Source organism: Misgurnus anguillicaudatus, chromosome 24 (assembly GCF_027580225.2).
Source record: "Misgurnus anguillicaudatus chromosome 24, ASM2758022v2, whole genome shotgun sequence".
Lineage (NCBI taxonomy): Eukaryota > Metazoa > Chordata > Actinopteri > Cypriniformes > Cobitidae > Misgurnus > Misgurnus anguillicaudatus.
In genome coordinates, this window is record NC_073360.2 from 24,423,862 (window position 1) to 24,567,558 (window position 143,697).

The window sequence follows — 143,697 nt, forward strand, 5'->3', positions numbered from 1 at the left end:
AGCATTGATATGATTTGGGCCAATAGGCAATTAGCAAACGCATGACCTCCTCAAAACAGAGCATGCTTTAATTCAGAACTCCTAACAATAGCTCAGTCAAATCAAACCCAAGCTCCAATATACGCATCCCAAAAACACAAAGGGAAATACGACTATTTTGAAGCAACCGCAAACTTTAAAGCACAGTTTCAAGGGCGATTACTCATTTCCAATCTCATTTTTCTCAATGAGTGTGCATACTATAATCAAATGATTTATGAACCGAGATAACACACTCTTGTAGAGATATTCGGGCCACAACAGCTGTAGTAGTCGTCTGAGCAGCAGACCAGGCAGATGGTGCTTGGATTTAAGATTAGCTGAGTCATTTCTGCAACTAGAACTAAAACAAGAAACTTCACAGCCCTAATGGTGTGCAAAAACAGCATTTGGATTTCATCAGGCAGGGTTGGAGAATAAATGTGTTGCTTTATTTGCTACTGATGATGCAAACTTCAACAGAAGTCTGGACCACACTACTGAAACACATGAAGCACATCAGCGAGTCTGTGCGCATTGTCCTTTTACCTTAAAGTGACAGCCAGCTGAACTGGCTGTATGAAGGCCACAGAGCATATCTCATCCCAGGTTAGAGTCTCTGTATCAGGTCAGCGCAATTTGTTACGCCTTCACAAAGCAATTCGAATTATGAACTATGTGTCTTGGACTCAGTCAAGCATTTGAAGGTCAAGTTTTTTTTAATTCTGTACCAGCTGCCTCTGATATAGTGGGAGCAGATCAAATGTCACTGAATAAATGAAGCTAAGAAAAAGTATTTATGACTCCATCCTTTTTGACCCAACATTGTTTTTTTAGGGTGTAAGAGCTTGCTCGTATTACACGTTTCTGAAAGCAACTGAGGTTTTGGACAATGAATGAAAATGATAATGCAACCTTAACTTGCTATCTAAAGCTATTGGTTAATCATTTACCCCATCAGAATCATATATTTCCGCAAACACTGGTTCTAGCCAGACATGTTCAGCAGACTGTGGAGGGCACACAAGGTCAAATAGTAAACCGCAATGAGAGCTTAAATATTTAATACCCGAGACAAGATTCAGAAAAACACCGTTTATTTTTTGTACTTGTGGGCTTTACAGTGAGGTATTTGAGTGAACATTTTGAGGCTTATTTTCACTCTTTGCTTGGTTAAAGATAGCGGTGACCTAATTTCCTCTGTATCGCCTCATGAGCTTGCAAATGTGAACAAAGCTACTAATGTTCCTTGAAAAACCCCATTCTTGTATCAGCACACTCATCTGGCATGCTTTGATGCTTACAGTACTGGTATAAAAGAGGGATATTGACACAGCCTTAAGATCAAAGGACATGAATTGAATGTGTTGAATGGTTTACAAAACGACCAGCAGAGGGAGACATTTTATTAAAAGACTTGCATTTGGCCTAGGGCATTGCATAATTACAATAACACTGAATGATTCATTGGATGAATAGACTTAATTTATGCATACTGACATAATTGTGTCATATCGGATGTTAGCTGTAGAAAGCAGCAGCCACTTGGACCAGAAGCAAAGCTGAATATTTATATATAATTAAAAAATAATACAGTACGAATGAGAGGTCAAGAGTGTAAACGTTCTTGTGATGAGGATGCAGCCATTTTGTACCTCACAAAAGGATGCTTTGGATAAACTCTTGTATCTCTTTAATATCCAAAACAAATCTACCTTTAGCAACTACATTATTTTCTGAACATGCAAATCTGTGTGCATCTCCTTACTGCATATTTAAAATGGACAAACAATGAATACACTCCACTGCATAATTGCTGTGTGTTTTATACATCATTAACAGGGTGACTGATTCATTCTGACATGAACATGGACCCCTCCCACATGCTATGAACATATGCATGGACTCCTTACAGGGGCTAGAAAGAGACAAATGTTGGCTGGGGTACACAAGTAAAGGTTGGCATGGCAAACTGTCGTAGCCTACCCTTGTGTATGAGCACCGTCTGCTCACACATGCTTTTCAAGGGTCTGAATTGTGTCTCTCTGTCCTGCCATGTGACTGCCAAGTTCATATTTAGCAGTCGTCAAACAACAGACAGTGCATTGGTCCCTGTTGGGTCTTTTTCTTTGTTTCCCATAATGAACAAAGGCTCCTTTGGGAGATGTGCCAATCATAAACAGTGAGCTAATCCATCTTTCATCCTTCATCCAACATCCATAAAATACAATTTTAAATAATACAAAATAATAATAAAATATTCATCCAGTGTTCAAATGAGTTAATTTTCTCCTTCATGAAAGCTATATTTTAATTAGTCTTATGACGTTTATTCCTCCATATACAAACATTATAATTTGCATGATAGCCCTACATCGTTACACATCTAAATGTACGCACGTACAGTAGTTTAATGATCTCTGTTTTATAGGTCTATATTCTGGGATAGATAATACACCGTATCATTGTAAACATACGTGCTTGAAATCACATATAAACGGGTTGTAAAAGTAAGGAGGAGGAGCGTGTGGCAAATGTTGGTGGGCGTGGTTTGGATCACCTGTTTCAGGTGACGTTTCAATTTACCTGCAACTCTAAAAGAGTGAACCTTTAAAGTAAATTGGACCTGACGCGCTCTTTACAGCACAAATTGGGAAAGTCAGTCAGTAAAAAGTGTCAGTAAAGTCCGTGTGGCATTTCGCGAGTTGTATATTTACTCTGAGGATGAAGTCTGCACCTGTGTGATTCCTAAAACTTCGGGAGATCCGTGAAGTAGGAAGCTGGAGTGAAGTTAGACAAAAAAGTTGCACGTAAGTCATTAAACTTCCTTTTTAACCACATTGGTTTTAAGACAACAGATATAAGTTAGTTGAGAACATTATTTTATTAACGTTGAATAAAAATGTAAGTCGCTTATTTGGATAAAAGCGTTTGCCAAATATATGTCCAGTTAACACATTAATGTGAGACTAATTGAAAATGCACGCAAACATTCTTACTCAAAATCGTTTTAATAATTAAAGAACGTATTGTTGTACAAACGTAGGATACGTACGTCCACCTGATGTTAAGCACACGTGATTGATTGTGCGCAAGGGGTGTGTTTGTTTTGATTCTATAGCTACCTGTAATTGTTTTTGAAGACTTGAAATAGTTGTTGTCTGTGACAAGCATGCATGAAACACGGGCTGGGTGACAACACGAGGTTATTGGGTTACTCTGAGTCTTGCTTAATGTGATACTCCTCAGTGGCCATTGATTATTCCCGCAATAGGCTCGTGCGCGCAAAGTGTTTTGGGGGATTTATACATATTTCGGACGTACTGCACAGAAAATATGACGTCAGTCAGTCATACAAAAAGCTTTTCCTGTTTATTATACTGCCTATTCATTTAAGTCACTAGTAAGAAACATTGCAATGTACTTCATTCCTCTTTAGTTCTCTATTACAGACGTCTTTGACACCATACAGACTTTTCCTGCTTTATTCTTTGATAAATTGTTCATATCCCTACTGAAAAATCCAGCTAAAATCAGCATAAGATGGTGAGCTGGTTATAGCTGGTCTCCCAGCTTGGTTTTAGCTGGTGTAGCAAGCATGGTCTAGCTGTGTTTTGGTCACCTTTTAAGCTGGTCAGGATGGAAGACCAGCTGACCCAACAGCTTTGCCAGGCTGGAAGGACCAACTTAGACCAGCTACTGCCACCTTAAACCAGCTAAAACCAGCTACCAGCCTATGCTGGTCTTTGCTGGATTTTTCCGTAGGGATAGCTTACTTGGTACACTCTAAAAAAACAAACGGTGCTATATAGAACCAAAACTGTTGCTTTGGATCGTAATCATAGAAGAACCGTTTTTAGTGCCATATAGCACCGGTGAAGCACCAGTGAAGCACCTGTGTAGAACCATATAGGGGCCATATAGAACCACTATAGCACCAAATATGGTTCTACATAGCACTATATGGTTCTACACAAGTGCTTCACTGGTGCTTCACCGGTGCTATATGGCACTAAAAACGGTTCTTCTATGATTACGAGCAAAGAACCACTTTTGGTGCTATATAGCACAGTTTGTTTTTAGAGTGTAGAGTGTTGTAAGCAAAACAAAAGGTCAAAGGGTTCGATCCCAAGAACACACACAATGGCCGTTTCTCAATGTCAAGGATACTTCCTCGGCAGGACTAGTCATTACAAGTCACTTCCTTCAGAGGCTAGGCGAGGCTCCTCTTAAGCATTCGGAGAACACGTTAAATGGAACAGGCTTGCAAGTGCACGTCATTGCGTCAATGAAAGGTGTGCTTTCGGTGCTGCGCGCATAGGATTGTGGGTGATTTTCAGTGCGTGAAGGATACACATATGCATCCTTTCCTATACATGGGATATTTCTCGAACGAAGGACTCAGTCTTTGGCTGAAATTCCGAGGATCCTCGGCATTGGAACAGTCCTTCGACGGACGTCGATGACGTAGCATCCTCGAGGATCCTTCCTTGACATTGAGAAACGGCTAATGACAAAATGTGTAGCTTGCCACTTTAAATAAAATAATTTAATTTCCCACAATGCATTAGCATAACAATGCTGTTTACAGGGTACACATCTCTGAACTCTGTGGTTGTTTGCTCGTCTCACAATATTGTTGTGTTGACGTGAGAAATGTTATGCAATTTATATTTTAATGAAACATTTGCATGGCATTAAAGTGTACTCCTAATCATAAATTCCTGTTTATCCGAAGGTTTTTTGCGAATGTTTAATTCTTGAGCAATAGCAGTCTCTTTTTTGACATAGACATCATCATCTTATCTCAATCTGCAGGTGTCTTCCAATAATATAGCTTGTTAAAATGTATTCAATTATGTTTGTGCTAGCTTCCGTTCATTTTTCGAAATCTGAATTTTCAGTCACTTAAATGGTGCCAAACGAAGTGGCAAAGCTTTTACCAAACAGTTTTTAGACTTTCCCTCTTTTCTCCTCATTATAGACTTCTGCACATCCTTCTTTAGCCGGATTCCAGAGGTGATTTTATTTGAAGGGCACTGGTTAAAAATCAAGTGCACTGAAGTTAATGGCAAACGAGAGCTTTCTACTCTTTAAAAATGTCCTCTCCACAGGCCATTATGGTTGAAGGCAGGGTATAAATATACTCAACAAAACACACTTCTGTGCCAGAATGACACCACGCTGAGTTTAATGATGAATGGCGTCATGCTTCGGTAGTAATTGGCCATTCAGTCTAATGCTGCTCCTGGCTTTCATTGTTATTCTCTCTCTTCGCCGTTGTTACTGGCCAGTTTCGTTGCCGAAACTCCAGCTCTCCCCCTGGGCTGAGCTTTGTTTGAAAACCATGACTCAGATTTCACCAGCACTTGTAAAGACTGAATGAAAGTTTTGTTTTCCTGCGTGCACGGGTGACGAGAGCAAATAGGAACCAATATGAATTGCCTTTAGGTTTAGTTATTTTTAATTTTGTATAGTTTGTATCTTTTACATTTACGCATTTGGCAGCAGCTTTTATCCAAAGCAACTTGCAGTGCATTCAAGCTATAGATTTTTATCAGTATGTGATGTCTCTTTTATTTTAATTACAGTATGCATGCAACCTGGTCCCTAGCTGTCAATGGTGCAGTTCCCATTCACACCACCACATTTGTACCTAAAGAGTTCATAATTGTACCTCAGAAGGACAATATTAGTACTTCAAACATACACATTGGTACCAAATGCATACATATTGTACATATATACTGACCTTTTCAATGCCTACTCCCCTAGTTACAGCTTGCATCCGTTCCTCTTTCTTTTGAGAAAATGACCTTGCTTCAGGCCACAACAGGGATGTTTCAGACAGACATTGTAGCGTGTAAAACGTCTGTCCTTGAATGAATCCATCATATGGATGAGTCTCTGTTATTCTCCCCGAGCACAACACCTGTCAGGCATCTTTTAGCTGGGGAGTCATAGCCAAAAAACAATCAATTTTTGTCTCCAGCTACGAAGTGTTCATGTGGGGGAAACGGAATTCATCTTTTTAACAAGAGTGCTTGTTGGCGTGCTTGCCTGTGGCTATATGTTGCAATTTATGGCCGGCAAGCAAGTTCTACCTTTTGATATGATCACGAAACTACATCTTTTCTGTGAGATCGGTTTTGCTTTAAGCTTGGGAAGTCCGTGCAATTCCAAGAAGATGCTGTTTAGGAAATCTTACTGGCTTGCAAGTGCTGTGAATGGGATTAGAAGAAGCCTGAATTGGAATTGAAGGCTGATGCCATAATGACCTCACTGACATTCTAGTAGAGCGTTCAGCTTTATTAGGAGTGGGTGTGCGGTTGATTCAACTCGGGGTGAGGTTTAAGTTTAAATGACAATTGAAATAAAATGACTTGAAATGAAGTGGCTATTATGTTACTTCCAGAGGACCCGAGGTTGGTTTCCTTTACTTCTCGGATGCTGCTTTGCCCTTCACGTAGCACAGGGCCTGAGGAAAGAAGGGGGTCGGTTCATCTCCTGCTTTGTATGTAGTGGATAAGATCAGGTGTCCTGGCACTAGCATCTTCTATCCGGCTTCTAAGAAAGAACTGTTTGTTTGCGATTTCAGGCCTGTGGCACCAAAGAGACAATGAGTGCAGTCTCTGTAAGGATGGGGGAGACGGGTTTTGGGTTCAGGGAGAGCTAAGCACCGACGAGCGAGACCAGAAGAACGGTCCTTATCTCCTGACTTCGTGAGCATCCATCACCAGTAACGCAGATGTCGCTCAAACTGCCTCCGTGGGAAGGCACATACGGGAGTGGGCGGAACGCCGTCACCTTACCGGGAGACTGTGCATGCGCTTTAGATTAAAAATACATTTTCAAAGCTTGAGCCAACCAAGCGGAGCTATTTCAGTCTGTCGTAGTTTTGGTACTCCCACTGAGCAAATGGTGTTAAAATTGTGCCGTTTCTGTTCGTTAACACAAAACGGATTGGACTACTGTGTCATTTAATCCTTGTACTGTATGCATACAGTCCCTTTCACAGTCCAGTGATTTATAACTGAGAGTACATTTTCCTCAGAGGGTTTTTAGGCTGGTTCCAGGCAATTGTTATTTACATTTAGGCATTTAGAGGATGCTTTTACCCACACTGACTAACAACAGTGAGGAAAACATAAAAAGTGACTCTTTATGGAGGCAATAATGTGAGAGAGTTACAAAGTTTTGTACAATTTTAAACACAATATCTGGCGGAAAAGGAGAAGAGGAGATTTTTTTTAAAGGAATAGTCTTCTCATTTTCAATATTAAAATATGGTATTACCTTAACCAAGAACCGTTGACACATCCCTCCACCATCTGTGTGCGCGCACGCAAGCGCTGGAACGCGCTGCGACGCCTCGAGAGCATTTAGCTTAGCCCCATTCATTCAATGGTACCATTTAGAGATAAAGTTAGAAGTGACCAAACACATCAACGTTTTTCCTATTTAAGACGAGTAGTTATAAGAGCAAGTTTGGTGGTACAAAATAAAACGTAGCGCTTTTCTAAGCGGATTTAAAAGAGGAGCTACATTTTATGGCGTAATAGCACTTTTGGGAGTACTTCGACTCGGTGCAGTAACACCCTCCCTCTCCCATTATGAGAGTGAGAAGGGGAGCCGATTTTTCAGGCGAGTCGAAGTACTCCCAAAAGTGCTATTACGCCATAAAATATAGTTCCTCTTTTAAATCCGCTTAGAAAAGCGCTACGTTTTATTTTGTACCACCAAACTTACTCGTATAACTACTCGTCTTAAATAGGAAAAACGTTGATGTGTTTGGTCACTTCTAACTTTATCTCTAAATGGTACCATTGAATGAATGGGGCTAAGCTAAATGCTATCAAAGCGTCGCGGCGCGCTCCGGCGCTTGCGTGCGCGCACACAGATGATGGAGGGATGTATCAACAATTCTTAGTTAAGGTAATAACATTTTAATATTGAAAATGGGTAGACTATTCCTTTAATGGATCAATAAGCATTTAACATGTTCCTGTCAAGTTACCTGGAAAAGATAATGTATGGTTCGGAAGTTTGGAAGCAAGTAGGGTTAGCCCTATTAAAAAAACATGATGGTGAACATGAAGTGATCCTATTTTTTCAACCAAATAATAGGTTGTTATTGTTCGTGAACTAGGGGTGGGCAATTCTGATGCGTATCTCATCGGTAAAGTTGGTTTCATGATTAGTCATAAATCGCCATCACCTGCTTTCAAATGGAGCGCCATTTACTACACAAAGCTGTATTTCACAGAGAAGATTGCAAAATCACGTTCATAATCGTGGACAAATCGCCTCCGATCATGTATGTGATTTTGCCAAGCTTTTCTGTGAAATACATCTCTGTGTAGTAAATGCCGCTAAATCTGAAAGCAGGTGATCGCAATTTACTAATAATCATGAAACCGGCTTTACTGTTGAGACATCCATGAGAATTGCAGGCGATTTCTCGCCCACCCCTATCTCAAACCCTGTCACGTTTCAATTTAACAGTTAATGTTAGTGATATCCACTATATTCATTTGACATATTTCAGGTTTGGGGTTGATGAAAATGGCCTTACTGATTGGTGGTGCATAACGTTGCCTTTCCATAGCACATGACATTCGGACGCAAATGTTGGATTTCGCCCCCTAGTGGCAAATGTAGTGTAAGTTTGAAAATCATAAATCCGTTCCAACGCAAAGCCTTAATTTTACCAATATTCCCCATAGTGAGAAAAATAAATAAATGATTGCAAGTGAATGAAACTGTATACATCTATATGACAAAAGATCGCCAATATGTTGAAGAGAACAAATGTCGACAAGATTAAACATAATAACACATAAATATTTAGGGATGCGGCAATAAATGTTGATATAGCCTAATAATACCTGGTTGATAACGATTCTGAATTACACAACCGATATTATGCACAGCTATTTTATGCACTACGGCTTTTGATCAGTAAGTCCTTATCAATCTGAAATCACTGTTAGTTTAAGTCGTTTAAAACATGCATTTGAAAACGCAACACTTGCCACACATAATCATTATATGTATTCTTTATTATCATGAAAATACCTGAAAAGGTTTGAAGAACAGTGATATAACTATATGCTTAAGCCATTTCCTGGAGCTGCGTGTGTAATGGTTCTTCTTCTGTGGCATATATTGAGTTTCTGCCCAAGAGCGCCCTCTGGCTTTTGGATGTAGCTGCATTTCACAGTAATTCATTGAGAAGCATAGCAAGCATCATTGGCCAATTTATTGGTACACAGACTACACACCAAAGAAAATGTAAAATTGAGAATTGGATAATTAGTGCTCTTTAAAAGATTTAAGTGTTGCTGATAAAGTTAAACAAAAGATTTATAATTTGTACCTCACACACAGTGTTTTCATTGGAATACAGTTAAATACGACCCTTTCCTGTCAGCAGGTGGCATGTAGTTTAGTCGCCCAAGTTTGTTTTTTTTAACGCATCCAAAAGCTCGTATCGAATCCATAAATGTTGCCATTTGTCATGTACAGTGAATAAGCAGCATAAGACAAAAAACTGTGAAAAAATTGGAAATACTGTCTCACTTCATGGTTTGTTTTTTGGGCAAACTTAGTTTACTTTTGTAATGTTGATCTATGAATTTAATTGGTGTTTTTTTCTATAAAGCTTTTTAGTGACCATTTCACCGATGTGATTGATTAGAGTCATTAGACACGCTATTAAACTCATTTTTTTGTCCTCCACCTCGAATTAATCAATAAAGTGGGCAGCAGTTGGAGATTAGACATTTTTTGCTTGGCAGTGTGTGAGATGAGATGCAGCACATCGCCAGAGATTCACAGACCCAGTCTCTGTTTACAACTTCTGATGAAAACGGCAACCGTCTGAGCTTTTAAGGTGTTAACCTTTTTTGGCTGGTCTGAATAAATTGTCAATGGGTGCCACAAAGGGTAACGCCACCTTCGTTTCCCATGGGGTTTATTCCATGCCAGAAGGACGAGTTTGGTTTTGTTTCCTGTTAAGAAAGAGAAACCGTGTTCTCTTCATTTTCCTGGAGGGTGTTTTCTTCCTGTTCTGAGGTGGCATGTGATCTTGAAAGATGACTGGGACAGGCCTATAAAACCTGAATGAGGAGCCGAGAGCAATTTGAGCTTCAGTGATATATTAAATGCATCATTACATTTCATTTCGCTTCCACATGTGGACTCCCTGCATCACCTTATTCCTAAACGGAAGCCTTTTATTCCCTATCGCAGGGAGTAGTTTGCATGTTTATTCAGCTTAGGCTCATTTAAATGTGTGCCGTGTTATGTAAAGGTCTCAGATGCACCTGCCTCGCCTGTTTCTGGCCAAACCTCTGACACTGAATGGGATGACTAAGCATAAGACGGCTGTAATGCAATCTGTCATTTAAATCTTTGCATTTCTTGTGATGTTTTCTGATTCTGGTGTCTACACTCTCCTAAAGGATTATTAGGAACACCTGTTCAATTTCTCATTAATGCAATTATCTAATCAATCAATCACATGGCAGTTGCTTCAATGCATTTAGGGGTATGGTCCTGCTCAAGACAATCTCCTGAACTCCAAATTGAATGTCAGAATAAGAAAGAAAGGGGATTTAAGCAATTTGAGCGTGGCATGGTTGTTGGTGCCAGACGGGCCGGTCTGAGTATTTCACAATCTGCTCAGTTACTGGGATTTTCACGCACAATCATTTCTAGGGTTTACAAAGAATGGTGTGAAAAGGGAAAAACATCCAGTATGTGGCAGTCCTGTGGGCAAAAATGTCTTGTTGATGATAGAGGTCAGAGGAGAATGGGCCGACTGATTCAAGCTGATAGAAGAGCAACTTTGACTGAAATAAGCACTCGTTACAACCGAGGTATGCAGCAAAGCATTTGTGAAGCCTCAAAACGCACAACCTTGAGGCGGATGGGCTACAACAGCAGAAGACCCCACCCGGTACCACTCATCTCCACTACAAATAGGAAAAAGAGGCTACAATTTGCACAAGCTCACCAAAAATGGACAGTTGAAGACTGGAAAAATGTTGCCTGGTCTGATGAATCTCGATTTCTGTTGAGACATTCAGATGGTTTAGTCGGAATTTGGCGTAAACCGAATGATAACATGGATCCATCATGCCTTGTTACCACTGTGCAGGCTGGTGGTGGTGGTGTAATGGTGTGGGGGATGTTTTCTTGGCACACTTTAGGCCCCTTAGTTCCAATTGGGCATCGTTTAAACCTGAGCATTGTTTCTGACCATGACCATCCCTTTATGACCACCATGTACCCATCCTCTGATGGCTACTTCCAGCAGGATAATGCACCATGTCACAAAGCTCGAATAATTTCTAATTGGTTTCTTGAACATGTCAGTGAGTTCACTGTACTAAAATGGCCCCCACAGTCACCAGATCTCAACCCAATAGAGCATCTTTGGGATGTGGTGGAACGGGAGCTTTGTGCCCTGGATGTGCATCCCACAAATCTCCATCAACTGCAAGATGCTATCCTATCAATATGGGCCAACATTTCTAAAGGATGCTTTCAGCAACTTGTTTAATCAATGCCACGTAGAATTAAGGCAGTTCTGATGGCGAAAGGGGGTCAAACACAGTATTAGTATGGTGTTCCTAATAATCCTTTAGGTGAGTGTATATTAATTTCTCTATGAATTTCTCGAAGATCGTCTGTCAGTGTTACATGCGTGCAGAGTCTATGATTAAGTGACATGATTGATACCAATGTAGCAGTCACTTAATCGTAGACTCGACATGATCAAGAACTTGTTCCTCCATACAGAGCTGTTCAGTCATGTTAGTTTGTAAGCCATCCCAGAGAGCGAGTTCACCTTAGGTTTCCCTTGGGAATTTTCAGTGGATTTGTAGAATTTTTTTTGAGGTCTGTGGTTAACATTTATGGATTTGCTCCACAGAATGGATTGTATTATGTACCTTGTAATGCACTGCAAGTTGTATTTGATAAAAGCTGCTGCCAAATGCATAAAATATAAAATGTGAAAAATGTGTTTTGCTATATTACTACAAAAGTTTTGTCATTTGTAAAGTATGTACTGTAAACTCTCATTTTTGCACGGGTCTTTGCTTAATTTAGTGTATTAGAGCAGCATGAATTGTGAGATAGACTTATCATGGGTTGGATGTTGGCCAGTTGGATGCCAATTCGGAGCTGGAAGATAAAATCAGCAACCGAGCAACTGGCTAAAAATATGTGACCCTGCCTGTGGAATCCAGGCTAAAAAATATAATTTTATCAGAATTTGATGAAAGTTTGTTTCACATTGAGCTTGCATTGTTTTTAAATCTTTGACGTGGCAATATGAAAGATAGAAAGTTTTTTTCCACATAATTTAAGATGATATTGAAATCTGTGTCCCTTACCTTCTGCCATGTAGTATTGAGTAAACTATGATCATGTAACGTATCAATGTCTTGTTTTTTTCTAACTTAAGGCCAAAGCTGAAGCTCTGTTGGGTATCAGACTTACGAAAAACATCTCCATAAATGGAAGCTCTTGGTTTTGTGAAGAAACAGTACAGTATGATATGTACCGTAACTTTAGCTGCCCTTTTGTCAGGGCTGAGATGTATATATGCCCACTGGGCAGAAATTATGAGAAGGTGAAATCAGATTCTTAATGTCCTACTTGCACTCTTTGTGTGACGCCACACCTGTTGACATTGAGAGGTTGTCAACCCAAAACACCTGCCAGACGTGCCACAAAATCACCAGTGAGATGAGAAGTGGCCTGCAGCCTCCTGTAACTTTAAAAGGTTAGGAACAGTGAATGGATTGCTCCTTAGACATGATCAACACCTCTGCAGGTTAAGAAAAGCAATAACCCTGCCCTCGATTTTCAACCTGACTGCTTTGAGACTCAGTCCAGTAGTTTAATGGCCTTTGCGCGGGCGAAACCCTGAGAAATGACTGTCATTTTGGGAGCTTGAAGCCGATGTGTACCTGTGGTGGAAGCCGTTGAGGTAGATTGCAAGGTTGCAAGGAAATATGCCCGTCTAACAGTCGAGTTATGGTGGTTGGGTTAAAGGTTTGAAAGCAAGTGATCGTGCAAGGCAGGCCCATTGATGAATACGGATGTAGTCCATTCTGTTATTTCAGACTGAGACGGGCACTTTAAGCTTTTCTCAAGCTTTACGATAGTCGTTTTTTTTTTTCAAAAGGTCAAAAGTGAGGTTAGTCCTCAGCAAGCATCACTCTTGATTGACAGCCGCCATGGCCTGGCATGGCTGACCTTGCTCTGCCAGGCGGATTATAACTGAGTGAAATCTATTTGGCTTTTTTCTCTGCCAGGGTTGGGGTGGCAGCCTCGTAACTCCTACGGGTAACGGGCATAAAACTGATTTATGGTTTTTGATAGCTGAAGCTTTACCCCAGAGCACAGGAGCCTTTTCTCAATGTCTGACATTTTGAATCACTTTATCATGCCAAGAAACTTACAGCTTTTCTGACCAGATACTGCAGTAATGGGCTGCTTTAAACTGTGAATGATTTATTGATCTTCTTTTGAGTTAGAAGTATTAAAGGGGTAAACTGAATGACTTTGAACCTTACAGTGAATGAGCTTGTGTTACATGTCGTGTGATCTGCCTTTTTACAACCTAACTAAGAAGAAATAAAGGGACTTAAAGGGATAGTTCACCCAAAAATTAAAAATCTGTAATTTTCTCATCCTCATGTTGTTCTAAACCTGTATGAATTTCTTTTTTCTGATAAACACACTGCTTATTGTAACCATACTTGACTCCATAGTAGGAAAAACAAAAACGATGGAATTCAATGGGAACCATCGATTGTGTGCTTGCCATCATTTATCAAAATATCTTGAATCAACATTTATCACAATACTTTCATAATATTTGTTTTCCTACTATGGAAGTCAATGGGTACCATAAGCTGTGTGCTTACCATCATGTATCAAAATATCTTCTTGTGTGTTCATCAAAATAAAATTAAATTCATACAGGTTTAGAAAAACATTACATTTCTCTAGTTTATTTCTGATAACAAGGGAAATAAAATACAAGTAAATTACCTTTGTTCAATATCACATCTAACGCGTGTCAGCTACTACACTAAGCTAACGTTACTGTGTAAAATGAATGTATTAGCTACAGATCCTTAAATTCTTGCCTAACTGCCAAACCTCTCTGCACAGTTGTTATCCATGCTCGTTGCCTCCCCTCGTCTTGGCCAGGGCTGTCACGATTGTGAAATTTGACTGACGGTTAATTGTGTAATAAATTGTGGCGATTAATTGCCTGTTTTAGGGCTTTGACATTTAATCTCATGCTTTTTTGTTTGTTCGTGAAATAATTTTGACACATTGTTGTGATTATAAAATGTTAATCTTTTGCAAGGTTTACCTAGCAGTAAATATTAAGACACATAACACATAATCTTATGTCACGTTTATACAGGCACTGCAGCTCCCCCTTGTGTTTTTAGAGAGATGTGCAATCATTGCGGTGATCTGAAATAATCGTGATGAGACGATTATTTAATCATTGTGACAGCCCTAGTCTTGACAAACCAAATCACTTTATTATCGACAAAGGTATTTGTTTCAGAGATCTGGGTGTGTTTCCCAAAAACATTGTTAGCTAACTATGGTTGTTGTTGTTACCATTGAACTCTATTGGTAACGAAAGAACTTGAGACCATAGTTGCTTTTTGGAAGCGCACCCCAGTTTAACCACTAGCCAGACCGACGTTTCACTACGGTTTAGGCGTGTAACTGCGACAACGCAATCGAATCCGATTTTTTTTGTGAGCCAGAAAACTAAAATCCTTTTAGTTTCGTGTGTACAGCCAATCAGTATATTTAACGCTGATTATTGACCCAGGGGCAACCTTCCGATCTCTCTCTGATGAAGCCAATACAGAAATGACTTAAATGCAATTCATCGACTGGCCACTAGAGGCAGGCTCCAAAAGAGTCAATCCCCATAGAACCCCATGTTGAAATGCCCAACTTTACAGTAAAAATAATATATTTACAGCCTGGTATCTCTATAGCGAATTTTGCCCTTAATGACAACTGTGAGGGGGTGAATTTTTTTTGCAACTCATCCGTTTAAATGATATTAAGCCTTAAAGTTCAGCATAATTAAGGGCGTGGCCACTTGAGTGACGGGTGAACTGCCACTGCTGTCACTACCGTTGAGCAAGGCGGATGTGGTTTTAGCAACCAGCAACCTCAGCTTCACCCACGCCCGCCTCTTTACCCATTTTCGGTTATCCGCGAGCAGTGTTGGGGTAACGTGTTACAAGTAACGCGCATTACGTAATATTACTTTTATGAAGTAACGAGTAAAGTAATGCATTACTTTATAAAGTTACTTTTTAAAAAAAGTAATGCGAGTTACTTTTCAGAGCTTGACATTTTTGGCGATCATAGAAACACCTGCCATGCCCGAAAAAGATCAAGCCTCAGCCAAGTAAGAAAAAGTAACTTAAAAGTAACGTAAGCAGTACTTTCCATGAAAACTAAGTAACGCAATTAGTTACTTTTTTGGGGAGTAACTTGGTATTATAATGCATTACTTTTAAAAGTAACTTTTCCCAACACTGCCGCGAGTGATGCTTGGTGACATGATGCTAAGATGGCGACAACAAGCTCCGCCAATATTGGCTTTAAATAGCTCTTCACAGATCTATGGGTGACGTCACAGACACTACGTTCATATTTTTTACAGTCTGTTATTGATACGATATCGTCATCACCCCATGTCTTGTCCTGAGTCAGACACCGCTAAAACTTTTTTAAATCCACCGTAATTGATTTGTTTTATAGTTTAAAAACATAGTAAAAAAGATAAAGATACGAGCACCCAAACACCCCTCTCCTTTCTGGAAACAGGGTTGGATAACTTTAGGTTTTTGCTACCCATTTATGTTTTGGATCTTTTTTGATTCAGATATGCATGTTTCATAAGGAAGGCATTATAAATAAGAGTTTTGACACTGCATCATGCTGTGTTTGAGCTTAACGAACAAGCCTCGCTTTATGCTCTCATAAACAGGTGGTACTCGGTGATGCCAGGATGTTGGGAACGACGTCACTCAAAGCCAGTCACCATGGAAACACCAGAATTGCCCCTAGAGGAAGTGATGAAGATGGGGAAGAGAGGCAAACGTGTGTTGTTGATATGAACCCCCAAATCGGTCTGCACCCACAGTCCTGCTTCCGAGACAGAAACTCCCAACTACAAGATGATTTAAAAGACATCTTTAATGACTGGTCATCCATTGGAGACTTAAGCCAAGATGTTTCCTTTTACCATGATGGCTGTGCTAAGTGAGTATGAAGTATACATGGAAGCCAGTCTATGTCACGTAAATATATCCAAATCCTTTATGTGGTTCTCATCAGATTGGAGAGGAGATGGATGCTATGGTATGAGTTCATGAAAGAACATTCCTGCTTGGATGACTGGCTTCGATCAGCTGAAAAAATAGCAGCATCCCCTAACTCCAGTCATGTGCTTTATGATGTAGCAAAAGAGGAGTTACAGAAGTATGAGGTAATGTCTCATTTTTATATTTGCAATTACATTTAACGAAAAAAAAGCTAAGTTTTATCTTTAGTACATGTATGAAACAACATGAGAGTAAAAAATTACAGGATTTTCAATTTTCGGTGAATGATTTCTTTAAATCTGTTGCTGTATTGCATAAGATACGAGCCAGGCCATGGATGATTAGTCATGTATACAGGTGTCTGTTACTTGGTGGATGGTGGCCAGCATTTTGACTTGTCTACAATGAAAGTGTAATCAACAACACATAGACACACTTACACGAGTGCAGACAGCGCATTTACTCACACTGTCTGTAAGCCCGGGACCCGCGCCAGTGAAGATAAATGACACCAAATGGTCGTCAAACTCCTTGGCTCTCCTCCTAAGCCCAGTCCCACTCGGTTAACTGCAGGAACTCATTTGCGCCTCCTTCTGTCTCAGCTCCTCACATAGATTTCTTAAAATAACTCCATTTAAAGACCAGCAGGATGAATTTATTATCTGAAGTTTATTTTAACCTCTTTCTAGTTAAACTGATGAAAGCTTAAAGGCCATGTGTGTTTTGTTCCCATCCTAGAGCCTTCGAACTGAAGCCAGGATACGTCTGTCCCAGCTGGATGGCCTGAGCCAGAAGAGCCGAACTTTGGTTGGCCTGTTTAGGGGTGCTATGGGTGCACGATTGGTGGAGATGACCAAGGATTGTGGACAGCGCTGGGACCAGCTTAGCAACATAGTGGACACTGTCTGTCGGCGGTTGAAGGTAAAGTAATCCCTTTATGTCAAATGCCATAAAAATGAATGGCCGAACTTTAAAAGATGATTTAAGAATAAATGTATGAGACATTGTGAGGTGGTTTCCCAAATAGGGATTAGCTTATTCATTTATTAAAATCTACGCCGTAGGTTATCCGTAGCCTCTGCGTAGCCTGACGTGCACCTCGCCAAATTTTTTACAGCGCCAGTTCCATGCAGATCGCAAGCACTGTGATTGTTACACTGGAACCCCTCCCATCAGGTAGAAAACTGTCATAGGTAATTCCATTTGACGACAATGCAAAAGTATAAATGAAAACCAACATGCAACCTACGCTGTCGTGGTTACGCCGTAGGACCTACGCACAACTATAATGAGCCCTTAACATTTAAGTTAGTCTGGGACTAGGCTTAAGCCCTGCCTGGGAAACCGCTCCTGTGTGTTCGTGTTTCAAGAATACATTGTCCATCATTGGTTGAGACTAAAGCCTGGGATACACTGCAAATTTTGATAACAATGTCTTGTCCATGAATAACCATGTATACATGAACCGGTGAATCGGATAACGGTGACTTCATGCCCATGTTAATTCAGTCTATAGGCATGGACGAGTGTATAGACCCCTTCACGGTTCACGTCACAGGCTGTTCCCACTGCGCATTTCGGGGTCAGAAAAGTCATTACAGCTGATTGAGTTGCGTATTATTCGGTATCGTCAAATATGCCTACTTACGTCGTGGGCTGTGAAAATCGCACAAGGTCTTCCGTTAAGTTTTCGCGATTCATGCAGAATCTCAAAAACAAAAAAATACAACATCTGCGTCTGCAAGCAATTAACGTGCAGACTGGGACAATGCAAAGATCAAAGAGGCTTGTGTTTGTAGTGCTCACTTCATTTGAGGTAAGTCATCATTTTTCAGCACTGTTAGATTAAATTATAAAGCCTAATTTGGATGAACAGTTCGACCCCGTGCTGCGCGCGCACCCGATAATCATTCAATGTTTACAAACCTTGAAGGGGTCTATTCTGAACAACAATGGTGGTTTACAGGACTGCGTTTGTGCTGCTAAAGATACTGAGTGTATTAACACTTCCACTCGAACAAAGTTTATAAAATAATGGCTTTTTAGAGTCCAGGGTCACTTGTAGTAATCCACGTACCTCATTACCCTCTTGTGACACCATTGTATATATCAGTGGTTCCCAAACTTTTTCAGCGTGTGGCCCCCCTTGTGTACAGTGCATTCCTTTGCGGCCCCCCAAAGAAAATTTGTGACAAAAAACTGTTGTAAAACTCAACATTTTAATAAAAAAAAAACATTAAATTATACAAAAAAAGTACTGCTTTTGGTTAGTAGCCTTTTTTTTAGGTTTAATTACACAATTCATGATAAATTAATGTATTTCATAAAATGTCATAAAACTGGTGCCCCCCTGGCACCATCTTGTGGCCCCCAGTTTGAAAACCACTGGTATATTTCACTCTGTGCGCAGGCTTGTAGTGCTTCTTTACAAGGTAGCATCGCCATCTACTGGCCTTTTTTTGCCAATTTTCTTTGTACAGCATCGTCGTGTGTATGTGAAAGTTTTCATAAACACAAAGAAAAACATTTCAGTTTTTCACTACAGCGTTGTCGTTTTAATAAAGCCTAAAGCTAGAAGTATAATCCCGTTTTTTCGCATACGTGAGGGTCTGCATACATTTGGTCATCAGATTACTATGCGTGCATTGTACGTGCATCGCAGGATTTCTGTAACCGCTCATACTTTGTACGTAGGTTGCGCATGCACGTACATGTAAATGGAGCCCAGGAGATGCATTGCATATTGCAATAGTGCATTTAACCATGCACGTACGTTCACGTACACGTAAAAAAACACACTATACTAGGCCTTGTGTCAGGGTCATTCAGGTGAATCAAACCAAGCCATTTTGCAGATGATGCCACAGTGTTCGCCAAATCAATTTACAAATGGCTTGCTGGTAGGGATGCAAGATATGCGAATAACTTGCTTAAAATACGATACGTTATACAATAATGCTTTGTAAAATTAATCATATGTTTCACAATCTTTTTTGGAAAAGATAGCAACACTCTTGGTGTCTCTCTGCGGTCTAAATCGACCCAAAACCTGAAGTATCAAAATCATTCAATTAATGCACACCATTGCTAAATAAGCACATTATGATATGCACATTTGTGATATTTTCGATATATCTAGCTTCCCTACCTCTTGTTTTCTATTTAAATAAGAGAGGAGACAGCATTTAACCTTTAATATTACACACTTCAGCTTTAACGTCATCCTTCAAAACGTAATACTATAGTGCTAAAAACAACATATGAAACACACACAAAAGACTAAATTCACTACCGCAGTGCGCATAAGTCTCTCTTAAGTCTCATCCCTTTCCTCTCGGTTTTAATCCCATTAACTCTTTATCCAAACAGGCTTCTCCTCTTCCTGTGTTCAGCTTACATAATTCTGCCCCATCAGTCGCAGTGACCCCTGCACACCATTTGTCTATGCTTGTCTGCCCCTTTCTATGGGGTTCAATGTCATTAACAACACGATGTCAACTTCTGTTTTGCACTTTGACGTCCTTGTTGTAATTTTGATGTGGCTTGCGGTCACTCTCTGCCTGTACTAAAAACAGCATCAGGTTGTATACGGTCAGATAGATTCATGCTGTGTGTGTGTGTATTGTTGCAGCATTTTGTGCATCAGCGGGAGGATTTTGAGAGGCAGAGGGAAGAGATGGCTGTGTGGCTGACTGATATGGACCTCCGGTTAACTGAAGTAGAGCACTTCTCGGGCAAAGATACCTGCTCTAAGATGCACCAGCTTCAGGTACTTTTACTCTCAAGAAAACGTAGATCTACAGTATAAGAAATGTTATTGTTTTGAAGTGGCATAAATATGTTCCTAGAGGTGAATCACAGGCTATTGTCCTTGGGATAAGTGTATTGTAAATTAATAAAATGTCAGCACAATAAAAAATATGCAAGTTATGTTTCTTATTACTTCCCCTTACTTACTTTGAGTAAATCTCACAAACATATCCAAGGTCACATTTCACTACCAAATCAAATCATTCACGCAACCAAATTTTTGCATCAAGAGTTTATTTTCATGGCATTATTTAAACACACACGCTCGCGCGCGCGCACGCAGGCACACACACATTAATACACATCATGTACAATAGCGGCCAACTCTAAACACACCAATGCAACACAAAAATCAAGAGCGAAGTTGGTAGATATTCAAAGCTGGTCATCACTTCTGGGCACCATTTAATGTGCATATGTGTGTTTTTCCTTTAGGGATTTCAGGAAGCAGTTGGGGAGAGCGCAGGCCGACTAAATGATTTGCTTCAGCGCGGAGAAGAGCTGATCCAAAGAAGCGAGCCGGCCGATGCCCAGGCCATCGAGAACCAGCTTCAGGAACTTCTACTCCACTGTACCCGCGTCTTTCAGGGCCTGGGCCACCTACATACACGCCTGCTCAGCATGAGACTGGTACATATTCATGCACAATGAGATTTTCCATGTTTGGTCGAGGTGTGAAGAAAGTTTTAAGTGTAATACACTTTTTTTGAACTTTTGAAATAATTGGCTTTTAGAAATGAAGTCACGATTCGTTTTATTTGATACTTTTTCACCCAGAATGTTGTTCAACCAAGCGTATGACTGATTGTCTTTCTACAGTAGCTGTAAACCACTGCAGTGGAAGTTATTAGATCTGCAAACCAATTTTTATGGTCAATCTTTCATAGATCTTTATTATTACACACCATATGCACAATTGGCTTAGAAACCTTAGGAGCTCTCTCTCTCTCTCTGAAATCCCTTGGTATACTGCAAAACTGTACATTTTCTGTACCCTAAGATTCTGTTTTGTACCTTTACAGAAAATATAGTACAATGCTGTACATTACTGAACCATAAGGACCTATTGTGTGCCTTTTTTAAAGGTACTGTTAAACTTTTTTGCACTCCTAACATTAAACTGGTACAAAATTGGTCCTTAAAGGAGCATTTTACCCGTGGAAACATTCATCTTAATTAAAAGTGGATCATATTTATAGTCGAAATGTAACATAAATTTAGAATTTGGTGCCTGTTTGACCGAGAAAAGGAGTGTTTGTAGTCTCACCCCCTCTGCAAAGATAGAGGACTTCCTTCTTTCAATGATGCAAAATGATGATTTTTACATCATTGAAAGAAGGAAGTGCAACACTGAAATCCATATTTCTCCCGTCACAGGGGAAACAGAGGGAATGATGCATGACCATTCAAAAACATGACTGGGTTTCTAACTATACAAAGCTTAATGCAAATGGGAGAAGTGTCCCTTTAAAGGTGCACTATAGGTCCTTAGGGTATATTATAAAACGGGCAATTCTTCATTCTGATTGGTTGAAACGCGTTCTAAGCCGTAATAAAATACCCGTGGTTCAGACCGCATTACAGGAGTATCACTGCGCCAATGTTGCTGCGTACTGATTTATGAAAATAAACACCACACTCTTTAATCATATTTTTAATTTGTACACAATTGCACAATTATGGCGATATCCAGATAAATGTCAATAAATATTTTTGAGTCATCTAATCAATAAAGAGAAAACGCTCCCTGAGGAGTTTCTACCTCCAAATTCATATTTCCGCTATCCACGATCTTACCCAACTTAAACGCTGACGCATTCACTCAACACTAAAGACAGCGTGTTTTGATCAGGCTCTGAATCTGATCTCTTACAAAAGTTATTCACATAAATGGAATTATCTTTTAGCTAAAAAATCTGAGAGGTGATGAGAGAACAAATGAAGGTAGGATGAAACAACTTTTTTTTTTTTTTTGAAAGTGGATGGTCTGTTCTTTCATTTGATGTTTTATGTTTATTTAAAGAAGAACATTTTTCTGTAAGGCATTAAAACTTGGTGGCAACTTAAAAAAAACACTGACGGGGAAAGAGTTAAAGTTAAGCATGCTTCCACGCATATTTGATTATCACGTCAACAGTTGCACAATATAAATATTAATGTATTAATTAGATGAATGTTGCTGCGTCTGTGTTGGTTGGGAACTGCGCTCTGTTTCAGTCACATTTAATTCTGAGGAACTACTTTGTTTGGCGGAAGAGTAATATTTGTACTAATATAATTACAACTTATTTGTGTTTTATTTTATGAAATCCCGCTAACACTATGCATATGAAGTACCGTTTTATAAAAGCAATAAGCCCCGCAAAGCAGTGGGGTTACAGTGCATTTTATAACAGCTACTCCACTTCACGTCGTGCCTAACAACGCCCCTTAGCTGTTATAAAATGCACTGGTAACCCACTGCTTCTTGGGGCTTATTGCTTTAATATTATACCCCAACAAGTACAATTTCAATGTGTTGTATACCTATAAACGGTACAAAAATGAAATGATTTTTTCTGACAGTGTAGCTTCATATTTTTAGTTTGATAATTTAATTTGTGGCATCTCAAGTTCAGATTTGGGCACTAGGGCTGTTGCATTTTTTAGGAAATAATTATCCCAAGGGAAAGCTAGTCAAGCATCCGTCTTTAAACGTTCTGGCAGAAAAGTCACGAAAACACCCCCTGAATAGCCTGAATACTTGTTTTGTAGCCAAGCAGCCACTGTACAATACATGTACTGTCCATCTGAACAAGTCCCTTGTGTGAGCCTTTGTCTCTTTGGGTCTTAGGGGCTCATGTAAAGACATGCTGGAACTGTTGTGCACTTATGTTCATTATGCAGTTGTCAAATATGGAACGCTTACACCGGACATATCATAATGAACCGAGTCAATGCGTGTTTTCCATAGCTCAGAAACCCATGCAGTGCCTGTAATGTGCAGCAGTGCTTTGTTTCCTCTTGCAGATAACTCTTTTTAATTCAGTGGCTGTAAAAAGTGGATCTAGAGACAGAAATGAAATGAGAATGTGATTCAAGATTTTTTTCAGAGCTAACTTCAGTTTTTTTAGCCACTATTCTGTATACGGTCCCAGTGTTGGGGGTAACACATTACAAGTAACATGCATTACGTAATATTACTTTTCTAAAGTAACGAGTAAAGTAATGCATTACTTCTTAAATGTACACATTAATATTTGAGTTACTTTTTAAAAAAAGTAATGCAAATTACTTTTTTAGTTTAATTTGATTAAAAAAAATTATGTACTGAAATAAACTAAACAGTCACATTATGCACTCTATGCGTACACGCCTGTGTGGGAACAGTTTGAGTCAGAAACTGCGATGGCAGGCCAGAGCTCGACATTTTTGTGATGAAATATGCAATTTCTGAATGCAGAACTTTTCAGTCATAAAAACATCTGCAAGGCCTGAAAGAGATCAAGCCTCAGCCAAAAAGTAACACAAAAGTAACTGAAAAGTAACGTAAGCATTACTTTCTATGAAAAATAACTAAGTAACGCAATTAGTTACTTTTTTGGGAGTAACTTAATATTGTAATGCATTACTTTTAAAAGTAACTTTCCTCAACACTGTAGGTTCCAATGTTTGACAGTCTATACTGCCTATTGTTTATAATTTTGAAATTGTTTTGCTTAATGTTTGCTTGCCCTGCATGTCTATATTTAAGTAAATACCACTAGTTTAATACGTGACCATGTCAAAAAATCCACCTAAAGTCATTTTTTGTAATTTTCTACATAAAATCATCCTATATGTGTGAATAACATTCTGTGTAGAGATGTACCGATAAAGATGATTATTCAGACTGATATCTACCGATGCCAATAGAAATTCTGAAGATAAAATGTTTTTTATGTTACCAATGCCGATAGATTTTTTATGTTATTCAGTCATATAATGACCATTATTATAAAACTAGTGATGTTTCTTTACATTTTCTTTCTATACACGGAGCTCAATTTTATTGCATTTTCCTGTTCTCTTTTAATTGACAGAATATATCGGCCATGACTATCTGCTGTTTTAAACTATCTGCCGATACATGAAAGCGTGAAAAATGTTTTTATTGACCGATATCGATTATTGATGCATCTCCAATTCTGTGAAAATATAACACTGATATCTTGAATAATGACTCTGGTCCTGTAAATCAATGTGAAATCAATGAGTGAAAATTAAACTTTGATGCTCCTAATCTCATAATTTATTTATGAGACTTAGGCTGGATTTCATAGACAGGTTCCCAAATACTTTGTTGATATCAAGTTCAATATCAGTTTCTCTAATTCACCAGAAGTACAACAAACTGAGAAGGACAATGTAGTTATTTTAAGATCATTTATTCATGTGATCATTGTCACGTGTGGCTCCAGGTCTTTGAGGACGACTGGGCTCTGTGTGCCCCCGACTCCGGCTGTCCCTCTGAAAGTATGCTGGAGGATGAGTGTTTTGTTGATTCCTCCTCTGCACCTCAGTCTCAGTCCTGCCTCCTTCAGTCCAGTCACGATCATCTGGTTCTCGAGTGGGATCCTTCAGTGGACATTGGCGGTTCCCATGACGACACGGACTCCTCCTCCTTCAGTGCAGCTGCAGGTGGGGATCTGTGACGGCTGTAATACGAACTACTATTTAAAAAATTGTTTCCGGTACCTGCAAGCCCTAATTGTGCATGGTTTAATGCAATTTACAGCCATTTGATGTCATTGACAGGAGCTTTCCATTTATGCTTTAAAGAATACATTAGTATGCACAAGGAGTGTTCTGTTTATCAAATAGGGGCCTCTAGAGTTGTCTTTTATTCTCGCAGGTGTATCTTGCACTGAGGAACCAGCCAGATATCCGCTGAGGAGGAGGGTCTGCGTGACACCTGTGGGCTCGCAACCAGACAATGTAACTGTCAGCGTTAAGCACCGAGTGAGTCCGCCAGACGGCTTAAACTTCATTCAGTTCTTATTGACAATGAGATGAAGTCAGCGTGCAGACAGTATTTTCACAACAATGATTTCCATATATTTTCAGTCCAACAAAATGCAAAAGAGCTGCATGCTTGTGTTCACAATGAGCTCACTGAGTGTATGTGTGGTTGTGTCTGCACATGTTGTAGCAAGCAGAGTACGTCACATGTAAATAGGTTCTTGCAGGTTTTGGAAATTTGTTGGTTAGTTCGGTATTAGCCGCCTTGCTTTTCACATTTTCTAAAAATCTCCAGAAATCTGAGACAACAAAGTTATTCTTTATATTCTTTATATAAAATAAATAAATAAATATAAATGTATTTATTTATTTATTTATTTTAATAATAAAATAAATAATAAATAAATGGATAATAATAATAATAATAATAATAATAATAATAATAATAATAATAATAATAATAATAATAAATAACTTTTTACACTTTACAATGACGTTGTATTTGTTAACATTATGCATTAGCTTACAATGAACAGCATTTTTTAAAATCTTATGTTAATTTTAGCATTTACTTATTCATTTTTGTTAATATGTTAGTTAATGTATAAGTGCTGATAAATGATATCACTTATTGTTGGTTCATTTTAGCCTGTGTATTTACCTAACGTTAATCAATACAAACTTATTATAAAGTGTTAATTTATAATTTTCCACTTTTTAATATAATTTTTAAATTACAAATAAAGTAAAGCATCATTTTAAAGTGTGTAATTTTTAGAAGGATCTGTTGACAGAAATGCAAAATAATATACAAAACTATATGATTAGGGGTGTACAAAGACCTTGCATAATGAACCGTTATGTGTTTATTACCTTAGAATGAGACCTGTTTATCTACATACAAAGAGGGTCCCCTTTCATGGAAGGCGCCATTTTGTGCCGCCATTTTTCTACAGAAGACCTTAACGGACAATTTTTTTTACTAATTTGTCTCCGACGATGACATGTTTGTCCAGAGGCAGCTACCGTAGCTTCTCTATGTGTTTCAAAAGTGAGGGATGAGCAGTGGACTACGCCCTTGGTTGCAATTTGCAACCTCACCACTAGATGCCGCTAAAATTTACACACTGCACCTTTAAGTAACAGAGGATATAACACAGTCTAGAGTTCTCAACGGGTCGGGCCAGCCCGACAAACCCGACGGGACCCGCGAATTCGGGCCGGGTTCGGGTCAAAAATATAAGCATCTGAGTCGGGTCGGGTCGGACCTCGGGCTTAATCTTTTAAGTCGGGCCACGGGTTGGGTTCGGACAGATAATTCACGTTGATGTGTCGGGTTACATCGGGTCCGGGCTTTAAAAGCCACGGGCCGGGTCGGGTCGGGTTGTAATTTTCAGGCCCGTTGAGAACTCTAACACAGTCAATGTCACACATTTGCATTTGTCATTGTCACATTTAAAATAAATATTTTTTTCATTTCGCGTCAATCTTTCTGATTTGTTTACATTTAAACAAAACTCTAAAAACTATTTCCAGGTTTATGTTAGATTTGTAATCACAGATTTTAAATGCACTCACATGTTGGTGCCTCTTATATTTTAATATGCATAGTTTATTTCACATGCAGTGTATAGTAATCAGAGGCGAACACTGCGTACAGGTGCAGTGTGTAATTTTTAGAAGGATCTCTTGACAGAAATGCAAAATAATATACAAATCTAAATTATCAGGGGTGTATAAAGACCTTTTGTAATTAACCGTTATGTGTTTATTACCTTAGAATGAGACGTTTTATCTACATACACAGAGGGTCCCCTAACATGGAAGGCGGCATTTTTTTGCAGCCATGTTTCTACAGAAGCTCTTAACGGACAAACTTTTTTACTAAGTTGTCTCCAACGATGATGACATGTTTGTCCGGTGGCAGCTACCGTAGCTTCTCTATGCATTTAAAAAGCAAGACGTGAGCAGTGGACGTAGACCGTTGGTTGCAAGTCACAACCTCACCATTAGATGCCACTAAAATTTACACACTGCACCTTTAAGTATTTTGTACTTTCTACATAAAAGTAAATTTTTAAGTATTAGTATTTTATCAGTGTTTTTCTTTTGGAAAAATAAATTCCAAAGCATATTATCATAGTTTTTACTCCACTACATTTCATAATTTCAAGTTTTTGGTTTATATTTAATATTTAAGTATATTAAACATCTAGAAAAGTAAAGTACACATTTTTTAAGTAATTGGGTATTAAATTAATTTTAATATGCAATATAAAAGGAATACACAGTATTATTCTATGCTTTAGAATGTAGTGAACATTTTTAAGTAAAGTAAAAAAAAATCCCAAGACAAACACATAAACCTCCTTGAAAATAACAGCATACAGATTTAGTGTAACTCTGCTTTTCTTTCAGGGCACGGAGAAGAGCTTAGAGCATTCGGCTCCACCCCAGACCCCGGTGCCAGGTAAAGCCGTGGCTCCTGATTGGTCAGTTTGACTGATGCCATCCAGTGAAGGCAGTGTCTCTCTCACAGCTTAATCGCTCGATAATCATGGAAGAGCTGCTCTCAATTTGGCTTGTTTTCTAATATCCTTAAAAAACGATTTTGGATATTTTTCATAAAGGGTTCATGATGTATTCAAAACAACTTTCAGATATGCAGTCTGTATGATGATGTGGCAATGTATTATATAACAACTTTTTAAAAATGTTACACTTGGTGCTTATCCAGGGATTAGACATTTTATGGTCGATGTCTTTGTAATCCACAGTCAAATGTATTAGTAGTCTTTTCATAGTCTATTTTTGATTTGTTTATCCTAAAAGACTTTGCTCTAATACCCGTTCATGTTTTTGTATGCAGTCATCAGAGCTTCTAAGCCTCAGTATGCTGGATCATTTAAAACATCCACACCTGAAACTAGGTCTTCTGATCCAGTGACCTTTGACCCTGAGCGCATCAGTGCCTGGCTGGGCCAGGCGCATCAACTATGTACCAAAGCTGTTCAAACAGAGCATACACAACAGGTAAACTTTGCTTGCCGTGTTAATCTCTATATGCTTTTCTGTTCACATATATGCTTTTGGCTCACACTTGTATCCAAAGCGACTTACAGTGTGTGTATCAGTATGTGTGTTACTGTTCCCTAGGAATCAAACCCCTAATCTTTACACCCCTGACACATTGCTCTACCAAATGAGATTGAGACACTTTTAGGTGCATGGTGCTAGCAACACCAATCACAGCTTTGAATTCTAGAATGCATAATCGCTTTGGATAAAAATGATTGCCAAGTATATAAATGTAAATGTATGAATTTGGCAGTTTGTATGTTTTTGCTATACAGAAAGTCAGGGACTTTGTTCCTGGCCCCTATAGACGGTTTCAGCAGTAACAACATAAACAAACGGCTTTCGTGGAAAACACGTAACTTCTGGTGAACTCCGCTAAGAATAAATGACAAAAAGTTGGTTTATTTTTATAACAAGCTAAATAAACAACACGTAGATTACCTAGGACAGTGGTTTTCAAACTGGGGGCCGCGAGATGGTGCCAGGGGGGCCCCAGCTTTATGAAATTTTATGAAATACATTAATTTATCATGAATTCTGTGTAATTAAACCTAAAAAAAATAAGGCAACTAACCAAAAGCACTACTTTTTTGTATAATTTAATGTTTTTTTTATTAAAATGTTGAGTTTTAGAACAGTTTTTTTGTCACACATTTTCTTTGGGGGCCCTCGAAGAAATGCACCGTACACTAGGGGGCCGCACGCTGAAAAAGTTTGGGAACCACTGACCTAGGAAACCAAAACATTTGTTTTTTTTCGACGAGGTATTTGTTCCAGAGTTCATGTTCGCCACTAGTCAGACCATTTTAAACAAACAGAAACCAGAAGTAAAGTTCTGACCGGACGCATAATCATGTCACCGCACGTGTGTCAGATGAAACCGTCTATACAAATAGCAAAAGCATATGGAAATGCTTTGGACTTAAAAACGTGTGGAAATGCTACGCGCGTAGGTTCTTGTCACATGACCTGCGGTGCGCTTGCGGCATTGCACCATTTTTAACTTGATGCGGTGCAGATGCGCCTAGAAAAAAAGCACGTCACACCGTGTGCGCGTTGCTTACATTTGAAATAAAGAACCTGAGTGCGCAAAAGTGCGTTTACTTGTAAATAGACATTTTTGTTAACTTATGTTTAGGTTCAGCAATTTCACTTTAATAGCAATGAAAAGGTTATTAGTCAGTAATTAAAATGCCTTATTTTTACAAAAATGTCACTTTATTCATTTCATTATTCAGTCTTTCACTGCAAAACGTGCATGCAGTTTTTTGGCAAAAATCTCTACTTCTAAAAAATCCACTTCTTTGGACAAGACATAGTAAACAGTAGCAAAATCACCAAAGATGCAACTATAAACATTGATGAAAGTCAGATTGTAAAAATAAAAAAACTGAACCACACATTAGGGGGTGCTGTGATCCATGTCACTGCCACATATGGGTTGTATTCAGGTCCAAGTACTCACAAGGGACTCAAGTTTGAATGTGATCCACGGTTGTTTCGCGAGCCGTCATTCATCCAATTTATCTTGCGTGCACTTGGAGGACTTTTCTGAAAAATCAATGTGGCGTGTAGCGGATTCTGCCAACTACGCCACATTTCTGAATGGTTTGAGGCTGGGATTGAGCAGATTAGAAGGTATTTAACTCTTTCCCCACCAATGACGATTTGTCTCTTCAATTAAGAAAAATCGCTTCCCTGCCAATGACGATTTTTTACGGCATTCCATATTTCCGCTATTATAGGTGGCGCTCTTACCCAACTTATAAAACACTAAAGCATCCACAGATCCAAAAACGAGTAAAAACTCAATGTATGTTTTGATCATCGCTCTGAATCTGATCTCTATAGACGGTTTCAGCAGTAACAACATAAACAAGCGGCTGTCGTGGTCCGCACGAACTTCTTGTAAACTCCGCTGAAAATAAATAACAACAAAGTTCTTTAAACATAGTTAATTTATATAACAAGCAAAAAAACAACACATAGATTACCTAGGAAACTAAAACATTTGTTATTTTCGACGAGGCATTTGTTCAAGTTTAGCAACTAGTCAGACGATTAAAAAAACGAAACGGGAAGTAAAGTTCGGATCCAGACCTGTATCGCGTCATCGCGCGTGCGTCCGATAAAACCGTCTATATATTATGTTTATATATTTAAAGAAAAAAATTATCTGGAAGGCATTAAACTTTTGTGAAAATCATAAAAAATGCTGCCGCTGGATGGCAACTTTTTTTTTAAACACTGGCGAGGAAAAAATTAATGAACGTATAATAAGTGCCCAGGGTATTTGGTTAATATCATCATCTCATTTAGGACAAAAGGTGGCATTTAGCGTCTTTTGCGTGTGAGCTCCTCATATACTAAAGCAGCACACTCCGTAAAGCTACCCATGTAATACTTGTTTAAATCGTTATTTAAATGTGATTGCTTTCTATACCGTAGGCACGAAAACGCATACTATCCAAATGTTACAAAATGTATTGTTATTCTACACTGTAGATTGACAAATGCTCTCTTAATTCTTTAGCTTTGCTCTGGATTGCATAAGGATTGTGTAGGTCTTTAGTACTGCAGTATCACAAATGCAGAATGGATGCTCGGGGCAATAGCGCATGGAGAATTGTCGCCAAATCTCATTATGACTGGACAGAGTGTAGACACAGCAGTCTGTGAGCATTATAATAAACTTTCACCGACTCTCTCCCACCTCCATTTTAATGCACGGCACATTGACTTGGAGGGCTTGTTTCCCACCTTGATGTGCTGGTAAACACATCTATATTCATAAATCTGATTTATCAGTGTCTCTGTGTGTTAAAGCCCACTTGAAGAGCACCATGAAAGGAAATGTTTACGAAAAATATGTTGGGCTACTAATGAACCCATCTCGAATGAATCTGTACCATCTTATCTTAAAAAAAGCTAAGCACTTGCTTCAAAGGGGGGTCGAAGGGGTTTTCGGTTTTTGGGAAAGCGAATCTTGCAGGATGATCCACAGGCCGATTGCCTGCCGCACCTTTGGAAAACCTCGAATTTCCATTTCAAAGAGGCTCTAGTAATTTCTCTGTGCTCCCGGCTAATTGGCTGCTTTACAGGGATGGGAAATGAAGCCGCTGCACTAACAGGCTCTTTAATGGCTGCCGTAATTGTGAGAGCAAACATAGAGACCTAAGCTGCAAAAGGGTCCATATAAGAAAGGTAGACAAGGCAGCTTATCTGCAGGTCCCAATGAAGGATCTAAAGAAGAGGGCAAATGAGAGGAACAGAAGGGAAGATTGTAACGATAGTGCCACCCTATTAGTTAATGGAGCTTGTCTCTTTTGATTTACAATTATCCAAATCTGTCACATTTAGCGAGTACTGCCCTGTCCTCTTCTTGGCAATTGAATGTGTTTGTTGCTTCTTTGAATCTTCGCAGGCGTGCTCCAGTTTTCCGTCTGGAAAAAAGGAGGAGGGAGTGGAGTATCAGGAGGACTCGTTCCCCCAGAGGCACCCCCACCCAAACATGTGCTCTTACCCCCGCCCGTCTGTGACATCATGTGACATCCAGCATCACTCTTACAGACATCACGAAGACCCACAGGTATATCTCAGACACACATGCCCCCTTTACTGCCATTTTTCACAGCATCAGTTTCATAACCTACAGTACACGCAGTGCCACAGTGATTTTATTATGGCCGTTTATGATCATCTGGGGTCTATAAATGAGCGAATCAGGCTCCTTTCGTGATGTACTTTGCACCTCTCGACACACTCCACGCATAATTATGCTTGTAATGTGCTCCAATGCCAAAGACGTGGTAAACAATAGAGTCCCTGTAGGCCTCTGTTAATCTCCAGCCATTATCATCTTGTTTCTTTCTGTCACCAGAGGCTGCAGGAGAGACTATGTATCTCCGAGTCATTGGAGGACAACAGCTGCACAAAGTCGAATCGGTGAGAAAGTGTTTACTATCCAGACTGGGTTGAACTTGTAAATCGATAAGCTGTTTGCCTTTTACTGGTTATTAATTATGAGAAAAGCCAATAGTGAAAAGATTTTATTTACTTATTGGTTGCTTTTAGCTTTAGTGGATAATTGAAATGTTACACAATGCATAAACATGATGATGGTTACACTTTACACTAAAGTTTTATTTGTTACAATTAATGCATTAGCTAGCATGAACAATGTACATTACTTCTACAGCATTTGTTAATCTTCATGTTCATTTTAGCATTTACTACTACATCAAAAGTTGTAACTTTTAACGTTTGGTCATGTCAAAAAACTAACATGAATATAGATTAATAAATGTTGAAAAACTATAGGCCTATTTTTCATTGTTTGTTCGTGTTAGTTATAATACAACCTTATTGCAGTGTGTTTATTTTCTTCTAAATTTTAAACTCTCTTAAAAGTTTTGAATCAAATTACTCGAGTAGTTTCGACCAACTATGACCTGAGCAGAGACCAATCAGTAATGTAATAAGCAGGGGCGTAACAATACATAGATATGGATTGATGCATCAATCAAATGTCTAGCAATAAGATGCATCGATGCCATGCGTAAAATATTGATACGCGGTATAACATCCATAATATCTGTCTATGCATTTTCGTCAAGTGCACGTTTTCGTTTCGCTGGGAGCAGCAAAAAAACAAGACGAAATAAACTTTGTGTCTGCTATCGGACTCTTTCTAAATATCGATAAATTAATCGACATACCCCTGAATTGACTTAAAATCTTTCACAGATTTTTTTGTTTGGATATTGGTGTCTGGTTAAACAGATATCATATCATGGCTATACATTCGATTTACACACCTAGTAATATGGCTGCAAGATTTTTAAAGGTGCAGTGTGTAAATTTTAGCGGCATCTAGTGGTGAGGTCACGAATTGCAACTAATGGCTCAGTCCACTGCTCACCCCTCGCTTTTGAAACACACAGAGAAGCTATGGTAGCCGCCACCAGACAAACATGTCATCGTCGAAGACAACTTAGTAAAAAAATTTGTCCGTTAAGGGCTTCTGTAGAAAAATGGCGGCACAAAATAGTGACTTCCATTTAAGGGGACCCTCGGTGTATGTAGATAAAAAGGTCTCGTTCTAAGGTAATAAATACCGGTTCACAATGAAAGGTCTTTATACACCCCTGATAATATAGTTTTGTATATCATTTTGCATTTCTGTCATGAAAAATTACACACTGCACCTTTAAGGGAAAATGCAATATGCAATAACTTGCTCGTTTTTTTATTGTTGTGCATTCCAATTAATATCAATTCAACTGCAGTTGGTTTGTTTTGATTTAAACCTTCATAACTTAAAAAATACAGTTAAGTAGTACCATAACAAAATAATAACATGATAACATAATAATAAACATGTTTTGACAAAATGACAAAAAAAATTTGTTATATAAGGTTAAGGTCTGAACTTATTATATCCATTATTTTTAGAGGATTTAAAAATATATTTCCTATAGAATTATTTAAATTTTTTAGATTATTATTATAAAAAAATGATCATTACCGCAACATGATATTACATTAAATATATGCATTTACAAACTCGTGTTTCGGTAATGAGAACTAAAATGTTGTCTAGGTACTATGACAAACAAAATTTTAACTTTTATCTTGAGTGTCACAGTCAATTACATCCCTTCCAACAATTTTTTTTTAAATGTAAGTTTCTTGAGCTTAAACAATGATTGAAAATTGTTGCGGAGGATGAGAGAATTTTTCTTTGACAAATTTATATTTCTTCTTATTGTCTCTACATTTACCAATGATCACCAAATACCATGTTTCTTTACTGTAAATGTTTAACATGCACTGAAGCTTTTTATTTTTTAGATTTTTTTAATTATAAATTTTCCATGTCAAAGAACCCAAATCCAGTCATGGACACATTGCGGTAATGAAAATGTTCCCCTTAAATGTGGGAAAAAAACAAAATTGGTTTGTATGTCGTCACTTGAAATCATGTGCACAATAGTACATGAAGAGATGTTTGTAACCATATGCTTTTTATTTTGATACTCTTACTTTGCATTTACTTCTATAATCAAAATGTTTCATGACACCTCGTAAGTCTAATTTGGCGAGAATCACCCACTTGCATTTATTTACTAAAATTTGAAATGAGGAAAACATGGTCAAAATAACAAGAAAAGAGTGACTGTCACTCCCAAGGTTTGCTTTTGTTGAAATTCAACAGATACTGGTCCTGAAATGGTCAGAAATTATGTTAAAGTCAAATCTGGAGTGGTCTTTTTTTTCCATGGCTATATCTTGCAACCCTATCAGAATCCAAAAACATTACTGCAGAATGCAAAATCTGAAAATAATCTATTTGTATGTCAAACCAAATCTAAAGTGTTTTTTCATGTGTGCAGTGACCCGTGTGGACTGAAGAGCCCTGCTGACAGTTCATGGCCTAGTGGCCCCTGGCCATTGGGGCCCCTTAAGCTTTTTAAAGTGCGAAAGGCCTCAGCATCACTGTTTGTCATCCTGTTTGCCCTCCTCCTTGCTGTGGTGGTCTGGCCCCTCCTTTCACTCCATAGCAACCCATGCCATCGTTCCAATACTCTTACCCGGTCATTTCATCTGGCCCTACATTACAACGGCCCACCTCCTACCTGATGATGCAGACTGCAGTACTGTAACTGCAATGAGTTTGGTGCATGTGAGGCCAATGGGGTAGATTTATTTGGGGTACTATTAAGTCATCAAGCATTTCTATGAAAGCACATCTCACCCAGAGGTGTGGTGGAGTTTAGGAAAAGCTTTGGATGAACAGTGTTGCATAAGGAATTATACAGGGGTATCCTTATAGGCCTTAAAAAAGTTGAACTCGAGGTAATCACAGGCCAAGAGTTTAAACTATATGAAGAAGTGCACTTAAAGGGATATTCACCCAAAAATGAAAACTCTCATCATTTGGTCATCCTCATGTTGTTGCAAACCTGTATACATTTCTTTGTTTTGATGAACACGAAGGAAGAGGAATGTTTGTGATCAAACCGTTGATGGGCCCCATTGACTTCGATAGTATTATTTTTCCTACTGTGGTGGTGAATGGGACTCATCATTTGGTTACGGACATTCCTCAAAATATCTTCCTTCGTGTTCATCAGAAGGAAATTATTTGTGCGGGTTTGTAACAACATGAGAGTGAGAAAATTATCACAGTATTTTTATTTTTTGGTAAACTATCCCTTTAATTCCTTAAGTCTAAAAAGTGCCTTGTCAAATATGTTTACTTGAATTTTCTATATTCTTGATAAATATGTTTGTGCATGTTTCAGACTGCCTGAAATATTTGCACAGTTTGAATGTTAATGGTTGTTGACTATTTATAGATTTATTATGGAAGCAAATAAAATCATTTAAAGTGCAGATGACTTGTAAATAAAAAAAATGCTTTTGTATTTGTGTGTTAAAGAAAAAAAGTCTACACCTGCAGTTCAAAACTGCCGTTCAAAAATATTTTTATAATAAAATAACTAAAACTATTGTACATTTCATAACAGTCACAGATTACAATGATTTCATAACGAACGAATGTATTGAACATTGTAATCGCTGATCTATTTTAAAGAAGGCATTCGGCACTTTGGAAATGACTTCAGTTTAATAAATGACAGTTTTGCACTGTAAAGTAATATTTTATGACTTCTAAAATAAAAGCGATGAGTTGAAAACAAGTGGCCTGCTGTGTATGGTGACTCTGGAATGCATGTGGAGTGTGATATGGCATGTGAATCTCATTGGGGGTCCGGTCAGTGTCATTCTCTGTGTGTCTGGGCTAGTGGACACGCTGAAAGACGTTTTTGTGCTGCTGCCAGAGACGAACATTCAAAGATTACGAAAGAATGTTTCAAATTCAATTAGCGCACAAATAGTCTTCACTGAAAAAGTCTGCAGATGGCCTTTCAACCTCATCTCTGTCCATTCAGACCACTGGGAGCTGAACTAGTCGACGCTGCAGAAACGCAATGTTCTGTGTACCAGGTAAACACGGACGTTTTTGTCTGGAGACGAGTTTATTTACGGGAACGGCATCAAATTTAGCCATATCCTGTTGCAAGTTAAGCGCCTATAAAACCCAAGCATATAAATTCTGGTAGCACCTGAGGAGGACGTAAACAAATAGAAGAATATGGAGGATTTCTGTGGCAATAAAGCATTTGGTGGAAATGGGCTTGCTGCCGTTACAATATCAGTAATTGCTAACATAAAGAGTGTTGAACTTCAACTATTTTACAAGATATGGCTACTTTGTGACAATTGATATCTTTTATAGTGATCTGGCCGACTCGCCAGTGATGTTGGGTTTATGGGTGAAGCTTTAATATAGCTTTTTATAACAATGTTAAAGGGGTCATGGCATGAAAATCTTTTAGTGCTATGGTTGGGTCCCCAGTGCTTTTATCAACCTAGAAAATGTTAAAAAGATCAACCCAGTAACTTAGTTTTGGTAAACCATTCTCTACAAGCACATGGAAAAAATAGGTCGTTAAAATTTGGCTCTCCTTATGATGTCATAAGGGGCTCTTATTATAATAATACAACCCCTTAATCTGCACTATCCAACCACAGCACTGACATTTAGTGCAGAGAAAAGCACAATTGAGTTTTAATTGCAAAAAAACACCATCATTGTGATCAGTGTTTGAATTTCATCAGCTCATTTGCATTTTAAAGGACACACCCAAAACGGCACATTTTTGCGCACACCTACAAAGTGGCAATTTTAACATGCTATAATAAATTATCTATTTAGTATTTTGAGCTAAAACTTCACATATGTGCTCTGGGGACACCAAAGATTTATTTGACATCTTAAAAAAAGTCTTGTGACATGGCCCCTTTAAGTTTTTTTACTTTTCACATCGTACGAATGAGCCACCACGGGTTTTTCAACACCGTAGCTTTTTCTATGCAGTTTGGCCATTCGTCCACATGAAAACGCAGTATCAGGTGACAGAAACCAAACTTTTAGGAAAACTTCTGTTAGGGTGAAGATTTTCAGAAACTCCAGTTGCAACGTTAACATGTAACCACAGAGTTTCACGTCATTCTGAGTGCCGAGGCGAGTCACTGCAATGGCTTCTGATTGGCCAACATGCCTTTACGGTTAGGGATATATCGCCATCTGTTGGTTTAGCATGCCCTTACAGTGTTTCATATCGGGTTTTTGCATGCTTGATTGGATGCTGAGGAGGAGGGGAAAATTCAGTTTATAAAAATACATGTGAACGTGCGATTAGGCCTCAGTAAATATAAAGGTTTTAAGGGATATTCCACTTTTTTTGAAAACAAGCTCATTTTCCAGCTCCCCTAGAGTTAAACTTTAGATTTTTACAATTTTTGGAATCCATTCAGCCGATCTTCGGGTCTGGCGCTAGCACTTTTAGCATAGCTTAGCACAATCCCTTGAATCTGATTAGACCATTAGCATCGCACTAAAAAGTAACCAAAGAGTTTGTGTTGCGATTTTCTAGGCAGATATGGCTTGGACCATACTCTCACTGATATTACATATATTACATATTATACTCGCAATGATATTACGCAGCAGCCGAAAATAGTCCCCTAAGTAACTTTCAATGGCAGGGGACTATTTTCAGGCACTGTGTAATATCATTGTGCCACCTGCAGCCATGTTACGGCAGCAAAGTCCTTGATTATTACGCCAGAATGAGAGTATAGTTCCTAGCCATATCTGCCTAGAAAATCACAACTTTTAATTTTCCGTCGGTCTTAGTGCACAATGTAAATAGAGAAGAGTCAAGTTTTAAATAGGAAAAATATTTAAACTCTTCGGTTATTTTTTTTTGCGCGATGCTAATGGTCTAATCAGATTCAATGGATTGTGCTAAGCTATGGTAAAAGTGGTAGCGCCAGACCCGGAGATCGGCTGAATCGGTAAAAATCAAATGTTTAACTCTAGGGGAGCTGGAAAATGAGTCTCCCTTTAAAAAGCAAACGGCCATATAATATTACTACGGGTGACAAACTTTTTTTGTTTTTATAAACGTATTTTTATTTTTCCTTCCAACTCACTTTTGCAGCTGCTATCCTTGAATTGAGACAATTGCATGTTACGTGCAATGTAAGTAGAGACAACCTGACCCTAATTTGGTAGAATCACTAATTCAGTTTTGAGATGTTTACTATAAATGAATGTGACACCACTGACTGTGACAGGGCTTGTGTTTGACAGGGGGATTGCCGTGGGTGAGAATATAGCATTTGGTTTGTGCAGCATTCATCTGAACCATGTGGCCGAATTACTCATCTTAAAGGCCATATTTTACATTCCTGCGAGCTGCAGAATGTTAATAATACAGCACTGACGTGTTACAGGACAAACATGTTTAGTCTTATCTTTTGTCTAAGTGCTTAAGTCATTACACCTGAATCAATGAGGGCTTGCATTGGCGAATCGACATCTCATGAATTCAATAAGAATTTTAGCTGTCCCCCCGGCATCAAGTCCTCAATAAAACAAACAAGCAGTTTACGTTGACAATACGATCTCTATGCTCTGCCAACATAAGTATGCAAAGGTACTAAAGTAACATAATGAGATAGCATGGGCCATTGACTCCCTCTGCCCCCCTCCTACACAACAGGGCTCGGTCACAACAACAGCAGTGATTGAGATTGACAGGCTGTGCGCTAATAAAGAGATTACATGGAAATCCCTCCGAAGCCAACACTTCAGGACAGCGTGCATTTGGATAGCTAGAACAGCTGCAGAGGTTGTCCACGCGTGAAGTTAATGTTACTGTTAGCCCTGTGCCACGAGGGACACATTAACCAATCAGCACGCTTGGAAAAGGTCACAGAGCAACGCAGTTTGTCCGGGCTGCCTGTAAAAGAGTTTGATGTGTAAACTTAATTCGGTGTGGGAATTAACATGTCTTTGCTTGTGAAGTTTGCCGGGCACAAAATCCCTGATGTTGCTGCGTCATCACCTTGCAGCTAACCTTGCTTAAGTCTTGAGCTCCCGTTTAGTTTGTTGAAGCTCAGATCAGCTTTGATGTGGCTGGAGCTGATGGATGTTTCGGGTTGGTGAAAGTGGCAAAAGCGGACAGCCAAAAAAATGCTCAATCCAATAAACTTCACCATGGTACAGGTTGCAGAGGAGTGAAGTATGCCAGAGCGATCTATTTCACACAGCGCAGCCGAAACCTAATTACACAGATTAATGTCCCATGGAAGGTGCTATTACCTAAATAGCCTAGCTCCTATAAAAGAAGACTTCATTTCAAATATTCGGTTTGAATGCTAATAGATGCGTCAAATCTAGATTCCAATACGTATATCCTGTGTAAGATTTTGAGCGCCACTTTAATTCCCTTTTACAGGCATTTCACAATGAGAGTCATCACAAGTGGATGAGAGAGACACATGCCCATTCACACCTAGAGGCTGTTCACACCTGGAATTAAGATGCGTTTTGGTTGAACGGATCACAAGTGGACGATGCTAAATACAGATGTAAATGGGGTGTGAAATGATTTGAGCTTGTCCATTTTTGACCAAATTAAGAGGAAGTCGAAAACGCAATCAATTTGGATTGCTTTTATGTGAGAATGTGTTCAAACAGTCTAATGTGATGTACCAAGCACAATGTTTTTACTAGCACGAACCAGGTTTTAGGCTTAAATTAAAGTGCACCTATTTCCTTGCTAAACAACAGTGTTATTTTCTGTATTTTGTATAATCCAATGTGTGTGTGTAGTTTATGGTTTAAAAACACATTATTTTCTACATACTGTACATTTTTGTAGCTCCAGATTTCCCTCTCTTCCTAAAACACACAGATTTTAAAAGCTCTGCGTCCCTGATTGGCTAGTCTCAGCCTCAGACGTCACACCCACAGACTGTTGGCTAAATGTCTAATGTTTTTCGTACACTTTTCTGGAAACCCTGTGGGAATTTCAAAGTCGTCTTTGATTGGTTGAAATAAACCGGATTTTCAGGAGACTCGAGTGTCGCAATTAGTTTCGGTCCCTGGAAAACAAAGCTCTGACGTTCCATTGAGGAAGAGAATCAGTCGTGTTCATGTGGATAATAATGACCAGTTATCATGATCAGCTAAACATTGGATTCTCAAAAATATGCAAAGTTCGCGGCATCGACTCTCTAAAAGACTTCCAAGAGTTTTGCTTGAGCCAGTTAAGCCAAAAGTATACTAGGGCCGTCCGCCTATGCGCGCCGTCCGCATGACATAATTTTCATCATCAGGAGGGTCCGCGGTTGGACAGTGCGCGTACAGTCCGCGTACAACAGCGCATGCGCGTGAAAATATTTAGACAAGACACTCCACTATAAACAATTATACAAAGGAAATAGACAGCATTTGCACAAACACTATCGTTTTTCTTCTTTAACTTTTGCTTCTTCCACGAACAGAAAGCTGTGGAGCATGTTTGTTACAATAATGTTTGATTTCTGTTCTTTGTTGTCTTGTTGTTTGTTCTAAACTGTGTTTGCAATGGTGGATCAGTTAATTTTCTTTACCTATCCTAATGTTTTAATGTACTGTAAATGTGTCAAATCAGTGCTGCCCAGACGGCCTGTTAGACTAATCATTTGAATAAGAAATCATTTGTATTGCGTATAGTGTCGAACGCGGCCATCCGCGTGTAGCCGGGGGGAGTATACTTGGAAAGCTGTGCGGACGTGTGTGCGCGGAAAAAAGGTATATTAGTGGAGTATTAGATCCCTTTAGTGGAGTCAAAAAGTTTGGTTCTCCTAAATTGCTTTTAGGTGTTACAAAGTGAGGAGATATGCCTCAGAAAAAGACATTTAACGGGAGTGTCTCATTGGTGTTGCTGTTGATGAAGTGCACAACGTTGTTCTATGGTGAGTAATGTTGTTTATTTAGATGCTATTCGGTTGCGGCTGGTTATTTCAATAACTGACTTGTTGTCAGCCGGCTCGTTATTGTGGGGAGTCCGAAACTTGACGCTAGACGAAACAAACTGTGATTGGTTGTTTGACATGTCGGTCTAACAGCTCGTGGGCGGGCTTTGTCCAGAAAAAGCAGCGAAAAACACTTCAATACTGAAGGTCTGGCTACGCGAGACTACTGATTGGCCAACTAATCTGTACGTTGTGATTGGCCTGAATACGTCTGACGTCAGCAGGAAATGTGACGCTCCTTACCATGTTTGAAAGATTCGCTCACAATGCAATGCTAACAGGAGTTCATTTACAGGCTGTGAGTCAAAGCGGGAGGAATTATGATATGTGGGTCTTGTCTATCATCAATCCCAGGAAGTAAACTGTTGCCTACAATCCGTGTTTTTTTATAGTCCGAGAAAAGAGATTTACGTTGGAGACGATAACTCGCACCATCGTTTACTTTGGGGTTTGTACCTTTTGCATATCGTTAACATGTACTAATCCGAAATATCATAAAAATCTGACTTTTACATGTTTAAGTGCTATAATTGGGTCCCAGTGCTTCTATCAACCTAGAAAATGTGAAAAAGATCAACCCAGTAACTTAGTTTTGGTAAACCACTTTCTGCAAGCGTGTGAAAAAATAGGTCATTAAAATTTGGCTCCCCTTGTGATGTCAGAAGGGGATAATACTGCCCCTTTATCTGCACTATCCAACCACGGCACTGCTATTTAGTGCAGAGATCAGCTCATTTGCATTTAAAGGACACATCCAAAAATGGCACAGTTTTGCTCACACCTATAAAGTGGCAAATTTAACATGCTATAAAAAAATTATCTATATGATATTTTGAGCCAGAACTTCACATACATACTCTGGGGACACCAAAGATTTATTTGACATCTTAAAGAAGTATTTTGAAATGTCCCCTTTAATACGAGGTGTAAACAGGGCCTGTATACGTTGCCTTTTCCTCTGAGAAATATTTTTAAACTAGACCTGGGAGTCTATTTAATGTGTATGCGTTGTCTTTTCCTTCCTTCCATGTTTTCTCTGTGTAGTATGCAAAATGAATTAGTTAAACCACTCTTACCTCTCTCTCCCATCAACTAACTAACCCAGAAGATGAGTGTGGGTAACAAGTTGATCAGCTCACTCATTAACTCGGTGTTTACAGAAGCACGTGCAGCTCATCCTGCTTCTTAAAATAAGACCTCTGTGTAGAGGATGAGAGAGCGGGAAATGGATTTGACAGTTAGAGCCGTGAGCATGACGCGGGCTTCAGCAGAATCTGTCAGTCCAGAAGCAACCCCACCCCTCCGTTCGCGCACAAACGCATGCTGTCGCGAGGCATTAGTGTGGCAGAAATACTCACGCTCGCACCTTCACAACAACAGCACTTCAACATCCTCAGATGCTTGAGTGTAGGCTATGTGTGGGCTGTTAAGTTGCCCTGGCTTTAAGAAAATGGCAGTTTTTTCTAAAGGAATGTTGCAGACACAAAGAGGGAACTGATCACCTGTCTGATCACAACCAAAAGCTGACATTTCTGTTTTTTCTCAGTGCAGTTCCTCATGACATTGAGCTACAAGTGTCAGAATAAGATCTCCAAATGAATCAGTATATTAACCCCAATGAAACCCTACGTGCATGTTTAAATAAAGCAGCCTGATTCATGAACAGAATTTGGAGAACGCAATCACCAACTAATCTAAAATGTAAAACGTGCAGTGCAACATTAACAAAATACATGTTTTTTTGCGCACCCCTACATACATCATCTGTTGTGCTTCCATTTATAAATCGCTCCTTGACCAATGCTCCAACCATCTGAATGAAGATGATTTTGCTATGACGCTTTAATCTTCCAACGTGGTCGCTCAGTTGCGCCATAAAGCGGAAAGAGATTGCATGTCTGCCTCGATGATGCCCAAGATATGCATCCTCCACATGGAAGCTCAAATTAGGGGTGCGCTGTCCCAAATGCTTTTTCATGATCGCCGCCAAGCCTCTGGAGGAATTTCTCTTGCGTATATACTTTCGAAACATTAATTGCGCCAACGCACTTAAGCAACAATTTGATTTACATAAAGTGTTTTCGTAGCTCATTTGGTAGAGCACCGGGTTCGACTCCCGGGGTACTGTAAATTGCTTTGGATTAAAGCGTCTGTCAAATGCGTAAACGTTCATAATCAGGTCGGATGCAAAAACACCTCCATTTATCCACACAGGAGGTGCTATTAAATCTGTTGCCCTGTCTCAACTGGGTATATAAATTAAGTGACTTACAGACCTGATTTAAAGTGACATGATGCAATGACGTTGCCACACTTCAAATCATGGAAATTGGTTGTTCATCATAAGTAAGTGAAGCATCTCAACACCGTACAGTATAACTCTGTTGGGGGCGGGTATATGTATGGTGGCAGTCACAGGGTGGGGGTGGTCCCCTGGTTGCTAAGGGCAACAGGGCGAGATAGATGGAGCCGCAGCTGCGCGTCTGTTAATACCAGCGCTCGACCCTCGACGTCCCCGCGCGCGCAATTCACTCCACACGCACACACACAGGGACGCGCACACACTGAGCTCAAGGCAGGAAGATGCGAGCGGGGATTTAGTTTCAGCGTCTTTTTCAGTCTCCAGCAGATTAATACGGATTTACACACGAGAAACAAGGTTTGGACACTCTTCTTTCTTATAAAGGATTTTTGGTAGTGAATTTGTTGTGAATTAAAGCATCCGCACCGTGTTTTGTTGTACTGAACTGATATGTTTAGTTTGTATTATGAGTGCTTTGCCTGTACAATGGATGTAGTCGGGGTTTGATTTCATGCGCTGCTCATATTATAAGGAAGTGCAGAGATTTGGATAGAAAGGACAATAGGCGCACATTCAATGACTGCGCCCTGTATTTGAATTTGTAGGCATGATGAGTTTGATGAATTTGTTTACCGCTTGTAGTGCTTTGTGTTTATGTTTATGAGCAAGGACATCTGCTTCCTTATTGCTAGTTGTTTGCAAAACCAACTGTTAAGAGTTCATTCATTCATTCATGCGATCAACTTCTTCGCCAAACGTACCAGACTTGCACATTATAATGTGAGGCACTCAATTTGCTCCAGATTGCGCCCAGTCTGGTTTTATGTATATAACGTTACATGCATGCTCTCAATATTTTAGCTTTAACACAACAACTGGATAATAAAACGCTGCAGAGATTTCTAGAATGTAACCAGCGTGGCTTTATCACAATAGACGCTTCATGCGCGAGCGCGCGCGCGCGGCTTGTTGTTTTCCCGCTGCATGATGATTTCATAATTTCCACATCATCACACGTTTCCGCAGTGACAGACGTGTTACACGACACATTAAGTCTTACGTATTTTTTCTTTTACAAAACTATCTTTTGTGAGGTTTTAAAAAGCAGTGGTGCAAATCAAAACAAGTGACTGAGCATTGTTCAGGTTTTCCAGACACAACAGGAGAAGTCCGTCTCGTGTTTTGTCTGTTTTTTTTTTTGTGGCGACCAACCCATTACTGTCGTAACGACGTCAATTAAAATAACTTAAGCGATGTTGATACCAACTAAAGACGTTTTTTTACAAAATGGAGGATATGGTGAGGGACACATTAGCAATGCAAATGAGGTTTTGAAGAGCACTGGCACCTGCTGTCTCGAGCATTTGCATTGGCTTTTCCCTCGTTTTTCATTAGAATGATGTTCTACTGCTCCAAAGCAAGGTTTGAGCGCACACTTTGGGCTTTGTCGAAGGACCTTCTCAAAATCTCTTCTCTTGCGTTAGCATAACAATGGGCAAGGGTTTTGTCCATGAAAAGAGAGGACAAAACCGTCAAAGCTCAATTGTCCCAGTGTCAGTCAGATGGGCAAGCAGGGTCTTGCTCCCCATCAGTAAACAGACTCAGTCACGGTGAAATCCAATTAAGCCGTGTTGTTTCGACCGGGCTTTTCACAAGGAGATGAATATTGTTTCTGTTTATGCTACTGTACTCATTTTATGGTAGATACAGTCATGAGGTTTCTTGACTAAACCGGTTTTGTCAGTCACATTTGATTCACCTCTACCATCCCAGACCAAACAGATGACGTTCAATGATTTTGAATTCACAAGTGGGTCATTCAAATGAAGCATTAAATTGCTTTAAGCATCATGAAAGCTTGAAAGAAGACTTTTTTTAATCACGAAAGAATCCTTTTTGAAGATTTAAAATCACCAGTGTTAAGAAATGTGTTGACTCAAGATAAAGAGATGAACCATTTTTAAAATAGTGATTCATCATAATACAGGAAATGAGGACTCGTATGTGCACAGCGACATAAGCTAAATTTCATAAGAAGATGTGGTGCGTGTTTAAAACAGAGCCTTTCTATAAAAAGTGCACTGCTTCTGGATAGGAAGACAGAAAAAAAGAGAAAAACCCCTAACCTGACTGGTAGATAAAATGAATGATCATCTGTACAGCATGGTATCAAAGTGAATGGACTCGGATTGTCAAGTGGAAACTTTATTTTTAACCCATGCTGAACACAACATACTAACATACATCCTTAAAAAATGTGTTGAAATGCAGTCAGTTTAAAACTTAATTGTTGTTCTCTCTCCTTCCAGTTTTGAGGTTCCTCTTCCCCACACGGAATATGATGCAGAATTCCCCAATTTTTCTGGAAATAAACTGGATAAGGAAACACTCTGATTTGTTGGCCGATTATCAATGAACTCAGTTCCCTAAAGAACAAAGTATTTTTCAGCAAGAAAAACCTGATAGTTGGAGTTTTGATTTTTGGATATGGCAGCAACTGAGGCTAATGCAGAGCCTGTCCAAGCGGACGTCGTTGAGACCAAAGCTGAGGTAGAAACCACAAATGCAGAGCCAGCCCCAGCTTCAACAGAGGAAACCCAGCCTACTACTGAGCCAACAACTAACACAGAGCCCCCAACCGATAGCAAATCTAAGCCAGCCTCTGAGAAAATATGGGACTCTTTTTTAAACAAAAGTGGGCTTGGAAAAGTAATGGGAGGTAAGAAGAAGAAAGAGCAGCACACAGAACCTGAGGACGCCACTGGTGAGGAGCACGATAAGACGTCAAATCAGAACGAACATGGAGATACAGAAGAGCCCAAAGACCAGGCATCTAGTCAACCGGTAGAGGCTGCCGAGGCTGCAGCTGATGGCCCGGCGATTGAAAAAGCACCAGAAAGTGAAGAGGCCTCCCAAGAGCAAAAGGAAGCTGGTGCCAAGCCAAAGCAAGGGGAAAAGTCTAGCGTTAGGGACTTTATCCGCAACCCTGTTGCTAAAATTTTCTCACACAAAAGCACAGAGAAGAAAGATGGTGACGTAAAACAGGCCGCCCCTGTTCGGTCGAAATCATTAGACAGGCTGCAAGATGCTGATGCCAGCACAGTTGTGGCAGACCAAACAGAGGACCCTCAGGCTGCAAATGAGCCAGACAAGGCTAACTCTCAAACAACAAGACATGTGAGACGTTGGCACTCCTTTAAGAAACTTATGGCTCAGAAAAGTCACAAAAAAAGCACAGATGATCCCAAGGATGCTGAGGGGGCAGACGGAACCAGCGCAGATGGAGCCGGTGACACTGGGACGTTGGATTCCACCACAAAGTCAGAACCCACTGGGCAAAAAAGGTGGAAACTGAAGAGATCCTGGACATTTCAAGGCATAAAGAGAGATTCATCAGTTGTTGGGATAAACAAGCCTAAAGATAAAGACACTTCGGATGTGAAAGATGAAAATGCAGCCGAGGAAGAACAGGGTACAGAAGATGTTAAGGTAGCCAGCGATGCAGAAACACAGGAGAAGACTAATGCTGAGGGTGAAGAGGAGAAAGGAGCCACCGCTACTACACAGCATGCAAAATCTGCGGACCATCATGCAAATGAGATCTGGACCTCTTTCAAAAAACGAGTTGCTCCCAAGTCAAAGAAGGCAGCTGACACTGGTGCAACAGAGGAGGAACCAGCGGGTGAGCATGAGCAGACCGATGAACCACAGGCGGGTAAAGACTCGGGCAAGACAGCCAAGGCAAAAAGGACACACTTTAACCGTGCTGTGTCACTAAAGAACTTCATAATGCGAAAGGGGAAGAGTACCAGCGTGGACATGGGGGAGGGTTCGGCTGTGCAGAAGGAGGGCGATGGTACCGGCGAGGGTCAAGCTAAAGACACGGACGGTCTTGATGATGCAACTGGGGCAGCCGATGTCCCACAGACTGTATCAGAGGAACAGACTGAAGCTCAGAGTGAGAGCAATAATGAAGCTCAGGTGGCAGACGAGCACAAAAGTTCAGATGGAGAGGAGAAGTCCCACACTGGCACACCATCTGTTGAGCCATCAGACAAGTCGCATCCAGTAGATCCATCATCAGAGGGCGGCTGCCAGACAGAGCCTAAAGCCAACGGTGAGAACGGATGCTCGGATGCTACGTCAGAAGACACCACAGCACACAATCATGATGCAACTACCGAGAATGATGTGAAGGATGAGGAGACCAACCAAGAGACTATAGACTCTAGTGGCAAAACTTGTCCAAAGGATGGAAAGGTTCTCAATCAAGATGGAAAGTGTGATACGGTCAATGCAGTTGCCCAAAGCGGTGAGTTTGAAGCAACAAGAGATCTTCAGCAAAATGGAAATGACAAACCAGAGTCTAAAGTAAGACTAGGTACTAGTGTTAAGGTAGAGACTGGGGAGGATGGGGCAACTCAATATGAAGGGTCTCTTTCTGGGTCAGCGGCGACCAATACAGGTGACCAAGAGGAGGCTTTGAAGAGGATGTTCTATGAGGTTGCAGCTTCCATCGTTCGTACAGTTGTGTCCTCCGCCACTGAACAGTTAGCCAAGGAAAAGGACCTTCTAGACACTAGTCTAAATTGTTTTTAACCTTTAAAAAGTAGCAGTTACACAGATCTTAATGTGAGTCACAGAGAAGTTACTTTGAATCAGGGATATCTGGGTGATATTGAGGACCTTTATTTTGTGTTTGTGATTACACAAAAAGCCATGCTATATTTCATCACCCCTTTAACATATTAAAAACTTGTGAATTTAGGATTAGTGAACATAAAGGAAGGTACAGGTGCAATATAGTGAAATTATTTAGGGAAACTACAGTACAGTCAACTACAGTGTTATTGAAGCAAAAAATGCTGTCACTTTTAAATGTTTACCGTTTGCTGGTCTATGTCAAAATTTAGCTTCTCTGTAACCAAATGTGTTGGTAAAACGTATTTTCAATGTTAAATGTACAACTACATAGTAATACATTTCATTTTTTTCTGTTATCGTTTACCAGAATAAAAGGCGGGAAACGTGTGACGCCACACAAAGAGGATTAAATCTGCATGGGATTCGTTCAGCGAGGAGCTTTGCCCCCCTCCCCCCAAAATATGGAGTAATCACATGTTTACGCCACGATTCACCATGGTGAGAGATGCAATCCACATAGTTTAAAAAAAAATCTTGAAAGCAATAATTCAGATTCATCAATCAGTGCAGTCTTTGCTACCATTCCGTCACTGTAAATGTTTTGCTTGTCTACTAGTGAGATTTTATATTGTCATAAATGACATTCCTTTGAAAATGTTAATCTCATTGATCACAAAGTATCGTGATCATAAAGACTGTTAGTTTTATATTAATTGCCATTCTGTTTGTAGTTTTCCTTTTACTAGATATCCCTAATGTGATACACATTGGAAATAACAGCCTGTCAGATTGCCCCATCAATTGTGAATTCAATATGGAATGTGCGCTAATCTGTGTTTTTGTTTTTAGTCTGTTACCTTGTGTACATGAATAAACCTCCATTAAACAGTAAATAATTTTGTGTTTTATTGCAAAGAATTATACATTTGTTCAGGTTCAAATTAATTTAACTTGGCATTTCGGGTGATTGTGCAACAAACTCAGCTAATGCAAAATAGTAAATTACATACCCTCCAACAAAAAACTTGCTTGATATAATTCATAAATCCATATACTCATATGAACGAAAGAATACATTGATGTAAAAACATTACACACACCTCATAATTAATCACAATGTTGTACATTAAATGCAATTTAATATACCTCTTAATCTCTAATCGTAGTATTTATATTAAACTTACAGGTGATCATGACTGCATTACTGTCAACCTGTACTTATTCTCAGAGATCATGTTATTAGCATGTTAACTGCAGAATACCAAAATGCCACGTAAAAGGTATTAAAACAGCATTTTACACAGTCGGGGTTAATGTGGAAGTATTAACAGATAATGACCACACTTAACAGAGACAGAATGGCTCACAGATATTCAGACTGTATTGGCAAGTAGGTGAAACTGGCAATCCGTATAAAAGACAATGAATGTGGCTTTGAGACTAAATCAATATGTACCAACAGCAAAAGCCAGATGGACTTTACAGGCTTTGGTTTATACTGTCAAAGCAATAAATCTCTTGTTATATTTTAACAAGAGTCAACAGTGATCACTTTGTTGGCTCCGGGCTATAAAAAGGTTTAAATATGAAACAGACATTTGCACATATTGCAAGATCTTTCTTTGGTCAGGAGTTTAACTGGGTCAAAGAAAAAAAATATGTGTTTTAAGGGTTTCTTAAGGTCACACTTTGAAATAAAAAATTTATAATTAACATTACTAAATACATTAGATGTCCTGAAATAACATTTCTTTTTAGTATTAGTGTAAATTAATGAAGGTTTATACATAAAGTTAAATGTGTATTGTTATTGTTCAATCATAAGACAATGAATTTGTCTATATGAAAAGTTTATATGCATAAATTAACATTATATAATAAATACTGTATATTTATAGCATTAACTAAATGTTCACATACTAAACCATATGACAAAAGTGTTAAAAAGTTGTTTTTTAAAAGATAAGCTGGTAAAACAACCATCTCTGTCCTGTCAGTGTTGACAGGCAAAACACTGCTAACCTAATATTCCCAAAGTACTGCACAAAATAGCAGGTGAGTGTGTACTGTTTATAACACACAGAGCTTTAAAACCAAAAAACCCTTTGAAAGCCAATCTGCTAAGTGGTTTACAAGCTAGCAAGATGACACTTAATGGTCACTTTTATTGAAAATATCATCAGGTCAGTGAGGCACAAATGAAAGAAAACCCAAAAAGGAGTGTTTATCTTACACGGCTTCCTATCTTTTTATGATTAATAAGAGGATTGTTGTGCAAAAGCCTCATACTGAAAAAGCACAATGCACAAACCAAATAGTTTAATCACATTTTGTACTTTAGATATGTATACAACATTCAAAGGCATTTTACAGTTAAGTTTAAGAAACTTTTACACCATATTTTTTGCAAATATAAATACAAACGAGCAATTAAAAATAAAAGGAGTCATTTAGTGCATTACCTCATCATCCCACATATTTACACACTGCTTATGAAAATCTCAAACGTTTGGGATAAAGCAGCTGTGCGCCGACATACACATTATGTACAATACAATACAGCGTTATAGACCTACTCCATTTTGGACATCTCAAATTTCGTGGTCATTATCTCCTGAGAAAAGTAAAACAAAATATTGTATTAATTCATTAAACAGGTTTTTTATTCACTTAAAAAATTGTTTAATTCAATAACTACAGTACACAAAAGTCCTTTTTTCTAAAATTACCACCACGGTTTCATAAACGCTTATAAACAGTCCGCATATGAATGTAGTCAGCATGCATTGTACAGAGTCTCCTCTATTAAGAGGTTTGTCCATATTGTCTGCGTGTGAAATGAACATGAGCTCAAGTGAGCTCATATTAGCAAGACAAAACCACAAAAGCCCCAGCGCTCCTTTTGTTCCACGTAGAATAAAAACAACCCACAGAGAGAAAGAGAGGGAGTGAGAAAGTAAGGGAGGGAGGGAGTGCATGCGAGAGAGAGAGAGACTGTGACGTGACGGACTGTTTATTATGAAGCGTCACGAGCGCCCACTGCTGACGTGTCAGAATATTACACACATACCTCATCTGAGTCCAACAGAGGCGGCAGCGCACTGCAAAACAAAACAAATCACAACAATTTACTTCAATCATGCGGCGGTCGATGCTGGAAGCTTAATATGCAAGCTAATGATGAATTACAAACAAATAATTGTTATATTGTTACGTAAAACGTGTATTTCCAACAATGTCCACAAAATACTTGACTCTGATTGGACAGTTAACCCGATTACGCATCGCTAAAACTGACAACACACAGTTCATCCGGGTACTGCATGTTTAATGTATCACTCTGCTGCATTATGACAGGGTTGAATTGGTTACAAATTAACTAATGCAATACTTCAAATCAATATTTCATGCTTATTACACTCATGTGATAAGTAGCCGTGCAATAAGAGAAATACTGTACATGTAGCCGGTTGATATTGCAAAATAAACCTATTTATATCCAGCCATATACATTATCCGTTTCCTAATGCACATTAAATATGATTTAAAAAAATTGTATTAAAGATTACAATTTAATTTAAATATATTGCCAGTATATTTTAAAAATATATATACAATATACAGTACTGTGCAAAAGTCTTAGGGCACCATGCTACCATTAGATTTGTTGTTTTTGCAATTGTATAGTGATCATATATAATTATATCTCAGTCTCTTTAGTAGAATAAAAACAGAAAATATAGGAAATGTGTATGTAGTAATAAAAACAGTATAAAAGTATAAGCTGAAGTGTTAAGTTTTTAGGGTAAACTCCCCTTTCACTTGAGCAAAAGCAGCTGCAGGATCTCTTAAACCTAAATAAAATTAAATCCTAATTTCTAATTCTAATCGAATTTTTTCAGGACGTCAGTCTCCTCAAAAAAAGCTCAAGATGTGTTTCGTGCCAAGAGAGGTCACACTAAATACTGACTGACTATGTTTACATGCACAGAATAAGCAGATAACTAGCCAAAATCTGCTTATTATAAAAAACTGTTTTCATGCGTTTACATGCAAATCAATAAGCCGGCTATGCAGACTGTTGCGTTTACATGGCACTTGGAAATTTGTCCGGTTTCTCGCAGGTAGTGACATCATCGCCTATAGTACATAATAGTCGATCAAAAAGCAGATGGCATATCTGTCTTAAGCTATATTGTTTTATCTTTTTTTGTGTCTCCAGAACCTGTAAATATAACATCGTTTTTTATTTTTGCAGTTTCTCTGCCAACTGCTTTAGTAGAGGAGAGACTTTTATGCATTACTTTGTGCTTACTTCCGCGTCTGACGTTTATCTTTCACACACGGAGACATGCGCACATGGACAAAACCGTGAGAAAGCCGGTTAAGGTGTTTACATGCCACGTGAAATCGGGGGAATGAACAAAAAACTACTTGTGCCGATCGGTTTTTGCTTACGCCCTTTATGGGCTTTCCCCCGATTAAAGAAAATCGTTTTACACGTTTACATGATCCCACGTGTTATCAGTTTATTACGCATAATCGGCGTAAGACTGTACATGTAAACGCACTCACTAATGCATGAAGAAGACATTTAGTTCTACATTTTTTTTTTATTTTGTTTACATTTTCCCTTTATTTTCTGTTTGTATCTTAAAAAAGAGTGAAAAATAATAATGGATGGACATTAAAACTTTGCTAAAACAACAAAGCTGGTGATGGTGGCCTAAGACTTTTGCACAGTACTGTATATTTTTGTAAAGTGTTAGCACATAAATAGGATTTTTAGACTTACACATCAGCCATTGAAGAGGGAATATTCTCCTCAACCCATTTGAGATCTTCATCCTAAATGGACCACAAAGCACATTTACTATGAGCAAAAGCCAGGGGTAGGAGAGGAATTCTGATATGACCATAACACTTAACAATAGCTTATTCATAGTAAAATTTCATTTTTATAGGAACAATACTGGCATCCATTACCACTTTGTTAGGCTTTACATTTCCGTTGGTCTCCGGTTTCATTCCTCTCATTTTCACACCCTCTGTGGATTCAAGCATAACTGGTTAAAACCGGCCAAACAAAACCAAAGGGAACAAAGAAATCCAAAGACCTGATAGGCCAGACTCAGGTGTTTTGACTTCATCTCAATCTTTTTAGCAAATATGTCAATATATCAGCATTTTAATAGACCGTGTGTGTATAAGTGTGTTTGTTAAGGCAGAATTATTTCCCTATCCTTAAATACAGAGTGCAATCTAACACCTGCTAATTTGTTAATGAGGACTCTTACCAAATGCTTCATTCACAAGCTGTTCTTCCTCCTCTTCCTCTGTATCCTCATCCACCAGTGGAGTGAAGGCATATCTGAAAAGTTCAGAAGAACAGGGATCTAAAATGGATGCTGTATTACTAATGTACCAAAATGTTTTGCTTAGTTGAGGTAAAAAACATTTACCTCTGGTTATTGGCTGATGGTCTCCATAAGAACATAATGACAAGCAGGATACTGGAGAAGAGGAAACGCCAGAAGGCATCGTCTATCCAAAGCTCTCTCCAGTCCTGTAGTAGCAGATGAAGTAAAAAAGCAAAACATGAATTTTAATATAAAGGAAAATGTTTGTGTAAAACAGAGATTTATATAAATAAGGAATGCTTACAGATTGGCACTTGGACATCTTAAATGTCTTCGTTGTCCATATAATGAATATAACCGAAGCTAAAAGAGAATCAGGATACCATAATGAGAACCATAGGGAAAAACAAGCAATTTTTTTCTTTAAACTTAAACTAAACTCTTAAACTAAATTTGCATTTAATTAAGAAACACCTGTACTCGCAACTTAGGCAGCAAAACAGTGCAGAACCTTTAGGTAACATTCTAGTATAAAACGTTAGTCCCAAATATAGATAAAAAGAGGTAGAGAGACTGAGCCACTTCAATCGTGGTTCACGTTCCAATTATAAATCATGTAACCCAAATGTTTTATATAGACAGACGATTTCAGCATGCAAAAGTCAATTGAAAGTCAATAGGAGATTTTTAACTGTATTGTACTTTGACATATACTGTACATGTAATCTTCAGGGTTCCCACACCTTAGTTAACTTCAAATTCAAGGACCTTTCAAGGACTTTCCAGGTCCAATACCCTCAAATTCAACGACCAAATGTGGGGACACATTTCAAATGAAAGCAAGGTTACATTGTGTTACCTTAAAAGATACATTGTTACAGTTCCCTTTCGAGGGAACTCGCGCTGCGTCACTGCGGTGACACTTTGGGGACGCCTCCAGGGGTAAGTGCATCTGAATGTATATATCAAATTCAACCAATGGTGAGGCTTAACGACAAAGACATGGTGACGCGGGAGACACGAAGTATATCGCTATCTAAAATATTGCCAAAGATGGCATTACAGGGACTCAGGAAGTATGGCAAGGGAGACGCAGCGTCTCGTTCCCTTCTCAGGGAACAACAGTTACATACGTAACCAGAGATGTTTTCATGTGTCAAACACAACTATGCAAAAAAGCATTTTGGTATGAATCAACATTCGCATACAGAAAATATAAGCATTTATGCGAACAGTTTAGCACGTGCGCTTAAAAAGATTTTAAGAATTCTTTAAGAATTTTTATGATATTATCGTACACTACACAGGGAATAAGATGGATTTTTTTCCAGAAAACTTGCATAAAATAGATTCAAGCACTTTCAATGACCTGTATCTATGTATGTATATTTTCAAAAACTTCCCATGGCCTTGAATTTCTCCTCAGATTCACAACTTTCAAGGATTTCAGGGACCCGTGGGAACCCTGAATCTTACAACATTAACAGACATAGCACATCATATAAGTGTTTGTTAAGCAGTCAGGAACTTAATTGCAACTGGCAGCCATAAATATTTCACACAGTAGAGTAATAACAAAACAAAAGCTTACCGATGACAGCGAATATGAGTGTGTTGGTGAAGTGTCGGTAAAGGGAAAGCTTGACCAAGTTTTTCCTCAGTCGAAGGAGCTTCATAGTCTGGGCCAGGCTTATGAAGATGTGACTGGGTGTTAAGGACTATATCAGTGAACCTGAGCTCATCATCTTTCTAAACATTCACACACGAGGTATGGCAGACACACCTCACTTAGCAGTTTAAAAAAACAATTAAAAGAAAAAACATGCTTGGTGATAACATGAAGACACAAATAAAACAGATCTCTAGATAATAATATTTTAATGACCCCCAATGATTGTCACAAAGCCATCGTAGAGTCATAACCAACTGACAATTATGTAGATGAGTTTGTCCCTTACGTGTCTTTGATCTGAAGCTTTGTGAAAAAAGAAAATCCTTGGAGTTGCAAGCAGAAAGAGGATAAAAGAGGGGAATTTGATATACCCATATATAGGGCCACTGCACCAAAAACAGAAAGAGAGAGAGCGAGAGAGCGAGCGAAAGGCAAACGAATACACACACACAGCAATGGGAGAAAAAACGTAGGATATCCACCAGCAGAGGGTAGAGTCGAGAACAGCCAAAGGGATTGCAGCCAGCAACACCAGGTCATCTTCAGCCTGGCAGAACAACATAGGGGGAAGAAACAGGAAAGAGAAGGACCATCATACACACACAACTATCAATGCTCACATCCGGCAAACCAAAGCCATTTTCCAGAAAGGTGTCATGCTATTTGCAAGGTAAACTGCAAGAGAGTAAAGAAGAAGGGGATATTCACCAAATTTCACCAAATTGAAACCTCAAGATCAGTATATCCTCAAAGATCATTTATAAAATAAACTCATTTTACATTCATTTCCATCTGTCCTAATGTGGACCATGCAGGCACTCCTGCACCAACAGAACAAAATGAGAACTGCATTAACAGTACATATGGCCTCAATGGACGATGGACTTGTGAAAGGATATCCACCACACTATACAAGAATCAATGAGGGCCATAACAATGTCACAAAGCAGTCTGCTTGAACCGCCATGCTCCTGCGAGAGAGAAATATTAGGCTTCACGTGACATTGGTGCAGCAAGATCAAATCACATTCAATTGGGAATTCTGATGCAAAGTTGGAGGTTTTTTTACAAGTTTCTATTTATAATTTTATTGTGTTGATTTACTCCTTACCGTGTTTACTCTAAGCACACCCTCTATGATAGAAAAGATAAGATAGAGCAGTCCAACTCCCACCACCCTGTGCAGCAATGCTCCTAGTCTTGGTCTGCAGCGTACAAGGAGGAGTTATTGTAAATACAAATGTAAAAACAAACTAAATGTTACACACAAAACATACAGTACTTCATACTCTTAAAATGACTTTGGAAGTTTTACCCTGTTGGTGTTACCAAAATCATAACTAAACACAAACGGTTAAGCTATTTTAATTTATGCATTTAGAAGATGCTTTCATTCAAAGTGACTTACGGTGCATTACAATGTATACATTTTTATCAGTACTGTATGTGTTCTCTATGTTCGAACCCATTACATCTTTCATTGCTGTCGCAATGCTGTACCACTGAGCTTTACAGGAGCACATTTGGCATATGGGTGATTCACGCGAAATTAGACTTTTAGACTTATGGATGTGTCATGAAACATTTTGATAAAAAAAGTAAATGCAAAGTAAGAGTATCAAAATCAGAAGCATACAGTTACAAACATCTCTTCACGTACTATTTTGCACATGATTTCAAATGAATACAAACCAATTTTGTTGTTTTTTCCACATTTAAGAAGAAATTTTTCATTACCGCAACGTGTCCATGACTGGATTTGGGTTCTCTGACATGAAAATATTTATAATTAAAAAATCTGAAAAATAAAAAGCTTCAGTGCATTACAGTAAAGAAACATGTGGTATTTGGTGATCATTGGTAAATGTAGAGACAAAAATAAGGAATATAAATGTGTCCAAGATCAATTTTCTCATCCTCCACAACAATTTTCAATCACTTTCTGTCACTCACCGCTTTTAAGTGTGTGGGGGGGAATTTGATGTGCACCTACAAATGAATATAACACTGGCATTTTTTGGTCTAGAAGCCTAATCTTGGTCTTGTTTTAAAGAAGACAATTTAAGGTTTTTCACTGAATTGTCTAGACATGAAAATATTAAACAGAAAAAAAATGTTATAGCAGTTTAAATTCTCTTTAATAAATAAAAATAATTCCATAACACATTAATTTTATAAATAAAATTATAAAAATGTAAATATTTTGAAAAAGAAATAATGTGAAAATGAAGCCATAAGTCTCAAGTAGTTGTGATTCAAATTTCAAGGTAAAATCACAAAAAATTAGGTTTGTGTCACTTTTTTTGTCGTTTTAACAACAAAGGCCACTATGTGTCAACGGTTTGCTGCATCCTCTTGCCACAAATTAATAAATTACTGTCACTGCATTATTATTACTGTTAAAACGTTTTGAAATATGAAAACTACAATCTTGGAGCTTTCCAATGATATATAGTTTGTCAACATTTTTGAAGATTTATAATATGATATTAGAATTATGAATATATAAAATTAATATGCATTCCTATGGGGGAAATGAAAACTACACTCTTAGAGCTTTCCAATGATATATAGTTTGTCAAGATTTTTTAGGTTTAGATTAGGGTATTAGTGTTACAAATATGTAAAATCAAATTGGGCCTACTTGTGGGCCCGTGACATTTTAGGAACTGAGTCTCACTACGTCATAATTCTCACAAAATGGTGAGGATTTATAAAAATTACACTCTTAGAGCTTTCCAATGATATATAGTTTGTTGTGATAGATTAAAATGTACATCAAAAATATTGAAGTTAACTCAGGTGTCCCGTATATGGGACGGCGACAGTTAAAGGTTTAAGCCCTCAAGGAACTAACATTTTTAAAAAAAAATGTTGGAAGGGACATAACTGACTGTGAGACTCAAGATGGCTACCAAGTAAGCAGTTCTTATTTTTTCTCTCCAGATAAAAGTTGAAATTTTGTTTGTCATATAGTACCTAGACAATTTTTTTGTTCTCATTACCGAAACATGAGTTTGTAAATGCATATATTTATATGTAATATCATGTTGCGGTAATGATCATTTTTTATAATGATAATCTAAATAATATAAATAATTCTGTAGGAAATATTTTTTAAATCCTCTAAAAATAATGGTAAATTCAGATCTTAATCTTATATGTGCAAAAAACCCAAAATTGGCTTCAAGGGCTTTTTAAAAATTCTGATGCTGGACACCTTCTAAATCTGGATTTCGTGAGAATCACCCATATGCTATCTCCCCTAACATGGTAAAAGGTTTCCTACTCAAAATCAGAGTAAAAACACGCCTCCATATAACAGCTTAATCTATAATATGGTTCATTAATGTCTTTCCAAGTATGAGGCAACTACTTCTAGATATAAATAACTTACTTGACTATGCCGTATCCAAGGCTAGCGATGATAACAAGCACTCGTGCCAGGGTTCTTTTTACAGCTGAAAGCACCTCAGCGAAAACCACAGCACCCTGAACTGTACACAAACAATAACACACAATAATGATTACATTAGCTGTAGCAATCCTAGCAAAATATATCAGGCCCCATTAAAGAACAGGCATCAGGAGCATCAAAGATGAGCACCCACAGCTCACACACAATGGACTTTTTTACACAACTGTGTTTGCTTTATCTCTTTTTCTTCTTATATAATATATAACAATTTCAAATCCATATCTTACATCTTTGTTTGTCTTAGTTCAGACTCGCGTTTAGTGTTTGCTTTGTTTATTTACCAGGAAAAGAAATGAATAACTTGTTGATAAACCGGTTTTAAAAAGAATGGCATCTATTTTATTGAAAGCCTTGTGTCACCTGATTGGCCATCATAACGTATACTCTGAAACTCAGCGTAGTATACGGCCTTCTCCAGCATGCCTAGGAAAATCACTCCACCAATCCAGAACTGGATCCGCAGCAGGTCTCTCCAGAAACAAGCCGAGAGCGCCAGCCAAAGCACGCCCATAAGCACATAGATGATGCACATCACCATGTAAAACTGAGGACAACAGCCATTGAAATACACAGTGAGAAGGAAGTTTTTGTAAATGAAAGAAATCCATACAATACTCAAGACACAGATGTGCAACTTATTGCAAATTAAACTTTTACAATAACTTATGAAACAATCCAAACCAGCCACAACGTAACAATTTTTGCAGCAAATAATTTGTCTCATGTAAAACCATTTCTTGGGGTGAAGCAGTTACACTGATTCAGAATATATATGACTCAGTCTGTAAAAAACCTAGCTCATTGGGTGTGTCTCAATCAGCTCCCTAGATCCAGAGTAGAGGCTGACATTTTTTGGGAATCTCGCGGGTCACGGGAATATCGCGGGATGTTTTTTCGTGGGATTGGGACGGGACGGGATTTTTTTTTGTGGGAGTGGGACGGGAGAGGTTTGAAAATCCACTCCCGTGTCACCCTCTACTCCAGAGGTTGTGAATCCAATAAATAAATCCAATAAATTTGGGGGAATATTGCATACAAATATAAAAAAGATTGTGGTCCCTTCCTGTTTAGCAAACTGTGTTTATATTAAAACTAAAACATACGTTTCTCTTTTCAAAAGTTCTGTCATGTTTCATGAAGTTTATCGAGTTGGCTTGCATGATTTTAGTTGGAGAGCATGAGAAAAGGTCACATGATTTCCGGTAAGCAGGGTTCCCACACCTTAGTTAACTTCAAATTCAAGGACCTTTCAAGGACTTTCCAGGTTCAATACCCTCAAAATCAAGCCAGGAAGTATATCGCTATCTGAAATATTGCCAAAGATGGCGTTACGGGGACGCAGGAAGTATGGCAAGAGAGACGCAGCGTCACGTTCCCTTCTCAGGGAACAACAGTTACATACGCAACACAAGAAGTTTTCATATGTCAAACACAACTATGCAAAAAAGCATTTTGGAATGAATCAACATTCGCATACAGAAGATTTTACGACGGTTTAGCATGTGTGCTTAAAGGGACACTTTACCCATTTGCATTAAGCTGTGTATAGTTGGGAACCAAATCGTGTTTTTGAATGGTCGTGCATCATTCCCTCTGCTTCCCCACAGACAGGAGAAATATGGATTTCAGTGTTGCACTTCCTTCTTTCAATGATGTAAAAATCATCATTTTGCATCATTGAAAGAAGAAAGTCCTATATCTTTGTAGAGGGGGTGAGACTGTCTACAAACACTCCTTTTCTCAGTCAAATAAGCACCAAATTCAAAATGTACGTTACATTTCGACAACAAATATGATACACTTTTAATAAAGATTAATGTTTCTACGGGTGAAATGCTCCTTTAAAAAGTCAAGAATTTTACTACTAAACTACACAAGAAATAATATGGATTTTTTCCCAAAAACTTCATGCATAAAATAGATGTACACACTTTAAATGACCTGTATCTATGCATGTATATTTTCAAAAACTTCCCAGGGCCTTGAATTATTTCCCCCAGATTCACAAACTATCAAGGATTTCAAGGACCCGTGGGAACCCTGGGTAAGGGAACGTAGGGACCATCGATGCTCAATGTTTTTTTTTTATTTGAATTGTTGGAATTTTTAGGGAACGAATGTTTCAATACACCGGAAAGATTTGCGATTGAGATTAAAATGGCCGACTACTCACCAAGGGAGCTGATGCAACCCACAATCGTATTGTGATTTACTCTTTTCTGCATAAAATCATAATGTAATGTAATAATCCCAATGTCCTGATATAATATTGACTGAGTAAGACTATGTAAAAGATTAAAATTAAAGTGAAAATAAGTGAAATCAAACTTTGATGCTCCTAATCTCATAATAAGGTTGTTAGATTTTAGCCTGGATTTTTACAGACATGGTCACATATTTGATGTGCAATGTTCAGTGACACAGTGTAGGGTCAACAGATCAGCACAAAATCAACAGATTAATAAAAGCTATTGTCTTGTTACTCATCATTATAAGATTTTCTTCAATATAATAATAATAATAATAAAACAAGTAAGCAAAAAAACAAAGTGGACTTACAATCATCGACGGCCACTCAGATGCTGAGATGTACTCATAGGGGCCAACCATCCTGACCTTCACTGTGATTTGAGAAATATAAAAGACAACAAACTGTAAAGGTGAGCTCTTAACCAGAGGCACAGTAAGAGTTCATACCGATAGTCAAATCTGGCTCTGCAAAAAGTACTACTGCCTTTAAAGTAAGTCCAATCACAATCTTACACTGTATGCTCCATTTAGAGTCTGTGGCAGGTGAAACTTCCTCAATGTGGATGATGAACATATAAGGACTGTCCTCCCAGGTCCGTGCCACCGTGCTTTCGGTTTTGTCCACCTACCACGACAAAAAAGTACTGTAAATAGAAGCATTTAAAATGTATTTGTTAAGCGTGATTTTGTGCTATAATACTCACCGGTGTAACTTGTGATAAAGAATCAGTCTTTACTTCAGTGGTCTGTGGATTTGCAGCAGCCAGATTGGGCTAACATTGGAAAAAGTCATATAAAACGATGTTGTATGTAATATTACATGCTATAGCAGGATTGCTACCCGTTGACAAATTCTCACAAATGCATAATATATATTGTCAAACATGGTATCTACCCAGTCGTACCCTAATGGTGTGTGTGTGTGTGCACTTAAAGCGAAGCGAATATGCGCATCATGTTACTCACTATAGATTCCTCGATCATTAAAATTTTCTGATACAACCGGACATGTCAAACCGGATAGGTCAACAAGCTCTTCGCTGATTGGCTTGCGTGATAAAGGGGCATGAGAATATCACGCCCAAGTTTAAATTTTAACTTGAGGCAAGAATTTTAGTATTAAGCAATCACGTTGGCCAATTGAGGCGCCCTCTTTACATTGACTTTGTATGTAATCTACTCACGCAAGTAATAAATTCACTTTTGGTATACACACACCTTAAGTGTAAAATCATTTGAAATGTTGTGAAACTAACATCTTTATTTTCTTCTTTCTTTTCATCCTCTCTCTTTCGTCTGCCGCCTGCTTCTGGGGTTGCCTGAAACCACAACAAAAAGGGATAATCAGAAATTGCATGTGTTTATTTAACCTATTTCAGAAGTTATATACTCCCCTTGTTGTTTCTAAGCAACTGACAAAAGAGATCAAGTACCAATAATTTACTGGTTAAACCAGATAATCAAATTAACAATGCCATGGTTAAGTACTGGTAATTCAGGTGAGCATAAAAACCTGCTTGTCAAAGCCTTTCAAACACACTGTATCAGCTATTAGGATAATAAAAAATATGACGTAATTCAAAAAAAGAATGATCAACAATGACAGATCCAAAGCATACATGAAGGTTAAAGTGTAGTTTATCTTACCTGTTCTAGCGGAGTCAACTTTTTTGGAGTATCAAGATTTTTAACTTCAAGCTGTGGTGTCCAAACAAAAAACAAGAACAAACATTAAAGGGGACTTTTTACAAGACTTTTTAAGATGGTGTCCCCAAAATACCTATGTGAAGTTCAAGCTCAAAATACCATATAGATAATTTATCATAGTATGTTAAAATTGCCACCTTGTAGGTGTAAGCAAAAATGTGCCGTTTTTGGGTTTGTCTTTTAAAATGCAAATGAGCTGATCTCTGCATTAAATGGCAGTGTCGTGGTTGTATAGTGCAGATTAAGGGGTGGTATTATCACCTTCTGACATCACAAAAGGGGCCAATTTCATATGACACATGCTTGCAGGGAATGGTTTACCAAAACTTGGTTACTGGGTTGTTCTTTTTCACATTTTCTATGTTGATAGAAACACTGTGGACCCAATTATAGCACTTAAACATGGAAAAAGTCATATTTTATGTCTCCTTTAAAAAACAGATAATTGCTATTTATGTAAATAATACTGTAAGTATTAAATCAAAGCATCTTTTTTATGAGTTGCAGTCAAAGTCTGCTCTGACTTAACCAAACAAATAAGAACTTGATAGCTCAAGCTAACCGATACGTTCACAGTGCCATCCCAGTTGTATGATTTCCTTTTATGAGTTGAACACAAAATAGTACATTTATATTAAGACAGTCATGGAGTCGCTAGATTACCTTTATGATGAACATATGAAGAGTTTGGTTCCAAAACGCGATAAACGCCATTTTTGAAAAAAATGAGTTACTGCCAAAATCAGTATTATATCAGGTCAATATTTAAAAGTAAATTCTTAATTTTACGCAAAATCCAATATCCGCCGTGTTATTCTGTCATCTTTTTTCCCAAAACGCGATAAACGCCACTCCTCCTTTTCTGCAGAAAGCAATAAATCCACTCCACAAATTACAGCGCACCATTCCACGCAATGTAAACAATGGCGGCGCGTTGAGTACACGGAATTGTAGTTTTCCTCATCTACTTTGTACTTCGTGATCAACAAAAACAAACAAAAACAAAATAACACTTTAATGGCATTGATAAACCTGTGATGGTTTTCTGTGAGGGGAAAGAAATGTAAGCCATCAACATCTAATAATTTACGCGAGAGGCACTCAGGGGACGGAAAATGCCGGTTGCTTGTTCTCCCAACAGCATCAAACTTCTCATGCTAACACATTGACCCCAGGGGATCTTATGAAAAACTTTTCATTATTTTACTCAAAGTCAACAAAAATCGAGCAGGACCAAAACATTTTACAGCTGATCGCTGTGAGAAATGTTAAGCGACGATATCAAGTATAACCGCAGCAATGACAGTGATCTTAATATGACAAGTAAGTGTTTTGAATAATGCCATAAATGTTTATTTTTTAAATCAGTGTATAACACTAGTCAACTAAATAAATATAACATGGCAAAGATGAATGCACATTTATACATTGATTGAATAGATTTATAGCATTTTGAGGAAAAAATTATTCGTTTTAATAATAAATCTTTAAAAATCAAGTTATGGATTTGAATTTTTTATGTTTTTATAACCTAAAGATGCTATGTGAAAGTTTGTAACAGAAAATAGTTGTTTTCATCTTGTCACTTTCTAGGTATAGAAAACACATTTTTACCGAAATTTGTCAAAATGGATTTATTGCGTTTTGGAACCAAACTCTTCATATGTACTTTTTGGAGCTTTGTCATTTTCATCCTGTATAACAGTATGGCATTTGAATATAAAATCATTTGTTTGTGTTCAACTAAAGAAAGTCTTGTATGTCTGGGATGGTATAAGGGTGAGTAAATTATGAAAGGATTTTCATTTTCATCATAACTTCCCATTATTACAACATGTAAACCACTTATAGTAAAGATACGTTACCAAATTTCCTATCATGGGTTCTTTGCACTGTATTGTAGAATACTTGTGGGATATGTAGAAGCCAGTGCCTCCTTCTCGCAGTACTTGTGTCTTGTCAAAATAACTTCCTGCCATTTGAGTCTGTACGGAGGAGTAGAAAATAATGCACATTAATATGTTGTTAATGAATATTAATAGCTTGTTTAGATGATAAACAGCTGCAGACATTTACATTAAACTGTTTGATAAACAGAAGACTTACATCTAGTCCAAACACTTCATCGTGACAAGGGGAACTTCGCAAATACCACGATATTTTCAGATCTACAGGGGTGCTGCACTTTTCACTAAGCGCTAAAAAGGCAGACAAAGCATGAAATACCCGGCAATACAACAAACTTTATCATTAAAAATGTCTAACATTGAAAAAAAACTTAAAACGTATACTCACACTTCAGTTCAATGTTAGTGTTGTTGTACATCGTCTTGGAAAAGTAGAAGTAATTTTGTTTCTTTAAGATTTCCTGAAACAGACAACATTATTTTAAAACAGTTATTAGTAGGATGCATATATTACACATAAAATGTGATGACCACTCTGTAAGTTAGCAATACTAGCTGGCTAAGGCATGACCAAGAAAACTGCTTGAACACAGACAGACACCGATTCTTTAGTTTCCAGGGCTGACTGGCACATGTATTATGTATAAAACATTGTTGTCCATATTGGCTAATTCTTAAAGGCCCTCTAAAGACAATGAACTGTCTGTCGTTAGTCAAAGTGAAGTCGAGACCTCACTCTCGCCTGTCAAGCAAGAGATGCACTTACGTTGTCGATGTCTAGGATCCATTTGCCCGGCTCGGATATTGCAGTCAGCGGTCGAATTAACACGAAATGAAATATTGCGACTAGTAATATTCCTCTAAGTTTTGTTGATGATACCAATAATTCGGTCGTGACGGTCGCCATTGCTATAAGGAAGCAACTGACGTGACGACTCCTGCGCGAACAACTCACTTCCCGATGCGGCGATACTTCCGGTTTGGCGTCTTCACGGTGGGCGGGGTCGTGCTCGATCATTATTTGCATGTTTTGCTCATAGCATCATGATATCCCCTGGTTTCACAGACCTAGAAGAATATGTTTGAGCTGTCTCAACAGATCTTAACATAAACCAATCCCATTGATTTGTATACATACCAGTAACGTCTTTTTCTAAGGCATGTTCATTACAGACCTAGTCCTGGCTCTAGCTAAGCCTTGTCTGGGAAACCAGGCCTATGTGTCATAAGCAGAGGCGCCTGATTTTGGATGTTGCTTCTTAAAGGGGACATTTCACAAGACTTTTAAGATGTAAAATAAATTGTTGGTGTCCCCAGAGTACGTATGTGAAGTTTTAGCTCAAAATACTATATATATAATTTATTATAGCACGTTAAAATTGCCACTTTGTAGGTGTGCTGTTTTTGGTTGTGTCCCTTAAAATGCAACTGAGCTGATCTCTGCACTAAATGTCAGTGCCATGGTTGTATAATGCAGATTAAGGGGCAGTGTCCCCTTCTGACATCACAAGGGGAGACAAATTTCAATAATCTATTTTTTTCAAAAAAATTTCCACACCAAAACTAAGTTACTGGGTTGTTCTTATGCACATTTTCTATATTTATACAAGCACCGAGGACCCAATTATAGCACTGAAATATGGAAAAAGTCAGATTTTCATGATATGTCCTCTTTAAGTGATATTGCTGGTATTGTTAGAGGTTTTTAAACATGAAAAAGCAAATTACAATCTAAAAATCTTATATTTTCACAGAATATATTTGTTCTGTACAACTGCCTTTTTAAATATTTATGTGTATTTTGCTCTTTATTTTTTATTGTATTATATGTTAATTAGGATATCAATTAAAATACTATAATTATTAAAATATTTTAATATATAGTAATATAAATAATAATAATAAGATTTTTTATTATAATATGTACTGTTGTATACTTGGATGTGTAAACTAGAAACTTTAAATACCAAAAAAAAATCATAAATAGTGTGAATCGTAAAACAATAGCCCATGAGGAGAACAGACATTCTGTATCCCCCTCCCCCATGAAATCTGATAAATTATACTATTTGATCAGTTATTTCAGCTGTATTATACCAAAAGTGTATAATAGATGCTAGTACCCTCTCATCCAATGCCGTTCATGAACTAGGCAGGCTTTAGGACCCAGAGGTTGACCGATGAGCATACTGGGTGTGGAGCGCTTTTCTATCCATATGAGACTGCAGTTTGGAAACAGGTTTACTTTTCTGTTTACCTGAGGTACGGATCCTTTCTTTCTCTGTTACTTTCAGTGGGTCTCTTCAACGTCTTCATTCTAGTAAGTCTTCATACTTCACCAAACTTGTATTAAACGATACGTTTGCTATTTTTTTTATATGCGTCATGATTTAATCACACGGCCTGAAATAGAGTATTATTATTATCGTTGTAATAAAATCAGTACAACAGCCTAGTCGTAAGCGTTATAATTGCATAAAGTGTTCATAAATAATCACATAACTAGGTAACCATTTTAATGGAGGACAGTCGTGTTTAACCCTTACAAATCTGTTTCATCATGGCAACCCCAATACTTTACGGAATACTGTGGTGTCCTGACTTTCCCAGTATAAATGTTTATATTTATCGAGTGCATGAGAGTTGTGTAAGTGAAGAACTTTTCATATATGCCTTTTTTTTTTAGATCATTTCATCTGTGCCTTATTCAGAGTTCTCAATATGAATTTGGCCAAAAAACTTATTGGAGGGCTCATCGATGTTGTAAGGTAAGCTACCTGCCAGTGTTAACTTTAACATAATTCGTAAGCCTGCAATATCATGCAAAAAGTATCAGTCTTATTTTTCTTGCCTCTTTCCATATTTGCATCATAGCAACATCGATCCAGCCCAATTCGTTCCATCTGACCCTGTAAGTTTGAGTATAATAGTTTTGTTATTTTCATAATGGTAATGTTTAAGAGTAAAAAGCTTTATGTCATAGCAGTAAAACATTCCCAGGGAACACACATCCTAATAAAACACAAATGCCTGCCTAATGCATAAATGTTAATGTAAATGTAATCCTGAAGTTCAGAGAGAGTGGTTCATTGATTCTTGCCATGGCATATAAAATGTTTATAATGCACTTCTCAAAGTGTTCGCTCTGTTTGTTCCAGCCACCTCCCAGAAGACCACTGGCATATGCCAATCCCAATGAAACTGATGAGGAGAGGCAGTTTCGCAAAGTTTTTCAACAACTTGCAGGGGATGTGAGTAGGCTTTTTTATGGAGAATATAATATTCCTTCTTTATATTTGTATATCTGTTTGCCAGAGGGTGTATACAAAGTATTTACTCTCAGGGCTGCTTCACATTAAGGTAGCAGTGGTGCAGTTTCTTACAAGATCATAGCTAAGCTCAGCCAGGTTTATGCCTAGGGGCTTATTTCACTTCCCCCACTTTTTGGGAGTTTTACTACTCTAACGTCTGAACACTTATCATCCCCTTTGTCCCTGCATGTTATCAAGGCATTTGAGGTATCTTGAGTATGGTATCACTAATCAAAAAAGTTGTGAAATGTGTCAGGTGAACACCTTAACGTTTAAAGCCAGAAGCTTCCACACCAAAGGATTGTCTACATTCCACCGTTTTGCTCCACCCAGCATGCTTGTGCCTTTTCCTCTGATTTCAGAACAGTTTATTGACACGCAGTTTAGTAGGGCATATTCAGAGTTTCCGATCCAAGAACAGACAACAGAGGTGTGGCTTAAGCATACAAAACTATACGCCGCCTTGTCTCTGAATACAGTCAAGCAACCCTACTGGCTCTTCCGCTTGTACATTCCTGCCATTGTTTTGGAGGTTGTTTCGCCTGGTGTGTTGAGTCATAGAGGGGTGTGCATGCGTGCTGAGTATATGAGGCATTGGTTAAAGTGGTTCGCCCTCTAAAGTTGGAAAGATACTTCCTTGTTGTATTATAAAAAGTTTGAGTCAATTTTGTACTAAAAGTGACTTTTCATTCTTATTTTGTATGATCTACAACATCAAAAATATCACCAAGATGATGCAGTGTCCCCAGAGTACGTTTGTGAAGTTTTAGCTCAAAATACCCCACAGATAATTCATTATAACATGTTAAAATTGCCACTTTGTTGGTGTGAGCAAAAATGTGCCGTTTTGGGTGTGTCCTTTAAAATGCAAATGAGCTGATCTCTGCACTAAATGGCAGTGCTGTGGTTGGATAGTGCAGATTAAGGGGTGGCATATCCCCTTCTGACATCACAAGGGGAGGCAAATTTCAATTATCTATCCTTTCACATGCTTGCAGAGAATGGTTTACCAAAACTAAGTTCCTGGGTTAATCTTTTTCACATTTTCTAGATTGCTAGAAGCACTGGGGACCCAACTATAGCACTTAAAGTCAGATTTTTATGATATGTCCTCTAAAAATGCATAGTGTAGGTGAATTGGGATGCAGCAATGGCGTTGTGTTTACTCTAAAAAATCAGATTGAGAAAGCATTTTTGAAGTAAATATCTGTATTTTCTTAATTGAGAATTATAAAAAGTGCTGTTATGTTGTGAAAGCAGAGAGGACTTCTTACATCTTATATTAATTTCCTCATTATAGGACATGGAGGTGAGCCCTAATGAACTCATGAATATTCTTAACAAGATTATCGCCAAACGTAAGTCCTTTTATCCTATGTTTGCAACAAGTTAAGATTCATTCATGTGACATGAATGAACCACAATGTTAAAGGTGTTAATAAGTTTACTTATTATCTTCTCTAGGTGGTGATCTAAAGACAGATGGTTTCAGTGTTGAGTCCTGCAGGAGCATGGTGGCAGTAATGGATGTATCCTTCAATACCCTGTCAATTATGGGGGGGGGGGTCATTTTGCTGCATTAAGCAAAGTGTCAGATTCATTGATTTTTGCCTTGACAATTTGCTCTCTCAGAGTGACAGTACTGGAAAGCTAGGCTTCGAGGAGTTCAAGTATCTTTGGAATAACATCAAGAGGTGGCAGGTAAAAGTGTTTGTAAAATATTTTTAAAGCTGTAATTGACGTGAATGTTATGTGCAAAACAGATCACCTCTGTCCTATTTCTACATAATGTAATGAGCTTTCTGGTTCACAATACAGGTTTCAATTTTGTATATCAGAAAAGCTGAGTTTCTAATAACCCTTTTTTTTTGTTACATTCAGGGCATTTATAAGAATTTTGATGCAGACCGCTCTGGTATGATTGGAGCTTCCGAGCTGCCCGGAGCTTTCAGTTCAGCAGGTAAGAAGTATTGTCATGCTGAAATGGGTATGACGTTATCCACCTTATTTTTGAACGCGGAAGTAAGTGATGTGACGTATTTCCCTTTTTTTGTGCGAGACGCCCATTTCAATAGCCGGCCGGAAGAACAGTGTTCTGGGAGCATGCATAAAACATGATTTAAACAGTTATGGTAAATATTTAGTACACCTGCCATGTGTGACCCAGTGGGAGGATGAAATAAAGAAGTGGCCAGATTTATCATATATTCAGTCATTTCATGTTGTTGCTTGGGGCTTTAATGCGCAACTATAAAAGCACAGAGGCATATCAGTATCTTTACAATGGGAAAGTCAGTCTAGTGTTTGTACATAGAGTAGACCAAGAATTCGTGTTTTTAACCTTTTCAGGCAATGGATTAAAATGTCACAACTGTCCCTCTGGTGTGAGTTTTTTTTAAACTGCAATTTTTAATTGAGTTTTATGGCAACACATCAAGCTTCACGTGGTCCGACACATACAGCAAGATTAGCAGCAGCAGCAGTATCTTTCTCATTGAACACATTGTGAGTTATTTGAAGAAACCATAATTATACTATTACATTTATTCAGTATTGTTTTTGTTTTTTGAAAAATATTATTACATCGCTTCTTATGCACTAAGACCCGAGCTTATGAAATTATTTGCTTTTCATTTAAAACATAACAAAAGTATGCGTAATATATTTTTAACTGTAATATCATTTTTGTAATAATATATAGTAGCAAAATAAATAAGCCAGCTAATTCAGCATATTTTTTTCAGCATAATTTTAGTTGTTTTTGAATACGGAAATTACTGTATTTATTGTTCACTGGCACTCTCTATGAAAGGTTTTACTGGATGGATCTGTGGATACCATAAACTGTAAAAAAAAATAGGTGGATACAGATCATGGGTGCATGTACGCCACATACACATTCAGCTCTTGTGTGAGTGTTATGGTTAAAACAAATGTTTTGTTAGAATTTTACTGTGTTTGTACCAGCTATTATGGCAACCCCTAACTGTACAAATTATGCCGGTCTTTCTGGATTTCATAATAAACATTAATAAGCCAGTCAAAACTGCACACTCGTGTCCCTCACAGTACGACTATCATTAGCTTTAGAGTTCAAAGATGGCAGCGCCCACATTTACATAAAAAAATAAGGTGGATAGCAGTGCAAGAAACATGGAAACACAAAATTTATTTGCAGTGTGGTGTCCAAGATAAATATTGTTCCAATGTAGCTTTTTGCCAAATGCAATGGTGATATGGAAAAACTCCCTAAAATCTTTAACTTTAAATGTTAAAGGCTTGTTAATGTAAAGATGATGTATTTATTTTTAATATTGTGAAAAAATACCAGTATGTTTCCTAGCCATCATAAGCTTTTTTTTCTATTTGTCAATGTATGAGTCAGCGTAGAATAGATATCTCATGGGACTCAATCTTCCTTTGTTTAGGTTTCCCACTTAATGATCAGCTTTTCCAGATGATTGTCCGAAGATACAGTGACGCTGATGGCAACATGGACTTTGACAATTTCATTGGGTGTCTTGTGCGTCTAGATGCTATGTGCCGTAAGTCAAACTTCTGTTTCACTGTCTTCTTATTCTTTCTAGTAGTGCTCATATTTAGCATGATGTGCCTTACTAATGTACATTTACAGGTGCCTTCAAGACACTTGACAAGGACAACAATGGTACCATTAAAGTTGACATTCAGGAGGTTTGTTAACTGTTATTTAATTGCATTTCATAATTCATTTATAATCTTTAGTCTTATATTTATGTTTAACTTATTCTGTCTTTTGTTTCATCCACAGTGGTTGCAGTTGACTATGTACTCCTAAACAAACAAGAATGCTCCAGTCAGTTCTCCTACCTTGGTGGAATATCATTGTCATCATTTTTATAACATGCCTTATTGTTTTATTGTTAGTTAAAAGCATGAAATAAACATGCTTCACTGACACTAGGTGGCAGCTTTGCTGCAATAAGATACATGTTTGCATTTTGACCTCTAAATGTGTAGTCTACCCCAGTTTTTATTCCAAAGCAATTGCGTTATTGTCTTCTGTTTAACAACCACCATCATTTAACGAAGTGCATAACCAAAGATTGAAAATCTATGCTTTTAGATATAATGTGTGTATATATATGGATCGAGCATGCAAGTTCATTGAAGACATGAATTAATGAAAGTTTTGAAGTGGTTTTTATTACGCTGGCGCACAAATAAACATTATTTGTTCTGGACATACAAAAGCAGACTGACTCATTACGTGTTCAAACACCGGTTGCCCCGAGCAACGCAAGCTATCCTCATCTGGAGAAGGTTGGACTTGAGAATGACTGACAGTTAGAGCAGCCATTTAAAATAGCGAGCGCTAGATAATATTCCTACAGCAGCCAATAGCCTGACAGTTCTTCACAAAAGGGCGTGGCCACTGATTTACCTGAGAGAACTGTGTAGAGATGATGCTGAATCAGATCAATGAGCAAACACAGGTGTTAAGCGCGGCCGGGTGAACAAAGCGGGCATTGTTTTTGCGCCATCCTCCGGGGAAGTAAAAACTTAAACCTGTCGTTTCTCTTGTACGGTAAGTTTTGTCAAATTAAATAAATTTTTTTTGAAAGCTGTAAACGCGTTCATATATGTAGTGTTTGGAGTTCTTACTTTAAATGTTGACAATTTGATTAACAGGTTATAACGTACAGGCTACGTGTGTTTTTTATTTGTTCACAGCTTTATGATTTCTGAGGTTGCACATGTTTTGATGACAGGTTTTATCTGTGTTCGCCTGAAGTTCGTCAGGCACGTTGCCAACATATTCAAGCTCAAAATTTTCAATTACCTTACATAACAACGGGTTAAATTTTGATACTTTAGATTACAATCAAGGATTATTTTAAACTATACTATAAAAATAGTAATACAAATAGGATCTCTGTTTTTTAAAGTCATATACTCACGTGTAAACAATTTATCTTGCGCTTTGATTTATAAATTGGTAGTCCACTGCCTGTCATTCACTTTGAACAGCAGTCCCTCATCAATGTACGGATGAAATCTGTACAGTATGCTCATCTAAGCTTGTTGTTAACCATTTGACATTTCTTAGATGTTTAGTATTAGTATGTTCTGTCTCCTTTGCATATATAAAAACTACATAAACAACTTTATCTTTTTTATTCAATCAATTTTTACAAAAAAAAAACATTTACCTATAATAATAATAATATATAACATTATCTGTGTGGAACAGTGATTTTTGTACTGTTCAGCAACAAGTTTCTATTTTCATTGTTTTATTGTATACATTTTGGAGAAAACTTTCATATTCTGCATTGGTAGGCTATATTTTACTTGTAATTTGTTTGTTTATATTAGTGAGATATTTGTATGAACTTTAATTATTCATTTTAGTTAGAGCTAAACTACAATTTGCTGCTATTATTGCAAAGCATGCTTAGTATAATTGTATAATTGAATCATTTGTATACCCCCAGATGCGATACTTAAAAATAATTGTTTATTAGACAGCATTCAGTATGATCAAAAGCTTCTTGCATGCTAAGCATTAGCATAGGTAAGGTATAATTTTGATAAATTATGAAAAGTTTGCATAATGATTTTCCATCCCATAGAGGCAGAATCTCAGTGTGTTTGAATGTGTTTATTTTCACATTCATTTTTCATTTTCATCAGTTGCCTTAAAAAAACACCAAAACTATTCAACAAATGCATCTGTTTTAAAAGCACATGCTGCCGTGATCCTTTTGACACACACACACACAAAAATAGTGTGAAAGACATTTTGACAACCTAAGCACACCCTCCAAAGAGGTTTGTTCCAGGATTGGTTAAGATTTGTAGCGCTATATAATTTTCCACCCTCGTGCTCTGAATGCATGCTAATTTTGAGGTACACCTAGCAATTAATGAATAATGGTTTCGGTGTTGCATAAGAAGATTTGCTCGCATTAGATTTTATGCAAACAATTTCAGCATGTGTGCTCTTCTCTTCGCCGTCATAGTAGGCCAATTATTGCTGTCAGTCTGAGGCATGCTGAGTTTATAAAGCCTTTGCTCTAAGAATAACTGCTTCCCTCAACCTCCCCCCGTTGCAGAACTCTGCTGGGATGGCTGCTGACTCCACAATGAGGTCTGAGGTAGAGGAGCTGCAGAGGAGAGCCAATCAGGTGACAGATGAGGTAATGTCATCAACAAACAAACGTTAAAAGTAAACTTCCAGATCGTGGTATTGATTCTTATTTATCATCAGCTAACAGTGTGTGACCTGTTAGTGTTGTTTCTGTTTTGATGACATTGCACAACCTCAACTCGCTTATCAACAAGCTGATGACATCAAACATTTTCCCTGTTCTCCTGTTAAGGTTGCTACAGGTCACTCTTATCACCATGGTACATAGCTGCTAGGACGATGGCGCTGAACATGTTATATATGCACTTGCATTATTGATTCCTGTTGTGACTAAGTTATGTAAATTATAAATGAAGCCATTATTTATTATGCCTGATTTTCTGCATGGTATTAAAGAGACCCTATTTCATTGCTAAAAAGAACATTATTTTGTGTATTTGGCGTAATCCAATGTATTCACATGGTTTATGGTTCAATAATTTTCCACATACCGTAAATTAATGTTGCTTTTCTAGGCCGGCCTTTCTGAAACAGGTCGATTTGTACAAAGTGCATCATTTTGAAAAGCGCGTCATGCTTTAAATGGCCAGCTATCCAGTGCATTTTGATTGGCTGAATACCTTAAGCGAGTGATGGAAATGTGGTGCTTATTACCATATTTGGAAGATCAGTTTTAAACAGGAGATAATGTTGTCTTTACTACCTTATCAATACAAGCCCGAATCTGATCCAGTAAATGCAGATTACCAAAGTGATCGATTAACTTGAGCAGAATTTAACAGATTCGGTATGGTAAGGGTAGATACTAAAACATAAAACCATGTCTGCATTTGTGATCATAAAAACAACAAGCGCTGCTCAAAACTTTTGTTTGAATCATGGTTTGTATAGTCACTAGTAAATTCTTTAAATATGAAACATAGGGTACTTACAGGCTGTGATTCAGAAGCAGGCAGAATTAAGTTAATGCGCATTGAGTGCATTGAGTCAACCTGCTGTGGAAGTAAACTGTTGCCAATCCTTGCATTCATTGTAGTCCAAGAAAAGACATTTAAAGTCAGTTATAGGTGATAACTTTTCGGTATTTCGGTCACACTTTACTTGAAGGCAGGGTTGCCAGGTCCAAGAAAAATTTCCAGCCCAATGACAACTTAAAACCCGCCCAAAAGGAATGAAAACTAGCCCAATTTTTACATTTGTCCAATCACAGTTGAAAACTCCGGGATTACAACGAAGACTCTAAAATAAACTCTTACTATTGCTTTTAATGTACTTTCCATGCAGATGAAAATTTTCTTTATGCACTTAAGGTGCTCTATTTTCACACACTATTCTGTTCTCAAAAAAAACCCCATCTACTTTAGTACTTCTTAAGATTATCTTTAGTACATCTAAGTGTACCCAACCGTGCCATTTTGAGACAGTATGAACTCTGCCCTTTTAACATACTCTCTACGTATTTTATTTAACTTGAAAAGATCATACAAAGATGGGTTCACGTGGTCTGTAAATATCCTCTCAGTATAGACCTAACTCCTTACGTAAGGTAATTTCTTGTTTCTGACCTGATATTAAGAGCAAAATGTGCCCCTCCAATCACTTTTCCACTGACTTCCTGATGCTGCAGCTGTCCTTGGGTTGACATGTATTGCTTATGGGATAAATGCACATTAGGAAAATAAAGAACGTTCATTTTATAAGTCCATAGATAAACATTTTCGTGGCCGCGGCACATTATAAAACTAGCCCAAAAAACCGCAACCCGCAGCTCCGAAATTTTTCCCGCAACTGTATTTTCAAAATAGCCTAATTGTGCGGGAAAACCGCAAACAACACTGCTTGAAGGGGTGTTAGTAGGCCTGACATGACACCTTCATAATCATCACATGACCATAAAAGAGATTTTATGCACATAAACATAACACAAGACTAACCACTTTTTACCAGTGATACAAATATAATTTGTCATTAAAATGTCATTAAGTGTTAATACTCTGTCAAATATTTTTATAACAGCATCATAAACATTGTGTTTTAGTAAATAAATATAGTGTTTTTTTTAGTTTACTACATGTGTTTAACAAATCAAATCAACCATCCAATAATAATAATAATCATAATCATCATAATAATAATTAAAATTGATAAAATTATATTGTATTACATTTGGAGACCAATTCATCTAATAAGCCAGCGTTAGGTTCATATTGCTGTAAAAACAGTTAAATACATTAAATTAATTAATTAAATATTTTGTTTATTTAGTTTTTTTCTATGTCAGAACATTTACCCTCTGTGTGAGGAAGAACAAGTTCTGTTAGTTGTCAGTTTTTTATGTATTGTGCACATAAAGTTAAGTATAATCTTTTGACGTGTCTGTTGCATTTTGTTAAGGTATTTAAAACTATTTGACATATTAACACCTAATGAAATTTAAATGACAGTTTAATGTATTAATCCATAAAGCTAGTTTGGTAATTATATGTCTTTGTTTATGACAAGTTATGATGTATTGTTTTATGTCAAGTTGTCATAACATAATCATGTCATTTTTGCATTAAAATTGAACAAATGACACTTAATGACAGTTGTCATAAATGTGAATAAAATCTCCTTCATGTCAGATTTTGAAGGTGCCATGTCAGTCTTATGAACACCCCTTCAAGTCAAGTTTATTTCTAACTTTGCAGACCGTTAACATGTAGTAACACATTTTTAAAAAAAAATCATAACAGGGAAATTGGGGCTCTTCAAATAATGACAGCAGGTGCCATTAGATTGCCACTTGGTATATTTGATAAACTGCTCTGAAGTTGATATAGAGTAGGATATACAATAGGTTTGAATAAATACTTTACATGCAATGTTTTTTAAATACTTGTTTTTACCTCCATCATGCAGTCTCTAGAGATCACCAGAAACATGAAGCTTCTGTTAGAGGAGGTGAGTAAGCTACTAAATAGTGCCCTGACTCATTATCATTTCATTATCATTTACTATGATCACACAAAAAATCTGAGATTCAAAATGCAAGTTTTGTTATAGGATTTTTAAGAATTTTAAACATTATAACATACAAAAAATTGGCTTATTAAAGACAATGAAAGCAAACTGTAAGTACATTGACTGTCTTATATAAAGTTTGTCATGAAAGCATAATAAATTCGGATATTTCACTTTTTACTTTGTTGATTAATATCACGTTATACATTTTTTAAAAGTATTTTCAAAATAAAAGAGCAATAGGTACAGTGTTTTTGTGTTTATTATTTGCTTTTCTCATCTTAGCTTTGTCTACTTCAATGTGCTTTCATATTGATTTCTTTACCTCACGCTTTTCAACAGAGTAAAGATGCAGGAATCCGGACACTGGTTATGCTGGATGAACAGGGAGGTAATGAGTTATCTCCATACATATTGTATTATAGATAAATAAATGAAGAATCTACAGCAGGTTATTTATAAACTTGTAAATGCATCATTTGATGTTCAGCCACTGAATGTAATAGCAATTGCATCTGTATGACAGGTAGCTATTATCTCTATGCTAATGACACAGAGTATGCACAATCTTGCATATGTGGGTGAACATCCCTTGTGTTCTTCCTCTTCTGTTATTTACTTGTCTCTTCAGTACGACATATAAATGTACTTATATATGATTTTGTACATATGCAAAAATGTATGTGTTTGCTTGTGCATGCTCGCACATATCTACCCCTTTCAATTCACCCTTCCTACTGCCTCCCACGCCCGCCCCATCTCCCTTGCATGGGCAGAACAACTGGACCGCATTGAAGAGGGCTTGGATCAGATCAACAAGGACATGAAGGAGGCTGAGAAAAATCTCACTGACATGGCCAGATGCTGCGGTCTGTGCATCTGGCCATGTACAAAGTAGGTCTCCTCCCAGACACCTGAGCCATGACTGGGCTTTGGTAGTCGGCTATCAAGCTGTCAGTCATGCCACCTTTCTGCCCATGCCTCTGTCCCATCACTAAACCTGTCCTGCATTGAAGTTCCCTTTAGATTTGTCCTTGTAATCATGGGCAAGTTATGTGAGCAGAGGTTTGTTGTTGTTTAAAATGAACCTAATTGTTGTACAACCCATGCTCACATAACAGTTGCCATTGTTTTTCTTAACACATTTCAGTCAAATTCCTAACACACTTTAGTCATTTTTTTAAGTTTATATATGTTTTGTATTGTCATTTTGAACCCGAAGCTACATTAGACGTTTAGTTGCTTGTGGGCTTGTGTCGCTTGTTAAGAAAAATGTTGTTGTGTTTTTATCTTATCCCCGTACTTTAACCCCTGAAACCTTCATACTCTGTAATCCCACCTTCCGTCATCCAGAGCAGCTGGAGCGGGTTGAGGAAGGGCTGGACCAGATCAACCAGGACATGAGGGAAGCTGAGAAAAACCTTACAGATCTGGGCAAATGCTGCGGTCTGTGCTCCTGTGATAAGTATGTGATGTGATGGAGGGGCTTTGCTTTCAGGGGCATGTAGGTGTGCTTGCACGAAAACATGCATGTTCTGGTCATTTTGTGCCAAATGTTTGAACTTACAAAATCACAGTCTTTTTTTAGTTAAGCCTCTAAAAATTGTACGCCCCTGAATCTAACTTGTTGGATCAACTCCAAGCCTTTATCCAAATAATAAGCACTGTGATTCTTGTGTGGTTCATTCAGAACGGATGCAACACAAACTAATAGCGTCTCCAGCAGTCGGTGTTAAATCATATGCGATAACAGCCTACATTTACAGATCATTTCTCAAGGTTTTTGGGGACAGATATATTTACTCTCATATTTCTCACGTGGCTTTCCACAGGCTAAAGAACTTTGAAGCAAGTGGGGCCTATAAAAAAGTCTGGGGTAATAATCAAGACGGGGTGGTGTCTAGCCAGCCCTCGTCCCGTGTGGTGGATGAGAGGGAGAAGATGACTATGAGTGGTGGATACATAAAAAGGTTCCAGACTTTTACTCAGATTGAAATATGTTAATGTAATAACAGCATTCCGATATAATTATGGACATAAAGAATGAAGGGTTGACAGTGATTTATCAGTGTGTGAACCTAAATGTTGTCCACTGAATCTGTTTAACAGAGTGACGAATGATGCAAGAGAGGACGAAATGGAGGAAAACTTGGCTCAGGTCGGCAGTATCCTTGGCAACCTCCGAAGCATGGCTATTGACATGGGCAATGAAATCGACACTCAGAATGTCCAGATAGACCGCATACAGAACAAGGTCAGTGTTTGAAATGGGATTATTTGTTTGTTGAACATGAACGATTATATAAGAGAATCTGAAAGTTCCAGTTTATATTAATGGCTGTTTTTTGTTTTGTTTTTGCAGGCCATGGTTAATGAATCCCGGATCAATGAGGCCAATCAGAGGGCCACAAAGCTAATATCAAGATAAAACAGAATGCTAGCCATTACATAATTTGTTATATCACAGTCTTGTGCACACATAATGATTTTATGGAACCTTTTTACATAATTTTTTGTCTATTGATGTGACAGCAAATTATAAACAAAGAGAAATGTAATGAATTCCAATATAAAGCCTTTGTCATCGTAGTGTGCCTTGTATTTGTAATTTAAGCATGTATTGTATATAAATGATATTTTAGATTCTTGTTTTTTAAGCCTGCAGAACACATCATCATGAATGAGAAATGCCCACTTTAACTCTCAAAAAAAAAGAAAAAAGAAAACAGTGTCTTTGTATTGGTAAATGTATTTTGTCTGTTTTAAGCAACCGTTAAAGTAATAAACCAATTTATACATTGTTTTTCCTGATGCACAGAATGTTTTTCTGCTTTATGTGCCACTTGCATCATTGTCTTAAAAATGCATACGTCAATTTTTTCAACTTTAATATTATTTTCTCCTTAAAACTTAATTTTTTTGTGATACACATGAAACAAGCCTGGATAGTTTTAAATGTAGGCAACTATTAGATTTTTCAGATTAATTTTAAAGGAGCCTCACTACACCCACCTACAGGTTATGTGGTTCAATTACAATGCCACTTCCCTGCTTTGGGAGAGAAGCTCAAAATGGTGGCGATAGTTAGTGCGTGGCCACTTCACTGTTGAACTGCATAAATGGTGATCTTATTTTACATATAAGGTTTTATTTTGGAACCACGCAAACTGTATGCTAATTTTTGCATATTATACTCAACGTCAAGTAATTCAATATGACAACGGAGACCTTATAAAAGCCAGGGGAAAAAATATTTTTTAGTCAAAATCTCACTGTTAACACTATCCATTATAGTTTATATTTAATAATACATTAATATTATTATTACAGTATAGTACAAATCTATATATCATATAAGCAAGCTTCTTTTTGATTAGTACAATAGTCCATCTTTGAATGCTACCTACTCCCATGTGTTTTTTATTAATTAAAAAAATTGCGTATAAAAAATAAAAAATACGCGTTATGTTGTGCTTAAATTTTTTTATTCTATTTAACTGTACGTGAAATAGTTTGCAGTTTGGATCGGGCCACAGTGTTCATATAAATGTTAGGTCTGCTTCCATACAGGCACAGGGCAGGATTACTATAGAATGTTGGCGAACTATCTTCGCGGAGGGGGAAAAACACGTAAACTGAGTCTGCGCGACGCAGGGGATCGCCGCCTGCGAAGTTTATCGGCCAACACTACAGCGACAAATCCTAGGACACGTTCGGCCTCAATGTAGGTAAATACCACTTAATCTATCACTATATGAATACTAAGAAAGTTCGACAAGGGTCCATATCTCAACGCCCGTCTTTCAGATTTGCGTAAAACTCGTTCGTTAACGCGTCTGCGAAATGCTTGCGTACTCCCTTTTTTCCACTAGGCTTGCTAGCTACAGCTACAAAATACGACTCGGTTCGTGCATTCGGAAGGACTACGTGCTTATTACTAGAAATACCTAAATATTTACGCGTAAAGCGTGTTATTGACGTGCAAAAATGTATTTTCTGTATTAATGCGTATTTGGCGAAATGAATACGTGAGACGCGTGATGTGTTCTGTGCTCGCTCGGTCGCTCGCTTCTCTCTGTTGCTCTCAAGATTAGACAGGAAAACAACAAAGAAGCAGGAAGCATATGGAGACACCGGCGAGGCGCTGTGAGATCACACTGCAATTAGTTGTAACAGTTAATTTAAAGTAAAAGGAGCCTGAAAATATGGATCTGTCTTTTCCTTTTGGATCTGTCTGCCTGTGCTGTCTTTTTAAAGGGCACGCGTCACAAGAGCATCACTATTGAGGATTCATGTTGTGTTTATATCTAATGATTTATTATGAAGGTGTGTGCGTGAGACTTTTCAGTGTTGTCCTTCAAATTGTAATGCTGATTTTTATTAGTTAAGTTGTCTGATATTTTAGGACACCATCGTGTATAAATGTGTGCTTTATATTCTCGAATAACGATAAACATTTAGAATTAAATTATTGTCTGTAAGTGATTGTTATAATATTGACCTTATAAATGGAAGAAATAGTGTAGTATTCTTTTGTGTTTGCATGGTAAACTTGAATACATTGAAATTTACCCCAGTATATTGTAGTATTTACTACACTAAGTTTATTGTGTAATATAGTATTCTGTGGTGTTAACTATACACCTTATTTTCGAACGCGGAAGTAAGTGCTGTGACGTATTTCCCTTCTTTGTGCAAGACCTCCGTTTTAATAGCCGGCAGGTAGAAACGGTGTAGTGGGAGCACGGATAAAACATGATTTAACGGACAGGTCTTCAATGCGCAACTATGAAAGCACAGAGGCATATCAGTATCTATGTCATAACTCTCCCTCTGGTGTGAGTTTTTTTTAAATAGCAGTTTTTAATTGACACCTGGTCCGACAGTCAGCAGCGTCTTTCTCATTCAACGCATTGTTAGTTATTTGAACAAACCATATAAACATTAAACTACTACATTTATTTAGTATTGTTTTCGTTTTATCGCTTCTTATGCACTAGATGGAGATGAGCTTATTATTTGCTTATTTTAAAATGATTTGCGTTTTAATTTAAAACATAACAAACTTAAGCGCAAACACATTAAGAACTATTATAAACATTAACTTATATTGTACTGTAATAATATATAGTAACAGAATAAATAAACCAGCTAAAGGTACATTCACATTATAAGCGACTTTGTCGCTGTGTGACGCTCGTCTCTTTCAAAAGAGGTGTTTCTAAAATGGTTGTCGTAAAACAAATGAGTACCGTCCACTCCAGTAAGTGACGATGACGTGAACTCCACTGCTTCGTTCTCATTGGTAGTTGCTCTCGAAAGTCGCTCATAATTTGCATAAAGTTAAACATTTCTCAACTTTGTTAAGTGACTAAACACGCCCCATCCGGTCGCCAACGGTCACTGTCGCTCGTGTCGCCAATCTTCCATTGAAGTCAATGAGATTGCGTCGCTCTGCTACTGCTAGTCGCTGCTAGTCTAAATGCAGCTTTAATCAGCATATTTTTTCAAACAATTATTGTGTTTATTGTAGGGATGCGTGATAATCCACATGTGGTGTCATACGCATCTCGTCGGTGGAGCCGGTTCCTTGATGGGTAGTAAATCGCCGCCATCACCTGCTATTGAGATGGAGCAGCATTTACTACATAAAGCAGTAGTTCACGGACAAGCTGGGCCATATCACATACATATTGCAGGCGATACATCCGCGATCATTAATGCAAAATTGCGTTGATTGTAGGGCTGGGTATCGATTCAGATGTTCCAGATTGATTCGGTTTAGATTCACAAGCTATCGGTTCGATTTCCAATTCCGGTTCTCAGGCCGGTTTTTATACTTGATTCTCGATTCAACTCAATGAATATAGATTTAATACAAATACTATATTAATAAAAAAGAACAGTGAACAGCAGTAACAATAAAAAGAAATTAAAAGACACAACACTATCGTCGTTGTCTTGCTTGTGAAATCTAAAATGCTTCCATACTTCTGACTTTTTATGTGAAGGTGGCATCAACGTCGATGAAGCACATGAAACTGGCATTTTAAGCACTGAATGAATGAATGACAGGCTTGCCTCTCGCTCCTTGGTAACATAGCGCAAGCAAAAAAAGAGGGTGACATCTAGTAAAGAAGAAGACTAGTAATTAGATTAATGTTAATCTTACGTTCAATGTTTGCGGAAATAAATATTAAAAAAAATGTAAAAAATGTAAAAAAAAATTTGCCCAGCCCTAGTCGATTGTCAGTGAACTACAGTTTTGTGTAGTAAATGCCGCTCCATCTGACGGCGATTTAATTCTAATCAAGGAACGGGCTTCACCTACAAGATGCGCAATGACAATCACATGCGAATTATTGCGCATCCCTAATTTATTTTGTAGTGGCAGTTTCTATCTAAGGTTTTACAAATGGATGTGTGGTTATAGATAATGGGTGCACGTGCGCCACACACATTGAGCTCTTGTGCGTGGATTATCGTTAAAACAAATGTTTTGTTAGAAATTTACTGCGTTTGTACCGGCTATTATGGGAACCCCTTACTGCACAAATTATGACGGTCTTCCTGTATTTTTATAATAAATATTAAAAACCCAGTTAAAGCGGCATACTCATGTCCCTTGCAATGCAACTACCATTTGCTTTAGTGGCTCAACGAAAGTCTTACACAAAGGAGCTCAAAGATGGCGACGCCCAAATTTACGTCAAAAATAAGGTGGATAGTGAATTGATTAAACTGTATTAATAATACTGCAGTAAACTTTAATATTAACTATGGTAGGATTCCAAAACAGTATAGGTTCGATACTAGGGAACAGTACACACATACTGATAGAAATAGATGGTTTCAGCAGCAACAAGATAAACAAACTGCTTTTGTGGACTAAACGCAACTTCCGGTAGACTTCCACATAGAATCGATAACAACCGAGTCATTTTACAGTAGTTTAATACTGATGAAGAGAAATAAATGACAAGAAAATTACCTTCTTTCATATATCATATCAAACGCGTATCAACTATTACACTCACATTGAGGTAACATTTAAATTAATTAATGTATACAATGTTAGCTAGCTACGGGTCCTTGAAATCTTGAAAAACAGTTTATAGATTAAATGCAAAATTATATGCTTTAAATAAAGTAATGTGCCAACTGCATGTGTGTGTGTGTATATGAATGAATGTAAGACGTATTTATATATTTGTCTAAATGTTGATTTATCATTTTAGCCATTATATGCGCAAGGCAAAATGAGGAAGGAATTAATCGAATTGTTCATAGAGAAATGTAAATTGAATCTCTCTTTATTTTTTCAGACAAAAAGTTCAAGCCATCTTTCTGATAGATGTTATCTAGAAGCCCTGTTTAATTGTGAATGAAAACCACTGAGACCTTACACAGAGGAGAATGTCTGGGTTTCTGCCATACCACTACAGGGGACCAGATGGCAGTTTGACACGGTTTAAGAAAAGAAAGTCACGGTTCACGTATCAGGAGGTTGAGCTGCTTCTCAATGAGGTACAGAGAAAACGGCACATTCTCGTTGGTAAGGCGTTTAGATTTTCAGCACTATTATGCTTTGTGTCGTTTTAATAATGAACCCTAACTTTAAAATAAGTCTAATATACTAATGTTTGAAACAGGGCGGTTCAACAGGGGCATTTCGAAGGAACTCAAACACCATACTTGGGCTGCTCTGACGGACCGTATCAATGAGGTCAGCGAGTGTCACAGAGAGGTCATCGAAGTCATCAAAAAATGGGCCGACCTCAAATGCGATACCAAGCGGAGAGTGGCAGCCATGAAGGCGGCGGGAGCCACGGCTGCCTATATTGCGCAAGAGCTTTCACCTGTGGAAGCCATGGTGCATCAGATCCTTCAGATGTCCAGCAAAAACATGACGGCTTTGGCAAGTGATGACCAAATGGATGATGACAATGAGGATAGTCTAGGTGCTTCTGAGATACCACATAGCTCTTCGGGATTTGCAAATGGCATGCCTCATTCATTTGGCCTAGCAATGCCACCTCCTATCCACACTAGGATCCCAGGGAAAAGAGATGTTGCGCCACCTACAGATATGATGTATAGCTGTGAGTTTTGTTTTATTTTAGTTGAATAAGTTAATTATTTACTGCGTGTTGTTATATTTCCAATTCACTAAATTATAATTGTTTTGAAATAAAATAATAGATGATTCAGCAGTGCCGCTTACGGACTTCGAGACGGACACATTAGAAAAGGAAGGTAGGACACAACAGGAATACTCGCTATAATATTTTTTATTCTTTTGCTAATTTATATTTGGCTACTATTGTTTATACATTAAGTAAAACTTTGTGTATTTACAATGCATATGCCTACATTTTGTTTTGTTGTTGATCCAGACACTATCATGCCATTTATTGAACCAGGATGCCAAAAAGATCAGAATACTATAAATCCTCTTGGATTCCTCAGCCACCCCAGTGGTGAGAAAAGCAATATGCCAGAACAACCAAATCACAGCACATTCAATGGTCGTCCAGCAATCGGCATTGCAACCCTGACTCCGCCCTCTGGAGCATCCTCATCACATTCAGTTCCAGCTCCGCCTCCTCCCCGGCCATCTCCTACGGATCAGCCCAGCCTACGGGAGCATTTAGCCCAAAGTGCCTCACGCAGCCTGCAGGAGCAGCAGGCCACTACACAGCTGATAGGGTCGCTTTCTCGCTCCCTTGAGTCCCTCGCAGAATCAATGCAACGTCTGGTTCAGACCCAGAAGCAGTTTTCACGCGACAGCTTACAGCTGCAGCGTAACACTCTGCATGTCCTGCGTGACTTCTCTTCCAGCGCCCTGACTCTCCTTCAAGACAAGACCAATGGCCATCCATAATCCATGAACTACCGATAAGTTTTCTGGCCTCAACATTTAGAACTACTACTGGTCACAGAAAGTTATATAAGAAAATATTGTGAGATTATAATCTAGAGTTTATGGCAGTCGTACTTTGAATCTTTATGAAAGTCAGGACAGGACTGCGAAAATTTGTATCTATTTATATGAAAACAAAATAAAATCCATTAGAAGTGAAATGCATTAGGAGTTGGAATAATATTGACACCTGTAGGTTATTTACTCCCATAGATATGTACACTAGATCTCGCCTTGGCTACAGCAGTTCATTGGACCAAATGCGTCAAATAGAGCCGCCATCTTGAAACAGAGGAACCCCTCATCAGTTTCATTGTAGGCAATGGTGTAACAGAAATAAAATCACCATAAATCGTCATGAATGCGATTGTCTAGTTTTTCTTTTGGTTTGGTCAGACATGTATTTAGCATTGAGTCCAGAAAAAATTAAAGTTTTGAAATTACGAAAACCAACTTTTTCTAACTATAATGCAAAGTGCTAGTAGGGCTAACATCCATACACAGCACAAAAGTCTGGCATTGTCCATGAATTCGGAGTATAGGCGGAGATAGCAGCTTTACCAAGCTACTTCCTATGACAAGACCCCTGTTCCAAGATGGCGGCGTTTTTGACGCATGCTTAGAACCCATCTAGTGTATATATCTATGATTTACTCCTAGGTATTTTCTGAATATTTTTAGTTGACGCCTAGACCACATAAGCTGGGGTTTCCATCGAAACTTAAAGCAAATCTTTTGTGAATTGGGTGCGTTTCCATCAAGTTCTTCGAACGAAAAACGGTCGGTATCGGTAACCTAGTAACCAACTGTAAACAAAACAAGGCACGCTTAGAAAATGGAGACAGGACTGCAGGACTTTAGTTACGATTTAGTAAGTTATACATTTACTAGTAAAGCTTATAATTGCCAAACTGAATGCTGTGCACAGAAAAAGAAATCAAAAATCTTTGATGCAGGCACTTGCAGTTTTCCCATATATGGGAAAGACAACGTCACGTGGGTTTAATGTTTGCCACGTCAGAATTTATTCGGCAAATGCGTTTCCATCTCCCATTATTCGCATTTACTCTTCTTTTACTTTTTTGCACAAGTCAGAAACCACCAGCGCAAAAACATTTTTGCAAATTAAAGGATTTCTATTTCGAAATATGGCGTTTCCATCACTTGTTTCTTATGCGATACTTCAAAATGCGCAAAAATCAGGGTGATGGAAAGCCAGCTATAGACTTTTGTGGACCAATCATGTGCTATTACATAGTTATTTAAAAATTGACGGATAACTATTTGTGGTGCTGTTTATGATATTGCAATTGTTTCATTTTGTTCTCCATGTTTTATTTTAATTTCTGCCTAAATAATTATTTAACAGACCTGCTGTAAAAGTTTCTATAACTTGAATTTTCAGTGATTCATTGTAGTGCTGTACTTTGCCTCCTACGAGTTTAAACGGTTTTTAATCCTAAAATTGAATGAAGGTGAATTACCCTAAAACCCACAAATCTGTTTTAGTCTCCAGAAAAGTAAGTCGGCACACTGTTAAAAAATGTCTCCTAAATCAAAATCCTGTGTGAAACATGATGATTAATAAACATGATTAAAAATATCGCTTGAAGTTTTTACTTGAATGATTCCTAGAGTAAGTTAAATATACAACACTAAAGATTGATGAAGAAAAAGTTGTCACTGTAACAAAAGTGTTTTACTGTTTTTGTCAATGGCTTTAACTAATGGGCTTGTGTGACTAATGTTTCTTTACATTTTACGCTATGCATACCTGAAGCTTTCGCAAATAAATACGAAACCTATCCAGAAACTTACCTCGTGTGTACAATTGCCTGCCTGCAGAATTTCTATTAAACATTTATCAGTCTTGCTGCATTTGTATTTAATTAAATAATGTTTTTCAAGAAAATAGTGATGTTATTGGTGTGATTTCAACCAATGAACTGTGTCGAAATCTTGGTTTAACCTGTGACTGGATAATGTGACTTCAAGAGGGAACCTATCATGGGTAAAGCGAGAACGAGATGGGTGTTTTCAACTTCACGAGGCACCGCCTTTATACCATCTATGACCGCAAGAACCGACAGACGGATGACGTCAAAATACCACGAGAGCGATTCGAGAAATCATACGGACGTCTGATTTCGAATAGCTCTCGCGGTGTTTTGATGTCATCACCTGTCAGTTCTTTCTGTGCCGAACGAAGTCAAACACACATGTTCTCAGCGGATAAAAAAAGAGGGTGTACGATTCTAATGACCTGAACATTACCCCTGAGATGGTAAGAATATCCAGATACATTGTTAAATGTCTTAAAACGTACATTGCCGCTGTTTCTTTGAAGTGTAACATATTTGTTTGGAAAGGTTTTTGCTAGTTAAACGTATTGACTACCATATGTAGGGTGTACAGACGCAGTGGTTACTGTGGTGGTAGGTTATGTGCAGGTATATCTATCTATGCTGTTAATGCAGGAATTTCAATAATCCCGAAAGTTCTGCAGCTGTATGAATGGTCTGATACACATTCTAACTTCTGTCACAATAAAGGCAGTCTGGTTGTAAGGCTTACACGTGATAATGATTTGGGAAAATAGTAGTTCAGAATCTTTGAGAAACATTATCCGGTACGATGCTACAAAATTTGCTGTATTTGACCTGTACCAATAATATGTTTATTTTTGCAGACATGCATGCGCAGATTTTCATATGCGTTTAATCACATATTCTGCATAAATTGCTTTTACCACACTCTTATTTCTTTCTATTGGCAGGCGATTAAAGTGCAAGTAGTTGACGATATGTTTTCGTTGTAAAGTAACCAAATTTATTTGATCTCTCTACATTATCACCCAAACGTAGAAAGGTAACTATTGTAACCATATCTGAGTTATATACGGTTTTCTATTTTAATACAATTTTTAGTTATCTATTTATATTAAGGTCAATTGTTTTTATTTTTATACTGTTTTAGCCATAGGTATTTTTCAATTAACAATTATCTTTTAACCACCAGAGGGCAGACTCTATCAAGAAAGATATAGCAACCCTGTCTGAAACTCTGCCATCTCGTGGTCTAAATGGCAAGTACCTTCCTGATTTTTCTACAATTATCTGTTACTAAATGATGTTCAAATGGGTCTTCATAATATTTCATAAAATAGTATTTTTAAAATCATATAGACAGAATTGCTTTAGTTCATAATAGTTTGTAGTCTATGCACCTATAACAAACACATCGAAGTCTTTTTAAATCTTTATTGCAACACAATCAAAATTAAAGTTTGTTCTGATATACCAGGCACAAAGTAGTGAAAAAAAGGACAACATATATACATATTGCATATTTCAAAAAAACTTCTTGTAGTATTTCTCCTACACGGCATCTAAGTTACTTAACTTAGGCTATTATCACACTGAAACCAAACAATAGCCTTTAACTGTAATTATGTAAAGTGTTTAATATTATTGTCATTTTTTTATTATTATTATAATTATTATTTGCAATTGTGATGTCACACCCTCATTTGTGATTACTGAGTTTTCAATCGTATTCCCAGCAACCCTGTAAGACAAAACATACTTTTATTTACAATTATTGTAAAATGCATAGCTTGCTTTAACTGTATTTAAAAGCTACATTGGTACTGCATAATTTATTCTCTGTATACTTACATTCGTAGTTCTGCTTGCACAAGTCTTCATTGTGCCAGGCTCAGAAGTTTATTTAATTCACATTTTTGCTAAACAATAGAAAAATTAAACATTACACTAAACTATATTTGTCTTAGATCATTTTGTTTCCAGTTCATTTACCCAAAGTAAATTGTATGTGCTGAAACAGCAACAAAATTATTATTGTGAGCACTGATACTGTATTTAGCATTGGGGCAGCACTTCGTTTAACACATTTAAAGCAACATATTCTTTATTTGTGACCAGTACCTGATGCCATTTAAGAATCTTAACAGGAAGTGCCAGGTGACAGAGTTTACAGGTGCTTATTTTATCAAGATCCTCCATATGTCTTTCTTTCTTTACCCTCTGATACTTTGAGAATGAGAAGTCTGCAGTGTCATCAAAATCAACATCCTTTCTCATAAACTGTAAGGCATTTTTGCATTCCAGCTGGTTGAAAAATAAAATGAAAAGTAACAACCATATTAACAAAATGTATAATCATTTATATTATATAAATATGTTTGCTTAAGGCCCTTTATTTACCTCATGCTCGTCTAGACTGTCTAAAGGAATGGACTGCTGACATTTCCAACATCTTGAGGTGGACTCATCTAAAAATAAATGACATGCTGGATCAGTATTTTACATCTAACATAACCAAAAACAAAAAGATGTGGTTGAATTTAGTTTTCATTTATCAATATGATTGTGATCACACTGTGGGTACATTTCTGAACTTTATTCAACTCTGTAATAGTTGAACCTACTGTACAGGTAATACCTAATAGTGTTTGCATCAGTCACTAACCATCAGTTTCATCGTCTTCAGAGCTTGAACTCTTTGACGTTGGGTGGGTTTTTGAACAGTTGTTTGTGTGTTGAAGCTGGTCTTTAAACTGGACGTAACGGCCACAATCATGGCAGCGCTCTGTGCGGCTCCCACAGGACAAACTGTGCTTCAATAGGTCTTTCAGAGGCAGCTCTAGACTACAATACTCACAGCTCTGTAGCCGTTCTGAGCACTCATCTGTCTGAAACAGAAACATAAAGAGATACAAAGAGATGGGAAGGAGTGAGAAAACGCACAGAGAGTGTGAGATCTCACAGACATCTTGCAGTACTAACAGTCTTTTTTGTGTGATGTACTATGCAGGTGTTTTACCTCGTGGTCCAACAGATGCCTTCGTTCCATTTTTTTATTGCACTTCTGACATTTTACCTGTGAGGCATTAAGAAAAATAGTGCAATAAAGTTTAAATAATTCAGGAGGGTTAATAAATGACACACAGCACCAAGCCTACAAAAAGCAGCAGAGATCATAGTGTCATGAGTGGTTGAGACCTGTGCGTGTTGTTCAGCTTTATGTTCTTCCAGCAGCTCTCGTGGGACAGTGTCGTCACAGTCAGGACACAGGCACAGAAACCTCCGACAGTGCGGTTCATGTAGGTCAAAGTTCGCTTTAGCCACTTCTTTATTGCAGTGAGGAAACATTACACACGCATTTAATGAAGGTTAACTAAGTTCAGAAGTATGGTCATGTAAGTCAACCAATCAGCGTGAAGAGGTCTCTCTATAGCCATCCCACACCTTTGTCCCATGACAGTTTTCCAGCATTCCTCCTCCAGCCAATCGCCTCATGCTCGGCTGGTACCCATTCCAGTTAATGGGAGGTTCAGGCTAAAATACAGAGCTTGGTGCCCTCCACTCGGACAGCAGGCCAAATATGCTTTACTATCTTATCTGATTACATGTTAATGCGAAAACTATATTAATTTAACGTTTTCCCTAATAATAAAGATTATGAAAGAGTTATTTTAAAAGAACTATTTCTGTCGCAGTCGTACCTTTTAATTTTGTGCAGAACCGTTTGTGCAACAGAAAAGTTAAATGGATGGTAATGGGATACTTCACCCAAAATGAAAATTCTCAATTTTTCATTCTCATGTTGTTCAAAATCTGTATGGATTTCTTTAATTCTGATGAACACAAAAGTAGATATTTTGATAAATGATGGTAAGCACACAGCTGATTGTAACCATTGACTTCCATAGTAGGAAAACAAATATTATAAATGTATTGTGATAAATGATGAAGAAGATATTTTGATAAATGATGGTAAGCACACAGCTGATTGTAACCATTGACTTCCATAGTAGGAAAACAAATAATATGGATGTATTGTGATAAATGATGGTAAGCACACAGCTGATTGTAACCATTGACTTCCATAGTAGGAAAACAAATATTATAAAAGTATTGTGATAAATGATGAAGAAGATATTTTGATAAATGATGGTAAGCACACAGCTGATTGTAACCATTGACTTCCATAGTAGGAAAACAAATAATATGGATGTATTGTGATAAATGATGGTAAGCACACAGCTGATTGTAACCATTGACTTCCATAGTAGGAAAACAAATATTATAAAGTATTGTGATAAATGATGAAGATATTTTAATAAATGATGGTAAGCACACATTTGATTGTAACCATTGACTTCCATCGTATTTATTTTTCCTACTATGGAAGTCAATGGCTACAATCAGCTGTGTGCTTCTTTGTGTTCATCAGAAAAAAGAAACTCATACAGGTTTAGAACAACAAGAGGATGAGAAAATGATAGAATTTTTTTTTTAATAATAATTCATGTGGCTGCTTTTATGTCAGGGTGTGAACCAAACAGTATAACGTCGTAGAACGTTGTGAACAACGTCACTATGTGGACACGTCACGATTTACACGTACGTGATTCCATGCGTTTTACGTGGAGATTTACATAAAATGTACAATAAAGCAATAAGCCCCAAGAAGCAGTGGGTTACCAGTGCATTTTATAACGGCTAAGGGGCGTTGTTAGGCACGACGCGAAGCGGAGTGCCTAAAACCCCCTTAGCCGTTATAAAATGCACTGGTAACCCACTGCTTCGCGGGGCTTATTGCGTTTATAAAACGGTTGCTTCAAATTATGTATAGCAGGATTTCATATAATAAAACACAGCAAATACGTTGTAATTATATTAGTACAGATATTAGTCTTCCGCCAAACAAAGTAGTTCCTCAGACTCAAGTGTGTCTGCAACAGAGCGGTTCCCAAGCAAAACAGACGGAGCAAAGACACAATGAAACTATGATTCATTAAGACTGTGGTGTTTATTTTCATAAATCAACATTCATCTAATTTATACATTAACATTTATACCGTGCAACTGTTGACGTGTGGATCAAATATGCTTGGAAGCATGCTTAACACTTTCCCTGCCAGCGTTTTTTAAAAGAGTTGCCACCCAGCTTTAGTTAAACATTAATGCCTTTCAGAAAAATGTTCTTCTTTAGATATATAAACATATCAAATGAAAGAACAGACCCTCTGCTTTCAAACAACAAAATAAAAACGTTTCACCCTACCTTCAATTGTTCTTTTATCCTCTCAAATTTTGAGCAAAATGTTGGGATAATTCCATTTCTGTGAATGACTTTTGTTAGAGATCCGATTCAGATCGCTAATCAAAAAATACACTTGAGTTTTAAAGTGTTGAGTGAAAGCATCAGTGTTTATGTTGTGTAAGATCGCCACCACTGATCAGTGATCGCCACCCAGTGGATAATATACGGTACAACTACTCCTCACGGAAGCATTAACAAGAAAACTCAACAATATTTATTGACACTTATCTGGATATCGCCATTAATTGTTCAATTGTTGAGGATTATAATTAATACAATATAATATAATTAGCCCACCCAATAAATCAAAATTGACAACAAAATCCGACATTTTGACAGTTATTTTCTACAGTACACAACAACAGTGGCGCAGTGATACAAGCTATGTAATACGGTTTGAGCCGTGGGTTTACCGGTGAGTTTTATCACAGCTGAGAACGCGTTTCAACCAATCAGAATGAAGAACCAGAACTGGCCGTTTTATAATACATTTTTTTCACATGTGTAATTCATGTGGCTGCTTTTATGTCAGGGTGTGACAGCATTGCACGCGCATTTTATGCAAGCAAATAAACATGCGAAATAAGTTGTCAACCAAGTCAATCTTTGACTCACCAATCATTTTACTGTTTTAGCAAGATACTTTAATTATTCGTAGATTAAATAAGATATAAACGTACAAACTATTAGCTGATAAAGTTACTGTTGCTAACAAGGATATAGCAACCGATAAGTTTCACTTTCATTTAAACCGCTTTAAATAACGATTAACACAAGAAACATAATTTTTGGCTACATAATTCAAAGACGTATAATGTTTAGCTACTTCATTTTTGATGATGATACTGTAAACACTCGATGATTGTGGATAGCTCAAGCCGCACGGCTGTGTTTTGTTTATTTATGTTTAAATAGTAAACAGACGCGGATTTCTTATCTAATGACGATTAAAGGTAAAACACTCACCAGTGAGTACATAAAACATTTTCTTCTGTATCCATAGTTGCACTCGAGAGTGATGACCGAATGTGTGTGTGTGTCAGGCACAAAATCCTACTTTTGGTGAACAGAAAGTGAAACTGAAACTTACAACAGCAGGTGTGTTAAAAGAGATATCATAAACACTATCAATCAAACGTTTAGAAACACTTAATTGACATGTTAACTATGATCTTAAACATCATTTAAACTGAAGGCTTGAAATTACGTCTGTAAACTAAAATATAGCTGTGTCAAACAGATTAGACTCCACAGAGGTAACTCCTTCAATATTCTTAAAAATATTCCTAAAGTGGAAGAAGTTTCTTGATAAAATGACACAGTACGGTTTTGCAATTTCTAGTAATAAGTGACTGCACTTTTCACTGTTTGTATATACAGTATTATAACCCATGTGGTCACCCAGAAATACTACTCATTGCATTTGTTTTGGTGAAACTAATCTTTTCATCTTCAAAAACTTTTCATTATCATGCATTGGGAATCTCATCCCTTGCAGATATTTACCATATAGCTTTGCACAGTAGCTAAACACATACTTAGGTGTTGCATAGTAACCTACCATAGTCAGATAGGCTATTTATAGGATCATAGGAACAACAGGTAAAATAATGGATGGCTCCTCATTGCCATGGTTACATCAATTTAGCTAAGATTTCTGTAAGACAAGCTGAGAAACATTATAAATAAATAAAATAGCTAAATATAATAGTAGCAACTGCTGCAATTGTAAAACAATATTGAATTCCTTCTGTAATACATTATCTCATTACCTTATTAGGAATATACAGTAATATAAGCATTTGTTTAAAAAGTACTTTGTGTTTTTGTTTTTTTTTTTACAAAAAATGGTTGCAGGGTTTACTTCTGTATGAGAAATGTGTGCAGAATATAGTACACTTGCAAAAAAAGGATAATGTTTCATATAGGACTTTTGTGGTACATGTTAACTAAGCAAGATGTTCATTGTTTTATATTTTACGTCTTCTGGAAAACTGAACTATGCAAGGGCGACGCCCTTTAAATTTCAGACAGATTTTATGTAGTAGTCATTAAAAGTTCACCCTAAAATGACAATTCTGTCATCATTTACTCATTCTCATTTTGTTACAAACTACATAAGGAAGATATTTTAAGGAATATTTCTAACCAAACCGTTCGTAAGCCCCATTCACTTCCATAGTAGGATAAAAAATATTATGGAAGTGAATGGGGCTCACGAACGGTTTGGTTACAAACATTCCTCAAAATATCTTCCTTTGTGTTCATCAGAACAAATAAATGTATACAGTTTGTAACAACATGAGAGGGAGTAAATGTGGACAAAATTTTCATTTTTGTGTAAACTATCCCTTTAAAGGGAATATCATGAAAATCTGACTTTCCATGTTTAAGTAATTGGGTCCCAGACAGTGCTTCTATTAACCTAGAAAATGTAAAAAAAAGAACAACCCAGTAACTTAGTTTTGGGAAACGATTACTCTGCAAAAATAGGTAATTGAAATTTGGCTCCCTTGTGATGTCAGAAGGGGATAATACTCTCCTTAAAGGTGGAAAAGAGGATGTTTGTTTTATACATTTTTGCAATATTACTTAAAACTGTCTTTACATAATGATAAAAGACTATTTATTAGGTGCACTGTAAGTAATAATATTAATATACGTCATCTGTGCACAAGATAAGGCCTTAAAAACATCAGCCAATTGCTCTTGCAGTCATCACAATCATCATTGGCCCTCTGGCTTGTCAATCACTGCCATTACGATCCTTGTGAGATACGTGCGCGCTCCAGTAACTTTATACAGGCGACGCATGCGCATAGCGCATGAAACTCCGTCTTAAGTTTCATTTTGTTTTCATTGTCGATCCTGCTTTCCTCCTCGAATTTGCACCATGGAAGAGAAAAAACCCGAAGTAGGACGCAAAAGAAAGACTTTTTTAAAGCCGCTGGGAATAGGAGAAAATTGTCAGAAGAACGTAACTTAATGTAACCAGAGTCGTTAAAGCTCCATTGTGTACTATTTTTAGTTAATTCTTAGCAAAAACCCATGTTTTCTTTCAAAAGTATGTGCTCATTCATGTGTAATTACGCCCACCCCACTAATCAAAGTGTTCTCGTAAGTGTAGAATCTGCTATTTAAAATACATACGGTCGAGTCGCTCTCTGGCTGAATCCATGTTGTGCCTCCATCTTTGAAATACATTCGCCGACGAGGGACATTCCTGAAATTCAAGCTCCGCCTTTCGCGCTTTCACACTACACTCAAGCTGGCCGCGAGCTGAAGCCTACGGAGGTTGCATGTGTAGGCGGTATATGTCATCAAGACAGACTTATTTCAGAATATTAACAATTATAAAGCTGACAATTATTCTTAGTTAATTGTAAATTGATGTAATATGCTTATGACTTGCGAATGTAATGCTCAGTTAATTTAAATAAACCAGGCTTGATGACGTATGCAGCCTGCGACCTGCGTTAGACTGAATCCTTCGGCCGCACGCCGTGATAAACCTGCGATCTAATGCTTTGATTTGAAAGCCTGTTGAAGACATATTCTCGTGGACATTAAAACAAGTCGCCGAGGAAGCTAAACGGGGATTTTAAACGACAACGGGACGGGAAAACATCAAGACCAAAGTCATATTGGAGTTAGTTTTCCAAGATGAGCCTCAATATGGACAATGAAGTTGCTACTTTTATTTTCACCACAGGTAATTCAGCATATTCGTTTACATCTATAAAGTCTATGTTGTAAACTTGAAGTTTTATAGTTCTTTGGCTAACTATAGCATATTATGCAGTTAGTGTAAACAAGCATGTGGTTCGAACAGCCACACGCCGTCTCTCCGCCCATTTATGTAATCTGAGGTACTGAGATAAATGTTTTTAATCTTTTCTGACCTCTAACGTAGCACAAACACACGGTGACAGCTCTATTTTTAGCCTTTCATTGATAAAACGCCGCTGATCTGCGCGTCTTTCGTTTCATTTTACAAGCGTGTGAAAGTTGAGCGATCTTATTTCACCAATATCAGAGAAAGCTCTTACATATACACGGACATGTAACGTTTACTTAAAACATAAGCATTGGACTCTGACATATTAGTTTCGCGTCCATTTAAACCCGTCATTACTCCAGCTCATGAGTAAATGACAGGAGAGGAACTGGTCCACAGACCATCTCCTCAGTAATCTGAAGAGAAGCGGTCGAAAATGGACAAAAAGAGACGGATTTAAACACCAAGTGTAAACGTAATGTCTCTCTCTCGTCCACTTGTGATCTGATCGATGAAAACACATCTTAATACCAAGTTTAACAGCCCGTGTGATATTTTCCTCGCGTGGATGAAAAAGGAGTGTCTAAGCTACGTTTATGATTGCTTTTTGTAACTTATGTGATTTTAAGCGGACATATCATGACAATCAGACTTTTTACATGTTTAACATAAATCTGTGTGCTTTGACGGATCACAGGCAAAGGACAATGCAAATTGTTCATTTTTTTCATTGCTTTAGCTTTAGCTACTGGAAGCCATGTTAACCTTGGCATGACAGGGCCACCGTACTACTTAAAACACGTTCCGAATGGGGGGGCTAGAAAGTAATAATCAGTTGGTTGTCATATAGAGTTTTACCGCTAGATGGGAGTAGATCCTACACAGTGGGGCTTTAATGGAGAAACATTTCAACGCTGGAGAGCAATGAATGAACAGAGAGGTGTCAAGACAGACGCACAGTTCGCAAAAAATCTTCTCAACAGGTAACAGTGATTATTCTTTCTTTGTGGATGTAATTATCGTTGTACTATTATTCAGGTATATTGGCGTTGTTATTGTACTGTAGTTGTAAGGCAGTGACCAGTCTGCTACATGCTAGTTGAAATGGGAGTAAGTTAGCGTCAACTGATCTAACGTTTTAACGTCTTATGTGTTTATTATCATATCATTTCACATAATGAATTCACTGACGTGACACAGCATATGCCTGTGGCAAACAAACACTCGTTCGTGCAGTTTAGGAAGGCGTTCCCTAGAAATGAGCTGTGAAAGCGAGAGGCTGTTCTTGCGCATGCGCTCATTTAAAAAACTCCATAACCGTTTTTGGATTCTCGGTCGGCGAAAAACATCCTCTTTTGTGCCCTTAATCTGCACTATCCAACCATTTAGTGCAGAGATCAGCTCATTTGCATTTATAAGGACACACCCAAAAACTGTTTATTTTTATTTTAATCGAGATCTTCGCATCTTAAAAAAGTCTTGTGAAATGTCCCCTTTAACAAAACATGTTGCATTAAAGGGAAGTTCAAACTCTTATAGTCCTAGACCATAGATGTTTTAAAGCATAGCGTACTTCTTTTAAAACCTTACTTATTACTTGATTTTCCAAGTGTATAAAAAATGCTGGGTTGTTAAAAAGGGACAACCCTACTGTGGGGTTGAATTAACCCAGAAGATGTTTACTTGACCCAACAATGGATTAAAAGAACCTAGCAATTTGGTGGAAACAACCCAATTACAACCCAATAAGTGTACCCAGCGCTAGGTTGAAAATAACCCAGTATTTTTTTAGAGTGTTTACATCTGGATCAGTTTAAGGCATTCAACATTGTGTTTCTGTGTACCTTTCCCAGAGACTTTAATGAACCACTAGGAGTTTGAGAGAATGTTGAATGGATGTCTCTTGTTGGCCCCAATTAGGCAATGTTCTCTTATACTGACTCTCTACTTCATGGTTTTATTAAGCTGTTAATAAAAAAAAATGTTCTCGGAGTAATTGAACAAAGCTTTTGTATCATGGCAGGTGGCACAACATTAGTTCCTGGCTGCTGAGACATCAGACATCAGCTAATGGATGTCTGTCAGCAGAAAGCACACAGGAGCAGACAGCTGTGTCACGCCAGGGCAATCATAGTAATTACTGTATTGAGTTTCGCATTTTCGCTCTCACCTCAGATGGGTGTGGACAGGAAAGTTTACACAGGCTGCTTTATTTTTTCAAACCCAGCTGTCAGCTGCAATACCTGATCAGAATTGTGATCAGCTTTAGCTGTGCCACAGTCGCATACGTATAAGGGTGAACCGACCTGCTGTGCGTGATGCTTTACATAAACGTGCCATTAAACTGAATGTAGTAGTGAAGTGCACTTGAAGCCTGTTTCATTGTATGTTTGTGTGAGTGCATGCACTTTTTTGAGAAAAATCCCAGATACTTAATCCGCCAGTTAGAACAGGAAAGCAAAGACGTATTTGCCTTAATTCTACAGTCACAGAGATAAGTTCACATGCTTTCCTCCATTTATATTCTGTGTGATTATACTAAAGTTGTTTCTCTTCTCTGTAAGATTTTATTGCGCTGGATCTAATTGCTTCCAGCTCTCTTAATTGAAAGTTATATGGTTGATCAGAGACATCACAGCTGTAATGATAGTCCAATAAATAATGCATGAAAATAAATATTGTTATATTGCACTAAAGGGCTCCTATTTATCATACATGTTTTACATTTAAATAGAATTGAAATGTTTGCTCGAATTAAATTTTAATAGCATGCATGCTGTGCCTCTTATATCTAAATTTAAGATGTGCACGTTGCTATTTTGTAACAAAATTGTTGTTTGGATGTTTTGTTCCTGTATGACAATTGGTAGAGCGGTGCATTAGCAGCATAAAGGTCATGGGTTCGTCTGCAGGGAGCACACAGTGCATTACAAGAAGGTATCAGTTTCATCAGTAAGTTGCTTTGGATAAAATCTAGCAAGCAATTTGGAATTTAAAAGACGTTTATAGCCATCCAGACGTCTAGGCTAAAACAAGGCAAAATTTGGAATGTCAATGAAAATTTAAAGTGCGCCTATTTCTTTGCTAAAAAACAACGTTATATTATGTATTTGGTATAATACAATGTGGTTTATGGTTAAAAAACAGATTATTTCCACATACCGTACCTTTTTGTAGCTCCAGATTTCACTTTCTTCCTGAAACGCATGAATTTGAAAAGCTCTGTGTCCCTGATTGACCAGCTAATCTGTACGTTGTGATTAGCCTGAATACCTCTGACATCAACCGGAAATTACGCTCCTTACCATGTTTGAAAGATTCAGTTGCTAACAGAAGTTAACTTTCATGCGCGATCGGGTTTTAACTGCTTAATTGGATGACGCGTCAATTGTTAAATGTCACCATACGCTCAGTTGAATCTACCAATGGGTCTACGCAGCCCGGGTCAAGCCAACACATCTCACTCAGAACCGTGAGAAGACGCGCATGCGCGGGTTTCAATTTAGACATTGTAGAGATCTTGGAGAACTTCTAGGCTATATTACGGATCTTGTTCTTGGAATGGTACTCATCATTCTTCTTCCTCCAAACACGTTTTTTGGAATTATGACACTAATTATGAGAATTAAGACGGCCTGGACATGTGCTGGTTTAAGCAGGGGAACCTTCCGTGCCATGCATGATTTCAAACCATGACGTCTTGGAAACGGTGGTCTCAGCTCTTTTCAGGTCATTAATCAGCTCCTCCCGTGTAGTTCTGGGCTGATTTCTCACCTTTTTTAGGATCATTGAGACTCCACAGGGTGAGATCTTGCATGGAGCCCCAGTCCAAGGGAGATTGACAGTCATGTTTATTTTCTTCCATTTTCTAATGATTGCTCCAACAGTGGACCTTTTTTCACCAAGCTGCTTGTCAATTTCCCCGTAGCCCTTTCCAGCCTTGTGGAGGTGTACAATTTTGGTGTACCGCTCTTTGGTCTTGGCCATGCTAGTAGTTGGATCCTTACTGATTTTATGGGGTGGACAGGTGTCTTTATGCAGCTAATGACCTTAAACAGTTGCATCTAATTTAGGATAATAAATGGAATGGAGGTGGACATTTAAAAGCTAAACTAACAGGTCTTTGATGGTCAGAATTCTAGCTTATAGACAGGTGTTCAAATGCTTATTTGCAGCTATATCGTATAAATAAATAGTAATCATACATTGTCATTTCTGGATTTTTTTTTTAGATTATGTCTCTCACAGTGGACATGCACCTATGATGACAATTTCAGACCCCTCCATGATTTCTAAGTGGGAAAACTTGCAAAATAGCAGGGTGTTCAAATACTTATTTTCCTCATTGTATGTATCTTAATTAGTCAAGGGGATGGTATAATTCCTTGGTGCATAACTTCCTATTCTGAAAATTTCATCAATTGTGCAAAAATGTCATGTGCAGGAACTGCATAGAGTTTTTTCAGTAATGCAGTTATTTTGGGAAAATGTGAATAATTGCATTGCAGGCTGATTCAAGGTGTGCCCTAAATATTCTTCTGGCACTCCTATAATTTTCAGTCAGGGGCTACAGTACTCGTAATAACAAAAAAGTTACTGTAGTCTGGAGCCCCGAATGACTAGGAAAAAAATTATATATATATATATATATATATATATATATATATATATATATATATATATATATATATATATATATATATTTATTTATTTATTTATTTATTTATTTTGGGGGGGCACTTCAAATGTGGTAACCCTGGGGCACTACACTGTTTTAATCCAGGCCTGGCTGTAAATCCGAAGTGGGAGGAATTATGATAATGTCGGTCTTGTCTACATCACCAATCCCAGAACTGTTGCATACAATCCATGTGTTTGTTGTAGTCCAAGAAAGGATATTTATGTTGGAGACGATAACTCGCTTTATGGTTTACTTTGGGGTTTGTACCTTTTGCATATCTTTAACATGTATAATACACACTTACACACCAAAGGAAATTTAAAAACGTGAATCGGACAATAGGTGCTCTTTAATAGATGTCTAACCATAGGCGAAAAAATGAAATTAAAAAAATAAATTAAACCAAACACCCTGTAATCACTGCCGACTTGGATTACATGATGAAATATCCAACCTGATCTCACGAGAATTCGTACATATTTCACGAGTTGGCTAATTTGCATCAATTCATACGAAGTTAATTGTCCAAAAACATACGATTATCATAAAAAACAATAACAAAAATGTACGAACATACAAAAATGTACAAAGGTGGTCATACGAATTAGCCACCTTGTAAAACATGTACGAATTGCCATGATATAGTGTTGGAATATCATACATCTCTCAAGTCTTTTTTTGGCAAAAACAACTAAATTAAAGTTTATTTTTGCTGGAAGTGGCTGGACAATATATCGTCTAGTTAACCTGCTTGCGGTGAAGCATCTGCCAAATGCATAATTGTAATTGTCAAGAAGATAATGAATATCGGTATCACTGAGGGTGTAAACATAATGTGAATTAACTATCAGCGGATAGATTTTGTGTTGAAGGATGTCACACTTCTGATCTACGGTTAACTCTTGCATACGCTCATTTCGAAAACTAAATAAATGTAGGTTAACAATGCAAACACTTACATAAAATTGTTTGAATCTCCTGTTGTTTTTGGACTAATGCTATATACATATGTTCGGCCAACCAAACCCTCTGGCAGAACTCTAAAGAACATTTCCAAAGAGGGTTACCAAGGCAACCTCAGAAAGTGCACCAATTAGAAGGCGCAATGGCTCTCGAAACGCTAAACTGCCGAGAGATTAAAGGAGATTGATACAACCGCTCGAAACCAACAGTCAAATGAATGAGCCAGGCAATGTTCAACAGGCACTTTGAGTGAATGATTGTATTAACTACAACTTGACTTTGCTGAGAACAGGACATGTATGAGTTTCTGTCTGTGCTTGAGTAAAGACTTAATCCCGTTTTCTTACCTAGGTTTCCAACTATTTGGTTATTTACGTTTATGACCGTATCATTACAAGCTACTTACAGTCTATACATATTATTAGAACTTGTTTGTGTTTTCCCTTTGCAAGAAAACATGTGTCCCTAGATACATGATTTGTTTCTCTTGAATTCAGAGTATTGATGTTTTGCTGTTATGGGCGGGTGAGCGCGTGCGTAAGTGGACATTGATCTGGTTTTACCACAATGGTGTGAATGAATGGATTGACCGCATTATGTTTTAATGGCTAAAACGGATGTTCATCACAAATATCTGAATTGAATCTTCCTCTATAATCTCGTTTAGGTTCTGCTTGTATTGTAAAGCGTGCAATGACAAGTCATGCACTTAAATATTGATTTTCTTGCGTATGTGCATTGCATGGGAATATCTGTGGCATTCTTGCATGCATTCAGTTGAAAAAATTCAACGAAAGCTATTAATGCTTTGTCAGCGTATATGTGTGTGCCATAAATCTTGTGTAAGGATGGTTTATGCGGCTCAACTGTTTGTTGAAAAATTATCTTCACCCCCTCACAAATCCATCATAGATGGAGCATATTCACTACCATAGCAACTACTACAACTACAACCTACATTCTTCAACACACACACACACACACACACACACTCTCTCATGCTCTCTCTCTCTCTCTCTCTCTTTTTTCTCTCTTTCTCTCTCTATCTCCATCTATCTCTTTCTTTTTCTCTCTCACAATTCTTCTTGCTTGCATTTTCTCAGTCTTTTGCCTCCCTCCACAGTCTCTATCTCTCTCTCTCTCTCTCTCTCTCTCTCTCTCTCTCTTTCTCTCGCTCTATTTGAGCTGCCCTCTCTCTCTCCTCACTCGTGTTGAACCACTCGGTTCATGCTGCACTGCTGTGTTTACTCAGTCTTGCGAGCCACTGATGGCAGATTCAAGGTAAGATAATGTTTTAATGGTAATTCAAGTGCATGATGGATTGAGGATTGCAAAGCTCTTTTCTTGGTCGTGTCTGACACTAATGGGAAACAGTGGTTAGTATGGGTTCGAGCGAGACCGTAACTGTTGCTGTTTTGGCAGGTGCATGCGTGCGAGTGTTTTCTCAAGCTTAAGCTGTGACTTAATGGGTGTGTTTTGTGTTTGCGCGTGCTGTCTTACTGGATGTCATGTAAAGCTGTATTTGGGGTTTGGTCACAAGCCGAATGTCGTCGTTGGGAATTCGATGCTGCTCATGACTCAGAGTTGTGTTGGGGACGCTAAACTGATTAGTAGTTTTGAACTCTCACACTTGCAATTGCAAAAACTGTTACTCAGCCCTACAGTGCAGCCGTGTAACATTTGTACTTGTTCAGTTATTTAATAATAGTTCTTGGGCTAAGTGGGTGTTGTGTCAGTGACTCATTCAATGAGTGTATGCCATTATTTGTGGCTGTCAGGGGGATGTGTTTTTGCGTGATTGGGTAAATAAATAAAGGATAAATAAAGTATGTTGAGGATGAACATGACTCAGTTACACCATCTGTGCAGGATTTAGTAAACAGAAGCATTATAAAGGGCCTCACGAAATGAAAAAAAAAGTAGGGTTGTGCAATATACCGCATCGCAATACATCGTGATATGCATATTGCAGTAGTTTGCAATAAATGAGATTTCATTTGATACTTACAGTAATGTATGGTTAAAGTTTTAGGTTGATGGGAATAATATAGTAGTTGGGATATGTGTGCGGGTGCAACTGCGCACGATAGTGGTGATAGTTTATTTATTTTTGTTTGTTTGTTTACATCGTTAAAATGTCTGATTTGTTTTTTATGCAACAAGCAGTTGCTGCGTTGTGTCTTTTTCCTTAAATATTTGACATATGTTGGTTAAATAACCAAATATACCGAAAAGGCAGTAATGCATTATTGTATTATTTAGCACGCCATCCCACATTGCATTTTCGTCTATGTCGACATAAAAGTATAGATATTGATACATTGTGAAAACAATGTTATTTCAGATTTCGTATGTGTGATTTGAGCAGTCATCATTGTGGTTATAGCATTAAAATGATATGATCTTGGGTTTAGAGTTCACATTGCAGTGCAATCTGTAGCTTGTTGAATGCTAAGAGAAACATCGCTATCCTTTCCAGTTCACAATTCACCTTTATGGCATAATTACATCCTTTTACAGTTTATTTTAGATCCTGCAATGCTCATCATCTTTCCAGTCATTTCCCAATCGACTCTTTCTCACTTTCAAGTCACTTTTTCTTTTTTTTCTCGTTATTTTGTGGTATAGTCACTTCACACCTCATTTTCTTCCTCAATACGTGCCCTCACTTTATTTGCCTAAGGGCCTTAAGTGATGAACAGAAAGTTTAATAAAGAATGACTCACCGGTGGAAGGAACTAACAGCTTTAATCTTTCTTCTGATTTGTTTTCAGCTTTCCTACATTTATGTATTTGGCAGGCATTTTTATTCAATGCCCTTTATAGTGCATTATACACTCACCTAAAGGATTATTAGGAACACCATACTAATACTGTGTTTGACCCCCTTTCACCTTCAGAACTGCCTTAATTCTACGTGGCATTGATTCAACAAGGTGCTGAAAGCATTCTTTAGAAATGTTGGCCCATATTGATAGGATAGCAGTTGATGGAGATTTGTGGGATGCACATTCAGGGCACGAAGCTCCCGTTCCACCACATCCCAAAGATGCTCTATTGGGTTGAGATCTGGTGACTGTGGGGACCATTTTAGTACAGTGAACTCATTGTCATGTTCAAGAAATCAATTTGAAATGATTTGAGCTTTGTGACATGGTGCAGTATTCTGCTGGAAGTAGCCATCAGAGGATGGATACATGGTGGTCATAAACGGATGGACATGGTCAGAAACAATGCTCAGGTAGGTCGTGGCATTTAAAGGATGCCCAATTGGCACTAAAGGGCCTAAAGTGTGCCAAGAAAACATCCCTCACACCATTACACCACCACCACCAGCCTGCACAGTGGTAACAAGGCATGACGGATCCGTGTTCTCATTCTGTTTACCCAAATTCTGACTCTACCATCTGAATGTCTCAACAGAAATCAAGACTCATCAGACCAGGCGACATTTTTTCAGTCTTCAACTGTCCAATTTTGGTGAGCTCGGCAATTTGTAGCCTCTTTTCCTATTTGTAATAGAGATGAGTGGTACGCGGTGGGGTCTTCGGCTGTTGTAGCCCATCCACTTCAAGGTTGTGTGTGTTGTGGCTTCACAAATGCTTTGCTGCATACCTCGGTTGTAACGAGTGGTTATTTCAGTCAAAGTTCTCTTCTATCAGCTTGAATCAGTCGGCACATTCTCCTCTGAGCATCAACAAGACATTTTCGCTCACAGGACTGCCGCATACTGGATGTTTTTACCTTTTCACACCATTCTTTGTAAACCCTAGAAATGGTTGTTGTTGAAAATCCCAGTAAATGAGCAGATTGTAAAATACTCAGACCGGCCCATCTGGCACCAACAACCATGCCACGCTCAAAATTGCTTAAATCACCTTTTTTTTACCACTCTGACATTTAGTTTGCAGTTCAGGAGATTGTCTTGACCGGGACCACACGCCTAAATGCATTGAGGCAACTGCCATGTGATTGGTTGATTAGATAATTGCATTAATGAGAAATTGAACAGGTGTTCCTAATAATCTACCAATTAAGCTACTGGACTCTCTTAGGTTCATTCTCTATGTGGTTCTCTTAGCATTGCTCTTCATCTCTTTTCCGGTCACTTTTCACCTCTTCTGTTCTCATTCTCTCTCTTTACGTCTCTTCTGTTTTGTTCTCCCCTGCTTGTGTATTGAAAGACATGCCAAAAAAATCAAAAAACAGGTTTGCAACCATAAAAATGATGCAGAATAAACAAAATCTGACAAAACATCAAGCTCACGTGAAGCAAAGATGAACAAGACCCATAAACCACATACTGCAGAACAGTGATGGTTGTCTCTCGCTCTGTGGTCATCAGTGACTCAAAGATAAGATGCTGCAGAAAACCTAGAAGCAAGCAACGCACTGAGAATATTTGTTTCTGTGTGTCGTACATGCGTTTGATGTTAAGGTGGGTGTAAAATATTGCAGGCATTGAGTGGGTGTAGTGACTGAGCTCTTTGTCACAGCCAACGAAATCCTCTCACGCAGTACATGGATGAGAGAGGGAGAGCGTATATCACGTTTAATGAGTGGATCAAAGGAGTCAAGCAGAGAAAGTCAAAATGCGAGAAAACAGTGAGAAAGAAGAATGAGGAGAGGTGTTGAGAAGTTCAAAGAAAGAAGAGAAAATTAACGAGGTGAAAAGAGGTCAATTAGAGATTATCTTACAAACTGAAAATTATCACTGTCAATTAAATACCCATGGCGGTGGACACATTTTCCTCCAAAACTTAACCAGATCACATTAAAGGTCACCTATAGTAATTTTTCAGGATTTAAAGTGCACCTATTTCATTGCTAAAAACAATATTATTTTGTGTATTTGGTATAAAGCAATGTGTTCGCGTGGTTTATGGTTAAAAAACATGTTATTTTCGACATACCATACATTTTAGTAGCTCCAGATATACTGCTTTTCCAAATGCTCTAATTTTGTATAAAACTCATTGATTTGAAAAGCTCTGTCCCTGATTGGCCTGAATATCTCTGACGTCAGCCGGAAATGTGATGCTCCTTTTCATGTTTGAAAGATTCGCTCACAATGCAATGCTAACAGGAGTTAACTTACAGGCTGTGAGTCCGAATCGGGAGGAATTAGTATAATGTCGGTCTTGTCCACGTCAACAGGCCCAGGAAGTAAACTGTTGCCTGCAATCTGGGGGTTTGTTGTAGTACAAGAAAAAAGATTTACGTTAGAAACGATAACTCGCGTCATCGTTTACTTTTGGGTTTGTTCCTTTTGCTTATCTTTAACATGTGCTAATACATACTTACACACCAAAGGAAATGTAAAAACGTGAATCAGACCATAGTTGCTCTTTAATATTAGTCTCAGGTGTCCCCAGAATGTGTCTGTAAAGTTTCGAGTCCAAACACCCTAAAGATCATTTATTATTCCATGTTGAAAAGGTCCATTTTTGGATATGCGGATAAAAGTGCTGTTTTGTGTGTTTCTCTTTAAATGCAAATGAGCTATTGCTTTCCGTATGCAAACAAGCTAACTTTTATCTATACCAAAAACATACACAGTTTTTAATGAGGCACAGACAGGGTAAAACATGCTTTGGCCAGTAATTATGTTAATAGAGACAGAGCGCAGCGCGTCACAACCTGAAAACCACGCCCACCGGGGGGGAAAGCAATCCAACAGTCTCCATTGACTTTGTATTGCAAAAGGCCGCCTCCTTGTCATTTCTGGCTTATAACAAAAAACGGAATAATGCCTAAAAGCTGCTTTGGGACAATATGTACAGCTAACAAGCCAAAGAACACAGAAATAAGTTTTTATAAGCTGTCGAGCCGTAAAACCCAGTCTTTAAGGAGAATAAAGTGGATCGCCGATTACGTTTCCCCCTATTGGACGCAGTTTTACTAATAGGAGTACTATGAAAAGTTGCCTGTTTCCATTTCTGTGTCTAAACGCTCGTTTTTTGAAGTCGACAGCTTATAAAAAATTATTTATTTATTTTTTTGGCGTGTTAGATGTACACCTTGTCACACAGCAGCTTTTAGGTATTATTCTGTTTTTAAGTTTAATCTGTAAATAAGTTTTTATAAGCTGTCGACCCCAAAAAACGAGCGTTTAAAGACACAAAAATGGATACAGGCAACTTTTCATAGTACTTCTATTAGTAGAACTGCGTCCACTAGGGGGAAACGTAGTCGGCGATCCACTTTATTCTCCTTAAAGGCTGGGTTTTACGGTTATCCTCAGACATGTTTGCAAAGTTTTTTTATTTTTCAAACTTACTGCGTGCTTCTCCCTCAGACTGTAAACAAAGCCTGGGCGCACAAAAAAAAACAGCTAGGGCACACCAGAGAACACGTCAGCCGTGTCGTATGTCAGCCGCGTTGTACGTCATCCGCGTCACTGCAGTTGCGTGGCTTTGGTCTCGTGCGTGCGCTTCACAACAGGCACGGAAGAGAAGACAATGCTGAATAAAGCCGTCATTTTTGTTATGTTTGGACCAAAATGTGTTTTCGATGCTTCGGCGCATTCGGGCTGGCCCACTGATGTCGCATGGACTACTTTGATGATGTTTTTGTTGCCTTTCTGGACATGGACAGTATACTAAACATAGATTTTCAATGAAGGGTCAGCAAGCTCTCGGACTAGATCTAGAACATCTTGAACTGTGTTTTCGAAGATTAACGGAGGTCTTGTGAGTTTGGAAAGACATTATTTTCATTTTTGTGTGAACTATCCCTTTAAGGTTTTACACAGATTTAAAAAATAAAGGAGTGGGTGGATTTTTATCATTACAGGGTGGTTGTGTACAGACATAGCAAAACTTGAATTTTATTCAAACATATAAAAGTGAATTTCTTATATCAGGTCCCCTTTAAGACTTGCTTGTCAAGTAGTAGTTAAATGGTGTGTTTTTTTGCTTATGTATCACTACAGGCAATGTTGTACTAAATAGAGGCAGATCAGAAGGAATTGTACAGAAAAACAACAACGATCTCCTAAAGAGCAACTAAAGGTTGCTGAGTTGTTCCCTTGGTAGGGTAGAATATATGGACATACACAAACATTAGGTTTAAATTAGTCTTGCATAGCCAGATCTTCAAACTGATGGCAGAAGGTCTGGGAACTATGGCTGCATTGAATGGCCAAAGAGGCCCATGAGGCCATATGACTAAGAGGTAAAACAACAAATCACGTTTCGCTTTGTGCAATGTCATATTTAGGGACCCAAAATTGGGTCAAAAAGGGGCGAACCCAGCCTGTAAGGTTAAATTAACCCAGAAAATGTGTATATTTGAGCCAGCAGTTGGTTGAAACAACCAAGCATAGGGTAAATTACTACCCATCCTGGGTTGGGTTCGTCTCTTTTTGACCCAATGCTGGTAAAATGTAGCATTAACTTGATTTTCATTCATTCTTATCGTCAATGATGTACACACGTAAGCTTTCCTCTTCGATCAGACAGCTCTGTGTTGTTTCCAATGGTACCGTTAAAGAATGCCACACACACAGAATTCCTGTCTAATTCAACCAATCAGAGGCCGACTACGAATCAGCCAAAGTGTTTCCAGTTAAATGTGCCATATGCATTCGGTGCTCAGCCAACAATCTGTGGGCATGACGTTTGAGGCTGAGACTAGGTTTAAATTTAGCCTGTACTGGGTTGTTTCAATCAATGGTTAGATCAGATTACATTTCCTAGGTTAATTGTGACCAACTATTTGGTTTGTCCGTATTTTACCCAACCATGGAAGGAAACAACCCAGAATTGTTTAGTGTGTGTGCGTGTAAGAGAGTAATAATCAGGTAGAATATTAATGCAGATTCTGAAGTCAGGTTGTGGTGGCATCATTTCATTGACAGATAAGAGGAAATTAGGCAGATCGTGTGAGCGTAGTCTGTGAGTTATACGACCCCCTCTCTAGCCACTAATCTAATGAGAACGCATGCCGCTCATTTAGCGGGTGAGCTGGCGGAATGAAAAACAACCCCATCGTTTAGTTTGAGCCGGAGCCCACAAAACAGCCATCAGTCCATTAGGGCACAATACAGAAACCGGGAACATGGCTGCAGCATATGGTGCATAGTCCAATGGCTCTGTTTAATGTGAATTTTAAAACTTTCTAGTGTGATTTGTAAAAATAAGGGCTGATAGGTGACTGTGATTTTGCTAATCTGTTGTGATGGAACAATGTTTTTATCAACCAGTCAGATTTTATGGCTTGTTGAATTTATAATTTCCTTTTAACTTTAATGGTTAGGCTTTAGGATAGACAGAGAATAGAAACATGTCCTCCTTGGGTTGTTGCTACAGGAAGTTTGACTTTATATGGTCGGCTAAATGAGTACATCAAGAATTATCATAATGTGCTTTCGCAATGAAGTTTTACATTTACTCTTATTGGTTGAGTCGAAAAGTTGCAGAAAGTTCAATATGTAAATGAGATTTGGGGAGCAGTGGTTTGCCATTTAAATAAATCTGTAAGAGAGAAGCTTCCTCCTGTTAAATTCATTTTTGATTTATCGCTCCCTTCTTTTCAATGTTCTGTAAGTATGATTAACCTTGAGTTTATTGCGTAACTGAAGCTAATGCTGCTCATTCTGTCTATCGCTCTTCCTCCATCATTTATTCACATCATGTACACCCTTCACTCTCCTTTATAAGAGAAGAAATCCTGCAATGTCCTCAGGGAGTAAACGGTGAAAGGCCTGAAATATAGTGAATAGTTTCCAACCTAATCCATATTGCAGTATTATTTTCCCATTATCAGTATAACTTTGAATAAGGGTAGCCTAAATATAATTTAAAAAGTGTCTCATTTATCTAAACTGACCCTAATTTTTATTGGTTGAAACACAAAATTGTAGTCTGATAAAATAAGAGCAAGGTTAGGAACAGACCTTTCAGAAATCTTTTTAAAAATGGTCCCTAACTGTCACTGGTACCCTTTCATAAAGTACACCTTAACAGGTGGTTTTCTGGACAGGGCTTATCCTAGTCCCAGACTAAAGCGCATGTTTGAGCTGTCTTAAAGGAAAACACCACAGTTTTTCAATATTTTACTATGTTCTTACCTCAACTTAGATTAATTAATACACACATATCTTTTTTCAATGCATGTCCTAAATCTTTGTACAGCGCGTTGTGAATGTATTAGCATTTAGCCTAGCCCCATTCATTCCTCAGGATCCAAACAGGGATGAATTTAGAACCCACCAAACACTTCCATGTTTTCTCTATTTAAAGACTGTTACATGAGCAGTTACACGAGTAAGTATGGTGGCACAAAATAAAACGTGTCGATTTTTTAGGTGGATAAAAATTGAGAACTATATTGTATGGCGGAAGAACACTTAGTTTGCAGCACTTCGACCTCGGCACGCTTTCATTTTTATCCGCTTTTTATTTTGTGCCACCATACTTACTTGTTTAACTACTCAACAGTCTTTAAATAGGAAAAACATGGAAGTGTTTGGTGGCTTATAAATTCATCCCTGTTTGGATCCTAAGGAATGAATGGGGCTAGGCTAAATGCTAACACAATCACGACACGCTGTACAAAGATTAAGTGTATGGATTGAAATAAGATAGGTATGTATTAATTTTTCTAAGTTGAGGTAAGAAGATAGTAAAATATAAAAAACTGTGGTGATTTCCTTTAATCTAAGAACATCTTGCACTTACATATCTTAACATATATAAGTACCATTGTTTTATCTCAAGATGCACACCACTATTGTTTTTTGTAAAGTATGTTTGTAAAAACTACCTAAATGCCCTAACTAAGACCTAGTCCTGGCTAAATCTATACCCTGTCTAGGAAACTGCCCTTAAAGGAATAGTCCATTTTCTTAAGAAAAATCCAGATAATTTACTCACCACCATGTCATCCAAAATGTTGATGTCTTTCTTTGTTCAGTCGAGAAGAAATTATGTTTTTTTAGAAAAACATTGCAGGATTTTTCTCATTTTAATGGACTTTAATAGACACCAACAATTAATTCTTAACTCAACACTTAACGTTTTTTTTCAACGGAGTTTCAAAGGACTATAAACAATCCCAAACGAGGCATAAGGGTCTTATCTAGCAAAACGATTGTCATTTTTGACAATAAAAATAACAAATATACACTTTTAAACCACAACTTCTCGTCTAGATCCGGTCGTGATGCGCCAGCGTGACCCCACCCAATGACGTCAAGAGGTCACAGAGGACGAACGCGAAACTCCGCCCCAGTGTTTACAAGTGTGAAGAAAGAGGACCGTTCCTACGTTGTTGTATGTGGAATGAGACAAATTAATGTCTTTGTGTCAGTTTATTGTTTACAATGGTCCGCAAATGTGCGTTTTATATATGTAACACGTGACCTTCCTACGTCACAACGCATTTACGTTAAGTCGCGCTGGACCGGACCTAGACGAAAAGTTGTGGTTTAAAAGAACATATTTTTTATTTTTATTTTTAAAAATGACAATCCTTTCGCTAGATAAGACCCTTATGCCTCGTTTGGGATCGTTTATAGTCCTTTGAAACTCTTATGTGTTGTTATGTGTTGAGTTAAGTGTTGGTGTCTTTTAAAGTCCATTAAAATGAGAAAAATCCTGCAATGTTTTCCTCAAAAAACATAATTTCTTCTCGACTGAACAAAGAAAGACATCAACATTTTGGATGACATGGTGGTGAGTAAATTATCTGGATTTTTCTTTTAAGAAAATGGAATATTCCTTTAAGAGTTCATATTAGGTATACTAAATGTATATATATCTGTACCTAATTTGTACATTTTAGGAGCTTTGTAAAGGGTACTGCCCCAGTGACAGCTTGGGAATTTTTTTTACATTTTTTTTCTGACAGTGTTGTGCATAATACTGCATATAGCTTGTGCAGAGACTGCTATGAATAAGCCAATGAAAACTGTGGCACTGTTAAACCAACAGTGTGAGTTTAGGGCACGACTACTTTACTGAGAAAGCAGATTTATTTCCATTGTAATAGCACACCTTTAAACCGTTAGTTTCAGTCCAAACAGAATTAAAACGAACAAGGCAGTACAAAAGCCAGATCAGATGCTTATCTTAGTATGAATATAATCTTGGATCTATTTCATGTACTAGCACACAAACTCTTCACTTCATTTTGTGTTACATAAAGGCATAAATAACACAGGGCAGTCTGGACCCGCACTGAGTCATAGGTTTATGTGCTTCTGACTTGGCCTTGGGGAACGGCCGTGAATTTGTCTGCTGCTGTTAGATTGCAGTCTGTCTGCATTGATGTTACAGCTGTTAGCAGAGGTACAATGCACTTAGATAGATCATGTCTGTCATTTTTTGTGCGTGTGTTATAATGGTATGTGAAAACATCCTTTTTAATCAATGTCTGATCCAGAGTGACCAGTTGTGAAACACGTCCCCCTTCCCGGTTGTTATGAATCACAAAGCCAGCGAGAAAAGTTCAAGTGATGCTTATCTGATATATTGACGCTGTGCTATGCCCAGCATTAATCGTTATTGAAGCCGATGATATTGCTTGTGCTATGTGGGAGAAGGAAAACCAAAATGCATGTCCGCCGGGCTGTTCGTGATTTGAGCTCTTTGTTTAAAAGGTTTCCTAAAACACGAATGAGTTATGTGTGAAGTGAGAGTTTCTTTATAAACAATTACAGTACAGTCTAAAAAATGCTGGGTTATTTTTAACCCATTCAGGGTTTCCCGCAGAAAATTTGTTAGTTAAGGTGGTTCGTGGCAATCAAAGGGGCGGGGCGTACGCGTCATGATGAAAATGGAAATATTTTTATTTAAAACACCCAAATAAAACTTAATTTTGAAGAAACTATGACAGAAAATAAACACATACTAGATTATTAATGAATTAAATGTTTTTAACAGATACCGCTAACGAAAATAGCTGCGTGATGAAGTGAAACTAAAGGGTGATAAACACAAACTAAAGCAGATGTTGTAGAACGTCTGGCGAATGATGATAGATAGCGGGAAGATTGTAAAAACTGATTATTTCCCACTATTAATTACATTATCTTAAAGGAGTGTAACTACTGCATGTAAATAATGCACATAAATAACGTGAGCAAGAGCGCTTAACAATTATATCGAATCAACAGGCACGTGCAACCCAGCTAGCAGGTTGCTCAAACAACAAAATTCACCAGCTAACTTACTTTAAATTTGCAAGAACTATAGACTAATACAATAACAGGCTTAAATAAACCCAAAACATAAGTCCACTTACAGTTCTCACGGACACGTGTTTTATTAACTGGCTATCCTCCAGACAGTGACAGACCACGTCTTTATCTCATTTCGGCCGTGTGGCGCACATGCACGCTCGCGGTGTGAAGCGCGTCCGCACTATTCTCTGAGATGTTTTATCAACTGGCTACTAGTTATCCTCCAGACGGTGAGGAAACACGTCTTTCTCTCATTTGGTCACGTGGCGCACGTGCACGCTTGCAGTGTGAAGCGCGTCCGCTCTATTCTCCGAGATGCACTTGATGGCCTTTTGTGCAGCAAATTTTTTTCTTTTTTTGGACGACCTAGGCGGTAGGGTTTCCCAGCTTAGGCGGGCCGCCCAAATTGCAAAGTGCTGTGGGAATCTCTGTCATTGTTGGGTCCAGTATAAAAATTTTCTGGGTTAATTTCAACCCAATGAATTGACCCAATGCGCTCTCTATTCAAAATGAAATTATATATATAAGTCTTTTTACAATTGTTCAAAATTCCACCTGGTATATTGATAGACCACACTAGTGAGTTATTGACTACAGCAAAAATTTATTTCTGCATAAAACATTATTATTTTTAAACTACATTTTTCTGAAAAATGATACTTTCGTCCCTACTCTTCCCTACTTTATGAGTTTAATATCAAGTGTCCAAGTACTTGATTTGAGCTTGAAAAAAGAAATAAAGTATATCTTCAAGAATATAATCGGTTCACATTATGAAGTAGGTAGGATATGGTTCACTTTGTTCATCAAAAAAGTGAAGCATGTCTAAAGAGCTATACATTTGATTACTATGCTAGGGTACCTTGGGACCAGTTGGTTGAAAGCTATTAAGAAAATGGATAAGAATTGACATTGTACTTCATGTGCTGGTACTTTTCTGGATGTAATGTAGCCGCTGTGACCTGCATAGCCATAGGCACACATTAAAACATATGCATGAAGTGAAGTAAGGTGGGAGGTTGGGTTTGTATTGGAAGGGAACAGGTAGTAGGTGGCAGCAATTTCCTTCACCTCTCTGCCCCTTTGTCCCTTACTCAACCCTCCAAAAAGTGGGGAATATTTAAAAGAGGGAGAAAGAAGCGAATTCTGTCCTTCACTGAAGCAGAAAGAGAAAGACAGAGAGATCGTGTTTGCCAACATGTACAGGAATAAAAGAAGATGTTTGTCTTTCAGTGGATTTGGATGGTAGGTTCATTGTTTCTCTTTAATAGCTTTTTTGTGCTTAAAAAGATTCACTCCAGAGACGTGAGCTACATGCATCAGATTGCATTCTTATTTCTTTATGTATGAGCTAAGTTTGTTGGTTGATGAACTGGTTGATAAAAATACATGATCCTAGTTGTACTTTAAAAATGAAGGTTGTAAATTGGTCACTTTAGAATTTCGAGAAAAATCAATTTAGAACAATTCCCTGTGATATAATGATATTCTATACTGCTAAAATGACTTGCAAAATTACTCAAGACATTACGTCTTGTCTTCTGAAATAAATGATGAAAATCAAGTGAGTTAATGCCTAAAACATTAAAAAAAAATAAAGTTCCTTTTCTTTGCTGGCAGATTATTTTACCTGTTTTAAGCATAAACTTGATTTTCATAACATTTCTTTCAGAAAGCAAGGCTAGGTTGTTTTTGCTCCTCAATGTATTTCAATTTAATGATTTTTAGATACTTACTAAGTAAGATATACATTTTCGTGATGTAGATTTATTTGTCAGTTTATTTTTATTAAATATTTTAAAAGATATACAAGTAAAAAAGATGCAAAAGTCAAATATAACCAAATACTGTAAAAGTAATTTTATTCTAAAATCAACTAAACAAGTATTCTTTAAGCAAAAAAAACAAGAATTAAAAAATACGTAATAGAAATCATATTAACCTATGTCTGCCTTATTTTCTATGCTAGTTAAAAGTTCATATATGTACCACAGACAGGCATACCACACACACACATAGATTTAGAGTATCCATCCAGTTCTTTATAGTTTAACACATTAAAGCAGCTGCCATGCATGTGCATGCATGCACTGTGAGTTCAATGGCAGTGCACCTTGGGGCTATGTGCTGGACCACTGCTGATTTTCTGATAATGGATAGCGAATAAAGACAAAGCGTTCAGTATTTGACAATACACACTGATTACACAAACACGTCACAAATGTGGCCATGACGACACTGGCTTTCATATCTCCCACCTTTGCATATGTGTGCGTCACTCACCGAAGGCAATATGAATTTCATTGTACAGAGAACATTTCGATGATAAGGATAATCAAAACACACATAAACAGAAATTGGACTTGCCAAGCGTTGCAGTTAATTCCCCAAAAAGTTCTTATATTATTGTTTAATCAACTGGGATTTGCAAGTCATTTTAACTTACTATTATTTATCTTGACTACACTGTAAAAAAATACTTGCTGCCTTAATTTTTTTTTAATCAACTTGGATTTACAAGTCATTTCATCTAACTATTATTTATCTAGAGATGAGTTGTAACAACTACAGGTACAAGTTATACTACAGGTTATGAAAAAAGTCAACTTCATTTTATAAGTTGTAACAACTCATCTCTTGTCAAGATAAATAATAGTAAGCTGACATGACTTGAAAATCTTAGTTGATTTAACAAAATAATTTTAAGGCAGCAAAGTATTTGCAGCATTTTTGTCAAATAAACTATTGTTTTATGTTAAACTAGGCTGAATTGACTTGCAAAACCTAGTTGTTTTAACTTCATGCTGCATATTTTTTTACAGTAAAAATGTTTTAGTTTAATCAATTCAGATTTAGTCATGTCAACTTACTATTATTTATCTTGACAAGAGATAAGTTGTTACAACTTATAAATTGAAGTTGACTTATTTCAACTACATTTTTATAAGTTATAACAACTCATCTCAGTAGTCAGAAAATATGTGACCCTGGCTGTGAAAACACAGCTAAAGTCTTTGTTTTTTGGGATTTACTTGTAAAAATGATATCATATCAATGTATATTTTATGTTACTTTAACATAACAAATTCAACTTGTTTTTCTAAGTTATGTCAACTTATCAAAAAAGTAGGTTGGATTGACTTGCATAGTTAAGTTGTTTAAACTTCATGCTTTTTACTGTATGTTTTCTACAAAAATTATGCTACATAATATAAAGAACATTCTGTGAAAATATAACGTTGATATCTTAAACATCGACTGAGTAATTATGTTTAATCACATTTTGATGCTCCAAATTTAGCCTGAATTTAAAAGATAGGGTCAAATATTTTTAAATGATTCACATCTAATGCATTTATCCGCTTTTGTACTGATGTGAACAGGTTCATAAATGTTTTGTAGGCAAACCAGCATTTCTCTGAGAAAATTAATATTTCAACTCCTCTTTAGTATTCAAATGTTTTCACGTGTGGAAGTGAATGATTGATATTTGACTCTCTGACTGGAATGGATTATCTCGCATTTGTCATTCAGCTGTAAATGTTCACACACTCAAATGGACAAAATGTTAGAAATATACATTCTCAGAGACTTTTCAAGCGATTCTTTGAATCCCCTTATGGGAATCATCATCATGTATTTCTTCAATATTTTTTTGCTGGCCAGACAGAACTGGTAACTCAACCCCAACCCAACCAGTGCCAGCACAGTATACAAAATTACCAGTGAGTGTAGCGCTTCACCACTAGTTTAGCTGAAATGATGAACCTCACGCTGTTTTCTTGCCTTGGGCCTAATGGAAACAATAATTAGGCCTCTGTAGAATTACATAAAAGCTAAAAATATGACGCATCATTAAAACAGAGTACCAATTAAACAGCAATAAATGCTTATCAACGTAAGATCACAGGCAAACAAGTTCAAAAAGTCTGTTCTGTTTCTGAAAGTAAAATAAATGTTTAAGATGTGCTTTAAAATCTGAATGAAAATGTGCTTTAAAAAGGCCTTTATCATCACAAATCATGTTTAAACTATATTTGGGGTGGTTTCCCAGACAGGGTTTAGATTAATCCAGGACTAGGCCTTAGTTATTTTAGGATATTACACAGCAGTAAGTGACCATTGACTTCCATAGTAGGAATAAAAAAATATGATAGAATTCTTACCATCATTTATCAAAATATTTTCTTAGTCAGTTATCACAATACTTCCAAAAAAATGTTTCCTACTATGCAAGTCAATGGTCACTTACTGCTGTGTGTTTACCATCATTTCTCAAAATATCTTCTTTTGTGTTCATCAGAAAAAAATTCATACAGGTTTAGAACAACATGAGGATTTTCATTTTAAAGTGAACTATCCCTTTAAGCTCTGGAGTGCAGCTATAACTTTGATTTCTGAATTTAGTAATACTTTTCTCTCTTTTTCTCTCCTGCTTTGCAGGATTGACAAGTCCAGCATTGCAGCCTTGAGGGCACGGTGAGTCTGTGTATAGAGCAAACTTGAACCCATACTAACCTCTCTTCTAACGAAATGCCTGATTATGCAATGAATGAATCTGTCATCCAGTAATCATTTCAACTGTTAAGAGCATGCTAATCTGACTTTGGTATAAGATCTTTATTCGAGTATTTATGCAGATGTGACAGTCTCGGTTGGACTTATCACCGGGCCTGTTTACATCTCTGTCCTCAGGGTGACACGATTGCAAGTGCTCAGGTGAGACACTACACCATTTACACCTCCAGGTAAATGTGTCTCCCGTGACCACTTGTGTTCGGATTACGAGTGGAGGATCTGTAATTTCATGATTACATCACTCACTACATAGTCTTATTGCATGTTATCAAAAGCAACCATGCACCATCACTGTTTGCCCTATTACAATTACAATGTAATTCGAGCAAAAAAATTAGTATGTATTAGGTAATTTTCGGATGGGCTTTTCATGATTTGCATCACTGCATGTTGGTATCAACTAACTGAGGTCATTTGGGGGTGGTTTCCCACACAGGAATTATCTTAAAGGGACACTCCCCTTTTTTTTGAAATATGCTAATTTTCCAGCTCCCCTAGAGTTAAACATTTGATTTTTTTACCATTTTGTAATCCATTCAGCTGATCTCCGGGTCTGGCGCTACCATTTTTAGCATAGCTTAGCATAGTCCATTGAATCTGATTAGACCATAAGCATCACGCTCAAAAATGAACAAAGAGTTTCGATTTTTTTCCTATTTAAAACTTGACTCTTCTGTAGTTACATCGTAACTGATATTAGCGCCCGAAAATAGTCCCCTGCTATTAAAAGTAACCAAGTGGACTATTTTCGGGCAGTGCGTATTATCACTGCGCCTCCTGCAGCCATGTTACGGCAGCAAAGTCCTTGATTATTACGCCAGAATGAGAGTATAGTTCCTAGCCATATCGAACTGGAAAATTGCAACTTTTAATTTTCTGTCGGTCATAATACACGATGTAACTACAGAAGAGTCGAGTTTTACATAGGAAAAATATCAAAACTCTTTGGTTATTTTTGAGCGCGAGGCTAATGGTCTAATCAGATTCAATGGATTATGCTAAGCTATGCTAAAAGTGGTAGCGCCAGACCCGGAGATCAGCTGAATGGATTCCAAAATGGTAAAAATTCAAATGTTTAACTCTAGGGGGGATGAAAAATGAGCATATTTTCAAAAAAAAAGTGGAGTGTTCCTGTAAACCAGGACTAGACCTTAGTTTAATTAGGAAATATAGGCTACCTAGTTTTAACAAACATGCCTTACTTAAAAACATTACTTGTGTGCATTTTGAGGCAAAACAAAGGGCACTGATGTATTTTAAGATATGTCAGTGCAAGTTTTCAGTCTGGACAGCTCTTACATTTATTTTTGTCTAGTCTAATCCCTGTCCGGGAAACCGCCCGGTTTTGTGGATGTAAATGTAAACGTGCTTCCCATTAGCAATGTTCTCACTGGGTGATTATTTTCGTTTAAAGGCTCACATAATCGGCAAAGTTTCATTAAAGATTCATTAAAGTGTTTCTGGCTTGATTTATCACTCTTGCCAGTTCTGTATGACCGTCTCAACCTTCAAGTGTCTATCACCCCAGTGTGGCTGGAGGGTGGGGGGATAAAAGAGGAAAGTCGAGCGAAAGCCAAAGACACGGATGGACATCAAAGCCCCCGGTCGCAGATAAGCACAGGTGGCTCTGTCACATAAAAGATGTGTGTGAGCACAGATATATAGGGAATCGTATACGTCAATACACGTATACATTTATATTAGCCATCGTCGTGTTTCTTTCAGTGGCTTTTATGCGTGCGATTTTTCTGTCTGGCATAATAATCCCTAATTTGCAGCTTACTATTTATATTGGTCTCCATGGAAATCAGTTTACAAAGGAAGGGCGATCAAAAAATGTGTGTGTTGCTTGTCTGCGTGCGCAGTGCTATCGAGGGGCAGTTTCAAGCCAAAAAGACCCCCGCACATCTGCAACTACAAAGTAAACGGGCCGCACACTTCACCTGACGGATAAAAAGGCCACATTAGAGGAGACGCATAATCAGGCCTGTGCGGCTGTTTATGCAGGTTCTTTTGTTTTTGTAATAAAGCTTAATGTTGTGTGAATATGATTTAGAAATAAAGAGAGATAGAGAGATAAAGGGCGAGAGAGAAACAGAGAGTCAAAGAAGCGAGAGCTTCTATTCTAGCATTTCTGGTGCACCTTTCATTGCTTAAGATGCCTCGCAAAATCTGGTGAGTTTTTTGTGTTTTTTTTACTCATAATTTTGATTATGCTTTACTGTATTTGTATCTTTATTTTACTCCATAGTTGTTTTTGCTATTCCGAGTATCATTTCATGATAGTTTTATAATAATTCAGCCTTGAAACAAATGAATGCAACGTTTCCGTAAATATGAGGGGTCCAAAACATGGTAATATTTACAATATCAGTGTGAGAGTTTTAGTCACATTTTGATTTATGTTTACATCTTATTTACAGTATCGTATCCCGTAGCTCAACTTAAAGCATTGCACTGGGAATAAGTATAATAGGTTTAAGCCCCAGGGAATGCTATATACTGATACATGTATAGAGTTATACAATCAATGTGAACAAGATAACTCGGATAGTTCGGCTCGTATTGAAATCTGACTATGGTATGTCCTTTGAAACTGTTTTGAGACTTGCGTGGGTCTTTTCAGAAAACATGAGACTTCATTTGATCTCCATTTCTAGGAGAAACATTTGTGGTTTATCTTTTCTGTGGGCCATTTCCATTTTCAAAGCAATCTGATTGTTGCATGCATGCAAGGAAAATTGAGATTAAAAAACCTTGTGTGTGGAAATGCCTAGTAGTCCATTGGATATTAAATAGCAGTAGATCACATACTTGATTTAAAACCGGAGGTAAACCGTCTGACACTTAAATGAGACTGCCTGAGGAAAAGTTTCAGCTGTCACAAACAATCCCATCGCCAGCACTGTGATTTAATTATCTCCCCTCAGTACGATCTAATATTGGAGACAGCCGCCTGTTATGGGGTTGATGTGTACTGCTGACAGCCATGACATTAACTCACCCTGAAAGACTGCTGTCCTTTATCTCTAAACTCATTTGGAGTTGGGTTAGCTATCTACCTATAAAACTGACCGTGTGAGATTACAGATTTGAAATTGTCTGTTTAAACCAAAAGGACCGGTGCGAGTTTGTCAGATTGAGTCTGGAATTTACTCTACGGGTGGCAAGGGATTATGGGCTGCCGTAAGGGTTGATTTAAGATCGTGTGACAGCTCCGATGTATTGCCTGCTGGGATACCGCTGGGTCTCTAACCACATCTGCAGCCGTCTCGATTAGGCTTGTAATCCTACAGGAGGCAATTAGAGACACATACCCACAATTACCCATTAGATTTAAGAGCAAAAACACACATGCACAACTTACTGTAGGGCAGGATGGAGATCTGTTTGCTACTGTACTAAAAAGTTAAATGTCAGGAAGCATAAATTTCCTTGTGACCTTTTGCTGTTTTTTATTCTTTAAATTCATATGAATTATTAATTATAATTCATTAGTTATTAATTCACCTTCAAAGATATGTACCCCAACATACTTTTTGCCCCCAAAAGCTTTACCATACACCACAAATCTGTGCATTTTCAAAAGTAACCTGTTTTTTAAAAATGTTGACCTTTTTGTAAATGAGAACAGGGTTTGCTTAATTTGCATGAGTTGTGTAATGTTTTCATAATATGTTTTGCTGAGCTCTAACACTTGTTTGACACCAGAGGCCAGCAAAGATACAGGTATTATACTTGCACATAAACAAACCTTTTCATCATTGTCCTGCAGGTGGCAATGTTCTCAAAGGTGTCGTTTGATATTGCATTATTCAGTCACTTTTATCTAACTGTTAGTCAATTTAAACGGATAGTATACTCAAAAAAGAAAATCCTGTCATTATTTACTCACCCTGAAGTACCTGTATACATTTCTTTGTTTTGCTATACACAAATGAAGATATTTTAAAGGAAAACACCACCGTTTTTCAATATTTTACTATGTTCTTACCTCAACTTAGACTAATTAATACATACCTATCTTTTTTAATGCGTGCACTTTTATTCTTTGTACAGCGTGTTGTGAATGTGTTAGCATTTAGCCTAGCCCCATTCATTCCTTAGGATCCAGAATTTAGAAGCCACCAAACACTTCCATGTTTTCCCTATTTAAAGACTGTTACATGAGTAGTTACATGAGTAAGTATGTTGGCACAAAATAAAACTTTGGTTTGGAGCCATAGGAATGAATGGTGCTAGGATAAATGCATTTACGAAGCGCTGTACAAAGATTAAAAGTGCATGCATTGAAAAAAGATAGGTATGTATTAATTCATCAAGTTGAGGGAAGAAGGTAGTAAAATATTGAAAAACTCTTTCCCTGCCAGCATTTTAAAAAAAAGTTGGCAGCCAGCCATAAAATAGTTGAATAGAAAATTTAAATATATAAACATACAATATATCAAATGAAAGAACAGACCCTCTCTGCTTTAAAAAAAGTTTCATCTTACCTTCATTTGTTTTCTTTTTATCACCTCTCAAATATGGGTAGGTTTCTTCAAAAGTTCAAAATTTTCAGCAAAAAGCTGAGATAATTGCATTTTTGTCAAGGAATTTTGATAGAGATCAAATTCAGAGCAATTATCAAAACATACTTTCTTACCGTTTGACCTAAAAGATTGCTTTTTTAAGTTGGGTAGTAAGAGCGAAAATAGCGAAAATATGGATATGGATTGCCGGAAAAAACTTGTCATTGGCAGGGAAGCGTTTTCTCTTAATTGACAAGTTAACTCATCAATGGCGGGGAAAGAGTTAAGCAATGTTTGTAACGTGTTTAAGTACCATTGAGAGTATTTCGCTTTCCTACTATGGAAGTCAGTGGTGCTCATGCTTCTTGCTTGATTACAAATATAATTTTTGGGTGATCTCTTTAAGGTCAACGTTTTGGGGCGGTTTCCCGGACAGGGATTAAACTAGTCCTAGACTAAAATAAATGTAAGAGCTGTCCAAACTAAATACAACTTCCACTGACATATCTTAAAATGCATCAGTGCCCTTTGTTTTGCCTCAAAATGCACACAAGTAATGTTTTTAGTAAGGCATGTTTGTTAAAACTAGTTATATTTTTTAATTAATCTAAGGCCTAGTCCTGTCTTAAACTAATCCCTATCCGGGAAACCGACCCTTTATGTTATACCTAAAGATTTAATGCCTTACTGTGGGTTCACACCAGCCGCGTTTGAGGCGTCAAATTCGGTCTACTGCGTCTAGTTTGCTGCTTGAACATTTGTAGTTTACTTGCTTCATTCGCGCGTGAAATTCTAGTCATTGAGACATTCACTTGGAAATTCACATCATGGGAGGGGCTTCTTCGACTCCGCTAGCTTCCTGTAATCACGTCACTACTAGAGCAAGCTCCTGATTGGTTAGCCAAATTTAAATTTTTTCAACTCGCACGTTTCTCGCGGCAATGCTCAATTCGCGCCATTTGCGTAATCGCGTCTACCACGCTAAATGCCTCATTCGCACCGCAAGACCTCCAGACGTGCTTCAACGCGTCTTCACATTGACTTAACATTGAAATCACTCGCGCTTGACGCCTCTATTGTGACAGGTCTGAACACAGCATTATGTTTTACATAAGTATGTTTTATCTAGGACTTGAACCCATGCCATTGTGCTGGCACTTTTATCACTATGCTCTACCTATTATGCAAGAAATAATTGATTACGGGCCATTGAATTATTCAAAAATAATGCACACCCAAGGTGATAATGCACCGTGGGTTTGCATTATTATCAGTTAAAGGTGACATAGAATGATTGAACAGAGTATTTATCCTTGTTCTGTGATGTGACATGTAGACAAAAAATGTTTGTTTAGGTCTGTAATGCCTTAGAAGCTTCCTAAAAACCTCTCTAAGATAGCTGTATCAGGGTGGGGGATTTTAAACAAGTGGTTTTGCACCTATTTGGCTCCCCCTACTGGCTTAACTTGCAATCTCATTACTGATTGGCTGACTTTGCTGCCACTAAAAAATGTAGCCAATTATTTTAAAGTGGAGGGGCAGTTAGATGCCTGTGATGTCATAAGCATCAGTTTTTCAGATTGGGCCGTTTTCTGGCTGACATTTCTAAAAGAGGAATTTCTATGAGACTGAGCTGTTTAGCATGTTTAGCAATTTTTGTATGTTTGTGAATGTGGGTAGACTACCATTATTCAACAAAGACAAGGTAAAAATGGTTTTTCATTCTCTGTCCCCTTTAATTCAAAGGAACGGTTTCAATTATTACGCTTATACCAACCACAGACATTGCTCTGGTTACTTTAAACATTTGACAGGTTAGGTGTGCGCTTATAGAAAAATAATGCATACCTTTGGATTTCTCAACCAATCAGAATAAAGGATTCAACAGCCCTGTGGTCCACTCTAAAAACAAATGGTGCTAAATAGCACTAAAAGTGTTTTTTGGCTCGTAATCTTGGAGGAACCATTTTTAGTGCTATATATCACTGTAAAAAATTTCTGTAGAAATGACAGTATTACTGGGTATTACTGGAAACTAGCTGCCAATAGTCCCTTTCACACATACAGTCTTTACTGGTACTTTACTGGTAAATTGCAGTTAACATGTCATGTGTGAACAGAACCTTTCCGGTAAATCAGTGCTCCCAATTTACCAGTAAGACAGGTTGTAAGATTAACGGTAATTTACCGGTAAGCGCTGTGTGTGAACGAAAAATATAGCATTACCGGCATTTAGATGACGTCAGACCGCGCTGACAGATCGGGCGGGCCAATCAGAACGTTTTTTATACAGGTGACGCGGTTTCCCCCAGACTGTTTACGGACGTTTCCACACACATGTTGCTTAAAAGTCGAGCACACCTGAAGTTAACATCCACATTTCTTCACCAAAGTTGTTTAAAACAGCCTACCATCTAATTGCCAAATTGCCGACGTCCTTAGCACACCATCTGTGAAGCCTAATGTGCAAACGCGCAGGTTCCGTTTGACGCCGCCTACGCAATGTTGTTTGGTCACGAGCAACTTCGCGACCGTTTGCCACAGATGTGAAAACAACAAAATACGGACCGTGGATATTAAGTCATAACCCGCAGTTTACAAATACGACACGGACAGAGCTCGCCGGCCGCGCGCCACAGGTAACTTCCGCTTTCTCTCCGAGTTAACCGGTATTTTGATACTGATGTGTGAATGATGTTTTACTGGTAAAAAGACGGAACGTCACTGCATGTGTGAACAGCACATTTTTGTATTTACTGGTAAATTCATTCTGGTAAATTCATGGTAATTTACCAGAATTACTGTGTGAAAGAGGAAATTAACTTACTGTAGATTTTACATTTATGTTATTTACTGGCAACAGTTTATTCAAAGTTAAATGAACAAGAAACATTTTCAGTCTTTATCTTCTACAGTAATTTACTGGCAACCAGCTGCATAATTACAGCAATTTTTTTTCAGTGTAGCACCTCTAAAGCACCTATATATCCTATATAGCACCAATATGGTTCTACACAGGTACTGCATTGGTGCTATAAGGCACTTAAAATTGTTCCTCTATGATTACAAGCCAAGAACCACTTTTAGTGCTATTTAGAGTGTATAATGAGCCTTAAGAACTCAAGATAATTCATAGTCAGATTTATATTGTTGTTTGTGTGAAGAGGCTGTCAGTGAAATTTATCATCTGGATTTTTTTCAAAATCATCTCTGTGTTCATTCTAAATCATTCATCAACGCTATCAAAACATTGTTTTATTTTGCAGTAAGTGAATTAAAATAAGGGTCACATGATTTGATGGCAGTAAAGAATAGGGCTTTGTTTGCAGCATGTTTACAACTTAGCAGTCTCTGGTGGTATATGGCTATGGCGATACAGTAGCTATACATCAGAATGATGAAACATACCAGACAGTAAGAGGGCACGTTGCCATGAGAGAGACACACTTTCTTCGTCATTAGAAGACTAGCAGTCAATTTAAAGCACCATGCTAAAGTTTGAATATGAGATGTTTTGGCTGTGCCCTTTTCAGCTGTTTTGGATGAGACTCTCATTTGGCATCTGTCTGGCTGAAACAGCTTGTGTTATTGTTATTAGGCTTACATTCACAGATGCTTTAATGATCATCACCAACTGTTGAATTATTATTTCTCTCTACTTTCCCCATCTCTCTTTCACACAAACACATGCGTGCTGCCAAAATCCGTCCGAGGTGTAAGAGAGAAGGCGTGCTGCGATGAAGACTCGTATGTGATCGATCCTCCTCCACCGATCTCTGTTCTCAAGCAGCTGCCCTCCTCTTCTTACAAATATTTACTACTCCACGGCCCCCGTTGCAGCCTTCTGCAGCTCTGATAAGGGCACCATCTGGCAGCTCGGTTTTAATGGGGCTTTTAAGGGCCATAAAGAAGCGCAGAGTCCATTGGGAGGATGGATGATGCTACTGCCTTGCCCGAAAGGGCTCGGGATGAATAGGTAAAGGGTAAGCGAGACCACCGCCTGGGCAAAGTGGAGATCTTGAGTAGAACGTTTAGCTTTCGTCATCTCTGTGATTGATTTCAAATGGGGGTGATTGTCCTTGACATGTGTGGGTTAATATTGCAAAAATAAATCATGCGTACCTCTTGGGCTTCTTGTGTAATAGATGGGTGAGCTGTCAGTCAGAGCTTTTGTTCTGAATTCAATTCGTACAACTTATGTGACGTGCTGTTATCCACGTGTCAGGTGGCACAAAAGTACCTGAGGCATGCCGATGTTGAAAACTCGATGGTGAGCGACGCACAAATGAGCAGACATCTCTAAGCCTGGGGACTTACCACATGTACAGTCTGTTGAAAATTAAAAACCACCATGGTGACATGAAAGATAAGAGCGTGTCAAGGATCCCTTTTATTGATTGAAGTGGTGGTTGGGAGAGCGGAAAAAAAGAATTTTGATGAGCGTTTGCAGGGCATTGCTGCCACGGGAAGTGGGTGTTAGCATGTGAAAGGGATATAAAAGAGAAAATACAAAGAGTGGAGATGTAAAGTTGAGGATGGTGAAGTAAGGTTGCTGTAGCTGCTTTTGTATTTTCACTTGATCTTCGCTCAAAGCCTCTAATGCATACATTGATCACGTGAACCACCTGGGAGGCTCATAGTACCTGGGAGAGCTACCTGTTGGCATTGTTTGGCGAGTGCACACTTTTGTCCCCCAGGTATATTTGAGCCTGAATCTGAAACTTTGACTATACATCACTTTGAAATAATAATAAATAAACCTTTGCTATTTGCACATTGCAATATTTACATTTACGCATGTGGCGGATGCTTTTATCCAAAGCGATACAGTGCATTACAAGCTATACATTTTTTCTTAGTAGGTGTGTTCCCTGGGTTCGAACCCGTGACCTTTTGCGCTACCAACGCAATGCTCTACCATTCATGCCTTCATTCATTACACACAGACTGATATATTTCAAATGTTTATTTCTTTAAATTTTGATGACTATAAAGGGTGATTTATAGTCGCGCGTAGGTCCTACGGCATAGCTACGGCGTAGGCTATCCGTAGCCTGTGGGTAGCTCTGCGTAGCCTGACGCGCACCTCACAAAATTTCTAACAGCGTGTCGGCTCTACAAGGACCGTAAGCGCTGTGATTGGTCCACCAGAACCCCTCCCGTCAGGTAAAAAAAACTGCGTCATAGGTATTTCCGTTTGAGACGGTGAAAACAAAGATGAGCCAAGTTGAGGAGTGATTTAACTCAAACTGAAACATAAGTCGCTGTTTATTTACTTCCATCATTGCTGGTCTTCTCAAATTATACACAACAAGTTGCTATTTCTTCTTCGTTTGTGGGTTAACTTGCTTAGCTTCTTCTTCTGTGACGACTTCTGCTGCTACTGTGGTTACACGCGTGATTACTGCCAACCAGCGGTTTCGCGCGTGTTTGCACGTCGACGCGGACGGCGACGCACAAGTATAAATGAAAACCGACGCGGAACCTACGTCGTCGCTGCTACGCCGTGGGACCTACGCACGACTATAAATCGCCCTTAACTGATAACTAAGGAAAATCCCAAATTCAGTATCTCAGAAAATGAGAATATTGTGAAAAGGTTGGGTTTCAGCTGTCGCATTCCTCTTGAACAACAAACAGCGTCACAAGCGTTTCAAAGACAAAAAGGACTGGACTTCTGCTGAGTGGTCCAAAGTTATGTTCTCTGATGAAAGTAAATTTTGCATTTCTTTTGGAAATCAGGGTCCCAGAGTCTGGAGGCACACAATCCACGTTGCTTGAGGTCCAGTGTAAAGTTTCCACAGTCAGTGATGGTTTTGGGTGCCATGTCATCTGCTGGTGTTTGTCCACTGTGTTTTCTGAGGTCCAAGGTCAACGTAGCCGTATACCAGGACGTTTTAGAGCACTTCATGCTTCCCCTGCTGCTGATCACTAACTTTATGGAGATGCAGATTTTATTTTCCAACAGGACTTGGTCCTGCACACAGTGCCAAAGCTACCAGTACCTTGTTTAAGAACCATGGTATCCCTTTTCTTAATTGGCCAGCAAACTCGCCTGACCAAAATCTATGGGGTATTGTTAAGAGGAAGATGTGATATGCCAGATCCAACAATGCAGAAGAGCTGAAGGCTAGAGGTGTGACGAGATCTCGCGAGATTAAATGTGTTTCGTGAGATTACACGAGTCTCGCGAGATTTCTTGTGGAGGTGCTGGCCGTTTCTAAAATAAAAGACTGCATCCTTCGGAGGTCGCATTTTTAAACTGCATTTACTTCATCACTGTCTTATTAGAGACTATTAACAATTATAAAGTTTACTAATTATTTAGTTAATCGCAAATTGTTGTAATATGCTCACGACTTGCGAATCTAATGCTCAGTTAATGATCTGAAAAAAACCTTGATGACGTATGCAGCCTGCATATGCGACCTCCGGAGGATGCAGCTTTCTGTTTGACCCTTTTACAGTGCATACATTATATTCTGTCTTTTACTGCGTTTGCTTTTTTGTTTGGGTTTTCAATAATGTTCGTTTGAGAACTCGTGTGAAGTCTGAGACGCATTGTGTTTGTCTGTTGATCAGTGTCAAATGTGTCTCAGCAGATTAAACCCTCACTCAGAGTTTACATGATTTAATGTCTGCATGTTCTTGCTCAAAAAATGACAGTGGCTGTATCATTTCTAGTATAAAGAAATGGACATATATTAAATATTAATATGGATTTAAACATTGTTTGACTGAAACTAAGCGTTTCTCTCCGTCTAGTAAAAGTGAAGACAGTCTCCGCGAAACGAGTCCTCTATCGCCCCCTGCAGGCATTTGTTATAATACATACATAATGCTTTTTATTTATAGGCCACAAAATGTTGTTTAATGTAACTTGGTTTGAATACTTTATTTGAACCAATTATTATTGCATCTTCGTTATTATGTAATTTTAAATGCTACTGCTCACTTGGGTCTATTTTTATTTCCCCAAAATAACAAATTACTTCATTATCAGTTAGCAAAATAATTGTTAGGGCCAGTCCTTGATTAGTTAAAACATTTAAAAATAATGTGATTTCAGTTTCTTATTCATTTATTTTATCATTGAGGGTTTCTTAAAAAGTGCAAAAATATTGTTTCGTCTCGTCTCGTGGATTAAGTGTCTCGTCACACCCCTACTGAAGGCCACTATCAGAGCAACCTGGGCTCTCATTACACCTGAGCAGTGCAACAGACTGATCAAGTCCATGCCACGCCGCATTACTGCAGTAATTCAGGCAAAAGGAGCCCCAACTAAGTATTGAATGCTGTACATGCTCATACTTTTCAAGCTAATACTTTTCAGTTGGCCCAGATTTCTAAAAATCCTTTCTTTGTATTGGCCTTAGGTAATATTTTAAGATACTGAATTTGGGATTTTCCTTAGTTGTCAGTTATAATCATCACAATTAAAAGAAATAAACATTGGAAATGTATCAGTCTGCATGTAATGAATGAATATAATATACAAGTTTCACTTTTTGAATGGAATTATATTAATATATTTGTGCTATTTCTATTATATTCATCTATTGTGCAGCCCTAACACTCATCCTAAACCCAAGGTCATTGGGGGGAAAGCTGATCGTTTTAACATACAAACGGCATTGTACAAATTCATATGATTTAGTAACCTTAGTAACTTAGGTGATTTTGTCAGAATATACAGCTCTTTTCAAATGGCTGTCAACCTACATACAAGCCCACATAGAGATAGAGTCCCAGCATCCATTAGCAGGTGCTGATAGACAAAGTTAACCAGTTCATGTAACCATCATCTAAAACAGACTTCCCTTTTTCGAACAACAGAGAATTGCTGTGTCACTAGCCCCGTGGTTTGGTGTCCTTCACCGAGTCTTATCTCAATTTAAGGGCACCTACACACTACAGTTGGTGCTGCATCAGAGACTGCAGTAAATCCATTCATTTTAATGAAAACTGTGCATCACAGGGACACATAGGAAACAGGCAGAGGGTTTTTAAATGAATCTTTGTGTGCTACGACCTGATCACATAAAGGCTAAAACATTCCTTTCAATAAGATACATGGCTTGTCGTGCGTGACCAAAATTTCTATCAAATTTGCTAAATTGACTTTGACCTCTGTTGTCCTCTCTCTCTTTCTCTTTGTGTCGTTTTTTTCTCTTTCTCTTCATACAAGCTTTGCATTGAAAAGGAGACCAGATTCAATGTGCCTCATAAATGACTTGGGTGGAATCTATTAAAACCGAAACTGCTGTCTGCTTTTGCCGCCTGCGTCACAGACGAGATAGAAAGAAAAAAGTCTGTTAGCTTGCTTGTAAATTTTTACTTTTAATCTTCAAGCCATTATTGCTTTTTCTGCTTTACTACTTGTCATAGGAACCTTATGGGCTTTGCTGTTGCTATATTGCTCGCTATATCATCTCAATCGCATCCTCCTATCAGTCTGTGCTGTTGTTCTGCCACTCCTCCGGCAAGCATCCGCCCTTTTCTAAAGAAAAGCCGGGCAGGAGCTAAACAATTGTCAGACCGAGCTTTGTCACAAACAGAAGGACGGGGCCAAATTGATTTATGATTCAAATGAAATAAGTGACATTTGCAGCAGCAGAAGAAGAAAGGGTTGTTGGGGGGGTGAGGAGTCTGAGTTTGGTTCACTGGATGCATCACGGCAAATCAAAAAGGTACATTAAGTCAGGCAGAAAGAAAAATAGACAGTGTGTGAGGGATGAAACACAAGGGAAAGCGTATTGGACAGATAATAGATGCAGAAGTGTTTTTAATAGGGAAATAAATTTGTACACTTACTTTGATGTAGCTGTTGTGGAACAATGGTGCACTCTTGAGCCAGATTAATCAGAAATGATATCCTGCTTTTCCAGCACTGAACGCCATCTTAGCAATTAGTGGCTGCATAAAGATGAGAAAATGTCAGTCATAGCTGATTTTAGAGAGCATCTTTATATCTGTATAAATGTTTATTAATGAATTCACAGTTGATTGTAATGCCATGCTATGCTTTTTGTCCTTGAGGAAAATTACTGGGACTCTGGATTCCCAAACTAAAGAAGACTCCATTATATTGCGTGATACCCACGAGAAACCCATGTTTCTTTGTAAACTTTTTTTTTTAAATATACAACAATATACAGCGACTTCTTTAGCAAATACTGAAAATATGTATGAACAAAATGGTGTGAATGAAAGCAGAATGTGCCATGTAGCACGTCTATTCTGCAGTCTGCACCTGTGTGAGATGACTCTCCGTACCAGCAGGTGGCAGTAGTCAGGAAAACAGAGCTAGTGACAAATGAGATACAAAACGTAAACACAATGGCATTTACTAAGGCCCTGTCCCAAATGGAGCACTTCATGTGGACTTTCGGTCTAGTGGCCTTAAATTGCATGTGATCGTTTAGTCTACGAGTACATAGTAGCCGTTTCTCAATGTCAAGGAAGGATCCTCGAAAGCCAGAATTTCGAGGATTCTACATCTTTGACGTCCATCGAAGGAGTGAGTCCTTGGTTCGAGAAATATCCCATATACAGGAAAGCATGCATATGTGTATCTGCTCTGACCCGACCTGACCCAAACCAGATCGTGGGGTACTATGCAATGGAAAAGCACCAAAAGTGAGGACTCTCAGAAAGTCCACAAGTCCGTAGTGTGTCATTTGGGAAAGGGCCGCCTAACAAGTTTCACACAAATCTCGCTCATCACAGATGGATTCGTGATATATCTAAGCTATATCTTTTTTTATTTCACGTTTTGGAATAAGAGATGCAAAAAATGAGATGAAGGTTCGTGGGTTCCCTCTTGACTTCATTGTTTGCTTGCTTGCAATAAGCCGAACAGCCAATCAGATGATTTGACTCCCAGACGAGCTCCACATTTTACATATTGACGGTTTCATCAGATGCACGTGCGGTGATGCGATACGCGTCTGGTCCGAACTTTACTTCAGTTTCAGTTTTTTTAAAGGTCTGACTAGTTGCTAAACTGAACTCTTGAACAAATACCTTGTCGAAAATATTTTTTTTTTGGTTTGGGTTACTTTGTTGTTATTTATTCTTAGGGGAGTTTAACGGAAATTGACCACGAAAGCCGCTTGTTTATGTTGTTACTGCTGAAACCATCTATAATTTAACGTATAGACCCCTTCGAGGTTTGTAATCATTGAATGACTATTGGGTGCGCGCGCAGCTTGGGGTCAAACTGTTCATACCATTTAGGCTTTCTAGTTTAATCTAATAGGGCTGAAAAATTATGATTTACCTGAAATGAAGTGAGCACTACAAACACAAGCCTCTTTGATCTTTGCATTGTCCCAGTCTGCACGTTTATTGCTTGCAGCTACAGATGTTGTATTTTTGTTTTTGAGATTCTGCAGGAATCCTGAAAAACTTAACGGCAGACCTGGTGCGATTTTCAAAGCCCACGACGTAGGCATTTTTGACGATACCGAATAATACGCAACTCAATCTGCTGTAATGACTTTTCTGACCCCGACATGCGCAGTGGGAACCGCCTGTGACGTGAACTGTGAAGGGGTCTATTAAACGATAATGATGACTAACTAGAGCCGACGGTGGGAAACTTAAGGATGCTCAAAACCTGCCTGATGGCTGACCGTCAACTTGTACGTGAAACTAAAGACCGTCGACTGAAATTTAACAATGAAAATTAATTATGCTACTATAACTATTATAGTATCATAATTTGCTACTGGTAGGTGGTACGATTAATATAAAATGAGAATTTAGGTAAAGTTGTCAGTATTTTTGGTACATTTTCCTGAATGAGAAGAATACATTTGAAATAAAACCGGGTTTATTCATTTAATTAGGAGTACCAGAAAATAGGTTCACAGGATCTTTAAAGTAAAATAATACCTTTTGAAAAGACTTCTGATTCAACATCTCTTCTTCATCATACATCTGTCAAAATTCTCCCTTGGACGCTCATTTAAAGTGCAGTCATTATTACCCAACTTTTCTCAGTTCTTGTCCTTTTTGAGATTTATAGCTTCTGTATATGAAAGATTTGTCACGTTAACCTCAAAGAGAGAATGGCCAGCTGTCATATTTCTTGTCCTCAGGGTGCAGACACTTTGCAAATGATATATGATCTGTCGAGCGGTGTCCTAGGTGCCCTATGACAGAGCTGTGGGGTCTTAATAATTACTCTGGTGATTTTTTCCCTTAGAGATAAAGTTTAAAGCTGCCATAAAATGATGAGGTGTAAGAATGAGATTCATACGCTTGTGAATTTTGAGGGTGATGTGAAAAAAACACAACACCTGAGGGGTTTATTGCATGGAACCGGGTGTTTCATTCCTCAAGTCTTAATCTCTGGTTGCGGTAATGTGTGAGCCTGGAGGCGGGTTGTTTCATAATGTTATTTGTCGTTATCTCAGGTGACCGATGTCCGACCCAGCGTCATGTCACAAGCTCCGCCTCCCTTAGATGCTATTGTGGCTTGTGTCACTATTTGACAATACGTGCGAAAACAAACATTTTGTTTAAGCCAGGAGTTAGCATTGGGTTAATTCCACGTGAAGCTTTTTAATAAATACTTGTTTTTATTTTAATAACCCCTCTGTTATTAATCTTCCTATTGCTCACATATTAATAAAGGAAGGCTTTGATAGTGCAAGAGAGCAGTCCCGTCTCAAAATTTCTTTGCAAAAGTTATCGCTCCACAAGTCAATGACATTTACAAAGGTTGCGCTCCATTAGATCTTTCATTTACATAACATTTGCATTTTCTCATTTTGCTATGCTTTCAGTCCAAAGTGACAGCGCAAAAAGTCAACTGATGTAACAAATACAGTTACAGAGAGCATCTGACACCATATACAGATCCAAAGAAGAGAAGTAGGAATACATGAATTCATACTGTATATGGCTGTCGCTAGGGAAACTAACTTTAAAATAACAGGAAATAATGTGCAGTGTGATAGAGCAATTAGCCAAAGGAAAAAATATGTAATATATTTCAAGCACAATTCAAGCCTGCCGTCATTAGTGAATAGCATGCATGCCAAGTGCAACCATGGAGTGCTAAACATAACAGACCAGTTGATGCATTCAAGTTAACTGTAAAGTTAATGCTATTAGCTTCTGGTTGTTTTGTTATGTTTATTACGACTTTTAGATAGTAAATTATTAACATGCTCGCTTATTCAGACCTGTCTATATGCGTTACATGTATACTTTAGTCTATACACTGAAAAAAATATTCATTCAATTTACTAATTTTTTTAAGGTAAGCGGTTGCATTCAATTTATTTAATCTGCATTTAAACAAAAGTTTTTTTGTTTTGTATTTCTATTATTATTATTTTTGTTTAAATGTAGCTTAAATAAATTGATTGCGACCACTTACCTTAAAAAATTGAGTAAATTGAATAAATATATATATTTTTTTCAGTGTAGTAGACTGTCAAAAAAAGTGCAAAAGCTGTCACTGGGAAGGTATCCATATGTACCTTTGAGGTACCAGGATGTACCTTTGGGGTACTTATATGCACCCTTTTGTACAAAGGTGTTTTTGAAAGGGTATGGTCCCGTTGACAGCTTTTATATCTTTATTCTGGGAGTGTACGACTCTATAAACTGCTCTTGACGTTTTTTGTTTACAATCTTACGATATAAAGATGTACTGTGAAGTGGGCACATACGCACACGCAAATCAATAGGAGATGAGCCCAAAAGCTTTGATGAGTACAACATGTCTGAGTTTTATTCTGAATGTAGTTTGAAGTGTCATGATTGTAAATTAGGTACTTGGCCTTATACTGACATTACTTCAGAGTGCTGTTATCATTTCAGATTGACCATGTGAATACATTTCAGCAAACAAAGGTGTAGACCAATACAGAGTTTATCATAAAGAAATTACTGTCTGACATTGTTGCCTATTTTTGGGGTTAGGGATTTGAACACATAATACCTCAAAGTTTGTGGTGTTTTGAGAAGTGTAGCGGCAAAAACCAAAAGTATAATATCTTTGCAGATGTTTTTTAAAGAGCACCTATTTAACTGCTAAAAAACGTTATTTTGTGTATTTGTTATAATACAATGTGTTCGCGTTGTTTATGGTTAGAAAAACACATTGTTTTCCACATAGCTTTTTTGTAGCTTCAGAGAGGCTGTTTACACTTGGTATTAACAAGTGTTTTCGTCGATCGGATCACAAGTGGACGACATTGATGCCAGGTGTAAACGATGTTCAAAACGTTTTGAGCTCGTCCACTTTCGACCACTTTCAACAACATCCAGAGGTGGTCGAAACCACTTTCGAACGTATCGCTTTGGAGTTGCGGAACGCACATGTGGTTGAATGCGTTCGAACAGCCACACGTGACCGCCCATTTATCTTATCTGAGGTATTAAACACAAGTTTTACGTCTTTTTTGACTTCTGGCATGAACATTCTATTGAACAGCGCTATTTTTAGCCTTTCATTGATAAAACTAAGCGGCTGATCTCCGTAGTTTCGTTTTGAAAGCGTGTGAAAGTTGCGCGATCCTATTTCATCAATTGCGCTGAAAATTCAAAGAAAGCTCTTACAAACTCATGTACAAAACACTGTGCAGCATGTTTACTTGCTAAACAAGCAGTGCACTCCGACATAATATTAGTTTGCATCCATATAAACTCATAATTACTCCCGCTCGGGTTTGAATGGCAGCAGAGAGACTCGCCCACCGTCTCACAGACCACCCCCTCATGATAGTATTCAGCACAGAAGCGGTCGAAAGTGGACAAAAGAGACGGATTTAAATACCAGGTGTAAACGTAATGTGTCTCTCTCGTCCACTTGTGATCCGATCGATGAAAACACATCTTAATACCAAGTGTAAACAGCCCCAGATATTCTGCCTTCCTCAAACGCATTGATTTTGTACAAAACTCATTGATCTGAAAAGCTCTGTGTCCCTGATTGGCCAGCTAATCTGTACGTTGTGATTGGCCTGAATACCTCTGACGTCAGCCAGAATGTGACGCTCTATACCATGTTTGAAAGATTCGGTCAGAATGCAATGCTAACAGGAGTTAACTTACAGGCTGTGAGTCCAAGCGGGAGGAATTATGATAATGTCGGTCTTGTTTACATCACCAATCCCAGGAAGTAAACTGTTGCCTACAATCTGTGTGTTTGTTGTAGTCCAAGAAATGAGATTTACGCCGAAAAGTTCGCATTATCGTTTACCTTGTGTTTTTGTCCATATAGTTAATGTGCTTATACACAATTTCACACCAAAGGAAATGTAAATTTGTGAATCGGACCATAGTTGCAGACACTTTAACATCAGGATACAGTACTTATATATTGAGTGTGTTGGTTAACTTTTATAAAATGGTTAGTTCCATTCTTTGAATCTGATTGGCCAATAGCTTATTTACAATAATACATATTTGATACATATTTGATAATACAGTTGATACATATTTTTTTCTGTATATATGTGAAAATGTACTTTTATAAAGCACCAATAGAGGTTCATTGAGCATACACAATAGCGGTGTCCCACTTCGAATGCTGTGACCTCCAAAGGCTGCATTGTAAGACCTATTGCGTCACAGCAATGCGACCGCATGCGAAGGCTGTCCCAATTCGAATGCTTACAATGCAGCCTCAAAATACATCCTTCTTACCTTGAGCCGCTAACGATAGATGAATGGATCCTTCACAGCATAGACTATCCTGAGATTCATTACACGTCCGTAACGGCTGGATATAATGGCAGAAAATATTAAAGGTGCAGTGTGTAATTTTTAGAAGGATCTCTTGAAAGAAATGCAAAATAATATACAAAACTATATTATCAGTGGTGTATAAAGACCTTTTAAAATGAACCGTTATGTTTTTATAACCTTAGAATGAGACGTTTTTATCTACATACAAAGAGGGTCCCCTTACATGGAAGTCGCCATTTTGTGCCGCCATGTTTCTACAGAAGCCCTTAACGGACAAACCTTTTTACTAAGTTGTCTCCGACGATGAAATGTTTGTCCGGTGGTGGCTACCGTAGCTTCATGCATTTCAAAAGCGAGGGTTGGGCAGTGGACTGAGACGTTTGTTGCAATTCACCACTAGGTGCCACTAAAATTTACATACTGCACCTTTAAAATAAACATTTAAACCTATATTAAATAAACACGTGTATTTTGCAGAAAAACACTCTTTGTCACTGTTTTACTATTATAAATTGATTTGTATTACAGTTTTTCTCAGTTTTAGAAATACAAATCACTCAGTTGTGCACAACATATATGCAAATTCTTATTGTTTTGGACAAATTGCTTTATACAATTATACAGATGACTAAGTCATTTTCATCAAAATACATTATACTTGTTTCTGTTGAATATTACACCCCAAAACATTTATGATTACTTCATCATACAAGGCATGTCATGCAAAATTGTTGACCTTTCTGTCGTAATCCGTTACTGTATCATGTTTCCATACGTTTTTTGTCTTTTGTAAATGTAAACTAAATTGATAAATTGCTGTCAAGTAAATCTTTAAATTTCTTACAGTGTACAGTGAATCTTTCTTATTTTGTAATTTTTTATGTGTAGGCCTACTGTAAAATATGATTTTATTTTCCAAAATCACAATGTGTGTAATTTGTTTATAGAAAAAAATGTGAATTCGTCCACATCAAAAAATACTAATAATTGTGTTCACTTGGTATATTGACAACATGACTAAACATTTTGACTGTCTTGACACACGAACTTGTCATTGATGACATTGACATGTTCACTGACGTAAAAATGTACTTTTGAGAGATTACACGCTTTTGCAGGACATCCATGATGTTGTGCAGTTTGTACGAATTGTACTGAGAATTTTTTTTATTTTATAAATGATTTATGAAATGCTCCAAAGCGACTTTGCGTACTTCGGAGGCTGCGACCTTCAAAAAGGAGAATTGGGACACAGCTAGTGACAATGAAGTTCTTAGGAGTACCAAGTAGCTCTCATGTTTCAGAGATTGTGAATGACTCTGTATATCTTTGTGAATTTCTGATATAGTGTTATGCTCATTCAAGAGCTGTAGTGTCCGGGCTGCGCTCCAGGGCCACATGTTTCTCCTGTGCTGTGCTCGGCTATTTCTGTCTGCACTGTTTGGTTTGGATTTGATCTCAGCTGTGCTCTCCGGCACCTTGTCCTTCTTACACCCATTCCTTCTTCAGATAACTTCAGTTAACGTGTTATTTCGCTGTGATATGAGAAACATTAGCTACATTAGTAGAGCAAAATCAAGGTGAAACCAAAACTCGATCACTTATACCACAGATTAATATTCATGTTTTGATTTTGTGTTTATGTGTGTCTGGTTAGATGACCAACATGCAGGTTATGTTGCTTCCCAACGCTGTTTGTCACTGGAGACATTTCCTCTCACGTGTGTCTGTGTGTTTTTGCACTTGAACTAAGACCTTTGGGACGCGTGTCATGTGAAGTGTAGTAAAGGTGTGAAAGGTGTGTGTTTGTGTATGCTGCTGCCGATGTTTGGATGAGAATCTGTGTGATTTCCTATAGGGCATTTAAACTATACGTGTGATGTGTTGAGGGACATTGAAAGCACATGTTTGCGTGCGTGTGTGTGTGTGTGTGTGTTTAAGGAGGTGAGAGGAGGCATTAAAAAAGAGAGTGATGCGTTTGCTCATGCATTTGGATTTGTGTCTCTCTGAGGGATCTTCTCGGATCTTCGTAGCACTGGTGTCTTGGTATCTCATATTCTTCTTTTGTTTCATTCAGGAGATTTTGCCAGGCACCTCTCATGTATTTATTTCACAATTCCTCACCATAGATGCAGATACCTCTTGCGCTCATCACGTGATGAAGCCTGCTTGCCATCTAGCCCCTTCCTATGAGAAAACTCAGGGTTGCCGTGGGGACAGAAATCCTTGTGGCAGATTTGGGGAATCTGAGGCAATGTTACCATGGCAGAGCCCGTCTGGGGAAGGGGTGCACGGCTCTTTAAAAAGCACTTGTTGTTGTTCTGATATTGTTTCTTCATTCTTAACTTCATTTGTTAGTCTTATAGTCTGTTATCTTATGAGACAGCAGTATCTTTTTCCTGTTTGCAAACTAAAATAGTACTAGTAGCTAAAAGACGAATATAAAGATGAACGACAAAATTTTTTGTGTAGACAATTTATTTACTTGCTGGACAGGATACATTATATTTTATATATAATGTTTTATGTTTTGGTTGATAGTCAGGAAAAAGGTACAAAATTTTACTTTTTTTGTTTTTGTAGTGGTCCCCTCAAAGGTTCATGTCATTGTCGTACTTTTATGGTTATACAACACATTGAAATGTTGTACCTTTTGGGTACCATATTATACTCTAAGGACCTATTATGTACATTGGGAACAATTTTGTACCAGTTAAATTTTAGTGGTACAGAACAGTTAAAGGTACACACTAGATCCTTAAAGGGACACTCCACTTTTTTTGAGAGTGTGCTCATTTTTCAGTTCCCCTGGAGTTAAACATTAGATTTTTACAGTTTTGGAATCCATTCAGCTGATCTCCGGGTCAGGCGCTTTCACTTTTAGCATAGCTTAGCATAATCCATTAAATCTGATTAGACCATTAGCATTGCGCTATAAAATAACCAAAGACTTTTAATATTTTTCCTATTTAAAATGATACTACGCAGTGCCCGAAAATGGTTCCCATGCTAGTGAAAGTTACTAAGGGGACTATTTTCGGGCAGTGCGTAATATTATTGCGCCCGCTGCAGCCATGGTATGGCAGCAAAGTCCTTGATTATTACGCCAGAATGAGAGTATAGTTCCTAGACATATCTGCCTAGAAAATCACAACATTTATTTTTTCGTCGGTCTTAGTACACAATGTAACTACAGAAGAGTCAAGTTTTAAATGGGAAAAATATTAAAACTCTTTGGTTATTATTAGTGTGATGCTAATGGTCTAATCAGATTCAATGGATTATGCTTAGCTACTGTATGCTAAAAGTGGTACTGCCAGACCCAGAGATCAGCTGAATGGATTCCAAAACGGTAAAAATCTTTAACTCTAGGGAAGCTGGAAAATGAGAATATTTTCAAAAAAAGTGTGTTCCTTTAAGGTACAGTAATGTACCCCAAAAGGTACAACATTGTATTATGTTACCTGTAATGGTATAATACAAAACCCAGTTTTGTTCCTTTTTTACTGACAGTAAAGTCCTGAATAATTGTTGAACATGATTTAATGTGTCGACTTCGAATAAATACTGAGTATACATTTTTGGATGAACCATTCCCATTTATTGTTAACCAGATATTCACGAGTCACCTGTCTATGCGACAGTGACCCTTCACATTGTACTTCCTTCGCATCAAATTCATTACACCGTCTTTATTGACTAAGGTTTGCAGATGATTCAAAATGATAGACGATGTTTAAAGATCATCTTAATCCTTATTGATTACAAAAGGACCAGCTGGTCACGGTTTGCATATCAACTTTTTTTGTGAAAATGGAGAGTAAATATTTCCCAAACAGAAGCTTGGCTGGGTCATGCCGATTATTGAATACAAAGTGCGCAGCGGACTACTGAAAGCTTTAGGCATCCAGTGAGGCATATATGGCAGGAGTCATCTCCAGCTGACCAGACAGACAGAACATAAGAGGAAACTTCCTGTAGTGGTGGGGAAAGCAAACAGCGCGAGTAGATGAAAGACAAACAGGGACATGAGAGAGAAATAAAGAACAGGTCAGACAAGATGCTGAAGGGAGGAAATCAGTGATCTGTATCTCCAGCTGGATCGTCATGCATGTAAACACACAGACACACACACGAACTGAAACATGATGAAAATCCTGTGTTTTTGCCATTCCTGCCAGGTCAGGCGAACTGAGAAAATCTATGAACATTTGTGACCCTGCCTGTGAAAGTTCAAATTCATTTTAGTGCTCTAGCACATTTAAAAACATCAGAGACTGACCAAAGTGCTGCACAAAGTCAGATTAGTACATACGACAAAGACATTATTGATTTTGCTCTTCATATTTTGGTTTTAGTGCATTAATGTGAACCCTAATGGTGAATATATAGTCAATAGAGGCATATAGTGGTGGTCTGTGTGCCTTTGATTTTAAATCATTTAAAGTATTTTTATTAAGTCAACACCCAACTTAGTTGTCGAAATCTATTTCAGGGTTCTCATGGGTCCTTGAAATTCTTAAAAGTTTGTAAATCTGGGGGGAAAAAAATCAAGGCACTGGAAAGTTTTTGAAAATATACATACATAGATACGGGTCAATGAAAGTGCTTGAATCTATTTTATGCAAGAAGTTTCCTGGAAAAAATCCATATCATTCCCTGTGTAGTGTAGGATAATATCATACAAATTCTAGACTTTTTAAGGACACATGCTAAACTGTTCGCTTTAAATGCTTATATTTTCTGTATGCGAATGTTGATTCATACCAAAATGCTTTTTTGCATATTTGTGTTTGACACATGAAAACGTCTCGGGTTACGTATGTAACTGTTGTTCCCTGAGAAGGGAATGAGACGCTGTGTCTCCCTTGCCATACTTCCTGTGTCCCAGTAATCCCGTCTTTGGCAATATTTCAGATAGCGATATACTTCCTGACTCCGTCACTCTGTCTTTGTCGTTAAGCCTCACCATTGGTTGAATTTGATATACACATTCAGATGCACTAACCATTGGAGGCGTCCCCAAAGTGTCACCGCAGTGACGCAGCACGAGTTCCCTCGTAAGTGAACTGTAACAATGTATCTTAAAAGGTAACACGATGTAACCTTGCTTTCACTTGAAATGTGTCCCCACATTTAGTCCTTGAATTTGAGGGTATTGGACCTGGAAAGTCCTCGAAAGGTCCTTGAATTTGAAGTTAACTAAGGTGTGGGAACCCTGCTATTTTTACATGC

The 143,697-nt window shown here is 37.9% G+C and overlaps 7 protein-coding genes across 15 annotated transcripts; 5 read left to right on the plus strand and 2 right to left on the minus strand.

Annotated features, from left to right (window-relative positions):
- Nucleotides 1-2,543: 2,543 nt before the first annotated feature.
- LOC129438141 (nesprin-1) lies at nt 2,544-35,995 on the plus strand. The gene is made up of 13 exons (XM_055196726.2): nt 2,544-2,828; nt 16,085-16,359; nt 16,435-16,585; nt 17,160-17,342; nt 20,053-20,190; nt 20,667-20,861; nt 24,671-24,890; nt 25,105-25,211; nt 27,630-27,681; nt 28,081-28,244; nt 31,714-31,878; nt 32,170-32,234; nt 34,685-35,995. The coding sequence occupies exons 2-13, from the start codon at nt 16,106-16,108 to the stop codon at nt 34,929-34,931; spliced, it is 1,941 nt and encodes a 646-aa protein (XP_055052701.2). The 5' UTR covers nt 2,544-2,828; nt 16,085-16,105; the 3' UTR covers nt 34,932-35,995.
- Nucleotides 35,996-43,681: 7,686 nt separating this feature from the next.
- On the plus strand, nt 43,682-49,078 carry LOC129438149 (uncharacterized). Its single transcript, XM_055196737.2, has 3 exons — nt 43,682-43,890; nt 45,843-47,845; nt 48,545-49,078. The coding sequence occupies exons 2-3, from the start codon at nt 46,021-46,023 to the stop codon at nt 48,547-48,549; spliced, it is 1,830 nt and encodes a 609-aa protein (XP_055052712.1). The 5' UTR covers nt 43,682-43,890; nt 45,843-46,020; the 3' UTR covers nt 48,550-49,078.
- A 1,403-nt stretch (nt 49,079-50,481) lies between these two features.
- On the minus strand, nt 50,482-65,584 carry LOC129438148 (transmembrane protein 87A). Of its 3 annotated transcripts, none has more exons than XM_055196734.2 (21): nt 65,318-65,584; nt 64,940-65,012; nt 64,751-64,842; nt 64,510-64,629; nt 62,585-62,635; nt 62,194-62,256; nt 61,642-61,710; nt 61,451-61,562; nt 61,247-61,308; nt 59,048-59,231; nt 58,607-58,706; nt 56,321-56,414; nt 55,692-55,756; nt 55,129-55,241; nt 53,842-53,900; nt 53,640-53,743; nt 53,475-53,548; nt 53,164-53,225; nt 52,973-53,025; nt 51,248-51,278; nt 50,482-50,791 (listed from the first exon to the last, which is right to left on the minus strand). In XM_055196734.2, exons 1-21 carry the CDS (start codon nt 65,576-65,578, stop codon nt 50,750-50,752), a joined length of 1,884 nt encoding a protein of 627 aa, XP_055052709.2. In that variant the 5' UTR covers nt 65,579-65,584; the 3' UTR covers nt 50,482-50,749. The 3 variants fall into 3 exon arrangements, with proteins under 3 accessions (XP_055052709.2, XP_073719401.1, XP_073719400.1); XM_073863300.1 differs by having other exon boundaries at nt 61,642-61,707; nt 64,751-64,848; XM_073863299.1 differs by having other exon boundaries at nt 64,751-64,848.
- A 1,116-nt stretch (nt 65,585-66,700) lies between these two features.
- Nucleotides 66,701-72,094, plus strand: capns1b (calpain, small subunit 1 b). 3 transcript variants are annotated; one of them, XM_055196743.2, is made up of 11 exons: nt 66,701-66,813; nt 67,238-67,319; nt 67,426-67,462; nt 67,710-67,802; nt 69,163-69,220; nt 69,327-69,391; nt 69,495-69,563; nt 69,744-69,822; nt 71,291-71,407; nt 71,497-71,555; nt 71,653-72,094. In XM_055196743.2, exons 2-11 carry the CDS (start codon nt 67,273-67,275, stop codon nt 71,677-71,679), a joined length of 651 nt encoding a protein of 216 aa, XP_055052718.1. In that variant the 5' UTR covers nt 66,701-66,813; nt 67,238-67,272; the 3' UTR covers nt 71,680-72,094. The 3 variants fall into 3 exon arrangements, with proteins under 3 accessions (XP_055052718.1, XP_055052716.1, XP_055052717.1); XM_055196741.2 differs by having other exon boundaries at nt 66,716-66,871; XM_055196742.2 differs by having other exon boundaries at nt 66,722-66,871; nt 67,263-67,319.
- A 146-nt stretch (nt 72,095-72,240) lies between these two features.
- LOC129438153 (synaptosomal-associated protein 25) lies at nt 72,241-79,801 on the plus strand. Of its 2 annotated transcripts, none has more exons than XM_055196744.2 (8): nt 72,241-72,429; nt 73,961-74,044; nt 76,897-76,938; nt 77,341-77,389; nt 77,775-77,892; nt 78,831-78,968; nt 79,108-79,252; nt 79,361-79,801. In XM_055196744.2, the coding sequence occupies exons 2-8, from the start codon at nt 73,973-73,975 to the stop codon at nt 79,424-79,426; spliced, it is 630 nt and encodes a 209-aa protein (XP_055052719.2). In that variant the 5' UTR covers nt 72,241-72,429; nt 73,961-73,972; the 3' UTR covers nt 79,427-79,801. The 2 variants fall into 2 exon arrangements, with proteins under 2 accessions (XP_055052719.2, XP_055052720.2); XM_055196745.2 differs by lacking the exon at nt 77,775-77,892 and adding an exon at nt 78,352-78,463.
- A 778-nt stretch (nt 79,802-80,579) lies between these two features.
- Nucleotides 80,580-87,833, plus strand: LOC129438150 (uncharacterized). 3 transcript variants are annotated; one of them, XM_055196738.2, is made up of 5 exons: nt 80,580-80,726; nt 84,324-84,553; nt 84,651-85,100; nt 85,201-85,254; nt 85,395-87,833. In XM_055196738.2, exons 2-5 carry the CDS (start codon nt 84,415-84,417, stop codon nt 85,880-85,882), a joined length of 1,131 nt encoding a protein of 376 aa, XP_055052713.2. In that variant the 5' UTR covers nt 80,580-80,726; nt 84,324-84,414; the 3' UTR covers nt 85,883-87,833. The 3 variants fall into 3 exon arrangements, with proteins under 3 accessions (XP_055052713.2, XP_055052714.2, XP_055052715.2); XM_055196739.2 differs by having other exon boundaries at nt 80,582-80,722; XM_055196740.2 differs by lacking the exon at nt 80,580-80,726 and adding an exon at nt 80,872-81,324.
- Nucleotides 87,834-89,167: 1,334 nt separating this feature from the next.
- On the minus strand, nt 89,168-94,161 carry xaf1 (XIAP associated factor 1). 2 transcript variants are annotated; one of them, XM_055196746.2, is made up of 8 exons: nt 94,019-94,161; nt 90,946-91,081; nt 90,767-90,823; nt 90,413-90,635; nt 90,148-90,215; nt 89,869-90,051; nt 89,599-89,666; nt 89,168-89,488 (listed from the first exon to the last, which is right to left on the minus strand). In XM_055196746.2, exons 1-7 carry the CDS (start codon nt 94,051-94,053, stop codon nt 89,625-89,627), a joined length of 744 nt encoding a protein of 247 aa, XP_055052721.2. In that variant the 5' UTR covers nt 94,054-94,161; the 3' UTR covers nt 89,168-89,488; nt 89,599-89,624. The 2 variants fall into 2 exon arrangements, with proteins under 2 accessions (XP_055052721.2, XP_073719013.1); XM_073862912.1 differs by having other exon boundaries at nt 89,591-89,666.
- Nucleotides 94,162-143,697: the final 49,536 nt, after the last annotated feature.

Excerpts from the sequence above, each read along its gene's own strand:
- LOC129438141 (XM_055196726.2), top strand. The coding sequence starts at position 16,106 with ATGTTGGGAACGACGTCACTCAAAGCCAGTCACCATGGAAACACCAGA. Across the intron at positions 16,360-16,434 it reads TACCATGATGGCTGTGCTAA|ATTGGAGAGGAGATGGATGC; the intron begins GTGAGTATGAAG and ends GGTTCTCATCAG. Across the intron at positions 27,682-28,080 it reads ACCCCAGACCCCGGTGCCAG|TCATCAGAGCTTCTAAGCCT; the intron begins GTAAAGCCGTGG and ends TTTTGTATGCAG.
- LOC129438149 (XM_055196737.2), top strand. The coding sequence starts at position 46,021 with ATGGCAGCAACTGAGGCTAATGCAGAGCCTGTCCAAGCGGACGTCGTT.
- LOC129438148 (XM_073863299.1), bottom strand. The coding sequence starts at position 65,578 with ATGCAAATAATGATCGAGCACGACCCCGCCCACCGTGAAGACGCCAAA. Across the intron at positions 55,242-55,691 it reads CTCGACTCTACCCTCTGCTG|TCACATCTTCATAAGCCTGG; the intron begins GTGGATATCCTA and ends CTTAACACCCAG. Across the intron at positions 51,279-52,972 it reads CCCTCTTCAATGGCTGATGT|TGCGCTGCCGCCTCTGTTGG; the intron begins GTAAGTCTAAAA and ends TTTGTTTTGCAG.
- capns1b (XM_055196743.2), top strand. The coding sequence starts at position 67,273 with ATGAATTTGGCCAAAAAACTTATTGGAGGGCTCATCGATGTTGTAAG. Across the intron at positions 69,221-69,326 it reads TAACAAGATTATCGCCAAAC|GTGGTGATCTAAAGACAGAT; the intron begins GTAAGTCCTTTT and ends TATCTTCTCTAG. Across the intron at positions 69,564-69,743 it reads ATAACATCAAGAGGTGGCAG|GGCATTTATAAGAATTTTGA; the intron begins GTAAAAGTGTTT and ends TGTTACATTCAG.
- LOC129438153 (XM_055196744.2), top strand. The coding sequence starts at position 73,973 with ATGGCTGCTGACTCCACAATGAGGTCTGAGGTAGAGGAGCTGCAGAGG. Across the intron at positions 76,939-77,340 it reads TGAAGCTTCTGTTAGAGGAG|AGTAAAGATGCAGGAATCCG; the intron begins GTGAGTAAGCTA and ends GCTTTTCAACAG. Across the intron at positions 79,253-79,360 it reads TAGACCGCATACAGAACAAG|GCCATGGTTAATGAATCCCG; the intron begins GTCAGTGTTTGA and ends TTGTTTTTGCAG.
- LOC129438150 (XM_055196738.2), top strand. The coding sequence starts at position 84,415 with ATGTCTGGGTTTCTGCCATACCACTACAGGGGACCAGATGGCAGTTTG. Across the intron at positions 84,554-84,650 it reads AAAACGGCACATTCTCGTTG|GGCGGTTCAACAGGGGCATT; the intron begins GTAAGGCGTTTA and ends TGTTTGAAACAG. Across the intron at positions 85,255-85,394 it reads GGACACATTAGAAAAGGAAG|ACACTATCATGCCATTTATT; the intron begins GTAGGACACAAC and ends TTGTTGATCCAG.
- xaf1 (XM_055196746.2), bottom strand. The coding sequence starts at position 94,053 with ATGGATACAGAAGAAAATGTTTTATGTACTCACTG. Across the intron at positions 90,824-90,945 it reads AAGCTGAACAACACGCACAG|GTAAAATGTCAGAAGTGCAA; the intron begins GTCTCAACCACT and ends AATGCCTCACAG. Across the intron at positions 89,667-89,868 it reads AGATTCTTAAATGGCATCAG|CAAAAATGTGAATTAAATAA; the intron begins GTACTGGTCACA and ends TCTATTGTTTAG.